A 144,179-nucleotide genomic window follows, 5' to 3' on the forward strand; every position below is an offset into this window, starting at 1 on the left:
TCACTTTCCCATGGTGGGTTTGCACTGCAGGTTAGTGTCTGGGTGTGTAGTTGCTGTACTACCAGGGCACCTTGGATTTTTAATACTAAAACCATTTTACAACACAAGAAGTGCTTTCACTGGGGGCCGGATACCACCTCCACCTCACCCCAGAACTTCTGTGCAGCACTGCTCCCCAACAGTTGAGTCACAGATGAGGCACCAATTCACTGGCTCTCTTTCCAACTCCACATTTTCTATCGACTTAAGCTAGTCAGTAGACTTGGCAGATGACCCTCCGGCCCAGCTCTCCCATCTCCTGTTGGTTAAATGATCCACCACTAGGCATACCTATTAGGCCAGCTTCTCGGCCTGTGCCCCAGTAAAGAATTACCACCCAACCCACTACCTGCCACTTATTTTTCCAGGGGAGCTGTCTCCTCCACCCCCACCCTCCCTAACCCGCCTGAGCTCATGCAGCCAGCCTCCAACTGAAGAACTTAAGGGTAGAGTTCCGGTGATTAATGAGGAAGTATTGGGAGGAACACGTACAAGAATAAAATGAAAACCAAAAAAATCCTGAAGGTAACAATTAAAAAATTTAATTGGAAAGATAATCAAATAAACTATGGTCTTTCAAACAGACAAAATGTATGTAATACCTACATGAACTTTCTGTATGGTGTAAGCTGAAAAACCTTTGAATATTTTCCTAGACATGAGAATACTTCATCAGTTGTGGCCACTGACGCATCCGTCCAGCATCATCTTCAGTATGAGCAACTGTGCTCTGTTTATTTGCTCTATTTCCCCCATCGCTCATTGTCAGGAGTTTGGCCCCATTTTCCTTGGTCAACACAACTCCTAACCTGGTCTTCCACTCACGCCTTCAGAACCCAGCTGCGACTAGACAACGCAACCACGAAAGCAAAAGGAAGGGAGGTCGAGGCTTCCAGCCTGTTCCGAAGCACAGTGACAGTGGGCACGGATGGCAGCAATTCATACTGCACTGTAACGGAGAAGACACCCACACCCACTCTCACGGTTCCACCTTCTCTGTGGGGGGCATAGGGGGTAAAAACCCCACATCTCTTTGAAGCGCCCTCATACGCTAATGTGGGGAATGGGGGAGAACGGCTTTTTAGGCAAAGAAAGCTGCATATAGAAGAGTCAACCATGGAGTAACAGTTGTTGATCGCATGTTTAATCATGTCTACTCGGAGAAATAGCTTTTTGCCTTTGAAGATGAAAAATTACAAAGTATAATCATCTTGTGCTGTCTAAAGGTGATTCCCTCCCCCTCCCCCTCCCCCCTCCCCGTTATGTTGCAAGAAATGCCTGATTCTATCGCCTCTTGACTGCGTGCAGGAGATATCTCTGCCCTTGACGGGGCATGATGCCAATGAGAAAGGCAAGCACACAAACCAACAAGCCACTTACCTTACTAAACAAGTCTTCCACTAAAAATACCTAATGCCTTAAATACACGTGGAAATGACTAATAGAGGGTGGAAACCCAAGTGATACTCACAAATGGCTCTTGGTGAACAAACTGGAGAGGGCTGCTGTGCCGCTGAGGAAGGCGACAGAGCACAGCAAGCTCTTCCCTTAGTGGCTTCCTGACCTTTGTGCATGTGTGCCATCATGCTAGGAAGCAGATCTAGATAGAGATTCATGGTTAAGAAAATAAGAACATCTGCTCTACTTTACCCTGAAAGCAAAGGCTTAGAGTGCCTTGTCTAGCAGACACCCAGGTAGAAGTTATACCAAAGCTGTGCGCGTTGCCACCCCACCCTCAACTTAAATTCTCAAACTTTGCTTCACATGTTAGCACGAAGACTGAGGCCTACATACAGAATAAGCCATCAGGTCTACTGTGCATGGACACCACTACACTAATGGATATAAAAGTGGGTTCTGAACTTGTATCCTGAGTTAACACAATTAAAGGCAGGCCAAAAGATATTGGGGATCTGGCCTAGGAAACATGTAGTGCTCGTTATCTTGTCTTTCTGTATTTTTTCCCTATTATAGGACAGTTTCAGTAAGTTAACACAGGAGCTGGAAAAGAGGGGGTAATAGTGGTCAACGTGATGGTCATTCTGTGAACCATATAAATTTTTGCAGCCTTAATGATTTCTTACATATAAATCTAATATTCCTGAAATAAAAATAAGCCTCAGGTTCTTTAGTCCAGTATCACAAAATGTGTCAGTTATCTAAGTAGAACTCTCATACCCTCAGACAAAAATTAAAGGAGGCTTTTCTTTTCTTTTCTTACATGTAGTAAATTCAAATATCTAGCCAACCTAAATTTTACAAAAATCACATTTAACTTACTTTTAAATAAGTCTCTTACCTCTGAAAGTCCACTTAATATATACTTCCGTAGGTTATTTATAAAACCAGAAGACTTTGGGTTAGAAACTAATTCACTGTAGCAGGAATTCTCTAATCTCTACAAGAAAGTCCCTGATATGTCCCCATACTAGGATTTGGGGAAAGAGGAACAGCAATATTTGTAATTTCGTCTTGCAGCCAAGCAAGTCAAAATCCTATTGGAGGAATTCTTCTAAGCCCAACATTCATTCTACATGCTACAAACCAAAACAGGAGCACTCGGAATCAGAGGGAAACAGAATGAATATAGTACACCAACGAATGTAGTCATATAGTCATTATTAACTTTTTAAAGCCAAAATGCCATGGAACCTCCAGTTTTTACTCTCAGAGTTTTGAAGCCTAGGTTGATGTAACTAATACTTCCTTTCTTATACATTTGACTAAATTGATACTCAGTATACCTACCAGACCATTACCTGGACCAGGTTAATTGCATAGGAAGATTTTTTACTATGTTTACATCTCTTCTTAAATTAATTTTAAAAAAGCATAGTAAAGAGTCTGAGGACAAATTATTCAACTGTTTATCATACATAAGACCGCATGACTATAATACAAAGGGGGGTTTTCTTTTTCATTTAACGTTACAATATACACAGCAAGTCCGGACTAGATCTTACAATCTGAACACAGGTATTTAACCTTTTCCATGCTGTTTATGTTTACAATGCACAGAAGTCCTGTAACCAAACTGTGTAGTAAAGCACACAAAACTGGACTGTAACATAACACAGTATGCAGAAGCAGTGGATTGTATGATTTCTCTTTATGTAAATATCGGTTTAAAAACTGCTTTTGTTTTTGGTGCTTGCTAAGATGTGGCAACCAGCACAAAAATAAAAATGACCTGACCCATATAATAATATCTGAGCCTTATATCCCTAAACAGCAGTACTGAATCCCTTTTGATATTGCTACACTCAAGATGATATCCTTTTATTTACTGTAAACCTTTATGAACTACCAAGTTCAAAGATCATCCACAGGCTTGACATTTAATTACAAAATAAATATGGATTTCCTGATTAACAACCAAAAAAAAAAGTGTGGCTTATAAAAACGAGTATTTCCAACTTTCCATTCACATTTACATAGTCTTAAGCCTTTCTTGTGTCACTGTTTACATATAAAAAACCTTTTGTTCAGAAAAACACGACCTTGCCAGCCACAGGGACGTGACCAACACCGAGTGAAAGGTGGCGCTCGGCTGCGCTGTGTGAACAGGGTTTACCGGCAGAGGTAGATGACTGCTGCTGTTCTAGGCTTCTCTTGATCCTGGACAGGTAAAATGACTTCTTTTCACTCTCCCAATTCAACCACTCAAAAGTATAACTTCCTAAACTTGATCAATTGAAAATGGGAACACAAATTTAGCAACTGCCAGACTGTGTTACATTAAGGCAGCGTAATCTCAAAACTAGGCACCTGTTAAACACCAGCCTGTTACCTTCAGGTCGTGCGTGCGAGTTCTGCGCTCCTCGTGCTCCTACTCGGGACCTGTTGGTGTGCAACCAAGGTTCTGCTTTCCAGTTTACAAGTAGGTTAATCAGGAATAGAAGAACCAACTGCTGGTTCCTTCCACAGCTTCTGGATCCAGTGGCCCTTTCCTTTCAGAAGCCTGAACACATTTATAATGTAACAGATGTTGTAATCTTGAGTTAGATGTCAATCTATTCTGTTCAGTACACAGATTGCTGTAAATGCATTGGCTATGGATTCAACAGTTCCAGTTTTGTTTAAGCAATAGTACAGCCATAATTTTCAACTGACATTTAAAAATGGTCTAGTTACACCTTGTGTCAAAGTGCAGAACTGCTACATTATTGGTTACAGACATCTATGTGCTATAAAAACAGCTTTGGTACAATAAATTATCAAAAAAGAAAATAAATTTTTGTAAAATTCACAGCATAATTGTGAGGCAAAAAAGCAGTCACATAAAATCTGCATTTTTAAAAATGTTCAGGATGAACAGAAGACATCTTTGTGCAGAAGAAATGGTGGAGATACCACGTGCCGAGAAAAAAGCAAAAGCAAAAGTAAAAAGCAGGAAGGGACACAGCTGTAGCTATTTTCATCAAAGCAAACCACTACCTCTGTGACCTTCAACCAATAAGGAAGTCAGCTTTAGGACACACGCAAAGTGACCTTGCAATACCTTACAATTAGTGGGTCACAAAAGTCTATTTTAAAAGAAAGGCCTCTTGAATTACCCATTCTCTGTGTTTTCAGCATTAAGGACTGTCTGCAAAAGCATGTCCAAAAGTGATTGCATCTGAAATGGCAGGCTCTTCTAATTTAGAGTCCAAATCCATAAGGCCAAAGGTTATCCCAAAGACCACCACTCAGACCTCCCCAGGACTGGCCAGGACTGACCCGTTGATTGCTTCTCAGTGCACCTTGGTTAGGAGACCAGTCACGATCCATCACTACCTCCCTGCAGCCTCAAAACCCAGGAGGCCCAGAATCCCATGTAATTGCTGCTTTGCTCCTCAGTAGGTTCAGACAGGAGTTCTTACCCCGCCACTTAGCATGCTTGCTGTGCCTACACACTTCAACACAACCGTCCCTCTCATACAGCTGCTGCTGGTGTCTGTGTGAGCTGGAGGGCCCTCTTCCCTACAGTGCTGCATTGCCGTGCCCAGGTGTGGAAAGAACTTAAAAACCCCAATTCCCCACCCCACCCACAACAAAGCAAAACCAAAACGGGGAAAAGAAACAACATGAAAACAAAAATGGGAAGAGGAAGGGGTGTGTGTGTCACCTGCATGGGCCCCTCGATGCAAATTATGTGCAGTGCCTCTTTATTTTAAATTAGTTGGCAAATGACCAAGACCAACATCTGAACATTAACTTTTGTTGAATCGAAAGACAAAAACTATGATTGGGATGTGGCAAGTTAAAATGGGGTAGGCAAAAGGAGAGGTGCTACCTCTGAGCTATCCATGAAGATGGGTTTGGACATGGCTCTTTAAAAAACTTCATTGTCCCTTTGCAATCTTTTCAAGTTAAAAACAAAAAAAGGTCAGCCTTGCCCTCTTGTAGCGGTTCAGTGTGTTAATCTCCTTCTGATTCAAGCAGCTTTGCACTTTGTTTTTGGAAAAAAACACCACTTCTATAAAAACACACAAGAAACAAACGCAAGTTTCAATTTAGTCACGAGCTAGCTACAGGACTTTGTTGAACACAAACTCCTGTCATGGGAGATTCTTCTCTATCAATTCCTTGCCTCATTGTCAGATGTCCTTCAGTCATGTAATGTGCAGGACCTGTATTAGCAGAAAATTGGTATGTTGGATGTCCAGCTATGCCAGTCTCTTGGCGGGGATTGGAGTAGACGGTTAAATTAACGTCCATAGCTCCATTCTGTCCAAAGTCCAAGGTATTAGCAGCCACTGGGCGATTCTGGTAGGCCTGATTGCCTTGATTACCAGTAGAGGAGGAAGATGTAGAGGAAGAAGTAGTTGAGGAAGACAGGGATGTCATGGAGTGGTGACTATGGCCAACCTCCATAGAATCCTGGGTAGAGGAGCTATTAGTTGGAGAATTGTAGACCCTTGGCCTGGTCCGGTTACCCAAGGCTGCTTGTCCATGGTGGTGGTGGTGGTGGTGGTGGTGGTGGTGGTGATGGGAACTATTTCCATGGTGATGATGTAATGCATTCGGTTGAGGGGCTACATGAAAGGTTGTTTCTTGAACAGGATGAGTTTCAACAGTGACCTGTGTAGGAGCTTCAGTGCCTGACCAACCAAGAGGAGCAGGAAATTGCTGACGCACCTGTAAGAAGAAAATTTACAAGAATGTATTCAGGGCACTGTTTCCATTCCTTGATCTTCAATCAAAGTATATTAACACTTAAGTAGGCATTAATATTAATTAAAGGAAAACCTTTTTTGAAAGTTTTAAGGTGTTCTACAATGCAAGATTCCAATAGGTTTCAGAAATAAAAAATGTTATCAGTTAATTATATCCACAAACAGGCTTGTATATTTCATTAAGCATTTCTGTTCTATGGGAGCATTACTTAGGCCAGGGAACAGCAAACTTTTTCTAGGTAAGGTTAAGTAAATAATCTTTTTCAGAAATCCAAAAGAAATTCTTACCTCTACCTGTAAGACCCATATCTCTCTACCTTTGCTCTTTCAATAAAAGCATTCGTATACACTGAGCTGTTCAATAATTTCTTCATCCAATCCATAACCAAAGCCCTACTATGTCTACCGACACTGCATATTCCACATGGCCTCTTCTCTCCTCTCAACCGCTCCACCCCAGCCTAGGCCTCTTCCCAGGCCTTGACGAACGCAATCCCTAAACGAACTCCCTACTCCTCCCTTCGCATGTCCAACACATTCTAAAGATTAGCAAGAACGAGCCTTTAAAACATAAATTCTATCATCTCCCTCTTTAAAATTCCTCATTACACTTTTAAAAAACAAACAAATACTGTTAAATTCTGGTTATTCATGGCAGATGGTGGCGACTATTGAACCAACAGGGAACATAACCCTTTGGGTAATTCAAAATTATTTGCTGCTGCTCCGTGCTTGTCAGTCTGTCAGGGATGCTGACTACACTGGGAGAACTACTTTGAGGGCAGCAAATACACGTTAGGCAGTGAGTGCTTTTACTGATCCATGAGTATGGGAATCAACCGTAATTCACCACCCATCCAATGGCTGCACTAATCCGGCTAATTCCTATCTTTCCCTTGGGCCATCCTTCCATGGGCTCTCTAGGTTTCAAGTACATATGCTGCTCAAATTCAAGCACACAAAATAAACAAAATCAAACTACACCAATCTTTCATTTTGTATTAGTTAATATCCGATGGTTGAGCACACTGATTCACTGCTAAATGTCATTGGTAGGAGGGTACAATGGTAAATGTATTTATAGTTTTATCAAAATTAACAACTCTTTAACCAGAAAATTAGTTGCAGATTATATCAGAGATAAATTATGTACATTTAAATGATAAGCACGCAGCATTCTTTGTGCAATAATTTTTAAAAAGACGAAATAAATTAAATGACCATTTATTAGAGAATAAATCCCATTCTGTATCTAAACAGGGAATACTAAAGAACCAGGAGCAAAATGGAGGAGCTCTGGTAGCTCTGTCAGGTAAGCACTGGACCGCAAACCATAAGGTCAGCGATTCACACCCATTAGCCACTCACTGGGAGGAAGATGTGGCTATTGCTCCCATCACGACTGACAGCCTCAGACTCTATCTACAGAGCCACTGTGAGTTGGAATTGACCCAATGGCAATAGCTAGAGAGGTAAATGAAATTTAAAACCCATCTTAACGCTGATATTTAAAATCTACAAAATATTAATATGTTTGAGGGGGAAAAGTGAAATGCTATGTACAAAGGTTGGGAGAATATATATTTGTATTTGCCTGTAGGTGTATATCTAAGAGATAACACATTAATAACAATTTAAAAATTGGGTGACAGAGGTTTCACATAGACTATTCCAAAGAATCTCCTTTGATCTAAATTTTTAACCTTGATATTAACTATCCAAAGGTTAAATAAATAAAAGTATGTGAGGCAAAGTAACTTTTACTGAAAATGGCGCAAAGTTTATCAAGTATCATTATGTTTCTCTTGGTACCTTGTCTGTTTTCAACAGTTAATATATTTGGAAGGGAGAGGGGAAGATTAAGGGACAAAGGAGGGATGGAGGGATAGAAAGAAAGAAGTATTGATATTTAAGTGAAGACGCTGAAGAATATAGGTGGTAATCAGCAAAGCAGAGGAGGAGGCAGAGAAAGTCTTCCAGACTGAGGGTTCACACAACACGAGAAAAGTGACAGTGAGGCTCTGGAACGTTCTACTAAATGAAAACGAGGCCCAGGCAGGCCAGCTCTGGTGCAGAGGCACAATGGCGTGGTGGGTGTAGATCACAGAAATCACTGAGGCCATTGACTCTACACACGGGGAGCCAAAAGCCAGTTTAAAGTAGTAGGACTAAATGGCTTTTCTGAAAGCTCACTAGGCTGTCCAAACAGGGATGGGGGTGCTGGGTGAATGAAGTGCTGAAGACCAGTGAGAAAGCTTTGTACAGTAAGAATGAGGGTAGCCACAGAGGAAAAGTGAATTAGAGGAAATAAAACACATTGAGGATATTTAGAGTCTACACCATTTAATGTTTCATTGAATGCGGAGACGAGTACGGATAATGGATAAATCCCTAATTCCCAAGTTTTTAAGAGAAGCAAATAGGTGCGTGTGAGCCACTGACAAGACTAACATTTCTGGCTAACACTGCAAAGTGGAGGCAATGGTGGAAATGATGACATCGGTGCATGTGACACAGTTACAGTCCCACAAAGGTATTTATAAACAACAGGGAAACAAAGGCTCTGGGTTCACAAGTGAAGTCCAGGCGAGCAATACAGATGTGTATGGGTGACTTACACAAAGACAGTAACTGGAGTCTTTGGTAAGGAGTCGACTGAGCTTATCCAAGAAGTGTGTAAACTGAGAAGAGACAGGCCACAAGAAACCTTGTTGAATGTAAGTGGTGGCTGGAAGAAGAGAATCCAGAAAAGGGGACAGCCAAGTAAAGGCAGGAGAGATGGGGGACAAGGGGAGGTTAACGGAGGCAACCTATCAAATCAGAAGAGTGTCAAAGTGAGGAGACCTACATTGTCAAATGTGGTTGATAAAGGGTATGTGTGTGTGTGAGTGGTGGGGGGGGGGGTGCGATGAAAAAGCATTCACTGGTTGGAACTGTGTCTGTGGAGTTACAACAGGCTCGGGAGTTTTGCAAAGGAAGAGAAACCACAGGCAGCAGATATCCACGATGAGGGCCGGAAAAGGGTTTTCAGATGGCAGAGGTCTGGGAGTGGTGAAACACTGAGAAAGAGAGAGCGCGGGGACGACAGCTGAGGTCCCATGCAGAGGCTGGTAGTGTGAGAGTAGGAGGAAGGGGGTGGGGGCCAGGTGACTTCTAGAAAGGAGGGAGAGACACAATTGTACAATTTGGTAGGACTACACATTCAATGATAAAAAGCTGAAGAGGGTTTTCCTTACAAATCAAGGAGGGTGTGAGCACAGAAGTAAAAAATCTAGCAAGAGGACAAAAGCTTCAAGCAAGGCTTACAGAGATCTAGCATGTAAGGTTGTCGAGAAACAAAGCTAAACAAAAACTCACAAGTGACCCTCCAAGACAGAGCAGAACAGCTTCGGGAGTTTCCGAGGCTGTCAGTCTGCAGGGTGGGCTCCAAACACTGCAGACTCTATGACAAAAGTGCGCTTATCTCTAGAATCAAACAGCACATCTCTGAAAGTGTATGACTCAAGAACGGGGTTTTTAGTGAGTAAGAAAGGAATACTAATTTGAGGATGGAATAATTACAACTATTTTGCACTGCTGGGAGAAATAGCAATTTCACTGTAATAGTGGGACTGCCCTTATCATTATTTGTTCTTTTCTCAATCTAGCAAAAGTTTTACCTTACAGCCTTGAACTATTATAAATAAGTCTGAAGAAAATAGCCTTGAATGAATGTGGGTTTACATAATATTTAAATAAACTACTTTGTAGACCATAAAATACTCTGGTTTGTTAGAAAAATTGCCAAGCCTTCAGTTAGCAGTTTAGTCTTAACCCATTGTACACCACCAGGGCCCCTTAGAGAGCCCAGTTAGAGGTGGATGAACACTAACTAACGAACAGTGGTAACAACATACCCCCGTGTTTATCCAGTAGCCCCAGTCACAAGAACAGTAATACTACTAAAACATTTTACTTTGATTTACCTGCCAAATAATACAGATTTCTCACTATAAAACAGTTCTCAGTATAAAAAATGCGCATTATTTTACAAAGAGAATTTAAATATTTTCTACTACCATGTTTCAGTTTTCAAAAATGTATTAACTAGATCCTTCTTTAAAAATATTAAAAGTACACCCCCAAAAAAGTTTTTAAAAAGTAAGTCATAGCTTATTTCAGAATCCAGGATGAGTGCTAAGGATCTGGATCCTTTATTTTATTAGGATCCTTTTATTTTATTGGGATATTTTATTTTATACGGGTACATGTCATTTAGTGCACTCAAGTACAGTATAGTAATTAAATTTGGGATCTAAGGAAGGTTACGTAGCCCGTCAAGTTTCAGGTCCCACCTTCAAATGAGGACAGAACTAATGTACAGCTCAAAATGTGGCCAAATCCAATGAGATAATGCTGGAGAAACATTTGGAACAGTCGTCACTATGCACCCAAGACAGGTTGGCTACTCCTAAACAAAAACCAAACTCACTGCGCAGACTCACAGGAACCCTCTATGGCTCTAAACAAGGAGGTGGAAAATTGAAGGGTGTGCTATTTTAATTACAAGCTCGTTCTACATCCTCATAACCAAGTGAGGAACACTTGTGATTGAGAAGGCAATGCTGCTAACCCAAGCGAGGGAGGTGGGAGTGGTCATCTCAGTGTGAAGGCTGACCTGAGGGCTGTGGGTCTCACAGTCCATGGCCTGGACCGTGGCCGTGAAGTGACCCCCACTGTGCCGGTGCTGGTGCGTTGGGTCCGACCGTGCTCGCCCACTGTTGCTCGTCCCCGATGATCCACCTTAAAACATCACAACATAGTACAATGTATAAGTTCATTCAATGTTTATGTATTTTAAGTTTCTATTCCACTACACTGATACCCTATCCCAAGATCATAGGATTTTCATATTAAACACTGAACAAAAACACCATCAAGTCTGGTTAAACTAAGAAACAGTATGAGAGTACAGCCAAAGAGGTACCATTAAAATATAAAGAACCCACACAACTTTGGGGAGATAAGGGTGACATGAAGGTTAATAAATAGTTGTTTACAACTAACAAGCAGAACTTATTATAGGCACAGTTTAGTATTGGCACTTTGGGGTATATAAATTTATTTCTCCCCACCCCACTAACCAATTTTCAACAAATTGTTTAAATAATCTCACTTTGACCACAAAACACAACCTGGTGAAGTGTAGATGTAATGTTGACCAACAGACCTGAGCTTGAAGATGTACTAGAGGTGGTGCCTGAAGACTGGGACTGCTCCATTGCCGGACTGGTGGATACACTGTTACTTGTGTTTGTACCTTCGTCAGCTGTTTTCTTAAAGAAACTGTGCTGCAGGGCATAGTAAGGTTGGATTCGAGTTTTGGGATCATAATCCAGCATCCTTAAAATGAGGTCTTTGAACTTCAAGTAGTCAGCTACCGTATGACCTGATTCCCCAGCACGGCGACCACCAGGACCCCCTGTTTCTACTCCAAGGATATTATGGAGTTTGCGGGTCGCTGGTGGTTTATACTCCTATAAGAGAAGAAGAGAAAGGGGCTTTCATTAAATCTGATGAAGAAGTACAAGACTACGTTCATTTTATGCAAATAATATAGTCATCTTCTATTTGTCAAGTGGCCCCTGCCCTGGGGAGGTACTTGGGTAACAAGGAATGCAATTTTTTACACCAACGTGGGGGCACTGCGGGGGTGGGGGGGAAAGAGTTCCTAAAAGGGGAGGTAGGTTACAGTAGCCTGTTATTTCTGTAAAATTACAGTATATAATTTAACTTCAAAAATGCTCTAAGATACTCTTTCTTGAAGTCATTAATAAAAGAACTGGTTGATAGCTCGGTCTTCAGTGTCTTTCACACACCATAATACCCTGCAGTCAGAAAATTCCACATAGTGCCGAGAGCAAGGAGGACATACATCAAGGGTCACCGAGGCCAGAAGGAGAGCAACAACCCTCAGCCTCCCTGCGGAGGGAACCACCAAAAGGGCAAAGGTATGCTACAGGTAAAAGACCTTCTACACCACCTCTAGCGTTTACGTGTCGTAAAATGTCTTTTCAATGGCCAATGAGGTACAGTGAGGGTCCTAACACACACATAGAAATGCTATATAATAAATGGTGCAGAGGAGGGGAGAGGAAGAAACAGTATTTATTTCTTTATAAAAAGTGGAATGTAAAATAGAATTACACAGTTACCATATTTGTATGCAAATATTGGAAGCTGCACTTTTCAGCAAGCAGTGAATTTGTTTCCTATGCCGGCCATAAGCATGCGCTCGCTACAGTGTGGATGTGACACGTGAAAATACAGCGCTGAATTGTTTATTTTATGATCACTTATCTGAAGGTATTAGTAAATTAAAGATGCATATTGTAAAAGGAACCAATACGATTACTTTATGATTTTCCTTTAAGTACCCTTTTTTTAAAAGTATTGCTGTTGGGTAGTAGTGAAGCATAGTGGGAGGAGAAAATATTCTTTGTGATAAAATGCAGTTTAGAAATAAAGAAGAGATGTAATGAAATACTCAAACTATATGACTGACCCCAAAGAAGGCAGCCATGAACAAGAAACACAACACGGGCTATATATGCATTGTAAAAGAGGCTGAACGATAATGCGGGATCCAACTGTGTGGAATATAAGTTATACGTTCAATATAAAGATATGGACAGGTATAAAGAAAAATGTACAGGTGAAAAAACGTATATATTCATCCAAATAAAGTGTGTTTTACTTTATTGACCACCTATAGGTATTTTTGTAAGTACCACTATCGCTATAACAATTTGAAAAACATATCACTTCAAAGATAACTTAGCATAGCATATGTATGAAAATAACTCGTAGGGCATGCTGGGCATGGCTATAGTACTTCCTATCCGACATAAAAGCTATTAAAGAGTGCTATTAAAGAGGACGATCTCATAAGGATGCAAGGGTTGATTTATCCACAAGCCTTAAACTTTTCCAAATGGAGGCACAACTACTAATAGAGCTTCAGAAGGGAGATCTTAGCAATCTAAAATTATTTTTGAAGATTAACCCTGCCTCTATTCCTATAAGGAGAGACACTCACTCTCTCTCTCTCTCTCCCTCTCTCTCTCTCTCACACACACACACACACACACACACACAAAGGACAGAGAAGATGTGAAAAATAAAAAATGACCTATAGTGCTATCTGTAAGACCCAGTAAGCCAAAAAAATACAAAACATAAATTCTTTTCAAATACGTAGGGAAGATTCAACAAGATACAGCACATGCTAGGTCATAAAACAGTCTCAATGAGCATAACACTTTTATATTAATAATAATCAGTAACAAAGTATCTAAAAACTACTCAAATATTTTGAAATTATGTAATAAAATTCTAATAGGGACAAAGATGAACTGCTAATTAAACATATTAATAAGTGTGGGGACAGGGGCTAGACCAAATCCAGGGGTACATATGGTACCCAACTAAAAAGGGAGCAGAGAGGGAGTAAAAAGGAAAGAAAAAATAAAAAGATGTGTGGTAGGGGAATAGGGCCCTGATCCACCCAAGGGGAGGGTATTGTTTGTGTCTCCACAGGGAAGAGGGAGCAGACTTAAAGCCAGTGCCAGAGGAATGCAGTGTGCCCGCAAGGAGTGGGGAGCCAGTGGAGGGGCCTGAGGGCTCAGCCCCCATACCAGCTATGTGGACAACTGCCCCTCACCCCAGAAGAATTTACTTGGGAGGATGGACGGCACTGAAGCTGCAGCTAGGGAAGAGGGGCATGTCTGATCAGAGCAAATAGGAGCAAATGAAGGGAGTAGAGCACAGCCTGGCCCATCAGGCCTGGAGGACGATATCCCCACTCTGAACAGCCAATGGACAGAGTGGACAATATGACCGATCCCACTAAGAGACACACAGTCCCTTGATGGCCCAGGGCCCTAAGGGGGACAACACTGGAGACTCAGTGCCGGGACTGGCCCAGACTGACCCTGTAACACCAAGACAAACCACTAAAAGTGTGCGGTAGAGCAACTGGGGAGCAGAGCAGGGAGACCCTGAGGGAGTACAAACGACAGACTCTGGGGCCAGAGCATGGTACCCCATCAGACCTGACTGAAGAACACGCCTAGAGATAAAATTAAAAAAAAAAAAAATCAGACCTTGATCTATTTACGGGTTTTTCTTTCTTTTTAAATTTTTTTTTCTTTTAATTAATTTATTCTTCGATGGGCAATTTGTTTTCTTTTTTGTTGTCATCGCTGTGTTCTCATTCATTGCCTATCTTGCTATGGCTTGATTTTTGGTGCACATTATTATCTCTACAGATCTATCTCGATAAGATAGACTGGATGAATAGCCTGGAGGAGAAAATAACGGGACCAATGGTTCCCGGGGAAATGAGAGGGGGTAAGGAGGTGGTACTGACCAACCCAGGGACAGCGAGCAACAAGTGATCCAAAATCAGTGGCAAGGAGGGTGTGAGAAGCCTAGTCGGGATTCAGCAAGGGTAATATAACCGAGAGAAATTATTGAAACCCAAATGAAGGCTGAGCATGATAGTGGGACAAGAGGAAAGTAAAAGGAAATAGAGGAAAGAACTAGGTGACAAAGGGTATTTTTAGAGGTCGAAAGACTGGAATGTACATATGTAAATATATTTATATAAGGGTATGGGGAAACAGATCTACGTGCATATATTTATAGGTTTAGTATTAAGGCAGCAGATGGACATCGGCTTCCCTCCACTCAAGGACTTACTCAATGTAAGAACACGTTGTTCTATTAAATTGGCATTCCAGGATACAAACCTTCCAGACACGATTGCTAAAGAAAAATGTGTGCATAAGCAAATGTGGTGAAGAAAGCTGATGGTGCCCGGCTATCAAAAGATACAGTGTCTGGGGTCTTAAAGGCTTGAAGATAAACAAGCGGCCATCTAGCTGAGAAACATCGAAGCCCACATGGAAGAAGCACACCAGCCTGTGTGACTATGAGCTGTCGAAGGGATCAGGTATCAAGCATCAAAGAACAAGAAATCGTATCATTGTAAATGTGGGTGAGTGCACAGTGGAGACTCAAAGCCCATGGGTAGGCAACTGAACACCCCTTACTGAAGGGTTGTGGGGAGATGAGCCAGTCAGGGTGCAGTGTAGCAAAGATGAAACATATAACTTTCCTCTAGTTCTTAATTCCTCCCCCCCCCCCACTATCATGATCCCAATTCTACCTTACAAAACTGGTTAGACCAGAGGATGTACATTGGTACAAATAGCAACTGGAAACACAGGGAATCCAGGACAGATGATTCCTTCAGGACCAGTGGTGAGAGTGGCGATGCCTGGAGGGTGGAAGGAATGTGCCGTTGAAAGGGGTAACCGATTACATGAATCTACGTATAGACTCCTTCCTGGGGGATGGACAGCAAGTAAAGGGGCGGTAGCGGGGGCAGACGTCAGACAGTGTAACATATGAAAAAATAATAATTTATGAATTACGGAGGGTTTATGGGGGAGGAGGAGTGGAGAAGAAGGGGGAAAATAAGCGGCTGATATTAAGGACTCAAGTAGAAGGCAAATGTTTTGAGAATGATTATGGCAACAAATGTACATATGTTCTTGACACAATGGATGTATGTATGGATTGTGGTAAGAATTGTACAAGGCCCCAATAAAATGATTTAAAAAAGACGTTGTGGGATACAGCAAAAGCAGTGCTTAGCAATGTTTTCATTAGATGCCTTGATAAAAGACAGATTTTAAATCAATGGCTTAAGTGGAAACTAAAAGAAGGTTTAAATCAGCAAAAAGTAGTTAGAAATAAAGGACAGTAAAAAACAACACCTGCTCTGAGCAGAAGTATCGTCCTCTGGGCTTGGTGGGACAGGATGTGTTCCATTTCACTCCTTCCCACATCGTATGTTCCTATGCCATTTATAGGCTTTTCTTTTATTGTCAATGTTTTTGCTGTTATTGTTGGGGTTTTTTTTTGGAGGGGGGGAGTTTGTTTTGTTTTGCTGTCTTTATTTTTGAGCTTATTATTATTTCTGTATGTCCATCTAGACAAGATAAACAATCTGGAGAAGTAAACAACTGGACCAAAGGTTCTGGGAAGGAAATGGGAGAGGAGATGGTGGGGCATCAACAAACCCAGGGACAAGTGATCTAACATCGATGGATGGGGGCCTAATTAAGGGCAATGTAGCCAAGAGGAATTACTGAAATAGAATGAAGGTCAAACATGATAGTAGGACGAGATAAATAAAAGGAAATAGAGGAAAGAACTAGGAGGTAAAGGAAATTTATAGAGGTCTAAATACAGGCATGTACATATGTAAATAACGATAGGCAAATAGGTCCACGTATATACAGTTATAAGTATTAAGGTAGCAGAGATGGACATTAGGCCTCTACTAAAGTACTCCCTCAACACAGGAACCTGGCATTCTGTGATGTGTATCTCCCAACAGATTGCTGAAGACAAAATTGGTACATAAGCAAATGTGGTGAAGGAAGCGGATGGTGAGCTGCTGCTAACAAAAGACATAGCATCTGGGGTCTTAAAAGGCTTGAAGATAAACAAGTGGCCATGTAGGTGATAAGCAACAAAGTCCACATGGAAGAAGCACACCAGTCTGTGTGATCATGAGGTGTCGATGAGATCAGTTATCAGGCATCAAAAACCCAGAACAAAATATCTTATCAATGTGAATACAGGGGAGTGTAGAGTGAAGACCCAAAGCCCATCTGCAGACAATTGGACATCTCCTTCCAGAAGGGTTATGAGGCAGAGACGAGCCAACCAGCCAGGGTGCAGCACAGCACCGATGAAACACACAACTTTCTTCTAGGTCTTTAATGACTCTTCACCCCCCTCTCCCCCAAACTATCATGACCCCAATTCTACGTTACAAATCCGGCTGGACTAGAGCCTGTCCCTGCATACAGGTAAGAGCTGGAAACACAGGGAATCCAGCACAGATTAACCATAATGAGACTAGAGATACTAGGAGAGTAAAGGGGGTGGGGGTGGACATAAAGAGGGAACCGATCACAATGATCTACATATAATCCTCTTCCAGGGGGTTGGACAACAGAAATGTGGGTAAAAGGAGAGGGCAGTCTGTGTAAGGCATGGAAAAAAATAATAATTTAGACATTACCAAGGGTTCATGAGGGAGGGAGGCAGGGTGGGAAAAATGAGCTGATACCAAGGGCTCAAGTATGAAGAAAATGTTTTGAAAATGATGATGGCAACATATGTACAAATATGCTTGACACGATGGATGTATAGATTGTGATGAGAACTGTAAGAGCCCCCAATAAAATGATTAAAAAATGTACATCCCGACAAAAAAGGCATTATTCTTTAACCCGATAAAGGGCAGCCACAGAACGACCCACACAACTAAAGGCACACTTAATGTTAGAGTAATACTTTTTCAAAACGTGGAGATGAGGCAAGACTAAGCTACTGCTCACCCTGTGAGGAGTAGCTAGTCGATACAATAAACTAAGAAAAAGGAATGAACTTTTGACAGAAAAACAAAAAGCTCTTTGTTTATAAAAGGTATGATTGGTTAAGTAGGAAGTCATACAAAAAACAACCAAAAAAACCTCTTTTGAGTTGATGAGAATATTCTATTTTGTTGAGGTAGTCCTTACATTTTATTGTATGGAAATTATATCTCAACGCAGTAGCATCATTTATAGTCCCATTTATTTATCTTTCTAACCCTCTGTAAAAAAAATTATAGAGACTTTGGATTTCATTAGGAGAAAAGGTTAATCTGGGTCTTTTAAATAAAAAGTAACAACATAATCATGTGTCAGTCAACACCCATAATATATTTTCACATAAGAGTGTTGTGTGATTTGGACATTGTAAGTCCCTACAATATTGAAGTCCTCCATAATTCTGTCTTTAATTAGCACAGAATTAAGTTGTTTGGGGTTTCTATCTAACATTAGTCCAACATTTGCCTAGTATGCTGTGTACCTTTTTCCTCAATCACTTTCAGATACACTGAAACATTTCTAACACAGTAACAATAATTCTAACTACTTTTGGATGCCTAACCCATTGGAGCACCCATTTGCTATTACAAACCATTAATGCACTAAGTTTCACGATGGGTGAGCCTACATATAGGGGCTCACATGCTGCCCAGACATTATGCAGCACATAATGTAATATAATGGTGTGTTCACATGCCAGTAACAATGGTTAAAATCCTTAACCAGGTAGTCATTTTATTGTCTATTGACTAGTGTGTAGTTTTATTATAAAATTTACATTTACTAAAATATAAAATCCTATTTTTAATTATTCCCAAAAGCTATAAATATTTTTAAATGCTGTATCTAATTAAGGGGAATCTCATAAAGTTAAGTAAGATGTTAAATGTAAATTAAGAGAAGCAGTTCAACTTCCATAAAAGGAAAAAGTTTATCTACTCATTCTGAGATGATCTCCACCAAAGTAGTAACAAAAATCATTATTATAGAGCTCAATTTGGGAGAAATGAAAGGTCGCAGTTCATATCTGAAGAACTGTGATTTTAAAACACAGATAAGGGCATTTTATGTGTGTCAGGGGTAGATGGATTTAGAAAGAAAAAGAAGTTGCACTGGGGAAATGTAATAGCCTCCATTGCAGAGAGAAAAAACATTAAGAGGTTTGATATGCCTTATGTGAATTTAAATTAACTGCCTTGAATGTTGATGAGATAAAGAGTGGGCCGAGGCCATGCTTTGGTTCATTAGGAAAACTGAACCAGACCAAACACTGTTAAACAGATACATAATACCAACTAATAGCAACCCTGTAGCACAGAGTAGAAATGGCCTGCTTGGTTTCTGAGACTGTAACTCTTTATGGGAGTAGAAAGTCTATTATTTGTCCTGCAAAACAGGTTTTAAACTGCCAATGTTGCAGTTAGAAGCCCAACACAGTACTCCCGCATTAGGAAAAGAGGCCATAATTGATGTTTTGTAGACAATGCTTAAAAAGAAACTCAGGATATCTGCTTTGTAGCTTTCATCTCTTCCTCATGAAAAGTGGTCATAATTTGTTGGCTAAAAATGTAGACCATGGAAGAATAGAATAAGCGTTACAGATGCATCGTGAAAAACAAAAATCACACACTTAAAAAAAATAGTTTAAGATAAATCATCTACTCCTCCACTTGGAGATCAGCTAAGTTGGAGATGAGTGAAAGCAAACCAAACCACCACCATCTTCAGTTCCTTGGAAATGACACCTGGTGGCAGCATCACTAAAATGCACAAGCAGAAACCCAAAACCTGGAGCAAAAGTCAATCCTATATATATTTTAAAATCATATATGCAAGTCAAAAAGAGGGATCTCATTTACTATGTATATATTTATATATAATACAGGCACATAGTTATTTTTACACTAGCATATTATTATTTACAGATATGTAAAACAAAACCATAAATCAAGATGCAAAATTATCATTTACCTATTAAATGACATTATTTTGGTATATTAAAAAATCCTTAAGAAAAGGGAAATTACTAAAAGCTACTGTCTTAAAAACTTTGTTTTTGAAGATTTTAGAAGTTGTAGGATTACCGCATACAGGTTAATGAGGTAGGCATCCAAAATCTAGCCAAAGACAACTTAGTCAGTACCCTTTTCTCCCATACTTCACCAACTTACTAAGCAAACAGGCCATTTACCGTAATTTACGTAAATTGTGTTCTCGGCTGCAATATTGTTAACCGTGACCTACACAGCATGTCCAGGCTGTGAGAAACAACAGCCGATTTGATTCTGCTGTTGAATAATACATTACAGTGATTTGATCATCATCTAACAAAGGGGGCAGTTTTCAAAATGGGATCTTAAAAGCATCAGTTTTCGACCTGTGGGTCACGACCCCTTTGGGGGTTGAAACAACCCTTTCACAAGGGTTGCCCGATTCATAACAGTAGCAAAATTACAGTTATGAAGTAGCAACGAAAATAATGTTATGGTTGGGGGTAGGGGGTTACCACACATAAGGAACTGTATTAATGGGTCACAGCATTAGGAAGGTTGAGAACTACTGTCTTAAAGGGAACTCTGGTCATTAAACAAACACTGGTTCGTGCAAATAATTCAAGTGAAATTATTATTTCCTTATTTAGCAAAATATGTACTCAAGTTATAAAGAGAACTGTTAAACAGTAACACTGATTTCAAGTAAATCCAAAATGAACTCTAAAAAAGCTATCACCAAAGAAAGAGAGGAGAAAGACAACAACAACAACAAAAAAAAAACCCTATTTTACCCGTTTTCCATCTTTGGTCTTCTTTAAGTTCCAAGTGCCATCTGGCAACTTCTCAAAGAACTTTCTTGCTTTTGGTGCTTGGTCAAGAATATGAGCAGGTGGAATACCCAGAACTTCCACTATTTTATTCATCTGATCTACCTGTACATATTAAAAGCAAAACAAAAACTTTAATTTCCAATGTCCACTCTACTTTGGTTCAGTCATTTGTTCATTCATGAACATGTCAGGCACCCCTCGGGCACTAAACTCCCTCCTAGATTTTAGCATTTCAAAAGAGTTAGGCAGACAATTAATAAGCAAACAGGTAAATCTATAATGTCAGAATACTTTGGAGGAAAATAAGAAAGGATGGGATGGAATTTTAAAATTTTGTTCCATCACTAAAAATTCTACGAGTTTAATTATGTCAAAACGTAGTAAATTTTTGTTTTGTTTTTTTAAGTACAGATTTGCTCATTCATTCGCTCAAATAGTAATGCCTACTGTGTGCTAGAAACCATTTAGTATTGCAATGTGAGGGGGAATTCAACATTTTATGGGAAAATACTGTTGTGTTGTAATTTTCTTTTGTGGCAAACTTTTGAAGACCCTTGGATAAGTAACAATATATAAACAAAAAGGACAAAAATCCCTCCCAAAGAGTAATTTATATAACTGTGGGAAGATTAATAATAAAGCAGCTTTAAATGTTATTATGCCAGAAGATTATTAATTTGTAGGAGAACATTAGGGGATGGGGGAGGGCAAAGGGTGCTACAAGTTTAAATAGGGAAATCATCAAAGGTTTCATCGGGAAGGTGACATCTGAACTCAACCACCTACAGGCGGTGAGAGAAGGAGCCAAGAACAACTTGGGGAAGAGCATTTCTGGCACAAAAACAGCACACACACCAAGACCATGGTACAGGTCTGTCCCAGGCAGGCCTCAGCAAGGCGCTGATGTTTTCAAGGACAGCAGAAAAGGCTGTGTATTAGATGTGAGGGTGGCAAAAGAGGAGGGGGCGAGATCCAAGAGAACAGGGGCTGGGGTAACCAGGGATTTTTGGTTACTTACAGGATTTATTTGTTTAAAGAAAGGATCAGGGCATTAAAATATTGTTTAAACACAAGAAAGGCACTAACTTATGGGGTACTATTATTTATATTTAAGCAAAAACTAGCAAATACTATTGCCCACTGTAGCTAAAGTAGCTCAAAAGGAGGAAGGGACAAGTTTGTGAGTCCGTCTATTAACGGGGTATAATCCAATACAATCACGTAATTTCTTTGATCTGTCTTTCCTCATTTGTAATCGGCTGAACTATTTTCTTTAAAAGTAAAACAAACCCCCAAGAGAGAGTAGTTCTTTCTTCCAGTTAGAGCCTACTGCAGCTCAAGAAGCATGGCCCCTGCTTCACCCACGGCCCGCGCAGCACTGCTGCTCTCTCTCTCACACTCACCGCTGCTGACTTTCATCAACCTCCTTAGAACACTAGGGCTAGAGAACTGCTCTGAGAGTCTCTAACCCTAACCCACCTGAAACGATTCACAGAGTACCCATCAAGCCCACTGGCCTCTGCTTCTTTACCAAATAGACTCAAACGGATTTTGACATTTACACAGTTCTTCAGGTTGGCCCTCACCCCTGTTTTCAACTGAATTTCCTGTTATACTTATTTCCTATCATACCAATTACACCCAAACACCAAGCTTTTTAATATCGTTCACTTCTCTCCTTCATTGACAAAATAATTATCTTTCTTCTTATCTCTTAATTCCAATGGACCATTACATGACAACTGACAATGAAAAATTAAATGAAAAATACTGACTTATTATTTGAATGCTTAAGTAGGTGGGCAGACATACTCCTAAAAAGAACTTTTAGGTCACATTCTCAATGACAAAAAGTAAAAGGTAGTATGAAGACAGAAACACTGTTTCTAAAGTAACTTATCATTTACCTCATTGGCACCACTGAACAGGGGCTCTCCAGTGTGCATTTCAACCAAAATACACCCAAGGGACCACATGTCAATAGCAAGGTCATAAGGCATTCCCAGTAGCACCTCTGGAGACCGGTAAAAGCGACTCTGGATATACTGGTATATCTGAAATACATTTCAATACAATGTTAATTGCAAAATAGGTTTTGTTTAGAATTTCAGACACTTCACTCAAAATATTAATCTGGTATTAATGGGGGGAGGGGCAACGGGACATGAGATGGGCCTATAAAATGCCTGAATTAAGATTGTAGCCACACAGACTTAAGATGTCAGACTTCAAGTATCCCGAAAAATAATTAAACAATTCAAGGCAATGGTTTATATCACTTTAAAATGCAAAATTATATATACCTGAGAAGTACAACCAGTCCTTCTGGTTGTGAGGTATATCAAGGTATACGTTAATATGACTCTGTTTTTAAAACTATTATTGGGCAAAATAAATCTCCCTATTAAGTATTCTTCTCTGCTATGGATTAACCTAATAAATGTATCTCAAAATTAAGAGTTAAACTACCCCAGTACAATCTGATTTTAAAATTCAGACAATTGTACTTTATTAGTCTCTCAGATAAAGCCAGGAAAAGCTGCTATAGAAAGATTCAGCTGGGACTTGAATCACTTTTCTCTCTGCCCTTCCCCTCCATCTCAGCTTAAACTTTCTTAAAACAGAACGTTTGTACTGAAATGGATAGCTTTCAAGACATCATCTTAGACTGTCTTGGGAGATCAATTCATCTTTGCTTAGGCACTATAAGTTTATATCTAGAAATGGGATTAAAACAAAGGAAAGTTCCATTGAAAGAAAAGAAGCAAAATTCTCAGACCTTCCCACTTCATTCCCAAGCTATCCAACCAGGCAACGCTGAACTGCTGTATTCTGAGCTGTCATCCCACCTAAAACTCCTGCCAAACCACCTCGAATCTCCTGTCTCATCAACTGTTGAATCCAACCCAGGGCACTCTCTATATGAGGCTCTAAGCTATAAAGGAGCTAGAAAGTTGTAGTTCTTTCCAGGTGTTTTATACACCAACAATACTGTGAACCATTCGAGGCTGGAGCACACCCTACTCCAGAGACTAGCACATGTCAGAAATGTGCTACTTTCTGATCTGGTTTGGTGAAAGCAGTGACTGGATCTTCTACAAGGCTGGGCTTATTCCAAAAGACAGTAGCTCTGCCATCTTCTGATTCTGACCTAATAGATGCAGGTGGGGTAAGGCCATTGCACATACATATTTCGGAAACGGCTTCCCCTGTGATGCTGAGGCATGTACATGGCTAAAAACTCTCTGAGCTAAAGTGATGTTGCCTCGGGTTGGCTGGAGAAGAGGTAAGCATTGCTTCCTCCTACTTCAACTTTTAAAATGTCTAACAATACCACAAGTTCATTTACATGGGGAAAAATTAAGGAAACTCCGTTAAATGGCTATACATCTTCATTATAATCTACATTTAAAATCTTGAAAAAATTATGAAGTGGTAAATTCTCACCAAAATATAAGAATAAAAAATTCCAATAGGAAACATTAACATCTGAATGTAATTTTTTTTAAAGGCAGTGTCAATACTTGCAAGTAAGTAAACAGTTGTGAAGAAAATGGGTAAAATATTATCAAGAGGCGAATTTAATTTATTTTAAGAAGACAATTTGTAATTTCTACTTTAAGACAAAGACACTAGAAAGAATGATTTTTAAAAATTTCTTTTCCTAAACAGCTGAAAGTAATCTATTCTTCACTGCTGATACGTCTTTTTCCAGCAGAATTTAAGTAAAACCTATTTGAAACACGTCAAAGTTTTATTAGTTATAAACTGGTGGGGGGATTTGGTTTAAGCTTATTTATCAAAATAAATGTTTGTTAACCAAGCAATTTCTATGCTATCCCTGGGGGCACAGTGGCTAAATGACTAACTGCTAACAGAAATGCCGGTGGTCCACACCTCCCATTGGCTCCACGGCAGACAAGGTGGCCATTTGCTTCTGTAAGGATTCCAGCCTTGGACACTCTAGGAGCAGTGCTACTGTGGCATGGAGGCTTTCCACTCAGTCCCATTTGGCTCAATGGCAGTAACGTGTAGTCTGAACACAAAATTGCTTGAGGTTTGTTTGGTTTTCTTTTTGTGGTTTCTTGTTCTTTTTAGGGAAATAATTTAAAGCAAAGCTTCAATGTCCTTAAATTGAGATTCCTATAAATTTATACTAACACCTCCAGTTGGAAAACATAGGTACAAAAAATTAATGATTTAAACTTTTTAGATTTCTTATTGTCTTTTTGTGTACATATAATTTTAATTACATCACTTTGAACAATAGGTAGCTTTTAACTCCAAGAACTTTAAAAGATGAAGATTAATACAACGCGATTCAAGGGTCTATGGCTTAAAGACAAAAAACTATTGTGGAATTACTCCTAAATTATCACGACATTGCATTCTTAGCAGCATTTCAAGTACCCATCTGCGTGGTTTTATCTAATTCTACTTTAATTCCCAAACCATGGAATAACATAATACTTACCCTCTGCCCCAATTGGCAAGAACTGCCAAAGTCAACGATCTTGATTGCACTGCGTTTCGGGTTACAGAGAAGGATATTCTCGGGTTTTAGGTCACAGTGAATGATACTAAGTTCTGGAGTCGCAAGGAAAAGCAGTGCAGTGCACATCTGTTGTGCAAACTTTCGTGTAAGGTTTAAAGAGACACCTCGAAAATTGGTGTTCCTCAACAAGTCATAGAGGTTGTAAGACAGCATTTCAAAAACTAAACAGAGATGGTTTCGAAACATAAAGTGGCGTTTCAAATGCACTGAAAAAGAAGAGAGTTTCATTTTAAATTATACATACCGATAAAAAGCAAAGTTGTGTGTTTTCAAACAATCTGTAATGCTACCATGTCAAATACACAGAAAAATCAAGTGCAAATTTGGCGATCAGAATTCAGCAGCAGCAGCACATTCTTTAAAAAGTACACAATACCTAAATTGCTCAATATTGAATGAAACAGTTGTAGTGTTAGTAAGAAAGAGCTACACTGTAAATAGTATCACCAAAAAATAAGTCACATATGAAAATGAGTAGCAAATAGAGTCTTGAGAAGGTACCATACTCTAGCAAGTTAACCTCCATGTGTAACTGAAGGTCTCTTAACTTCTGGGAGCTCTGGCTCACAACTCTCTATGTCTGGGCTCCACCTACTGGACCTCTGGTTTGCCGCACTTCTTGCTCTAGTGGCAGGAGTCCTCCCTCTGCAGGGGCCCTGGAGCACATCTGCTTTGCGGAGCATCAGGTTCCACTAGCAGTTCTCTACTAACTCCAGCAATAGCAAAAGGAAGAAAATAGATGCCACTGAACCCCATCCTTAGTACAAATGCATCAGTGTTTGAACAACCTGCTATGCTAAATATTTAAGCATATAATCAAAGCATTTGATCTTGCTCATCAAACTGATAAAGGATTAAGATCTTGTGTAAGACTGATGTTTCCAATCAGAGCTCAACCAACAAGAACTTATAAAAAGCTTATGAATGAGGACACAGCACAGAATACATGCTATCACTGTGAACCCTCTAAAAAAGGCTTAATATTCACTAAATTGGGCCAAAGATTGTAGTTTAAGAATTAATCTTGGCTTCGTCACAGATAAACCTATTCAAAATAGTAAAGTGCTACCCTAACGCCCCCTTCACTAGAAAAGAAATTTCCCTTTACCAATCTGAGCAACTGTAACCTGGAATGACACAAAATAACCGTTTGTCAGATTGCCTTCACCGTCGTATTTTAGTATAATAAAAATGTAAGTTTCTTACAGAAACATCTGAAGTAACTAACTTCTCTGTTTTAGTAAGTCTAACAGCTTCTAATGCTGTCACACTCACAGCAGTCTCAGGAGGAAATCAGGGCTCACACTTCCCAAACAGTTCTCATAGCCATTAATACCCTGGCTCACTTCTACTCTCCTGCGCAGTACAAACAGTCAAGCACTCAATTACTACCGAGACCGTGGCAAGTGCCGAAGTGCCTTGGAAGCCAGGATTGGCAATCTCTGAAAGTTCAACATCTTGAAATCCATTGGAGCAATTCTGCTAGGCACACGTGAAGCTGCCAGGAGTCAGAAGCAACTCAACATTAACTAATAGTAAGTTACCGGAAGGATGCTCCTCTGAATTAATAAATTGAACGGACTGACGGATGGGGACGGACACACACACACACACACACACACACACACACACACACACACACACACACACCATTTGTTTCTTTCTATACTGTGTACCATCTAAAATACAAATTCCAAATACTCTATGCACTATTGCTGGATCAAATAACATATAAATTTATGTCCTACAACAGATAGTGTATGGTTTTAACCAACCACTTAAAAATAAAATCAGGATACTTTAGTAAAAAATAATCCATTACTGCATAATTTGTGGTAGTGGGGGACTGCGTTCGTGCTCTCCCCTAAAAAAAAAAAAAAAATCCATTAACTTTAAAAGTTCCAGTCTGGTTGGGGGTACATTATTTATTTACCTATGTAGTATTTCATTTCAGTGTCATGTTTGTTCATGAGCTCAAGAAGTCGCACTTCAATCTGGGCTTGATTCAGAAAAGCCTTCTTGTTCTTTATTATTTTAATGGCAACCCATTCTTGTTCCACACGATCATATGCTTTTACAACCTAAAAGGGGGGTCGGAATAATTAATTTTATTAAACACAATTTCACATGTTACAATTCACTTTATTTGTATATTTTTTAGCTATCATCTAAATGCAACTTTTAAAACTTGAGTTTTTTCCCTGACATTTCTAATTAGAATACTGTTTGTTAAATATAACATCTTGAAAACTGCATAGTAGTTTTAAGTGAAGCCTTTTAATTTCCTTTAAAATATTTATAGTATTTCTTAACTATTATTGAAAATATAATGATCAAAATTAGATGAACTCTTCCGTCAGAAATCAATTTCAAGTCTTGACAATTTTTTTGTTTTTCCCTTACTAAATGACTTTATAAGATTAGTTCACCCAAGTGGCTTTTTTATTAATGAATGAAAAACACCATGGTTTCAGTCTAGTTAATTTCAAAAATGACGATAACTTCAGATTTTAAATTAGAATCTTAAAGACAAAGATTTAATCGTATAAAACAATTCATTTACATATACACACAACACAACTAAGAAAGTTTTATAAAATAAGTTAAATGCCATATCCAGGGAGTTTTGATAGGTACATTAAAATGAGTATTACTTAAAAGGGTAGAAGGTATTTAAACCAATTAAACATGTACCCCTCTCATTTATTTTTTCTTATCTAAAATCAATCTCATAGTATTAAAAATAATAAAAAAGTAAATATAGAGATAAAAGAAAACTAGATTCCTAATAATCAGAAGCAACCACTATTAAGTGATTTTTCAAAGTTATGTGATATAACACTATATGTAGCAACCATGTGAAAGGTCTGGAGTAGAACTCCAAGTGAGCCAATGTGGAAGTTGACAACCACTGGATTAGAAGAGAAGCATGCATGTTCCAAAATCTACATCAATCATGACTAAATATATTGTGCATGATAAATGATAGTAATAGTTCAGCTGAAATAAAATTTGGAAGAAAATGCTATACCACTCATGTCACTCAAATTGTTGACTTTTATATCAGACACTAACATCATATAAAAATATCAAGGTGCCCATAGTATTCTTCTTTCACTGACTATTGACTATCCCAGGAGTTAAATACAATACAGTTGAATCTTATGGTGTCCAGGACAAAGGTCACAACACCTATTTACAGAGGCAGCAAATAGTTAACCAGCTAACAGGTAAACGAATGGTTTCTAACCATTACTTACACAATGAGTTGTTAAAAATATCAATGTCCAGAGCCCACCCAGAGAGATTTTTGACGTAACTGGATTGGAGCCTAGCACTCATACTTTCAGCGCTCCTTTGGCTAAAGCAATGGAGGCATCCCGTCAACAAGGATTTGGCAGTGGATTTAGAGCGCCAGATCAATAGGGTAGACATTATTCTGAAAAGTGCCAGGTCCTGAGACTGAATGTGGACATTCCACAAGGCTACAGTCTAGGAGGAGATTATCATTTTGACCAGGTGAAAAGAAAGTTTGCTATCAAACAGGCCTATATTTTGGCAGGTTCATTGTCGCTCATCGACTCTTAGAAATTAATGTATGAGCGAAAATAAAGGTGATGGAGTGGAGGAAAGTGCTTTGAGTATAAAGATTGAGTATTCTGAGACAGTTAAAATTACGAGATTATATTGCTATAATTTTCATAGCAGGCATCATAAAAATTAGAACAGTATTTCTTAAATGTTATGTGATTTTCCATGGTGGAAAATGGTGATCCTTATATCTACGGTGCTTACTGCCTCAGTTAAGAGCTAAGACTCCAGGAGAGACAGAGAGAGAGAGCATGCGTGCGCTAAGATTCAGAAAGGTAGGCTCAGAGAGCAGACGTAACATCTGAAAAATGGGAGTACGTTCATAGGGAGAATTCCTAAACCATTGAGAACCCTTGATTCAAAAGAAAAACAGGTTATAAATCAAAAAGGGGAAAGAAATCCCTAAGTTACATACAAATCATGGGAAATCAAATGCAGAGGGCCCGACAGAGCTGCTATGGAGTTACAGAAATGACCTAGTAGCCTTGTCCACATTTCTTCACATGGGTTGTACACACATGTATCTGCTAATGAGTCACAGCATGTACTTTGTCCAAAACACAGCTAAAGAATATGGCTTTTTCCTTATAGCTGATGCAATTTTAGTATCTTCTGTGAACTTTGAAAATCCAAATACTTCCGTATCCGCTGTTTAGATTTACAAATATTGAAAGTACACTAATAATATAGCAAATCGGTCCTGGCGGAAGTACAGCCAGACTGCCCGAGACGCTGAGTGAGAACAGTGAGACTTTGTTCTCATGTACTTTTAACATGTTTTCAGTGGGATACGTCACTGGAAATAGAGGGCTAGTCAAAAAGAGGTAGACCCTCAACAGGATAGACAGACACAGTGGCTGAACAATGGGTTCTGACACAGCAGCCACTGTGAAGATTGCAGTGTTCTCTTCTACTGTACGCAGAGTTGCCTAGAACCAGAACTGACCCAATGGAATCCAACAATAATAAAGGGCATCCCAACATGGTGCACTGAGAAGTGTTAACTTATAAAGTCCATCATTTTCCATTACCTGTCCAAAAGAACCTTTGCCTATCAAGGAGTCAATTTCGTAACGATCCATCCACTTCTCCCCGTTTTTTACAATGTAATCATAGTTATCATCGTCATAACCATCATTGTAAACCTTCCGCTCCTTCTTATGACTGGAATCGTCTCCCTGGCCCTGCTGGTGTCTTCGCTTCTTTTTTGCATAGTAAACCTGAAATCGAATATATAGTATTAATTGTATAATTTAAATCAAGTAGCAGAGTATATATCAAAACTATAGAGGAAGACATCTTTTTATCTAGAGATAATGGACACAATTTTCATCTTTGGATCCAAAATTTTAAAAATAACTAATTTTCAACAAATGACATTTGAATTATGAAAATAACATTGACATAACCAATTAAATTTAAAATATCTATAATGAAATTCTTTTTCTAGATACAATGGTAGTATGAAGAGGTGACAATACACCATATATATTCGAGTATAAGCCGACTTGAATATCAGTCGGGGCACCTAATTTTACCACATTAACTGCATTAAAAATGTGCTGGAAAAACTCGGCTTATACACAAGTTTATATGGTAGTTCTAGGCAAAAGTTTTCATTTTAGAAACTGGGAAACTGGATTAAAGACCCTCATAATAGATTTTAAACAAGTTTCTAAGACCAGGAAAGAGTAATAAGGTAAACTAGTCAGCAAGCAGTTCCCAGTAACTGGTAATTAATTTTAAGAAAAATATAAATTATGGTTTATAGAATAGTATCAGGAAAACACTAGTTGCAATAAGAAGACATTTTTTAAACTAACTGCAACGAAGCTACTTTGACAATTTACTTGGTATTTCCAGATAATAAAAAACTAAAGTCATTTGTGCTGGCAAAAAGTCAAATTATGACACAAGTAATTCAAAGTGCTGTGTTGTCGATTTTCATCTTATTTACTGCCACCAAAAAGGCTTTCAAACACCTTACAAGGAAAGAAACAAGTGGTACAAGACACACGAAGTTTTTGTTTGCTTCTAATTTAAAAAAAAAAATCATTTTATTGGGGGCTCTACAACTCTTATCACAATCTATACATACATCCATAGTGTTAAGCACACACACGAAGTTTTAAAAGACAATTGAAAACCACAGGAATATAAGAACCAAATAAAACCGGGTCCCATGTATATACCTGACTAGTAAATATGCGTGTGACTTTCTTGATACGCATGATAAAGTAGAGAGAGGTCTATAAAATGTAAGCAAAACTCTAACACATGCACACACTGTTACATATAGCCTTGTTACTGCCCTCCTTCTTAAAAGGAGAGAGTTAATATAAACATGCAAGCTCAGCTTATTTTGGGGTCCTTGTTAACTTTTTTTTAACCTAGTTATAGTTCTGTTATCCACAAATCAATAACTTACCAGCCTTCATAGAAATTATTATATGACAATTGTCATAAATAAGTTTCAAATGCTCGAGTAACTTTGCTACTTATCGATTTATTACAAGATAGATACTTTAATAACCAGTCAACAGTCTTACCTCATTAATATGCTTGTATGTTTTGATCAAGTCAACAGAAAGTTTTCTCAGGGGAGCGGTCGCTGGGTCACGGAAGGTTTGGGGCATCCGCCTCTGTAACATGACAATATCAGGCATCACCTTAAATAGACAGAAAAGACTAGCACTTTAAACTACACAAAATTATATAAATTCCCTCTTCTGTGACTTGTGTACTGCCAAAAACAAATTAACAAAATGCTGCAGTGAAAGATAGTATGTTCTCTCTCAAAGTTATCTCTTCCATCTCATGAAATATGAAAATTATGTGGTCAGTTGCTCAAGTCTTCAAACTATTTGCCCAAATTAAACAGGGGCATTCTATCTCTCTCTGATCCAGGAACCATGCATGATGCTGCCCAAAGGGCCACCTCAGCATTCAGTTAGCCCAAGGAAAATTTCTTCTGAAATATATTCCTAAAAGCAGTCTTTGTTCAAAGCACCCAAAGACAAACCCAACCAATTTTCAGCTTCCTAAGGTAAGATTTCATGAATCAATTGGCACCAAAAAAAACCCTCCAGGTTAGCAGGATAGCTCCAACCCCTTTAAAAGTTTGGCGCTGAAGAAATTCATGTACCTACAACATATCCTGCCTACCAACAAGTATCTGCCCTCTGAAAAGCAGGGTTCAATCAGTTCTTGTAACATAATTAAGTAAAAATATGTCTTCAATGGTAACGGTTCTCTAACCTAGCTCCCACCCCCAATATTCGCTTCCCCCATCTCAGCTTTACTATTCCCCAGAGCATGTATCACTAACTGGTATACTATATATTTATTTGTTTTTCTGTTGAATTTATTTTATCCTGCAGTTTTCACTCTAATGACAAAACCTCATGTGTTCACTGTTGTCTGGCACATGTGTCCAATAAATATTTGCTGGTCTAAATATTAACCTAACCCACTCTAACAAATAAGGCGGCAGGCAGGCTACAAGAGAAGAGAAGACAGACCAAAAAAAACTAGCCGTCATCTAAGTGGTTTGAAAAATGATATGTTTGTAGCACTTACCTAAGTGCACCTTCTCTTCTAAATTGATACCCTTTCTCATGTTCTTTTAGATATAATTTGAGAGAAAGCAAAAGTGATTTTAACTATGTCTGATAAGATCATTGTAATTAGTTTTCAAAATCAGAATTATTTTAAATATATATTATTTCTTTAAGAGGTAGAGCTAAGTTGATAAAATATTGCTTGCTTACACTGTTCAATAGACTTAATTTAGTGAATAGACAAATCATTAATAAGCATGTCAATTCTTTTTATGAGAAGGGTTGCTGTAAGCATTTAAGGTGATGAAAGAGGCTTCCCTTAACTTTTTCTCTTGTTAACTGTAAACTCTCATACAGGTAATGTACTTTTTAAGTCCTTTCTTGGACTTAGAAAAGTCTCGCCTTGCCTCAATATAAAGTTTCACAAAGTTTGAATATGTGAAATGTTTCCTTACAAACTAATGGAACTGAAGACCGATTTTTTTTAATGATAGCAAGATCATGTACTACTTTCAATAACTTAAGTATTACCCTTGCCACCATTTCATCAGTATGGAGCTTTAAGACTCTTGACCAAGATCTTAGGGTCTTGGGAAGGACCCAACTAAAACAAGAACAACGGAGTCTCTCATCAAACCCATCGCACTCATACCAAGAGTTCCCCGCCAACTGTAGGCTCTGCTCTGCCTCTCTCATAGACCATCTATTAAAGGCTTAGTAGGAGGGGGCTTGAATACCAATGAAGTATGTGCTATTATTAAAATGAGCTATCTACAAAATTGAGTGTGTTTCTTTACATTTTAACTTGCCGATTGACAATGCCACTGATCTCTCAACTATCTGGAAGAAGAAAATAAATCAGGAGTAATTATGTTCACATAAAATACCAAAATCATACCACCAAGAAAATAATGGTAAATGAATAATCCATACAGGAGGGTGTAGGTGTATATGAATGTAACTTTACGAAACAAAATTAGATTTCCACAGACAATGTATGAGTGTGCTATGGGCTTGCTTGTCACATCACAAAATATCATTAAGTTTTTCCACCCTTATTAAAATTCTGTCTACACTGGCCAAGTTAATTAACGAATTATCAGTACTTTAAAACTTTTCCTAGCTATCAGGCAATCAAAGTTACTGTTTTAGAAGGCATCTTGCATTGTAACACAGATGCATTCTCTCTCCCAAAAACTGGCCTTCAAAATATATTTGAGCTTCAAATAGCATTTAAACATGGTAAAATGCACAAAATATATGGAAAGCGCAAAGTAATTTCTACCAAGTAACAAATACTCCTTTTGCAAACTTTCATTGTGATTTCATGTTAGTTAGTCAAACGTTCTGTTTACAGTATTATGTGCTGCCATAAACACTAATCTGGAATTAGAAAATAACTTTTCCACGTATCCAGTTGTAAATATAGACTAAGACAACATAAAGCCAGCTCTAAACATTGATGCACTTTCTACTTCTTGCTCCTCTCAAAGAAGACTGTGTAGTAGCATAGCAGCTTCCACCCGACCCAACACCCCAACGCGACAGCAAGTTCATGGAGCTCCAGGTCAGGAACTAGCAAAGCTGCAGGGAAACTAGCGCCCCAGCCTCTTTCTCCTTCTCCTTCTCTCTCTCCCACACACACAGACAGTCATACATACTGTCCCCACTGTAAAATGCACAGTTGATGAGATGGCATCCTGCTGCCCCAAAACTAAATGAATGTTAGAAATACACATATCCTTAATGCTCACCCTATAAACTCTTCACACAGGCTACAGAACATAAGAGCAAGCGTAATTTGCACCTCCTGTTTAGATCAGTTAATAAGAGTTAACCAGCACCAATACTTTTTTTCTAAAAAGATTCCATAATGTTAAGTGCCAAAATTCTATTTAAAAGTTATTTGCTCGTTTAATATGATCTAAATCACTTTTTATTTATTTTTACCCCATATTATCATACATAAGGAAGTAGTAGAAATACTACGGTCTACATCTTTCTTGCTATTTTGACAGATATAAAGAAAAAATTGGCCAGCTTATGACATGTCAGACATTAGAACCAGAAAAGAACACGGCAATGAGAGAAGGCTTTCAGGAACCTAGTCTACTTCCTTCCATACTTGGAGAGGCCACACACAGATGACAGTCAGTGCCTCTGCTGTGGAGAATATATGAAAAACAGCACCCTGCCGAGAGGTAGTTTCTCAACAAGCAGGCAAATTAGCCAGCAAACGTTTTGTTCCTTAAAAGCATGGTTGCAAATGCATCATTGTGCTGTTATTTCTTCCTAGATACCCAAAGGACGCTTGCCTGGTATATACTTTCCAAACTTAAGTGAACGTTCTGACCAACTGCTCCAATTCTTAAACACATGCTTCAATTCTTAAATTCTACACTGTGCCATCAAAACATTGCATGGAACAAATAAGACTCCTAAGTACTACCATAATTCACCTTTTTACTAACTATTTAGCTGTTAGGTTAATAAATTACACTTTATAAATGTAATGCCAGCTTACAAATTGGTAAATTTTTATTCTAATACACACAAGGGCATTTCCTTAAAAGATGTTACATAACACTGTATTCAACAGCTTATTAAAAACCGATTTTCCTGAATTCAGGAAGACACGGCTTTCTTGTTGTACAAATAACCCAGTATTAGAACTGCCTTTTAATTTCCAAAATGTTTGGGCATCACTTAATATATTAAAAGGTTTAAAGAAAACAGTGACATTCCAAATCCCTAAGACCAGCTATTTTTGTGCTCATTATATGTCGAATAAAGTGATAAAAGAAACCTGACATCTATAGCTAGTAAGAAAACTTCCCCTTGAAACAAATAGTTAAGGAAGATTTTAAACACACACACAAACACACACAGGCACACACACACATCAAAAGATTCCAGCACTCATTAAAAAATGTGCTGCATGTCTGGTCTAATTACTAGAAATGAACAATATGGTTAACTTACAGGGATTTCCTTAGGAATTTTAAGACGCTATGTATCTATTTTTGTCAATGTCTAATTAAAAGTCTATAATGGAATAAAATCACCTCTGTAAGTTTGCTGTTCTAGAGTTTGACTTGTTTTCCTCTAACTTTTACATTATTCTGTTTAACCACCTTCCTGCTAAAATAGGCTTTTTCCTTAACTTTTTTTATCCTAACCAATATTCTTTAGAATGAACTTTTATCTACTCTAGAAAGGGAGTTGGTTATGTTTGTGACAATTGAAAGAATGTAAAAAATAAATAGACAATAAACTCTTAGATGCAAACTTCTTAACAACATGTTTTACTAATCAAGTAATTTTATGTGTCATATAAAGCTAATAAAAGCCATTAAATAATGCTGCCTATTTGATAATCCAGAGTTTCAATCAAACTACCATTCAGGCAACTGTTTCTGGATACATCATAAACTTACCTGGTTAGTTAGAGGTTGCTGGATCTGGTCAGAATAAGATAAGGCAGAAACCTGTTGGTCACTTAAGTTTGGCTGGCGACGGTCACTGTACTGATGTGAATGGGGCATCTGTCCAGCCATCTGAAGGCCAGCAGCATGGAATGAAAACGACGGTGCAAGCCGAACAGATGAAGGTTTGCATGCTGAAGTCTCTCCTCCTACGAGAAGATAATAAGTGACCTTTAAGGAAGTGTTCATATCCTAATATTCATATCATTTGACATATCTAATAGATCGTTCAGTGAGGACTATAGGATCTCCAAGAATTTTTTTTAATTCTTCAGAAAGAAACAGGAATGTCATTCAGTATAATTGTGTATTAAAAGGTATAAAATATATAAATTGACACATTTGTATTAAGAGAAAACTATCAAGCAAATGTTTTTATAAATAAGAATAAACTGTAGTACTTGTTTTCATATGAGATTTCCTCCAATTGAGAACTATAATGTTAAAGAAATCATCTCTGAATTCTTGAGAATAGCCTCTCTCATGGATCAGCTCCTCAAAGATCAACTAAAATAGATTCGACTGAAGAATGGCCTTACTCCTGACAGTTACAGGACAACCAGAACTTCCAGCATTCCTCGTTTCTGTCATAATGGTGCTGTCTACTGACACAGATTGAGCAGCCATAGGACATTGGAATACTCTGGACTCTTCTTGAATAATCAATCTCTACTAAAGAGGACCCCCTCTATATATGGCCAATCACAAACTATAGCCAAAAGGCAATGGTCATTAAACTTTGCAGACCCCAACAGTTGCAGTCACGTGAATGTACAGCTAACTACTGCCACCCAGCAGACCATTCTATTGAACACCAAGATACTCCTTTCCACCATCTACTACTGTTGGGGAGAAAACAAGAATGGGCCCAACAGTGAAGAGCACGATGCAGCAGCCTGGTTGCATGGTTTGAAATCCTGGCTCCACTAAATAACAGCCTCACAGATCTTGTTTCCCCATCTATAAAAAATGGTGGATGATGGTAAGAATATGCACCTCAAAAGGCTGTTGGGAAAGTTAAGCACTTTAATATATGAACATAGAACAACCTAGAAATTGGCAACAATGGTTCAATGTAACAGCAATAACTACATAGAAAATGGATGCTGGTGCTAGCACCCATTTCTTGTGGCACACAGACTGTTTGGATGTTGAAAAGATGTCTCAAACCGAAGAGAGAAAGGCTCAAGTCCCCACAAAATATACATTCTACTTTTGTTTCCTATTGACCCTGTTTTCCTATCTAGTCATCTGAATCAAAAAAAAAAAAATCTGAGTCGTATCAGAGTTCTTTTCCTCCATAGCCCAACCTCATAAAATATTACCGATTCCATCTCTTATTGAAAACTCAAACACAACCTATTCATCTCAAGGGCAGTATTTCTCACTTGAATTACTAAAACCATTTCCTAAAAGGTCTGTCTTGTACTGTATCCAATTAAAAACTCCCCTTATTTCTTTTAAAAGAAGGCCATAGTTGACTCCGGCTTACATAAACCCTAGATAGGGTTTTCAAGACTATAAATCTTTACTGGAGTACACAGCCTCATGAAGCAGCTGGTGAATTTAAACTGCAAACCTCCAGTTAGTACCACACCTTTTATCCTACACTGCCCACCAGGGTTCCTTTACGTGACCAATAAGTAACTGTTGGATACATAAAAAGGATAGGATACCGAAGATCACAGATGGATATAACTTTTTTAATTATTATACTACTCATAATAAAAAAGTTTACTCAATCCAATTATTACATGAGCAATTCAGTTCAGTTAATTTTTTTTAAATCACCGGAATTTATCCTATGAAAATGTGTACCAAGACTTCTATTATTCTTTGAAATATTAAGAAATTGAAAACCCATATGCTAATCAATGTCCCCCCCCCCCGCACGCACCCCCAGCTAAATCTATGTTCTATACCAGCAACCACATCGAAAACAACCAGGAAGGAATACAAATAAACAAATGTATATGAGAGCTAATATTAAAAAGACTAAAACCTTTAATAGCAAATTACTTAATCACTCTGGACCTTAGGTTCCCTATATACAAAGCAGACCAATATAAAACATGATAACCTTCTCCTCCAAGGGTTGCAAGGTTTAAATTATACACCCCAAGTAGGCGATTTGAATTGAGCTTGGCACATTGCAAGCACTTTTTAAACATTAGCTTCAATTTCTGTTATCAGTATAATCATCATATAGTATATGGCAATAGTTTAGTGTAATGTAAACAAAATTGTTGTATTAGGTATCATCCAGTTGGCTGCAATTGATAGCAACTTCATGTACAAAAAGGAAACAAGAGTGGGTTATACGCCATCCTCACAACAGTTCTTATGTTGAATGCAGCCAGCCATTGTATCAATCAATCAATCAATACATGTTAACAAGGGACTGCAGCCTCCCTCTTCTTTGCTGCCCTGCTACTTTACCAAGAATAGTGTACTTCTCCAGGGTACATGAGATGAAGTCTTGCCCTCCTGGCCTGTCAGGACCATTTTGGCTGCACTTCTCCCAAGACAGAATTGTTTATTCTTGGCAGTCCACGTGCTTTCAATATGCTTAGCCAGCCCCATCAATCAAATGCCACTTCTTCCGTCTTCTATAGTCACTGGCCAACATTCAGATGCACATGAGGCAAATGAAGCTGGAAATACCATGGCTTGGGTCAGGTACACCACCTTAGTACTCAAAGTAACAACTGCCTAGCTTTTTTAAACAGCTTCAACCTGAACTTACATATAAGCACTGATGGTCTGGTTCCAGTCAGTCCCTGACCTGGTTTTAGATGCTGATATTGAGCTTCTCCATCATCTCTTCACACAGAGGTAGTCAATTTGATTTATGTATATTCCATCTGGAGAAGTCCCCTTTTGTGCTGTTTGGGAAACATTTCACAATAAATAAGTAGTTGGTTGGTCTTGTAGAATTCTATCATGTAATCTTGGGCTTCATGTCTATTACCAAAGCCATTATTTACCAACTACTGTTCTCTGTCCGCAACTTTTGCATTCCAATTGCCAGTAATTATCAATGCATCCTGATTGCATATTTGATCAATTTCTTGAAGTCGTTGGTAGAATTCTTCAACTTCACTGTTAGTTTTGGTGGTTGCTGCAATAAATTCGAATTACAGTTGTAATTGATTGAATTTCCTTGAAGGTGGTTAGATAAACTCCTATCACAGACAGCACAGTACTTCAAGATAGATCTTGAAATGGTCCCTTTTGGTAAAATATGCAACACTATTCCTCTTGATTGCGCCATTCCCAGCATAATAAATGATATAATTCTCTGATTCAAAATGGCCAACACCAGTTCATTTCGATTTAAATGCATTCTATTTCGTTTTTTAAAACTTCCAATTTTCCTAGATTCTTACATTCTAAGTTGTGATTGATGTTTACAATGTTTTTTTCCTAATTTTTGAGTCATGCAAATGAAAGTCCCAAAGGCTGTACTCCCACTGGCTTTATTCCATCCATGTCAATATGGTAGACTTAGAGAAGGCAGTTCTTCCTCAGTCATATTTTGTTTGAGCCTTCTGGCCTGAGGGGCTCATCTTCTGGCACTATCCTTGACAACGTTCCCATTCCGTAGGTTTACTGTGGCTAATTCTTCAGAAGTGGGTAATTATATCGTTCCTCACTATCTGTTCTTAGTCGAGAGGCTCTGTTGAAACTTGGGTGACTGCTGGCATGACAAAGCTTGCAGCATCACAAAAGTCACCACAGGGAGACAAACGGACAATTTTAGAGTTGTTTTATTTACCAGGAAAAATAAAAATGACAATATACAAATTTTAGAGCTGTTAAATCTTTGTAGTAATGCTTTTCATCTTAAAGTATTTCTCTGATATTAATGACTATACCAAACTTTTACTTTATCAGTCTCTGTATCATGTCTTCTAACCATTTTTAAATCTTACCATCTCTGTCCTTAACAGTATGGAATAGGTTCTAGAAACTGACAAGCTATTTGTTCTAACCAATTTATGTTCCCCCAATACCAACAATATTTTTTCATTATCTTCTTAACTTATAAAAAGAAGCCCTAGAGGTATAAGAGATTGTGTGTTAACCTGTTAACTGCAGGGTGAGCAGTTTGAGCCACCAGATATTCCTAGAGGAAAAGGTGAGGTTTTCTGCTCCCATAAAGAGTTACAGTCTCAGAAACAAAAAGGGAAGGTGCACTTTGTCTTATATGGTCAGTATGGGCTGGAACTGACTCGATGTCAATAGGATTGAATTTCCTCGTTACAGAATATAATATAAATTGTCCCTTATTTAATATAAAAATATTGCCCTTTTACCTAATTCTTTCTTTATATAAAGTCACAACACATTACTGTTTTATACTGCAATATTCATTTTTTTACCCAGTTGTTCTACAATCTTCTCTACATCTTCCTTCCTAAACAAAAATGCTCTTCACAAGTCTGATAGTGACAAACTATTTTATTCTAAAAGCAAACTTTATTTCTACCTTATTTTTTTAAAAATAAATCATTTTATTGGTGGGGGTTTCTCCTCTTCTTATAAAGAATATTTTTGCTGGGTATAAAATTCTACATTGATTGTCAAGTACTTTTAGTATTTTAAAACTACAACATTATCTTCTGGCTTCCATTGTTTTTGTCAAGAAAGTAGCTAGCTAGTCATCTCATTTCACGCACCCACCCTTGAAAGAATCCCTTTTCTCTGGCAGTAGATTAAACCTATCCATGTTTTTTAACTTCAGTTTCTGTATATTCTGTTCAAGAAGACTCAGTTCTCTGCTAAAATTCTCAACCCGGTCTTCTGCTTCCTAGAATATATTAAGCATAAAAAACTCAAAATATTTACTGCTGAGTAGATGCTGATTCATTCAAACTCTGTCAGTTTCTGAGGCTGTAATTTTTTAAAGGAGTAAAAGTCCAGTCTTTCTCCCACAAAGTTACTGGGGTTTTGAACTGCCTATCATTCAGATCACAGTCCAACTCATAACCACTATACCATAGTAATATTTAAATCTCTCTGATATTCCATAATTTAGATCTCATTAATTTTTTCTATCATTTTAATATTATGTATAATTATTTCATTAAGAATAAAAATATAAGGAAAATTCATAAAGATAATTTGAGTCCTAAGTATTACATTTATCCAAAATGAGTGTGTGTTTTTTAACAGCAGGTAGTTTGGGATCTGAGCAGTGAGAAACTATGATGATTTAACGGAGGGCAAAGTAAACCCTTATTCTTATGCCCTTGGGGCATCAATACAAGCACTGAGAGCATCTCGGATACTTTTTGTCAGGCCCTGTCATACATTTTTATATATGCAATCCTGTTAAGTGCAAGGCTATGCTCCACTTTTTAGTCTTTCAGGGGATTCTTCCACAATTAGTTGTACATACTCTTGAAAAGAAAAGTGGTCTCAAATACCAGGCTCGCCTCTCTGAGTTTCTTTCTCTACATTTTGACCCCATAATTCTTCGCTGCCTTGCCATTGTCTCTCATGGCTGCTAACATTCAAACATTTTGTTTTGCAGATTTCCTAGTTCACAGAGATAGATTGGTTCAAATAACAGCCAATCAAGAATGGAAGCATAATTCTTTTACACCTTTTTTTAAAGAAAACCGTCAATATACCTATAAATATAAAATATATTTGTTAAGTCACACACCTAAGTATTAGCAATCATATTTCGATGATAAAAATGAAGAGTAGATTTTTTCTCTCCTGTGATTTTTAAAATTTTCTCTATATTTTCTGCAATGAAGAGTTTTTTATTTATCTAATCATATGACTGATTTTGTAAAATCTTACCTGTGTGGCTTTGCCTAATGGCACCTATTCCAATCACAAAGAATATCTCTTCTGTGCTGTATATACCCTATTGTATTCTAGTGTTCTTATGCTTCAGTCATGTATTACACACATTATTAGTTACATGAAGTCTGTCATATCTTCATTACAAGAGAGAAAGCTTTGTAAGAGCCATGCATTTTTCCATGCTAACCAATCACTAGCACATGATAGGAGTCAGAGAACACAAATCAATGCAACCAGGTAAATAAGGCAAACTGCCAGAATTTCATCTGTACTGTCGTTTACAGGGCTCTGGTGAGACTTCTTTTCACACTGGATGGATGTTGTTTTTTGCCCATGCCCTGTTCATGGTGAATTATATTTGAGATAATCTCAAAAGAATTTTTATAGTGAACAGATCTTAATGATGTTTAATACATGCATCTTTTCAAAGGCTAAGTTTGATAGTCATGACAAATGGAAACCCTATTCCATTTTTTAAATGTTTAACTATAGAGTTACATTAGCTTAACCTCAATACCAGCTCCAGCTATTCTGAAATTCGCATTTACCACGGGACGTCCAGAACAAGCTTTGACATCAACGGACCGTTCACCTTTTTAGAAATGAGAAAACCATTTGTACACTTGAGTTTTCCCATAGTGCTGTCCTGGTAAGCGGGGTTCAACATCACAACAGTTTCTGGGGCTTTTTTCCCAAGCAGGAAGCATAATTTCACAGTGGTACACTGTTCTCTTATATCAGCCATCACAAAAACTATGTTCAAGTGAAACCGCTTTTACAAAAATATTCACTGCGACCAAAGAGAACCTTCCCAGGCAATGCCCATGTGCACTAACTCAGAGCAAGTTGAGTTGACTGATCCTTGCAGGAGTGGATACAAAAGCTCCGCCCAGCAGAGTTTTTTTTTTCTTCTTCGGGGGGTGCCCCCTCGTATACATTACTGAGAACAAGGCAATTTATTAAACTACAAAATTCCTTCAACACTCTCAAGTATCGAGTTTTCCAAAAATTTCTAGCTAACTCCCTACTTCCTTTGCCTCTCTGACACTACTTAAACTTTATCAAGGTTATCACATTCTGCCAAGATTACTAACCAATCCCTAGCTATGTTTCATTTATTCCACACCCTCAGTAACCTATACATCGCCAACAGGCAAATCATATCAGAAACGTTTTACTAATCTTCCCTCAAATTCAAGTACTCAAACTATCAGCCTTCTATCTTATTTGATGGATGTCTTCATTATACTACAGCAGAGCTCAGACGCCAGGAGTCACAGTATGAGACAGAACAGTGACTGAGCAGTAAACTTCTCTGCCTATAGAGCAAGTAAAGCTGCTCGGGGGTAGGAAGTTGGACTGTAGAGTGGGATGCCTCTGGGCACTTCATTGTGGGGAGCTGAGTAGCAGATCCATGGAACTGGAACCGACCAACCCTTACCAGCAGAGTAGTATGCCCATTGAGCATTTACTGGCAGCCCTGAAAGATCTTCATGACACTGCCCAAGTTTGCAGGGCAGAGGCAGGAAAAGAAGTCCCGACTTAACAACTGTATCTGCCCATTTCTCACATGAATTTTAACATATTATATTTCCTAATAAACACCATAATAGCATACTGTGTGGTCTTTGCAATGCAGAATTGAACCAAATCACATATAGAACTGTTGGAGGGATGGCTGATGTCAGAATAAGGCAAAAGAGCATGTCTGATCTCTGCCTTCTGACAATCAGCCTTGGGGAGCTGAAGAAGGTCAGATGTGGCCACCATCCCATTTCATCAATCCCCTACATCTATTCTCTTACCTCATTTATCAAATAATATAACAGAATCTCAAAGAAGTTTAGTGATTTGATCCATTGCTAATCACAGGCCAAACTAAAAGCCAGATCTTTCCGATTTCCCCATGGTATGTTGTAAAATACCAAGTATAATAAGCAATAGGATATAAGCGTGTGTTTCACTTTATGAGTCTTCATTATTTGAATTAAATTTTCTAGACACTTACTACAAAGAAAACTGGCATTTTCTGGCGTGGATGACAATGTCACTCAATCTGTAACAATGCTTCCAAAACAATACTATCCCTGACAGTCCTAATTTCTAGCAATTCATCAGGTAGTACTAATACTGCTCAAAAAGCTAATACTGAAAAAATGAAATTGTTCATCTCCATTTTTTAAAAGTTGCTGCCAAACAAATAGCAAATGTTCTAAATATATAAACTGCATTGACTACACACTAGACTACAGGGATTTCTTTTCAGGGATTTCAAATATTTATATGTGCGTGTGTGTATGTGTAGTGTTGTTGCTGATAGGTGTTTTAATGATTCAGTTCTGCCTCATAGCTCCCCTATGCACAACAGAACAGAAACACTGCCCAGTCCGGTTACATCTTCAGAAATGTTATTTTTTTTAGTCCATTATTGCAGCTACTGTGTCAATGCATCTTGTTGAAGATAATCTCTCTTTTTTTGGTGGGTTGGGGGAGTGGCTAACTCTGTTTTACCAATCATGATGTCCTTTTCCGGGGACTGGTCTCTCTTCAAGTAGAAAGTATGTTAGATGAAGTCTCGTCATTCTCATTTTCAAGAGCATTCTACTTATAATTCTTCCAAGGTAGATTTATTTTTCTGGCAATCCATGGTACTTTCAGTATTCTTCACCAAAAAATGTAATTCAAATACATAGATTCTTCTGCTATCTGCCTTATTCATCAACCAACTTTCACAGGCTTATGAAGTAACTGAAAATACCACGACTTGGGTCAGGTGCACCTTAGTCCTCAAAAGTGACATCCTTACTCAACATTTGTCACAGCTCTCTTGTGCAGCCAATTCACCCCCATGCAATGTCATTTGGTTTCTTGACTGCTGCTCCCATGAACACTGATTATGGATGGATCCAAGTAAAATGAAATCCTTGACAACTTCAATCTCTCTTTCCTATCATGATGCTCTCTATTGGTCCAGCTGTGAAGATTTTAGCTAAGTCTCTAAGGGAAAATTCCCCCTAAAAAAGGAGGGAAATAAAGATGCTTATGTGAAAAAAAGATGGTTCACATTTTGGATGTATTACCAGGAATGCCCAGTCCCTGAAAAGGACATCATATTTCGCAGACGGTGGGTGAAAAAGAGGACCCTCTATTCACGATGGAATGGCACAGCAACTATCAACAAAGAGCGCAAACATAACAATTTTAAGGATAGCACAGGACCAAGCACTGTTTCATTTTATTGTACGTACATAGGGTGGTTATAAAACCGGAATCAACTTGACCGCACCTAACAACAACGTGGGAAGAAACCTTCAAGGTAACAAAGGCGCGTACTGCCATCGAGTAGATTCCAATTCCTAGAGACCCTGTGGGTTTTCCTAGACTCTTTATGGGAGTAGAAAGTCTTCTCTTTTTCCTGCACCAGTTGGTCGTTTCAATCTGCTGACCTAGGAGTTAGCAGCCCAACAAGTATGACTACACCACCAAGGCTCTTTTGAGCTCCTTGATAGAAGAGACAATTCCAATTTTAATGATGATTGGAAATAAAGGCAAACAAGTGACCTAGAAATGAATTAATAAGTTCATGAAGAACTTTCGTTTACCTCTTTACCACTGACATCAAGGATCATGACACCAGTCATGCGGTTTACGTCCAATAAATATTTTCTCAGTGCAAGAATGAATTGAATTCTTCAAGAATATTTACATACTTGAAGGGAGGGGGAACAAAGGGGTATGGATACTTGTGGGTGGGAAGGAGTTGACAGGAATAAATAAGAAAGAAATATCCTAAAAATGAGTGACCTGTGAGTCAAAAATAAAGTACAAAATTACAACACAGGCTAGAGCTACTGCTTTAGTTTGTCTCTTGCCCATCTTTTCTACGGTATCCCTGATGGTATAGTAGTTATACTTTGGCCTGCTAAATCAACATCAGCAGTTCAAAACTACCAGTCAATCTGCAGGAGAAACACGGGGGGATTTCTAATTCTGAAGTTACAGTCTCAGAAACCCACAGGGGCAGAACTACACTGGTCCTAGAGGAACACCATGAATCGGAACTGACTCAACGGCAGTGAGTTTGCTTTTGGTTGGGTATATATAGCACACTGCTCAGCTATACGAAACCAAACTAACTACCGCTGAGTCAATTATAGCTCACAGGCCTCCAGCCTGCATAGGGTTTCTGAGACAGTAAATTCTTACAGGAGCAGACAGCTTCATCTTTCTCCCATGGCACAACTGGTGGGCTTTTAATACTGACTTTCACCCAAAACTTAACCTCCAGTGCCACCAGGCCTCCTTCTAGCTACACCCCCAAACCAAACCCACTACTATGAAGTCACTCCTGGCTTATAAACTGACACCCACTACCACTGAGTTGATTCAAACTCATAGTGACCCTCCAGAACAGAGTAGAACTGTCCCTTAAGGTTTCTATACTAAAACTTTGGGAGAACAGGCTCAGCTTTCTCCCTTCAAATGACTGGTGGGTTTAGGCCACTAACCTTGCAGTTAGCACTTCAATGTGTACGTGTATGATGTCGAGCCTGTAGGACAAGGCAGAGTGCCCTGTGGGTTTCCAAAAGTGTAACTCTTTATGGGAGTAGAGAGCCCGGTGTTTCTCCTATGGTTCAGAACTACAGGTGGTTTAGAACTACTGATCTTGAGCATAACCACTACACTGCCAAGACTCCTCATTTGGACTCAGCAAGTGACCCTCCCTACGTTGGGTTTCCGAGGATGTAAATCTCCATGTGAGCACACAGTCTCATCTTTCTCCTAAAGAGTGGCTGGTGGAGACTTTGGGGTTAGCAGTTCAATACTTACCCAACAGTGCCACCAGGGTACCTTTTACAGCTACATTTAAAATTTCATTCACTGCTGTTCCATCAAGTCTGACTCATATGGTCCTGTAGGACAGAGGAGACCTGCTCCTTTGGGATTCTGAAGCTATAAATTTTTATGAGAGAAGAAAGCCTTACATTCTCCTGAGGAGGGTCTGGTGGTTTCCAATCGCTGACTTTGAAGTTAGCAGCCCCAATGAGTAACCCACTCTGTCACTCGGGCTCTTTGCTTAGCTACACAGATGTTAAATGAACATATATGAAAGTGAAGCTATGCAATGAATAGGACTAAACAATAATCCAGTTAAGGACAACGCATTAACTTATTACCCTCTAGTGGTCAACTGGTGTCGCTACAGCATTCTTGTGTGAGAGCACGTGTGTGTACACACGCAAAATGTCTTAACCCAGACTGTAAATAGCCTATTCAACTGTCTACAGAAATATTATTTATGCAAATCTAAATAAAAAGCAAGTATTGATTAAATCAGTATTTTAAATTGATAAGAATAAAAGTGGAATAAAATGGACATATATTTATTCAAAATGCTATATTATTAGATTTCCACCTCTGGCCATTTTGAAATACCTGGTACTGGACCAGCTTATTCATCACAAACAACTACAAAACTAGTCAAATACAAGAAATAACAGTTTCCAAACACTGAAGTACATAGGCAGTCCAGAAGTAGGCTTATTGAGGGAATCTGGGTGAGCCCATAATCATCTTGGCTTTCCTATGGAGGCGTTCTACAGAGCACAGAGCAGGAAGGGAAAGCAGAACAAGAACAGGGCAGTCCTGCTGAGGTATGGCTACAAGAGAGCCAAGTTCAAAGCTACTGATTTCAGTGGCCTTGTGAGACAGGTAACTGAAAAGAGAGTTGTGCAGAGAAGCTCTACTCACTCATACACAAGGATCCCTTTAACTCTTTGGCCAAATGCTAAGCTGCAAAAGAAGTTGGAGGAGACTACTAGGGCATGCAAACAACAAGTTAACTGAAATGAAAATTTCACTAAGATAATAGCAGACTAGAATCTGCAATAGAAAAGATAAATGAATTTGTAAAATCAAGGCAATATAAATTAACCAAACATAAAACATGGACTAAAATTAGAGAACAATACATAGACAAGGAATTCAAGACTTCTAGAATAAAAGCTATCTTACATTTCCATTTGGAGTGGCAAAAGGGAAGGAAAAATTAAGGTGTGAAAAAAATGTCTATGAGTACCATCAACACAGAAATCTAAGCTCAATGAACTCCAAGCAGAATACACACACAATTCAAACTATTGAAAACTAAAGAGGAAGGAAAAAATTATTAAACACAGGCACAAGGGGTGGAGGGGAGGAAGAGAGAGATGTATTACACATAGGGGATCAGTGTCTTCTCAGTAACAATGTACACAGAAGAAAATAAAACAAGATCTCCAAAATAATTAAGGAAAAAGACCTTTAACTTACTACTCTATATCCTATGAAAATCTTTTTCAAAAATGGAATAATTTTTCCAAACATGTAAGTGCAAGAATTTGGCAGTAGCCGCAGTACACAGAAAAATTCTTCACAGAAGGGTCTTCATGCTAGAAGAAAATGATTCCAGATAAAAACTGAGATCTACACAAACGAATAAAGAGCACCAGCAATGGTAAATATGCAGATAAGTGTGAAAAGAATGTTGTTTCTTAATATTTTCAAAAAACAATCGACTATTTAAACTAAAAATAGCAATGCAGTATAGAGTTCATCACCTATGTAAGTATGAGAACAGGCACAACGGACTCCGCCCCCCAACACACTGTCATTAAAGTCAGTTCTTTCATATAGCAACTGTATACTATAAAAGTGGAAAGGCTCCATGGGGGTTCTAAGGCTGTACACATCATTATGGAAGCCAACTGTCTCATCTTTTTCCCACAAAGTAGTGGGTGGGTTTGAACTACTAACACTTTGGTGGGCAGCCAAGCACTTTCGCCACTGTGCCACCAGGGTCCCTGGCTCACATAGTACAAAAGAGACAAATGGGAGATTCACTATTGTAAGGTCCTTACATGAGTAGTGTAATTTTAGTTGAAGGTACAATTCAGTAACTTGAAAATATGTTAAGTACTAGAGCAGTGATTTTTTTTAAAAAAAAGCTATTCTATAATAATCCAATAGAAAAGAGTGTGGAATAATCTTGTTGCAATTAGTCTATGTATGTATGCATTTCATTCATTCTGTATTTAACAAGTACTTAGTTTGTTCCTTTACCCATTCGGAGTCCTGGTGGAATAGTGGGCTGTGTACTGATAGGTCAGTGGTTCAAGTCTACTAGGCATTTAGCAGGTGAGTGATGAGACTATTTACTATTGTAAAGATGTAGGCTTAGAAACCTAAAAAGGGCAACTCTACTCTGTCCACAGGGTTGTTGTGAACTGGAACCGATTTGATGGTAGTGAGCTGAGTTCAGTTTTTCAGTTGTTTTTTAAATGAGAATTGGTGGCACTGTGGGTTAGAAGTTGGGCTGCTAACTGCAAGGTTGGTGGTTCAAACCCAACAACCAATCAAGGGAAAGAGATAAAGCAGTCCACTCCGGTAAAGATTTACAGTCTCAGAAACTTTATCTGGGATCCCTGTGATTCAGAATGAGCAGGCTATGATTTTGTAAGGGTCCGCCGTGGTGCAGTGGTGCACCAGTTCTACTTGTGCTAGAAGAGTGCTAGAAGAGCACAACGAGGAGGAGCCAACTAGACGGCAGTAGGCTTGGCTTATGAGTTATTATTTTTAGTTATCACATTCTCAACTACATTTAAAAAAATCCTACTCTAGGGTAAATTGATACTTAACCCTTTCAATTACCAAAAACCCACCGGCAAGGTTGATTCATAGTAAGCCTACAGTCATAGTAACTCATAGTAACCCTATAGACAAAAGGCAAACATATCCTGACAGCTGAAATAAGAGACTAAGAGCTTAATTTTAGTAATAGCATCTGGAAACACAAGAGATTAAAATAGTTACCCAAAATATAGCTGCTGAATTCCATCAATTCTTATGCTGTACATATTAATATGTAATATAGGGTCACGATGAGTCAGATTTAACCTGATGGCATTACGTGTATGTGTGTTTGGGTAAATTCATATTTCTCTCACATTCTAAAAGTATGCCAAGTGGTTAGTGGCTAAGAGATTGTAGAAGCCAAAATCTAACTTTAACTGTAATGAAAACAGTCCCACCTTGATCAGGGTCAGGGCCTGCACGCAGTAAACACTCAGTAAGGGAGCTTGCTGCCTAACTGAATGAGTAAAATAGTACCAAAAAGACTTAGAAATGTAAACACTAAATGGCAGATTACAAATATAATGCAGTAAACATAACATAAAAGCTGATTTTTAGGTATGATTGACTGATTTCTGATATTAAAGTTTTTGCAATAAAACTTTTGAAACGTTGAAAACTAAAAGCTTGCTGGAAAAATTCTACACTAGAGAAAGAAAAACATCTAACACAGCCTGACATAATAGTTATGCAGACAAAAATTTTTAAATTGAGTCAAATACAATTTTAAAAAACACATCTTCACAATTGCAGCTATACAGTCCTTGCTGGCTTAATTAGGCACTTATCCTAATCCTTCCAAGCAACTACAAACAATCCTTAACTATGAGGAATTATTAATTAGGAAAATTATGGATACTTTTTTAATTGTTGGGTTTTTAAAATCATATATTGTCAATTTCTATGTATTTTCTCAATTTTATATATTTTTACAGTCCTTTGGCGAAAACAGAAAGCTTCGTTTTTGAAGTTGTTTCACTGGACCAATGACAAGTGGATGTTTCTACAGGCTAGCAGAATCCTGGTTACAATACAGGAACAGCAAAATGATATAAAAATGCTATAATCACTATGTAGAAAAATACAAAAGACCAACATAGGATAGTGATATTGCTCTATTGGGCAATCAGGTTAGTACTATAGAAAATGAGCATATAACAGTTGTCCAGTCAAGACTGATTGACTAAATACTAACAACTATTTTAACTGAAGAATTTCATACTTGCCGAGTGGTCTCATCCTGCCTTTCTAATACAGAAAAAGTTCAGAAGCTTAAAAAAAAAAAAAAAACCTCAAGTGACTCAAGCTGACACACTATGCGGCACGAATCCTTTCTAAAGTAGTACTGGTGCTGCAAAGGTTAAGCACTCTGCTGCTGACAAAGGTCAGCAGTTTGAATCTACCTCGTAACTCCAAGAAAGAAGAGGCCTAGTGATAGAGTGCAACCTAGGAAGCCCTGTGGGGCAGTTCTACTCTCTCCTAGAGAGCTGCTGTGTTGGAGGCACACAATCATTCTTCCCAGCAGACGACTCTGTTGTCTTTCAGCCTAGAGGGTAGCCTAGATGCTGAGACTCTAGTGATGGTGTTCAAGAGAGTAGTGCTGCCAGTGGCTATCAGGCAGCCCAGCTTTCACCATTCTCAGATGAGGGGCCCTTATGTATAGGTTAGCAAGGAGGTAAGAAATGGCCATCAGCACATGAAACCGTTCAATCCCGCCTAACTGGCAGTGATGGAACAAGTACATGCAACCACTGTCACTACCCATTCCCTCTTCCTGCACTTTGTCTCAGGTCAAAGACATCCATGGAACAGCTAACGGTGCACCCAGAATCATCTAGATAAGAGAGCTATAGATCTGGGAAGACCATGGTCCTGCTTTCTGTTTCCAAGATGCCGCTGTAACTTAAATGTAGCATGTTTATTTACACAAACAGGTGAAGAAAACACAGTGAACTAGGGTGTAAAGATCTCTTCTCTCTCCCCTTTAGTGCAGTACAAATACATCCCGTCAGTGCCTACATACATGAAATGACACAATTCATCATGTTCAATCACATAAATCCAATGTACTCTTCCCCTCATGCCAAGGATTTCAAATATTACATTAACACTTGTCACGAGTACAGAAACTGTCCTCAGAAAGTTTCTAACTATATATATATATATACATATATATATATATACATATATATAAATGGTAGAGTTCAACTTAGTTCATGTTTTTAAAAACTTAATCAAGAATAGTATTTATCTGAAAATTTAGAAATTGTGTGTGTATTTTAGCTTCTCATAACGTTACCAGGGTCCCCGGCGCACTAAAGTTGCCTTCCAGCCATCTCAAAGTACAGTAGGAGAAAGAGGGAGTTATCACAGCACATGTAAAGCTGAAGCGTTATGAAGCCATTAAAAAGCTGAACTGGGTGTGCTTAGTTGCTTTCCCCTTTAGGGGAGAAAGGGTAAAACACTAGACCTTACAGAAGCAAGTGGGAATGCAATGCAGGCAGAAATGTTACGTACCACAGACTATCACATCACCTTCAACAATGCCACAGCCAGGTTATTTTAAAAGGTGTCAAGATGCTACAAAGTTTCAGGCTCACGAAATTTCTTTGGAAAAAATGCTGCCTAAAAATGTTATCCTGTTTTTTTCCCTTCTTCTAAAGCAGGCAAAGACACAGCAGCTGAGGATAAAGGAGCAGGAAAAACCATTTTCCCCCCCTACTGAGAAAAAAAAGCCACCATCACAGTAATACTCCTCCCTCTGTCAGAGGTCTAGCTCAACAGCTGTAAAGCACACAGGCTAATTTTAAATCTGGGGAAGTACTCAGGTACCTACATTGAATTACAGCACAATACTTAAAATTACCCAATGAGGCAATCACTTGGCTTTGTGATTCCAATTAAAATTCTGTATATTTATGGGATTTTACATTTCAAAATACCCAGAAGGATTCAACAGAGACATTTTAAAAGTCAAGCACTAAGCAAATTAACTGTTCAATGGTGGTAGTAAAATTTAATTATATAAAATTCCCTCCATTAAAAGTATATTTACATAGTAAATATGCACATTATTTTAAAGCTCATCATTAGTATGCTCGCTTACATATATACTGTGCAAAAGTGTCTGCATCTTAATTCTATAACAAACTAAAACAGTATGGAAAAATGTTTCTGTCCCAAACGAACATCCTTAAAGTTTTCTCATAATTTCAAAAGCATGTAAGGTCTAATCCTCGCCACCCTTAGCACACTAACAATATTAGATAAATACTGAACCAATAACTTTGTGGGTAAATGTGCACACTCCACAGTCAAAAGCATTAATAAACATGTAACATTAAAATTACATTTTTACTGTTAAACAAGCAATTTTTTCCAAACCACAAAGACCCTCCAAACACAACAGTGTAGGTAAGAGAAGCACAGTGGTTAGCTTTTCACAAATAAGGAATATTGTATTAAATATGGACAACATTCATTGGTCTCTGAGGCTGTACTAAGTATTGTTCCAGTCTGCCCTTCTACCCACTAAACCCTTATAAGTTAGGTGGTGTTAGTCTAGCATTTGTTACGTGTTACGTATAAAGAAACTCCTTGGTGGCCTTATGTTCACACAATACCTAAATTGGTAAACCCAGGATGCAAAGGAAAGTAAGGGGATGTATGTACAAACCTGAGGACAGAGCTGATAAGCCCTGAAAACATGTTTTAAAATGGAAGACACAAACTGATTCAAAAGGAGAGATTTTGAGTATCATGACTTGGAAAGCAGTCATGATAATTATAAGTAAGTCCAAAAACGAATTGAGATGACAATCCAAAACTAAACCCACTACTGTGGGGTCCATTCAGACTCTGAAAGGACTCCACTAAGCAGGCTCCATGGGGTTTACCTGGGTGTAAATCATCCTGGAACAGAAAGCCTCAACTTTTCCCTGAGGAACGCCTGGCAGGTTTGAACCAATCAATCTTGTGGCCAGCAGCCCATGCTTAAGCCAGTATCCCACACCTAGGTTTCCCTAAATGTAACAGGATTTGAATTTCAAATGGTTGCTTCTTGGTGTACCTCAGTAATTTTATCTGTTGAAGCACGGAGAAAACTTTGATGAAAACAAAAACAACAAAAAAAGTGGTGATGGTAAAAGGTTTGGGGAGAGAACACAGGGGAGTATTGCTATCCATTTGGGGCTTCTGCAAAATATGTACATCACTCTCTTCCTGGCCCATCTTCAATAAAGCATTGTCCTGGGAAGCCTCTGTTTGTGACAGATCTGTGATCTCATCTGCTCTGGTACACTGGGATTTTTAAAATGTTGAGCTGAGAGGCCCTAATACACTCTACAATCATTTCCAGCTCTGACATCATTGTACTTCCCCCTAACACAGCACAATTCAGAATAGAAGACTCCCAAAAGCAAGACATTTCCCAATGAAATCAATATTCTCTATCAATTTATCTTTGCATATAAAGCATCATTTCAACATAATAAAAAACCTACTTCCTTTAGTAACTTTGTCACTAGATTTCCTATAATTATCTAGTTTCCAGAGCAGATTCCTCTAAGTTGTTGGTTGTTGTAGACTTAACACTTTCTCAAACGCTGCATAATGTTATCACTAAACATTCTACCAAGTCACAATGAGATGAAATGTTTTAACAATGTTGTCCATTAATCCTATGTGTATGGTTTCCACTTATTACAATGCTTTTTGAAAAATGGTGTTTACAAGTTTTATTTACCACATCTAAGATCTGAAAATGTAAGGTCATAATCTTAACTATTTGTGTAAAACTTCTTAGCCTCCATTTTCGTAGATCCATCCCACTGAGAAGCCTCTAAAAGCATCCAAAACTAATATTGAATGAGGTCTCTACAGGCTTATGCGTTGTCCTCAAATAGAAGATCATTCCTTCACATGGAAAACACACCCATAATATGGCAGGCTGTGTAACATTTAAGTACATAAGCAACTCAACTGTGGAAAGACTGAGGAATAATTTGGGTGAAACAACCAGACTTTATCGTCAAGCCTACATAATACATAATTTTATAAAATTCTAAATATATTTACAATACTAACAGTCGGAGTCATTAAGTTATTTTTTAATACAGATACCATTTTTCACCTTCATTCACCTCTTTTTCACCTTCAAAGTAATAAAAATATCCTCATACCAGAAAAAACGAGGGAAAAAAATCCCCTTTTCCAGTTAAATGATATTGAAGTGAAAATCTTGATATATGCCAATAACACCTTTTCCTACTCGTCACCTCAAAAAGATCTATGTCTCTTTCCTTTCATTATTAGGACAGAAATGACCCCTCGCCTCCTCAAGGTACCTAAATTAGGTACCATATCCATTAGCTAACATGATAAGAGAAACCAACCACATTTGAGAGAAAGCAAGCGTCCAAGCCCACCTCCTGAGAGGCCTGTTGCCAGCAATTCGCCCCTTGGTCTCTTGTTACAGCCCCCCTTGCCCTCTCTTTCAGGTGTCATACATGTCAATATGATCAACTTTCTCACGTAAAAATATTGATTCGAATGGATACTATATGCTTCCTTTAGAAACCAACCCATCCCCTAATGTAGTCATTTACTCATCCATCCAACAAACATTTTCTACCTATTGAGCCTTTACTATGGTCTACAGCGTGTGCTGTCAAAATGGTAGCTACTAGCCACATGAACACTCCAAACATGGCTTATTCCAAACGGAAGACGGATAAACACAGAATGAAAATTTCTCAGCATGGTGCTCATTTTGATTACAAAGTGAAATAATGTATTTTGCATATACAGAATAAAAATACTACAAAAATTCATTTCGTGGTTTGTGTCTTACAATTTGAAGCATGCGGTTCCTAGACAAATTTTAAGTACTTAACTAGCACACATTTTATTTCTAAACGGTGCTGTCCCAGACAATGTTTTTAGCCTTAAGGACCAAAATGTGAAAATGATGGGCAGTATTTTCAGCCTCCCGGAATTTGTTCTTTAGTGTGAAGGGGGAGAACACGAAACCCTCAGGCAGTAAACAATATAATATCAGAAAATGATGCTTGCTCTGGAAAAAGAAAAACAAAAACGGCACACAGGGAAGAAAGAACTGGGGAAAGAATGTGTTTCCCGATTCCCCTTCTACCCGTTTCAACTGGGAAGTCAAACAGATTTCCTCTCAAGTACCAACCTCCAAAAGACGAACAGTGGTAGTCTGCTACAGCAACGAGATCCAGGCTAACGTCAGCCTACTTGGAAGGCAAGGCATGGTCTATCAGCCATGTCTCTGCATAGGCTTGGGAGCAAGCCGCAATGCCAAGTGTGACACCTTCTATAAATGGCAGCTCCACTCATCCATCCTCGCAACTGAAACTTGTATTCTATTAACTCCCTTCACTGCCATCTGCCCAGCTGTTCTGGTTCTCATTCTCTCTCTTCCCCCCTCTTCCCTACCTCCCTCCCTCCTGCCCACCTCCCCTCCCCTCCCACTGTGCTCTCTCTCTAAATAAATTCCATGCCTTTAGTCTCAGGAATATCTCACAAATCCAGCTGGTCATGCCTAGCCACTCCATCACAATCTCAATTTAGAACAAAGGTTATGAGAGGCGATCCTGTAATAACTGCTCCTATCCAGTACTCATGCCTTCAGTTCAACCTGCCCCTGCTGCTCAAGTCCACTGCCTTTTCAAATGTCTTTAACTCACCAACACTGCAAAACATCCAGACCTTTCAGGTTTAAGTGTAAACTCTGAACTTTGCACAAACTGGAACCACAACAACTCTCCTGTCTCATTTCCCACCATTTCTCTCCACCCTCTACCCCCAACGTCCAGCATTTCCCTTAGCAGAAATAAACTTCTCACTGCTTTCATATACACAAAACCTTTCACAACTCCGTGGCTGTGCAAAAGTGCTTCCCCCTCTATCCACAAAGTTGTTCTCACCAGCACCAAGAAAGCCCGAACTCAAACTTCAAGACTGAAATCAAATGTCACTTTTAAGAAACCTTCCCAGAGCATTGCAAAGCAACTCATTGCAGATTCCTGCCTTCTCTGGGCATTCTTCTCTTACCTCAACCTAGCAAACTCACTAGTTCCCTTGAGGAAAGGACCAAGAACACTTCTTTTTGTATCCTCATTAACTACAAAGGCATAGAGAAATCAATAAAGGAATGAGTGAGTGAAGCCCAGGTCTGAATGGGACATGTCATGCACTCCTAGGAGTAACACTCAGGCCAGACTGCCAGCACCTCTCTCAAATTGTATTAGATCAACCCCTCTGCTTAGCCACCAAGCTACAGTGAGGGCAAGGACACCATCTTCTTTATGCCAGTACATAAGAGGGGCTCAGTAAACATTTAGTCAGTGAGTGAATGGATGCACACTGTTAGTCAACTAGTTATCCCACCTCAACTCAGAGAACAGCTGCAACCCAGAGAGGTTTAACAACCGCAACAAGGCCAGCAGAAAATGAAGACCAGACTAGTCTTTTTTCACAAACGTTTTTCTGGTGGCACTGTCAGCGAAGCACTGGACTGCAAACCACAAGGCCAGCAGGTCAAATCCATCAAACACTGCAAAAGAAAGATAAGACCATCTGCTCCCATAAAGACACACAGCCTCGAAAACCCTGGATAGAAAAGGCCACTGTGATTCAGAATCAACTTGACAGCAATGGGTTTGCGGTGGGTAAAACTTTGCTAGTGCCTTCGGTTTGTGAGCAGTCCAGTGTTCCTGCTCTGTTCTTACAGTATTGAATAGTCACTCTGGCAAGGAGGAGGGTCAGTGAGACAATGCTCACTCTGACTAGGGGAACAGGAAAGTTGAGACAACCCAGCATTTCACTGCAGCAGTTCAGGAGATAAACTGAAAAGATTGGTAACTGCATGCCACCTCAGTTCCTACGTATTTCACTAGCTTTCCAATCAATTATTTCAAACCTTCCACAAGGAATCCTGGTGGGGCAGCTGTGAGATAATCAGTGGGCAGCTAACACAAGTTCAACTCCAGCAGCTACTCCTTGGTATAAAGAGGCTACTTGTATCTGTAAAGATTTACAGACTTGGAAATCCTCTCTATCAAGGGTCATTATCGATCAAAATTAACTCTGTGGTAGTGAATGTTCTATTTTGATGTTTCACTAGCCAGCCTTCCATCAAATTCGCTTTATGTCCAAGTTAGTCAGAGATGCGTTTCTGTTATGCACATCTGAACACATGCCTGAAAATAAGACAACTATTTACAATCCATTAGCAACTACTTCAAGTCAAGTAGCCTAAGAAAGTGATTAAATTGTTCTTTCAGAGTCTCCAGAAAGCTGGTGGAAAAATGAAAGTGAAAGATAGTAAATTTTTACCACCAACTTTTTAAAGTCGTCTTGTATATTTTAGGCAACAACTTCTTATTGGGAATTCCTTATGCGAAGTTCCAAGCATTTTCTCTTGGTACTGGTGGGTCAAAGAATAAGAGTCCTTTGACCAGAAAACATTCCTAAAGGTCAACAAACAAAACTTGAACTATTTCCAGGCTTTTCTTTTCCTTGCCATTGGTTTTTTGTTGTTGTTTGTTTTGTTGGTTTGTTTTGCTCTGTCTTGTTTTTTGTGTATATTATTATTTCTGCAGGTCTAGATGACATAAACAATCTGGAGGAGAAAATAACTGAACCAACGGTTCTGGGGGGCAGACATAGGAGAGGGGGAGTCAGGGGAAAGGAAGAGGGTGTTACCAAAACCAGGAACAAGGGAAGAGCAAGTGATCCAAAAATGATGGTGAGGAGGGTGTAAGAAGCCTGGTAGGGCTTGATCAAGGGCAATCTAACCCAGCGGAATTCCTGAAACCCAAATGAAGACTGAACCTGATAGTGGGACAAGAGGAAAGTACAAAGAAATAAAGGAACTAGGCAGCAAAGGGCATTTATAGAAGTCTAAATACAGTTGTGTACATATGTAAATAAATTGATATTTGATGAAGGGGAAATAGATCTATGTGCATATATTTATAGGTTTAATATTAAGGTAGGAGATGGACATTGGGGTCTCTACTCAAGTACTCCCTCAATGCAAGAACACTTTGTTCTATTAAACTGGCATTCTATGATGCTCACTTCACCGACATGATCACTCCAGACAAAGCAGGCACCTAAGCAAACGTGGTAAGAAAGCTGATGGTGTCTGACTATCAAAAGATCTAGGTCTTAAAAGGCTTGAAGATCAACAAGCGACCATCTAGCTCAGAAGCAACGAAGCCCACATGGAAGAAGCACACCAGCCTGTGTGATCATGAGGTGTCGATAAGATCAGGTAATCAGGCATCAAATAATAAAAAAAATCATTATCATTGTGAATGAAGAGAATGCAGAGTGGAAACCCACAGTCCATCTATAGGCAACTGGATATCTCCTTACAGAAAGGTCATGGGGAGATGAGCCAGTCAGAGTGCAGTATAGCACTGATGAAACACACACTTTCCTCTAGTTCTTTTAATGCTTCCCTCCAACCCCCCACTATTATGATCCCAGTTCTACCTTACATATCTGGCTAGACCAGAGGATGTACACTGGTACAGATAGGAACGGAAACACTGGGAATCCAGGACAGATAAACCCCTCAGGACCAACAATGAGTAGAGATACCAGTGGAGTAGGGGGAGGTGGGAAAGAAAGGGAGACCCAATCACAATGATCTACATAAAACCCTCTCCCCCTGGGGACAGACAAAAGTAAAATGGGTGAACAGAGACATCAGACAGTGTAAGACATGAAAAATAATCATTAATTTATAAATTATCAAGGGTTCGTGAGGGAGGAAGGATGGGAAAGGGAGGGGGAAAAGAGAAGCTGATACCAAGGGCTCAAGTAAAAAGAAAATGTTGAGGATGATGGCAACAAATGTACTTAACACAATGGATGGATATATGGATTGTGATGAATTGTACGAGCCACCGATAAAAGGATTTTTTAAAGTGCTTGACACAATGGATATATGGATGGATGGTGGCGAGTTGTTTGAGTCCCCAATACAATGATTGTTTTTAAAAGAATGAGTCTTCGCTTTTGTAAAGCTTACTTTCTAATACAAGTGATACAATTAGATGGTTAGAAAGATGCTGGTTTTGCTAAGGAGTTCATTAAAGGCCTCTCTCCAATAAAGTCCTTAGCTTCACTCCCATTCACTTATTTAAATGAACCCATGTGTCCGAGGGATTTACAAATTTGCAATGCCAAAGAATACAGTCTTCATATTCTCCCCAATTGAGGTGGAGAGTAAGTTCTTCCATATCAAAGCAACTGGCCCTTAACAAGATTAACACTCTTATTCTATAATTCATCTGGCATAAGGACTTACAAGATTATGAAACAGTAGGAATGCCTTACACATCAGGAAACATACATAGCAGTATGCAGAAATATTTAGGTGATGACAACAAGGTATATGAAAAATATGTATCAGTCACACTTTCCAATCACTATTGTAAAAGAAAGTGCTTACCTAAAAGGGTAAAAATGCGTCCGTGAGTATTGGGCCTCCTTAAATCATTCGTTTTGTTTAAGATAGGTGCTATGCACTGTCTGATACTAGCTATCTCCTAATGCCTCATGGGGAGTCTTTCCTTGTATCCTGGAGTTGTAGTCCATTTCATGATGGGTTGCTTGCTAACGTCAAGGTTGCAGTTTGAAACCACCAGTCGTTCCACAGGAAAACGATGAGGTTTTTTGCCCCCATGAGGATGTACACGATGGGAAACCCAGAGCACCAGTTCTACTCTGCCCTATAGTGCTGGTATAAATCAGTACCAATTAGATAGTAGTTAAGTTTGGTTTTGCTTTTATGTTTAATATCTCATGGGTTTAATTTTTTTCTATAGTACATGACCGTTGCCTAAAAGCCAAAAAAAAAAAAAAAGGAAAGGAGGGACAGGGAAGGCAGAGTAGAAATGGGAATAGTGCTGATAAGGTAGCACCAATGTCAGGGAATAATCTATGTGGGAATTGCTTAATGGGAAACTAATTTGCTGTGTAACCTTTCACCTAAAACACAATAGGTCTAAATAGTCAAAGGGAAAAAAATTAAATATAAAAAAATTTTACATAGAAAATAAAAGCATATGATTATTAAAATAAATGCTGTGCCGGGTGTAGCAAGTAACAAGCTGCATTTTTACAAACTTTAAATGAAATTAGCCTATTCAGGCCCACAAGGAGAAAAAAGTTTTTTAAACATTTTAACTGGCACTTTTTCCCTATTCAATAAAACAGTTAATGGGAAAATTGGCACTGCTTCCCAGCTATTAAAATATTATTATCCTGACAATGGAGAAACCACGATATAAAGGCAGCTTTTTCATCTTTCAAGTTTGAATTTGTGTGGTGTTTTGAGAGTTTATAAAGTGTGCTCACATATGCTATCTCATGTGACCCTATCCTAGGAGCTGGAATCACTTATCACTTCCACTTTACAGGCAAGGGAACTGGGCTCTGGAGAAGGTCATGGTCGCATAGTGAGTTAGCAGTCACACTGAAGCTAAAGTTTCTCTATTCCTTTGAATGCTGTTTACCGAATGCCTGTCGTGCTGCTAGAAGCACTGCAGAGATGAAAATGAGTAAGAGTTCTTACACGGCCTCCAACCACTGAAGTACAATGTCTAGGATGGCTAGAAGCAGTTCTGCGGCCTTGGCATTCTGCTACAAGCAGGTCTTGGTCAGTCACAGTTCTACTGATGATGCTGTTCTTTGGACATTTTTAACATGAGCATTAGTTCTCCCTAACAAAGATGATTTGGAATGGGGAAAAAGATATTAACAATCTTATCGCAAAGGCGTTACGTTAAATATGACAATTTTTCTACTCTTCTCAAAGAAGGACTTAGTTTTAATGTATTCTTCTCTACCTTGATAATCTGCTTATGGTTCTTGAGGTGATTTGAATCAGTCCTGTTATTATTTTTTTAAGTCTATTTTACACCAATCACTGATTGAAGCAGGAATTGCATCCCCAAGGGGCTTCAGAAAGTTCGTGGAAAAGGTCCATTAGTGTAATTTTACTGTTTCCTGAACTTTTTGAAGCCCACTTATACTTGATGAAAGAAGGAGCAATATAAACACATGTAATACATAAAGGAAGACCATTTCAGTGTCCCTCAGTAACCCTGCTTAACATTCCACAGAAAACGCTGACACCTAAGCCAAATCTAGCCCACTGCCCTTTATGTAAATAAAATTTTATTGGAACACAGCCATACCCCTGACTTAGATATTGTCTGTGGCTATTTTTATGCTACAGTGGCAGAAATGAATAGTTGCAACAGAGACTCTGATCCTCTCAAAGTGAAAAGTAGTCACTCTCTGGCCCTTCAAGTTTACTGAGCAGTGATCAAGATGCCAGCCAATGTATTCCTGCATGTGGTGCGGTTTCAGAACCAGGAAATATAGTTTGATTTGAGTGGTCAACAGTGATGATAAATAAGGTTGGCGCTTTGGGGGAGAATAAATTGTTTCCAGCCTCTAGGTATAAGATCACCATGTAAATTTAAAAAGTGGAGGTGATTAAGTAATCTTTACTTTGAGGTAGGAAACTATTTTTCTCTAGTTGTTACACCTTTGAAACACTATTTCACTATCTTTTTTGCCCCTATTCAAAAAAAAGTCTACCCTCTCAAAACCAAATACTTATTTCTTAATTTGGGAGATAGAATGCTGTCATATTATTCTAGGTCCTTACTAATAAAGTGGCATGTATCTGATCAGTGTTTCCAGACTGGAAAATAAGAGTCATTTTTAAGCTTCTAAGTTGATACTGACTTTTACATTGGTTAAGTAAGCTACTGGTAATGAACTTACCAAAGGTTTTAGTGATAGCAATCAATATAAGTTACTCTCTTGGTCATATAATGGCCCAATGACTATCATTAACAGGGGAGAACACTTTAGGTCTACACAATTATTCAGGAACCAAACTGGTATTTCTCCACCCCGCCCCCCTACATTTTAAATAAGTTAAAGATTTGCTGAGTTAGGGGTTTACTGAGTGATGCAAGGTACTCGTCAAAGGTTGGCAGTTTGAACTCACTCAGAAGCACCTTGACAAACTGGTCAGAAAATGTTTCTGGAAGACCACCACTTGAGAAACCCTGTGGGCAGTTCTGTTCTCCACACACCAATTGTCATGAGTAGCATCCACCGAAGGGCAGCTAACAAAGTGAATCTACGCACACAATAGAAAACTGGCACTAACAAATCAATGATACACCACCATCACCTCTCAGTCCTCCAGCCCCTTCCCCCGGGCTCTCCACCTTCTTACGATAGCCCAGAGCATCAACTCCTGATTCTCTTCCTGGCTCCTCCGCCCAACGAATTGCTTACTACTATCTCAGTTCTCCCTTTTGAGCAAGACCAATACTTACCAATTTACCACTCATTTCTAAATTTTCTATAATCAGAAATTCCTATATAAATGTTCTATTCATTTCAGAAGTCATGTTTACATAAATAATTAATTTTTTCCAAGATTGTCTCTACCTAACTTCTATTTCTAGTAACTGATATAGGCTTGGTTTCAGTCTTAGTCACCTCTACTACGCAAGTCAAGATCTCTCTAGGGCTTTTAAGGCAGATCATTCATATCCATCTTCTCTCAATCTTTTATAGTTGGGGAAATTACAAGTCTGATGGGATTTACATTAACGTTACCCCCAAACAAGTTGGTCTATGTCCACCATACCTGATAATCTCTTAAAAATAAACAAACACATTCTAAGGGTTAGGTGAGGTGATAGGGTGACTCTGAGTTATGGGCTGGCCAGGCCAGAAAGATCTACCATGAAATATTCAATGATCACCTTGTGATATCAGCTGATCTCAGTGAGAGGGGCTGGTCAAGCCAGAAAGGCCATCTCATGAAATTGCTAAGACGTCAGGGGAAGAGGGGCCTAGAATTTAAACAGGTAATGAGAACCCTAATCAGAAGCTTTAGACACTGAAGCGCCCTGCTTAGCAGAAGACTTCACTGAACATGGGAAAGCAATGTTAGCCACTGTGGAGACATGCAAGGCCCACACTGAGAACCCTTCCAGACCTCACCTCCACCCTGTGCATCTCTTCATTTGTATCCTTTTCCTACAAGAAAATTGGAAGCACAGCATTTTTCATGAGTTCTATCTATTGTTCTGGAACCCTGGCGGTGTGGTGTGGTGTGGTCACTAAGTGGGCTGTGATCTGCAAGGTCAGTAGTTTGAAACTACCAGCTACTTCTCAGGAGAAAGGGAGGGCTTTCTACTCCCGTCAGGAGTTACTCATTTTGTAGTCAAAAGTCTCTACTATGACTCACATATTTAGTACAGAGGATACTCACATATTTACTTTTATTGAATAGGAATAGTCCTATTCAATAATAAGATAGCATCCCATTTTCCCATAGAAATCTGTAAGTTATCAAAACAAGTTTTCATTCAAAAAATTTTAAGAAAATATTCAACTAGATATACTTGATAAAGAATGTATATTCTGTTATTAGGAAAACAGGTCTTCTAAGTCTCTGTACTGAAGGAACTGGTGGTATACTCGTTGGGCTACTATCTATAAGGACCGCAGTTCGAAACTGTCAGCAGCTCCACGGAAGAAAGACGGGGCTTTCTACCCCCACAGAGACTCGGTCTTAGAAATTCACAGGGGCAGTTCTACCCTGTCCTACACAGATAACTATAAGTCGGCATCCACTCCACAGCAATCAGTTTGATAGGCTGCCAGAAAACCCAAAGACATAGTGAGGAACCCCTCACTTATGGTTGGTAACCTGGGGGGTTTATAAAGTCTCAAATTTGTAACCAACCCGTCATAAGTGAGGGAGCCACTGGATGGAGAGAGGGTGGATCAGAGATCGCAGATGTGAGAAGAGCTCAGGGACTCCCCAATCTGCAGCTGGCATCTGAAGTCTCAGGCTGATATGACAACAAGCTGAAGGACAAGCTTTGAACGTGTGAGATTTAAGCGGCTGCAGGTGTCAGAGCCTAACAGAAAAGTAGAAAAGTGGGGATTTGTCATGTTCTGATACTCTTAACGAGGAGCCCTGGTAGCGTAGCAGTTACACTTTAGGCTTCTAACCACAAGGTAAGTAGTTCAAAACCACCAGCCACACTGAGGGAAAAAGATGAGGCTTTCCACTCCAGTAAAGAATTACGGTCTCTGAAATCCTTCGAAGCAGTTCTACCCTGGCCTATAAGGTCACCATCAGTTGGAATTAAACTGATAGCAATGTTTGTTTGTGAGAGTGACTATTAGGAACCAAATATTTTTTAACAGTATCAAAAATATTAAATACAAAGGAAGAAGTCTGACAAATGATGTCACAGAGCCATACACTGAAAATTAGAGAACACTGCTAAGAAAAAAAACTTACATAAATGGAGATAGGACATATACATGGGTCAATGAATCAACAGTTATCAATTCTTCCCAAAATGATCTATACACTCAACATAATCCAAAGTCAGCAACCCAGTATATTTTGCACAAAGTGACAAAATGCTTCTAACATTCATATGGAATGACAAAAATTAAAAACTAATTTTACCTATTATAATATTACAAAGCTATAACACTTTAAGATAAAATACGGAATTGGCACCAAGAAAGACATAAACAAATAAGACAATAGTACAAAATAGGAAGTCCAGAAATAGGCCACACAGAGATGGACATCAAATTTTGGACAGAAGTACAAAGGCAATTCAGTGAGAAATTAAGTCCTTTCAAAAAAAATGGTTCTCAAACAACTGGATAGTCATATGTCAAAAGAAAGACCTTTGATAATCCATTTAATAAGTCACAGATTTTAAAAATAAAACCTAACTTTTGTATAAAAATATGAAAAAATCATAAGTTGGGGAGTTTTTCTTCTAAAAGTGCTACCCACAAAAGAATGAACTAATTTAAGTTAGACTTCATACAAATTAAAACCATCCTCTCTTCAAGACACTGTTTAAAAGAATGAAAAGACAAACTACACAGGGAAAATCTTTTAAAAATTCTAACTTTTTAAAGGAGTCTCAAAACTCAAAATAAAATTTTAAAACATTAGACAACAGATTTGAGCCAACACTCCACCCAGATGAGACACAGGACAAATAAGCACATAATATATATTCAACACCATTAAAACACAACACACACTGCTGGTATGAAAGGAAATTGGTACAACCCATTTGGAAAGCAATTTACATTTTCTTTAAAAGTTATACATCAACTTACCATACAATCCAGCCATTCTACTGTTGGGCATTAAAATACCCAAGAGAAATAAAGGCAAATGTCTGTACAAACACTTGTATATTAACACACATGCCAGCTTCATTTATAACAACCAAACTCAGAAAAAACAACCCAATGTCCTTCAGGTAGTGAGTGGGTAAAACTGTGCTATACTGACACAATGAAATACAACTCAGCAGGGGCCACATGGAGGAAGCATATCAGCCTGTGTGATCACGAGGTGCTGAAAGAACAAAAAATCTTAACACTGTGTGCTCACCTCCGAATCGAATCGCTAAAGACAGATGGGTTCATGGGCAAGTGTGGTGAGGAGAGCTGATGGTGCCCGGCTATCAAAGAATGTAGCATCTGGGGTCTTGAGGGCTTGGGGGTGGACAGGTGGCTATCGGAAGCAATGGGACCCTCATGGAGGAAGCACACCAGCCTGTGTGACCACAAGGTGTTGAAGAGATGAGGTATCAGGCATCAAAGAACAAAAAAAAAAAGCATATCATTGTGAATGAGGGGGAGTTCAGAGTGGGGACCCAAAAGCCATCTCTAGGCAACTGGACATCCCCTTACAGAAGGGTCGCAGGGAGGAGACGAGCCAGTCAGGGTACAGGGTAGCAACAATGAAACATACAACTTTCCTCTAGCTCCTAAATGCTTCCTCCCCGTCCACTATCATGATCCCAATTCTACCTTAAAAATATGGCTAGGCCAGAGGATGTACACTGGTACAGACAGGAGCTGGAAACACAGGGAATCCAGGACGGATGATCCCTTCAGGACCAGTGGTGAGCGTGGCGATACCGGGGGAGTGGAAGGAAGGTGGGGTAGAAAGGGGGAACCGGTTACAGGGATCTACATATAACCTCCTCCCTGGGGAACGGACAACAGAAAAGTGGGTGAAGGGAGACGTCGGACAGTGTAAGATATGACAAAATAATAATTTATAAATTATCAAGGTTTCATGAGGGAAGGGGGAGTGGGGAGGGAGGGAGAAAAATGAGCTGATGCCAGGGGCTTAAGTGGAGAGCAAATGTTTTGAGAATGATGAGGGTAACAAATGTACAAATGTGCTTTATACAATTGATGTATGTATGGATTGTGATAAGAGTGTATGAGTCCCCAATAAAATGATTTAAAAAGAAAACCCACTCAGTAATAAAAGGAATGAACTACTGGCATAAACAACAACCGGTGAATCTCGAACTAATGCGGAGTGAAAACGAGAAGATCAAATAAGGAATATATTGTCTGATACCATTCATATAAAATTCTTAAAAATGAAAAAGGCATATATAGTGACCAAAAGCAGGATCAGGATTTACCTAGGAATGGGAAACAGGACAGCCGCATAAAGAATCTTTTGGAGGTATGCTTACCATCTTGGTACTAGTTCGGCGGTTCTCAACCTGTGGGTTGTGATCCCTTTGAGTGGTCAAAGGACTCTTTCACGGAGGCCGCCCGATTCAGAACAGTAGCAAAATTTACAGTTATGAAGTAGCAAAAATAATAATTTTATGGGTGGGGGGTGTCAGCACAACATGAGGAACTGTATGAAAGGGTCGCGGCATGAGGAAGGTTGAGAACCACTGTACTAAAGTGTCATAAGAGATACATGTAAAAACTCAAATTGTACAGTTTAAATATCTGAAAGTGATTGTATGCCAACTAGAATACAGCTAAGCTGTTCAAAAAGTTTTAGCCATCAAAAATCTGATCAGTGCTCAACATCTCTTCCCAATATCTGCTTCTCGGTGTTAGCCGATCTCATCAAAGATGATGGCAGCTCAACTCTTCTAGTTACTTAGATCAAGCAACTCCCAGTTCAATATACTTTTATATTCTGAAAACATCAGATAATTATTTGTGAATTTCTAAATATTTTTGAGGGCATATATTTTTTAAAAAACTGTGACACTTTTTAATTCTCCAATTTCTACAAGAAAAATTTCAAATTCTGTGATGTCCACCTACAGCCTCTGGTACCATTTGTTTTAGTAAACGAAGTGTTCTGAACAGGCCTCCAGCGTAACATTTCTTTCTGCAATGTAACAGCATGCACTACACCCAAAGGCCCACAGCGTCATTTGTTAAAATCCTACCCGTTCCTAAAACCATGTGAAATGCCCTCTTAGCAAGTATATTTCCTGGTCCCAATTCAAAAAGGAGTGTTCCCTCTTCTGAATTTCTACGCTTTGATAGCAACAATATAGAGGCATTTTTGTATTTCATCAACCCCTGTTGAATTATACAAAAGGGCTTCAAAAAATCCCACAGAAAAACGGAATCTTACCACTAACTTTTGAAGCCCCCACATAAATTCCTTGAAAGCAGGAGTCCAGAGGTGTTAGACTGTTCATCAAAATGTTGACAACTCAACTGACCCAGCAGCTCCACAGGAAAAAGACTGGGCAAGGTGTTCCCATAAAGATTACAGAAAGCAAGCACTTCTTTCTACTTTGAATCAAAATTCAACTTGAAAGCAAACGACAACATAATTTAAATAAAGAAGAGAACAATTGAAGGGATAAATGTTTAACAACTTAATATTGATCTCTAAATTCACATGAATTAGTTCTGCTTTACTTCTTTTTCCCCAATGCTTTGGCGCTGAGGGAAGGATGAAAAAAGTTAAGACTATTATAATTTAACCAGTAGACACAAAAAGGGAAGAATATGTGGTTGCCATATAACCAAAGAAAGCTAACAAAATTGATTGCTGAAAGAGTCCGATACTAACTCTGTATTATAGAGAGGATGGCGCCAGCCTCAATGCAAGTTCAGATGGTAAAACAAGACAATGGAGGCCTTGATTGTTGTGGGCACCTATATTTGTTAACTGAGCAAAAAAGCCTTGCTTTTGTACAACTGTTACCTATTGCCCCACCCTAAAAATGTTCTCCTTTCCTTATTACTCTCTAGCTATTTAAATGCTATCTTATATTTAACCCCCAACACAAGTTCCTTGGGCTATCTTTTTATTTTGTTTCTCTGACTATTCTAATTAATTTCCCATGACCCTATCTTCATAAGCCCTAATGATTTCATGTGTCACCCTCCCACCCTCCTCCCCAATATCCCATCTTATAAATTCTTATGGGATTTCCTACATGGTCATATTTAATTTTATCTAACTTTGAATGTATTTACCACCCAGTTCTTAAGCTCCCTAAAAAAAAAAAAACCTGAGTTTTCTATTTCCTATAGAACATCCCATGTAATAGTATCCTATAAAGACTTGAAGAAAATAGTACAAGCAATAGTTAAAACATCTGACTTAAATTAGAAAGGTAGAAACAGCAAGAAGTATGCTGTAAGAACCTTATCTTCAAACTGAATAGAACATGAACAGGGGATTCATGCTTATGTTCCCATTTGATGTATTAGTAAATGGGCAGTACATGATAAATTCTACCCAAAAGCTTGTAGCACCAATTTATTGAAAACAAACGTGTATCTTAATAAAAGGTCAAAATCATGAGAAAAATCTAATATGTTACTTAATGCACTACAACCTTGGGGGTGGGGGGTATCGATTCAGTGAACAGTTTCAGAAAAGCCATACATAGTGCTGCTACCTGAGTTACATGTTAAAAGACAGAGTCAAAGTATTTCCCTTTTATGATACAAAGTATTTAATTAAAGATTTTATACAACTTAATATTCCTAATTTAATACACATATTTTTGTTACAAGTATTTAACAGAGCAATTAAATCCTTATTTCCACTTCTGTTCTAAAATCCGCCTGCCCGCAGTGAGTGGGAACTGCTGCAGATCATTAAACACTCATTTATCAATGTCTCTCACCAGGCAACACAATGCAGCAGAATAGCACTCAGAAACCATCCTGAACCCCAGCAACAGCGGCTAATTAGCATAGCCTACCACTAAACCGACACCATATGATTGGAACTGTTAGTCGGAATGCTGGCCAATCAAACTCAGTTATGCAAATAGCCTATTTTAGTTGCCAGGGTAAAGCGACTTCCAATTGTCCAATAGGAAAACAAGCAATAAACAAGAAATGAAATTGAGCTTTGTCACATTTCTAAGTTGCTGTTAACACTTTCAGGTTTAGAGGAAAATTAACAGCAGCTGGTAAAGGATTAGAATCATATTCCACATTCCGTGTGTGATGACACACACAGACTACAGATGAATGTAGTTATAATTTTAACTTTTTGCTATACAGATACATGAGTTTTCTAACAGAAGCTGCCATCCATTTCAACTTTTTTCTCCACCTACTCAAAAGTGTTATGTAAATGCCTTTCTATACATTCAAATAGATTCTCAAACATTATATTTAAAAGAAACCATACTAAAATCTTTATAAAAGACTAGATAAATGGTGAACAGAACACATGGCTCTCAAGCTTTTAACAGGTAAAAAAATAACATGTTTCTGCTCACACGTTAGATACTTTCAAAAATAATATCCTTGGACCAATATTATAAACATAGTCTATTCATATGAAAAATTAGTGATATATAAGACAGAAAAGTATCAACTCTCAGTACACACTAACAGCTACAAAGATATTTAGAGAACATCAGTGTTCTGACCATTTTAGTGTTTGAATTTCTTTAATCTCACATATTCAGAGAAATGCTTTGAAACATGTCAAGGAGACACCGTTCCCATTTGTGCCCTATAAGATACAATTTTATTTTAAAACAGATCAAGTTGTCCCACCAATTATCTCCTCCTAAGCGGAGTACAGATTCACACCAAACCATGGAAATGTTAGTGAATTTTAAATACATTTTTCATAGAATGTCTGTGGGTGGCTCCAGAGACTTCTAGCATTAGCAAAATAATAATGAACGGAGACACAGGGAAGGTTTCAAGCTCCAGATTCCAAGGGAACAGGAATCCTGCTGGTCCGATTTCTATTACCGCACTCTATCTGCTCTCTGTAAGAAAACGGAAAGCCACTTTTCCATCTTCTCTTAATAAATACTCCCTTCCCCCATCCACACTTGTCCACCACTAGTTTTATCTAACAGTCTTTCTAATCAGCTATTCTGGATGCAAACCATTAAAACCTAGATTTGAAAAGGCTTCTTAAAGACGAGAGAAGAAAATGAACTTTTAAAGCTGGAAAATCATCTAACACTTTCTTATTCCAAAAATTCTATACTTCTAGAGATGTAGTGTTAAAAGATAAAAATGCTATACATAAAAGCCAAAGTCTTCTCTAAATATCTTTTAATAGTATCAAACAATGTATCAGCCAGTATTCAAGAAGCCTCTGGGTTTCTGCCTTACTTGAAAATACATTTAAATATAAGCATTAAAGAAATAGGCTCAGAATCATTCCTCTAATATCTACAATACCTACTAATCAATGTTTAAGGAAAGTTCAAATTATTGTCTGACAGAAAGCATTAAATCCATTCTCTGACTCAATCTCTCTTACATCAGATTTGTGACATCATTTGGTGTTGATTCTGAACTACTAGAATCCTTATGAGCCTCAGGTAGCTCCCAAAGATTAAAAAGGCAAAGAAAATAAAATTTTTAGCCAAACTTATTCATACCACTAATTGTGTATCTTTAAAATTTTATTAGTTATCCTAAGTTTCAACCTTGTCTTATTTCTTTCCACACTGATAAAGCAATTCTAACTCAGTCTATTGTTCAATTTATAGCAATTAAATAGGGCATGTTCAATGTAAACAAGAACTATTTCCTGTTCCTCTTAAACACTCTACACATTATCACCAAATTTCCCAACCTAAAATGAAAACAAAAAACATTTTTTTAAATTAAAACCTTGGCATTCCAATTTTCTTTTGTGGCCAGGAGACACAAGGAAGCCCATCAGATGTGCCTGGTGACAGATGCTCTGGGATAAATCATCCTGAATTTATATGCTGTTTAGCTGACCACCAATTCTCTTTAAAGTCATATAAGCCACACATTGTGAGGTTTAGAGAACTACTTTCAGAAGAGGAAACGAAACATTTAAAATTCTTAAAAACTGTGTAATCACTAAAATATTCCTTACATAAAAATATTTTAGAATTTCTAGTAAATCAGTTTTGTCAGTAGACAATTGTTCACATTTCTTTAAACACATCATTCCAATTATATTTTCTCCCCTATTGTAAAAAGAAATATAGTTCAGGAAAACCAGTTCTTCTCACCCACAGTTACTGATGCTCAAGATACTCAAGGAAGCTTCCAAAAGTCCATGGAAAAAACAGAATTAAGGACAATGGAATTTTCCCAAGAACTTCTGAGGCACCCTTGCATAAACAGTCTCTGTCCTCTCAATGCATAAAGCTTGTTTTTATGCCAAGTAATATATCACGAAAGATTGCCTCAAAAAAAAAAGTGGGGGTAGAAGGGGACAAGTTAATGAAAATATATTTCCTTTTTAAATTTGAAGTTATCTAAGTTGCACAAGTCCAGGTAGACAACACATACGCATGTGCATGCTGCCAACATATTGTTTTACTGGACAGCTTTAACAAAATATAAAAGCTACGTAAGCATTTGGATGTCGAAATTAAAAGCAATACTAATACTTTTTTCCTATTTCTAAATCTGCCTACATAATTAAAAGTTAACTTGTTTCTTACATCTCAACATACACACACATATATATATATATATTTTAAATCTTGAACTGTTCTTTATTCTTGTGGAAACTAATATCTATTAAGAGAATGGTACCATCCTCTTACTCTTCCAAAAAAATCCCACCCACTTTAGTTCTCATTCAGTTATCACAGAAATATCGAAACTGACTGATCAAGGCTTTATTTACCTCAATGTTAATAAAATGAATAATATATTGCTAGAACAAAAATGGTCCTGTAAATTGACACTGGGATTGAAAATTCTTTTAATTTAATAAATTATTAAGAGGTTGATAAAATATATTAAGTTTCCTACTTCTTCAGTATCTTCATCTATACAAGCTTAAGTATTTTCTTGCCGTTTCCATAGCACATGAAAATAAGCAGGCAGATTTAACAAATTTAGGGGTACATTTGGTATGACTTTAAAAATAGACAAGATGAAACATTCACATTCAAGAGCCTTGCGTGGGAAGCAGCTAAACCCTAGGTAAGGAAAGTCTGCCCATCTGGTTCCTGTAGAGGTAATGGGCAAATTTTGTGAAGAGGTCAAAGACAACACCACCAATCATCTAAAGAGAACCCCAAACAAAAGATAAAATGCTAGAGATGTATGGGTGTTCGGTTTCTACAGAGCAACCTCTCACAAGTACTTTAAGTCGTAAACTACAATGAAGTTTTTACCAACAGAAGAAAGACCAACTTACAACACATAAGTTCTTATAACAAGTTATCAGAAGTCATCAGTAAATGGCAAAAAATAAAGATAGCCACTAATAAAGCAGCGCTTGGGGAAAAAAAATCCTTGAAGTCCAACAGTAAAAGAAGGAGCCAGTGCCACACATGCAGATTCTGCTCCATAAACTGAGGAAGAAGGCTGCTTCTCCAAGAATAAGTAAAAACACGCCACCACTGAGTCAATTTTGACTTACAGCAACCCTCTAGACTAGAGCCCTCGATAAAGCGGTTCCAGGTCAAGATGACAGGCTACCTATGTTTAATCACACTCACCATGCCATCCACTGAAATAAAAAATAGTAAAGAATAACAAAACAAAACCAATTAATTAAAACATGAACTTGTGTTCCCAGTCACTGCCATTGCTCTCTAAAGCTAACACAGTCCCTAGGCCGCCAAGCTCCAATTATAGAAGGGCGTGAGGAGGTGTGACATGCTACCCTGGCTCCTACAAAACAGAGTGCCTACAAAACACCTGGTGACAAAGCACCCAAGAAGCAGCTGGCAACAAAAGTCACTTGCAAGAGTGCACCCTCTAGTGAAGGGTGAGTAAACCTCATCATTACAGGCTTGGTATGATGGCACTTGGTGAAATTAGACATTATTAGAAGTCCGCCGAACTTCTCACTTGCAAACTTCCCTTCCAGCACCCGGTGCGGAAAAACTGCTCAGGACTTCAAAACTGATCTGCACTTCCAGAACGCAGCTTCTGGTGCTTTGCAGGAGGCAAGTGAGGTCCACCTGGTTGGACTTTTTAAAGACAATGACCAGTGTGCTATCCAACCCAAACATATAACAATCATGCCAAAAGACATCCAGCTAGCATGCAGCATGTGTGGTGAACGTGCTTCACAACTAATCCACTATGATGGGAAGCATTTCATTATTTAAAAAAAAAAAAAAGATTCTCTTCTTCCTGTTATTTGTAGCTCTGAACATTCGTTTTTTGTTTTTGTTTTTCCCATGGGGTCAAAAGGTACCTAAGTATATGTCCCCTTAGCAGGAGACAGAAATCAGGTGTGTTGGCAGTGTTTCCATTTTCATTTGTGTACAGATTTTCAATATAGTGGAGGGGCTTAAAGCATTAATGCAAGTCAAAATGTTTCAGAGAACACATTTCTGTAGTTCAACTTTATCATAATTATAAATAAACCTGCTAATTTTGGGGGGACTATTCCAGTATTTGGTTTTTCTAAAACAAGTAAACTGCTTATTGACAGCAACTAAATGGTGTTTGTATAGCATTTTTGTCCTACAGTAGCATTTTCTCATTCACTATACTTTCTAACTGCCGTATATAGTCATGTCTAAGCCGAGTTTTTCAGCACATTTTTAATGCAGTTTTGTTGTAAAATTAGGTGCCTCGGTTGATAGTCAGGTCGGCTTATACTCGAGTATATATGGTAAATTGTCCTACATGCAAGTACACGTTTTTAATGCTGTCTGTCTTCTGTGCTGTTCTTGTATGTTTGCTATTAAAATACATTAAACTATGGGAAGAGGGTGGAGGAAGACACATCTTTGGGCCAAAGATTCTGACAGCTTTGGGAATGAAAAAAGGCAAATAGGACCAAAGCACCAAAAAGTAAAAGAAAGTCAAACACCTAGAACTGAAAGCTGGTGCCAGGACCCAAACAGCAACAGCAGGTACCGTTCTAGGTGGGAGGGAAAACCGGAATGGAAGGAAGGACAGAGGTCAGCCCTGTGCACTGAAGAGCTCTCTACTGCCTGGTCTTTATCCCCTGAATGCTCTACCATAGCAACTACTACTTCTGCACTATTGCAGTCAACAGCCTGGGCCAGGAGAGCCACAGATGTTCAGCACCACCCAATCCCCAAAGAAAGACCTAGAGCAGAGGTAAAGGCCCCTGCCCATAGAAGAATACAAGTATCCCTCACTGCCAGGACTCCAGCTCACATTCACAGAACTAAAACTGTTATCAGTCTACACACCTAGCCCACAAATGCTTAATCTGCCCTGAGCCCTCTTCACTTGGTAGGAAAGTTGATGGTGATAGAGGAAACTGTGGTTCTTGGGTTGTGCTACGAAGAGTTCACAGGTATTTATTATTAAAATAACACAAAGCAGGGTCAAGTGTGAACCAAAGAGGACATGTGTCACAAATAAGACACTTAAATTTTGCATTTGAGATGTGGAGGAGAAAAAAATTTCAAATCATTACATCACACTTTGAAATCCAGCAATATGTGACAGTACATATCAATCCCAGTTTTAACATTTGTCCCATTAATGGAACAAATTTAGTGACATTGCATTTTAACTCTCATCTTCGGGGGTCCTAATTCACAGGCAGAATAACTTTCTGTTTTCAATGTGCAGGATAACTTCTAGACAAAAGCATGGAACTCAATTCCTGTTAAGAATGAAAGTGTAAGTTTTTCATAGCTGTATACAATATAAAAGTAATTGGCTGGTAAGCAACGGCTCTAGGGCAGAAACAGATATAAAGGGTCTAAAGCCCTCCTTCTACTCAAGGGGAAATCAAGAGGTATGAAGTATATGGGGGTCAAGAAAGTAAGGTTTAAATCAATTATATAAAATTTTAATAATCACAACAAAAGTTATAAGAGATAACAGCAAGAAAAAGGAGACATGGAGAGGTATTTGGCTCCATCTACAAGGCCAGTCAATCCATTTTTAAAATGATTACTGAAAAAGCTATAGTGATAAAAGTAGTCAAGAAAAGAATTAAAAGTCGTTAAGTATTCAACGAAGCTACCAGTGAAAGCAGGAATGAGGAAAGTGGGGAAAGGTGCTTAATGAAATTTCATTAATATTTGCATGTACACTGGTGTTTCATGCTTACTAAGAAGAAAAATATCGTTGTGAATACAATGTGTCCCTCAGCATGGCCTGAAAAACTGCTGCTAGTACTGGGAGTGGGAAAAGGCTGGCCGCAACCACGACCAAGCTACAGCAACAGCACCCTCTCAACAATCTTTTTTTAAGTTTTTGTGACTTTATATAAAGCAGATCTAAGTTTGTATCAACAATGTAAATATTTACATTTTGAAGTATCTGCTATTTGAATACTTGATTCTATGTATTAATTTGTGATGGTTTTATAGAATCAGACATTAACTTATTTATGTTTCTGCCCAGTACAGATCTAGTCAATAATAAGGGTTGCAAAATTTTATTAAAAACCACTTAAATAAAGGCTAAAACTATTTGTGTTTGCTTCGGCAGCACATACACTAAAGAAGAAACTATTCGACAGCCTTAAAAACTTCAAACATTGCCATCTAGTAAGATTCCAAACCATAGCGAACCTCTTTGGACAGGGTAGAACCAACTGCCTTTCTGGGTTCCTAAAAGTTGAAGTCTATACAGGAGCAGAAAGCTTTACCTTTTTCCCTGGGAGCGGCTGGTGGTTTTGAACTGTGGTTAGCAGCCCAATCTGTACTCAGTACACCACCAAGGCTCTTAACTAAATAGCCTTAGGAAGAAGTAAAATCACATGAGTTAATCTACACCATGCGAAGCTTTAGCTGTTTATACCACGTTTCTGAGTTCGGAATTGCCTTTTCAAAAATCTAATTTGTTACGTTGAGCAGAAACTTATTTAAAGAAAACTAGTTAAACAATGGCCAGGTCTACCCATTTTCTCAAACTACAAAAACTTCCATGGAAAATATTCACACTTCAATCTACAATTCAAATCACTTCACTGTCAATAAAATAACACACCGCCTTCACAATTTGTATTTGCTTGTTCAAGAACACATGTTCTTTGTCAAGGCAATGATTACTTCCACAGACTTTCTAGAAAAAAAAGGATGCCTGATAAGCTTATTGTATCTTAACAAAACTAGAGTAAATTGTTTCTAAAGTCCTTGGGAATTCCTTCAAAGAGGGAAATATATTACACAAAGTATACATCAACAGATTATTAATGGGTTCATTCTCATATCTGAGAAGCTATTACGTGCTAGGCACTACACTAATAAATAAGACCCGGTCCCTACATATAAAAACTGATAGAGATTATGAACAAAATCAAAAGGTAACAAATTGGAAACATAAATGCAATGATGCTACTAAAGTGGGGGGGGGGGGGGCTCCAGTGTCATATTGGTAGGCTTGCAGCCTACCTCCATCCTTTACCAGTTTTGTGACCTGGGGCAATTGCTCACTACATTAATCAAGGTACCTAGTGCACAGTTATCAAGTGTGAGTAATACCTGCCAAGTGACTTGAATGGTCGTTGGCAATGTAGCAAGTGTTCAATGAAGAACTCCAAACGAATTAATTTTTTTAAACACAAAACACCAAGAGAAGTATCAGGCAAAACACTACAAGACAATTCACAGAAGAACATCGGTAACAACTGTTTAATATCTTCGGTCTCACTAATAGACCAACAAATGTGAATTAATATGGTCAGTTATGCTTGGTCTATCTAATTGACCAACATTTTTTAAACTCAGGATATGTGAAAATTCTGATGTGTACCTGGGTAGAAACACATATTTTAGTTTACAAAAGTATTAGAATCTATGTATAGAAAACCTTTAAAATGCATATATCCTTTAGCCCAGCTTCTAGAACATGGATCCAAGGCACTAAATCAAAGATAAGCATAAAGTTTTTGCTATAATAATGTTCACATAGCTATAATTTATAAACTAGCAAAAAATAAAGTATGGATTAAAAATTAATACAATATGTAGAATATGAATTAGCCATTAAAAATCATGTTAGAAGAGAATATTAAAGAGGGGGAAGTGTTTAAATTAAAAGAGTAGACTATAGAAAATCTAAATAAAATATGACCCTAATTGTATTTTGTAAGTATGGTGTGAATGAGACAAAGGCATACACAGTAAAAAGTGAAACACCAAAAATTTATGACAATATTTCTCTGAATATTAAGACTACTGGTACTTTTTATTTTCTTCACTACACTCTTCTATCAGAGCTTGTTTTTAATTAAAAATACATGCAAACTAAAATGCAGTGGTAATAGCTACCAATACAAAAACGAAACTCACTACCATCAAGTCAATTCTGATTCACAGTGGCCCTATGGAACAAGGCAGAACTGCCCCTTTGAGTTCCTGAGACTGGAACTCTTCAACAGAAGAAAGACCCATCTTTCTCCCTCAGAGCAGGCTGTGCATTCAAACTGTTGACCTTGCAGTCTGCAGCCCAACTTGTAACCACTATGCCACTGGAGCTCCTTATAATAGCTACACAACTGTATATATTAACCATAGCTCAAACTTATTTATCAAATGGGTGAGTTTATGAAAGGAGACAAAGTTTCCGGTATTTTCCCACAATAAATCTGCATAATTCCAACAAAACTTTCTACTATTATATTCATGTACAAATGGATACTCTACAATCATTTTAAATGCATCAATATTTTAAAATGAAACCAACTTTTCAACCAAGTGCTCAGAGCCGAAGTCACATTCTTTCCCCATCTGCCCAATTCTTGCAAATCCTTTCTGAAGGATTCCACCAGAGCCCAAATCATCCAGCACAAAGGTGGTAAATAAGGATAAAAATGGAAAATAGTATTTTCAATATCTAATATTCAAAACCTATTTTCAATACAGCTTTAAAATATATAATTAGAGAAAAACTTAAACTTCATTTTAAATACTGTAAACACACTCTGCTGTTAACCAAAGATTGGCAGTTTTGAGTCCAACCCATAGACGCATCTGAACAAAGGCCTGGCAATCTACGTCAAACAGACAGTTCCTGAATATTAAATAGTTTAAAAATCAAGAAGGGTGTGCATCAGAGTGGTACCACCTCACCATACTTATTCAATCTGTATGCTGAGCAAATAATCAGAGGAGCTGGGTTACACAAAGAACAAGGTGTCAAGATTAGAGGAAAGCTTGAGAACTGCGCTGTGCAGATGATACAATTTTGCTTGCTGAAAGTGAGAAGGGCCTGAAGCACTTGATGAAATCAAGATTGCAGCCTTCAATATGGATTATCTCAATGAAATGAAAAAAATCTCAACACTGGACCAATAGGAAATATCAATGGTTACCAGAGAAAAGATGAAAGTTGTCAAGGATTTCAGTTTGCTTGAATCCACAATTACTGCTCATGGAACCGGTAGTCAAGAGATCAGAGGACACATGGCACTGGGTAAATAAACTGCACAAGGCCTCTTTAAAGTCTTGAAGAGCAAGGATGTCCCTTTGAGGATTTAATTGGGCGTTATCCAAGTCATGCTATTTTCCATTGCCTCGTATGAAAGTGAAAGTTGGACACAGAACATGGAAGACTGGAGAAAAATAGATGCATCTGAATTATGGTGCTGGCAAGGAATACTGAAAGTACCATTGATCGCCAAAAGAGCAACCAAATGTGTCTTGGAAAAAGCACTGCAAAGCATGATCCTTAGAAGTAAAGTTTGTTGTCTTTGTTAAATGTTTCATTTTCTTTGGTAACTTTTATAACTTTTGGTCTCTACTGATAACATATCCAGTCTTCGGAGAGGCGGAGGCTGTTGGTTTTGAACTGCTGATCTTGCTGTTAGCACCGCAACGTGCAATCCATTATGCCACCATGTATGGTAAAGTAGCAGAGTAGCAAATAAAAAAAGACAGCCTCCAACTACGAATTAACACAGTACCTGCCAACACAGTACTTCACAACATAACAATTGTGCGGATGGTGCAGGGTCAAACAGTGTTCAGATGAGTCTTACCTAACCTGACAGCAATAACAATAACAAGAGTATGTTGCAAAAATGTAATTGTGATGGCTAATTTTAAGTGACAAGTGAGTTTCAGTTATTTGGTAAAACACAAGTTTAACTGCTGCTAGGAAATAGTTTTATGTGATTGAACTACTCAGCCTTAAAAAAAAAAAATCCTAAAAATCTATCAGAGAAGTTCTACTCTGATAACACATCACATCACCAAGAATTAGAATCAACAGCACGACAAGCAGTTTGTAAGTCTGGTAAGTCAGGTAAAACAAGTAAGTCCTACAACATTAATATGTATTTTCAAAAGTCATCCATTTCTTAAACGGAGAAATTTAAGAAAATCAAAGCTCCATGCCTGCAAAAACAGTATGGTATCAATTAAGGGTAGACAATAAAACAAACATTACACAACACTGCTCGACATCATAAGGGATTGTCACAGTATGATTACTGCTCAATTGAGATTTAAGTGCTTATTATTTTTGTTTTGGCTACCTGAATACTAAGACCTTTATTCCACACCCTAAATCTGTCCTGTTTTTTCCCCCTTACTTTCTTTTTATTATGTGCGGGTGGTAGTAGAGACAAGGCCTATTAATTGCTTCCCCTACTTAGGAACAACGCTGAAATTTACCTCATGGTTGGTTTACATATCCCTTTACTTGTATACCCTTAGCAAGCACCTGAGTTGACGTACTGCTGACCCTTAAACAACATGGAATTGGACTGTGCAGGTCCACTGAAGTGCAAACTCTGTGTGATGTGCTGAGCATATACTCATGACCAGTAGCCTGGTGACTAGTGGGTAGGAGGCTGCTGGTGGGGAAGTCTTCGAAGTAATGTCTTGGGGTTCTCACACATTTTCAGCCCATTTAGTACAATACCAGAAAACGTGAACACCACCATAGGGCTTTACATGTAGTACCACAGGTGATTGTGGAAGTGCCAAGAAGCTGGTAAAAGTAATATTACAAGGAAAGATTGACTTGCTTGATATGTATTATATATACAAGGGTCTGCAAACTAGCTATTCACAATTTTTTTAAAGCATCTATCCAGTATAAGGATCATTGTAAAAAAGTTTTTTTAAAGGAGATTCATAAAGCTGTCATTGCAGCTAAAACTTGCAGGGACAAAAAACCTTGTGTTTTTTGGCAAATACTTCTATCACGTATTGAAAGTGTTGCATTTGTGTCCGTAAAATAATACATGAACATACAAAGCATGTGTTTATGTTATCAGTAAGTTTTCCAATCAACAGTGGGCTATTAAAAGTTACACAGATTTTTGAGTGCCTATGGGGTTAGTTCCTCTAAGTGCCAAAATTTTCAACAGTCAACTGCAACATCCTTTTGATTATAACACTCTGACAGAATAGGGCTGCCCTGTCGGGATGTCCCACTGGGCTTGCCAGGTCATTCTCTTCCCTGGAGCAAATACCAGGTCTTTGATTATGGAGAATCCTGCCGTGACTTGTGGATTCAAATCGCTGACCCTGCAGTTAACAGCTAAGAACTACACCACTGCACCACCAGGGCACCTTAACTTCCATCTACGCTTCTCAATAACCACTTTTTTAAATTTTACTTGTACTTATTTTACTTGTATACGTTGTATTCGTGTATTCATGACAGAATATTACCATTATAAAGTCACCCTCATGTATAGCGCCATCCTAAACCAAAGCCAAGCTCTGCCATCAAGTCATTGTTCACACATAGCCAGCCGGTAGTAGAGAGGACAAATGCTTACAATTTCAAGACTGTAAATCTCTGTAGGAGCAGACAGCGTCTTATTCTCCCGAGGACTATATGGTGATTTAAACCTCCAATCTCTCAGCTAGCAGTCCCATATTTAACCCCTTGTGCCACCAGGGTTCCTTCTCAATCGTCATTGAATACACTTTCTGCAATGTGTATTTCATGCCCACTCTCCTATCAACATCCCTCCAGTCTTTTTGGTGGCTTGTTCTCCAGTAGATTCCATAATGTAGAATATTCCCCAAACTCGTGTTTACTGCATTCTATCTTGTCTTTATAGCTGAAAGTTACATTATGGATATAACACTCCTGATTCTCATAAACTGAGTATATCACATGTTAGTTACTTCATTGCTTCTGACATAAATCACCATAGTCAAAATCTACTGATAATATAGTATTCCTCCCCTTAATCATGCCTCCTTTTGTCTCTTTTTCCTGCATGCCCAAAGAATTGCCTTCAGATTCCAGTTAATTTTAAACAGAATGTGACTATATGCTACTCATTTCAGTAGACTATCCAAATACACAACATGCCCTTTTCAAATGCAGTGGGCAAATCTATTATTTTATTAATTTTTACAATCTTCTTGAGTTATTATTATATTATTCCAATTTTCTTTCTTTGACTCTTATTTAGGGTCTCTTATTATTTGTTGAAACATCTTTTCCTATCTGTAATAATTTCACTTTCACTAGAATAGTTGTTTACTTTTTAAAATCCTTTTGGTTTAATTTTCTTTCCTCCTATTTATCTTCTTCATTTGCCCTGTGAAGAGATTTTTTTAAATATGATACGTAATGCTGACAAAGGTTTGTTAAAAGAGACACTGTGTATTACTAGTGCCTACAAACGTACAAATTACAAGATAACAAAAATTTTTTTAAGTTAAAAACAAAAACATTGCCACTGAGTCTACTGCAACTCATGGCAATCCCTTATTAGCTTTCTAAAAAGTTGTATCAGGACTTTAAAATTTTTCAAACTCTATGAACCAATAATTAACAATCCTACCAGTCAAATGTAAGAAATAATTTAATAATATTAATAAAAATAATATTATAGCCATATAATATAGACAACTTATGCAATGTTAATAACTTTAAAAAACATTTTTTAAAAATGTAATGTCCAGAAATAAAAGATAACGAGAGTAAATGAAATACAGTGAAATAATCTCAAATCAGTACAATTTAATATTATTTTTATAGTCTTTACTAATCAGTGATAATTATCCTCTTAATGCTCTGGACATGCTCAAAGTTCAAAGTGACAGATTACTATTTCACATAAACTTTTGATGACAGGGGAAAGGTTTATGATATAGCGTTAGCAATTTTTATAGACAAAGAATATAGAACAGATTTCAGAATTACCTCATTAATCAAATATGGTAATAGAAAACTTTCCAAAAATTGGAAGGGACTGTGTGTCACAGTGCAGTTAGTTGAACTCTGGATGTTTCCTATTTTTCTCTATTTTACCTAAATTTCTGAAATTTTTGCAATGATTATCTATTAGTTAATAACAAAGTGAAAAAGTAAAGACCTGGGGACAAATATATCCACTGATTTATCATATACCAAAGGAAGTCTCAATGACTTAATCCGAGCAAACTTGGAATGCTCGCAGCTGAATGAAAGCTGGACAAGCATATATAGATGTGTCTTAAAAAAAGGTCAGATACCCAGGAGCTAATGAACAGCAATTCCGAAATTGGTGTTATGTATCAGATTATTCAAATGTATACATTTTTGTTCTAATATGCTGTATACAGGTAGGCATATCTACAATGAATATGGCACATTCCTGTGATCACTAACTAATACATGAAACTTTTGCCAAAAGAAATTCACATTCTAAAATCAATTAGAGAAACTGAAGTTAGAATACTGCCATGTCAAATGGCTTAAATTAAGCCCTGTAATTCTTACATATAAAAATTATGGCTAAAATTAAATGAACACATCTACAAAATGCAAAACAAATTTCTAAGGTTATTCATCTTCCTCCCACAAAAGCTATAGTTCTGTCTCATCTGAAACTATTCCAAAATTTTAATACTAGTATTATCACTATTTTTTAATGAACAAAACTATTTTGCTTATTAAAAAAGTCTATTTTAACAAAATAAAATAGTATCAACTGTGTCTCGTACATCCTTTCCCAAATAATGTACAAGGAGATGTGAGTAAGTATAAATCAAAACAAAAGAGAGAAGTCTCTGAATCAAGTAAATTGAATAAATGCTTGGTTAAGCAGGTTTCTTCATACAAGAGTCTTTATGTGCATAGTTACCTCTACGGCAGTAAATATTTTCTATATTTTCTTGCGAAAGTAAGTGATTTTACATCCTCAACAAAGTGAATTTGGTTACCACATGATTCAAAGGGCAAATAGGGGCTCCTAGGTGTCCAGAATGCCAGTACACTTGTACTAGGAATAAACGGGAGAGAGAACAGATATGTGCAGCAGTGCAATCTAGCAAGCAGTTACCTAAGTCTAGAAACCTGGGAGAGAAGGCACGGACAAAACCACAGGCACTGATACCTACAGCATTAAATGCTCTGTCAAAATCTATTCTTGAAAGTTTGGGTTTTTTAAAGTTTCATCTGTCAATGCCTATTTTCATTGTTTTTCTCTAACATCTCTAAAATCAATGAGCTGGTAGGAGAGTGAGAGTCAGGAGTACATCCAAGGAGGGTAACAAGTCAGTACCCTGAATAATACCTGGGAAAAACTAAAGCTTTCAAATTTCTGTATTCATTCCATCAACTGAAGTATAATAAATATGGTATAAGACCTAATGCCTCCACTAATAATTATGAAAACTGTTAAGTAATTTTAACATAACATTAACTTCCAAATTCTTAAAATAGGAAGTGTACCAACAGCTATTACATAAATTTAAGGGAGTGCTGTATCTTCTAAACAATGCAAAGTCAACCAGAAAGGCTGGATTGTGTTGTAAATCTAGTCTTTGTAAAATTTTTATGTTCTAACAGTCATAAAATTAACCCAATAGCATTTATAAACTGAATCTATGCATTTAATTCTCATGCGGCCATAAATCTTTCCAGAAAAATGGATAATTTTAGAGCCCTTCCTATTTTATGAGGTCAAAGCAAAATATCAAACTTTGCCACCTCAAAATTTCCTCAGGGAAAGTATCTAAGATCCATACTATCCATGGATAAACTATGGGATAACCCCAAATTATTTTGTTCTTCAACTGACCTCAATTGAAAGTAAGCATCTACTTGGAATTGGCAATGCACAGTACAGTGCCCAAGGAGCTAACCAGAAGCTGAAAATACAGAGAAACTCCTTCCTGAACCAAAAGGTCAAACTTATATTTTCAGCAAAAATTTTTCGGAGAATTCTACAATTTTCCATAAGTTCTGTCTCTAACCAGATTGATTTCTCTAATGATGGATGATATTTGGTCGTGGCATGAGGTTGACGGTAACAAGCCCTCAGGCAGACTGAGTGGACGGTGCACCTCTACTCCATACAGACAAGTATATAGGTACACACGTCTGTGTGCATGTGGAAAGGAGCCACACAAAGTCGGGAGATTCTTATAGATGGCTAAAACCTCATGAAGATAAAATATGTTCTATAATTCAATTTATAAATATATTAAAAGCCATTTTCTCCATATAAAATGGTACACCCAAAACATTCTATTTTAAAATTCTACTTTAAAGTAAAATATAACATGTTCCTAAGAGAATCATAGACCACCCAAAACGAAAACCAATCACAAAATCTTTAACAGCTACGCCAACCATTATATCTAGATACCTATTCAAGATTTACGCACTTTCTCTTCCAGTCAACAGCCACATTTTAAAACACTAGTTTATAAATTAAATAAGGCAATCTCATAGAATCTCTCTCTATATATAAAATCACTTGGTTAATCTAAATCAGCGGTTCTCAACCTGTGGGTCGCAACCCCTTTGGGGGGGGGAGGGGGTTGAACGACTCTTTCATAGGGGTGGCCCAATTCCTAACAGTAGAAAAATTACAGTGATGAAGTGGCAACAAAAATAATTTTATGATTGGGGGGGTCTCCACAACATAAGGAACTGTATTAAAGGGTCGCATCATTAGGAAAAGTGAGAACCACTGATCTAAATGCTTCATGATCTGATTTTAGAAAACATACACATTTAAAAGTTGGAGCAAATGTAATAGCCTCCATTTTTCCATGTATAAGTAAGAGCACCCCCATTAACTACAAAAGTTTTTAAAATCCTCTCTACAAGGCCTTTATCCTCCTGTATAAATACAAATGATAAAAGGGAGGGAGGGAACAAGGAAGAGAGCACAGAGAACAGCAAAAAGTCAGGGACCAAAAAGAGAAAAAAATAAAAGACGAGACAGATTTTTTTAAAGGATTCATACAACTGAGTGTGATATCCTTATTTTTCAGAGTTTTATGAAAGATATACTACCAATATCCCTTCTCTGTGCTATATTCTAACAAGGATTGGCAGAAGACAAGCATTCAGCCACTGAGGTATATGTTTATTTTATTAACAGAAATAACACAATTCTCAAACCAAAAGATTAACCAAACAATCCAATTTTGAAAAGCTCAAGCACCAGCAATTACTAAACTCTGTTTGCATTAACACCTCAGTAACCCACTGATTATTGGGTAACACTGACAAGCTGAGCCCAATGCCATGTTTAACAAATACCCCCCCCCAACTATCTTTGGCATTTACTGATCTAAATACTATTCCCAACCACCACCATTACTAATGGATATTTATCAAAACACAAGCCATTCCAAATTCTCTCAGACAACAAGAATTTTACTGTATTTCAAAACATAAGTCACCTGTATGCATCGTCTTCTTTCAAGTCTCATATCATCGTGATGGGGTGGGGGAGGGAGGGAAGAGTCCAGCAGCAAAACTATCACACTGTGTGAAGAAAAACAGATTATGAGGACAATGATGCAAGACAGCTACCCCTACTTGAGGAATACACAATGTAGCTATAATCCCCCAAACATAGACAAAAATACTCCAAGTGTTCAAAGTATCTACCAAGACTTAGTTATGCATACTTAAAATTAATCAAAATCAACTTTTAAACATTTATGTATGTATATATTTAATGATGAGGACAAAGGAAAACTTTAAAAATCAGCCTACTATCAATGAAAAACTCAGGTATGGAATAAAAGTTGACTATTCGACTAGTCATTATTTATTTGTTTTTAAAATCTGCATTTTGTAATCTGCATTAATTTGCAAATCAATACAAATGTGAATTAATTCATTTTTCATAGTGACTTACTACCAAGGCATGCAATGTGGGTTAAAGATAACAGATAACATGTCAACTGAGCAAAGGTTAATTTGTAAGTTAAGTTCTGAGATATTTCTCCTAAGGGAGCCAAGTCCATAAGTCCACTTGCTTTCAGAATGGTTTCATTTACATTACTGTAATTCTTTTACAATACTTCCAACTGACTGCTTCAACTGTTATTGCATGATTGACCAATAAATGTCATGACTAATGAGAAAATAAAAATAACCTCACTGTTGTTACCAACTAAGCTCCACCCACTACCATCAAGTTAATTTCAACTCATACAGACTCTAGCACAGGAAGTCCTAGGCGTTAAAATCTTTACACCTGCAAAGAGCCTAAAGAGAGGATGGTGAGTTTGAACCACTGACCCTGATGTTAACAGAATGCTCACCCAACAGCATAGCAGCACTTAAGCTCTTGTTTATCAACTAAGAGCAGAAAAGTTAAAAGCTAATTTATAAATTGGCAGTCTAGAATTTTTAATTAATGCCAAAGAGACGATGAATATCCCTCCTGCAACAATACTGGCTAAGACCAGGATAGTTAAAAAAAAAAAAAAATACTGATGATTCCAAAGGATATTACTGGTGATGAGCTGTAACAACTCTACAGGATATAGTAGTATAGGAAAGCAAATAATCCTAGATTCTCCCTTGATCTAGATAAACAGTATGATAGGATGTTTGTGTTTTTTTCAGTTCCTGGTGTCTCTAACCCTTCATCATTTGTACTGTGGCATTCTAACCATTTTTTTATTTAATAGTTTCTTTCCCAAAGGAGTCCTTGCAGCATCGCAGGTATGTGCTGGGCAGCTAAGCACAAAGTCAGCGATTCGAAGCAACTAGCTGCTCAGCAGAAGACAAGGTTTTCTACTCTCATAAAGTTAGAGTTAGGCAAACATCAGTTGTACTAATTCACTCTAATATTGTATTTTCAATAAGGATACTAAATCCGTCGTCGCCGAGTCAATTCCAACTCATAGAAATGACATGAGACAGAGAAGAACTGCCCCAGAGGGTTTCCATAAATCATTATGGAAATAAGACTGCCACAGCTTTTTCCTACAAAGTTTCTGGTAGGTACAAACCACTAGCCACTGCACTACCAGGGCTCCTCTTAGAAAACTTCCAAACAGTCTTGCAAAATAAAGTAAAAGATCTATTCAGGCACTCTGGAAAAAAAAGTGTAGGCAAGTGGGTTATGGTATAGATGTTAATCTTTATTATCCAAAAGTTTCTGTTTTTACTGATTTTTTTCCTTCTACTTCTGAACTCACAGGTATTCTTTAAAAGCTCCAAGTACATACTTCAAATAGTACCAACAGTAGATACTTTATTGAAAGAGAAATCCCAGAGACTGGGTTTGATATAATGTATAAATCACTTGTAAACTAGGAACTACCTGTATCTGAAACCAACTATGATTTATCTCCCATTTCTGAAGAACTATTTCCAAGTCCACATACTGCTATGGCATCAAGTAAAACCTTGAATGGGGGAGGGGTGGTGGTAGTCCCAAGTGGTACCCGTTGTTTTGGGTACATGGATATATAGATGAATAGGCATCGTTGATTGCTATCAGCTTTGTCTGTGACCCCATGTGTGCAGAGCAGAACTGCTCCATAGGTTTTACAAGGCTGTAACCTCTCGGAAGCAGATCATCACGCCTATCTCTCTTAGCACCTGTGGGTGAATCTGAACTGCCAGCCTTTCTGCTAGTAGTCAGTGCTTAACTGTTTGTGTCATCCAGGGCTTCTAGACAGAACGTAGTTTTGTTTATAAAAATAATCAAGTTATTAAATCAAGATTAAATTATTTTACCTTTTAATCTATAAATCCTGAGTTTTCTAACCATTTTTCCTCCTTATAGGCTACCTTTAAAACTCTAGTATGGATCATAAAGAGTAACTAGCTACAAACTATATACATATAATCAAGTGCTATAAGCTCTTAACGTCATAGTCCACCTATAAATTATTACTATAAAGCAATGCTACCTACAAATAGCTTCAGGAGAAATAAAACAAACATTATTTCTATTAATTATATTTTTTAATCTAATCAGTTGAGATTTGAATTTTTTATTAAGTTATTTGAAATTAACCAGCTTACTTGTTACTCATTTTGGTTTTAAACCTAGACTAAAGGTAAGAAACATAGGTCAAAATAGCCGGACTCAAAAACTGACACCTCTTAGATATGTAATCCATGAATCACTACTCATATGCACACTTACTATGTACCAATCAAGTACTCAGGAAGGACACTTGACAATGTTAGCACATTTCATCTCCTATTACCCTTCAGTAGACAGACCTGCTTCCATTTCACAAATTCAGAAAGAAATCAAGTGTTCGAGGAATTAACTGGTCAACCATTACAACTGGTGAACCATGGCCCTCCATCACAGTCCACCATTCTTCCACACACATGAAGATGCTTCTCAAGAAATCAGGGATCCAGATATGTCTTAATATGATTTTAGTCCTCATGCTCACTCTTTTGCCTAAACCATCTCAAACATGAATTAAATATGAACGCTCAGGTTAGATAAATTAACCCATAAAAAGCATTTCCACTTAGGGACTTGGGACACTAACTCTCCCCAAAGGTTATCTAGTAGAGAAATTGCATTCTGGCATCTATGGACTGCCACATGGTTCCTTTACCAGAGTATTTTTAAGAGACAAACTGACAAGAAGATAAAACTAAAGCCTTGGGCAAGAGAGAAGAACATCAGGATAATAAGTCTGGGTCTTGGGTTATACAATCCCAATGACCTTGGAAAAGGGAAGAGTGGAGATGTGCTTTAAAAAGATAGCAACATATGATTTCTCATGAAATTACGAGAAGAAACAATATAACCTTGACTAAGCATGCATTCAGCTGCTAAACACAAGGTCAATGGTTCATTTCTCAAGAGAAAGATTAAGCTGTCGCTGCTATAAAAATGTAAAGTCCTCCTTTTGGTGCGGCAGCTGCACCCACGAATATGCTCAAGCTTCAGAAAAAGCTCGCCTCCAGTGTCCTCCACTGTGGGAAGAACGTCGTCTGGTTGGGCCCTTCAGGAGACCAATGAAAGTGCCAATGCCAACTCCCATCAGCCAATCCAGAAACTGATCAAGCATGGCTTCATCTTCCACAAGCCTGTGACCGTCCATTCTCAGGCCCTTTGAGGAAATACACGTCAGGCCCGCCAGAAGAGCAGGCATATGGATATACAGCATACGTAATCGAAAGGGTACTGTCAATGCTCCAATGTCCGAGAAGCTGACCTGGATGAGGACGATGAGGACTCTGCGCCCGCTGCTCAGGAGACACAGGCAGCTGACGAGGACTGACGGCTGCAAGTATCACAGCGTGTACCTGAATGTGTAGGGGAACGTGTTCAAGGACCAGCGGATTCTCATGGAACACATCCACTAGCTGAAGGCAGGCAGGCTCGCAAGAAGCTTGTCTGGCCAGGCTGAGGCCTGCAGTTCTAAGACCAAAGAAGCACGCAAGCGCCAAGAAAGAAAAGATCAGAAGACTGTCCAAGGAGGAAGAGACCAAGAAATAAACTCCCCCTCTCTCATTCAACAAAAGCCAGTCTTGCCCGCCTGCAGGGTGGGACGTGGAAACCAGTGGGTGGCGGGGGTGGGTGGGGTGTATTTTAAAGTCTTGAAAACTCATAAAGCTAGTTCTACTCTGTCCTACAGGGTTCCAAAGGGCCAAAAATCAACTTTATAGCAGGAAGTTGCTTTTTAAACATTAAAAGAAGGGTCAGGATCTGGGCTGAGCAGGTTATGTGTATGTTGCCCAAAACTTGTTGTTCGCAAGCACCGAACTGCATGGCCTCTCTGGAAACACACCTGAGCTCATATGAAACAAAATTAGATACTGCGTATTTGTGTACCCTAACAAATACAGAAAAACAAGAGGGAAATACCTCAAGTGTACAATCTCTGTAAGGATACACTGACAGGAAAGTTTCTGGGAGTAAACTATGATCAATATACCAGTATATACTGGTATAGTATCTATCCCATTAATAATTTAAACCATCACTGATAATCCATTTTGCTTGCTGTCTTCCTTTGGTGAACTGGCAAAGATTTACATCAATAGTCAAGTCTATCAACCAACTTCTATCTATTCCCTTGTCATTTAAATTCTTCAAACATGAATTCTTAGACCATAAAACTTTGCAAGAGCTAACGTCCTACCACCAGAAAGGGACCACTCTACAATAGTCCTTCTAGAAGGGTGCAGGTGGTAAAGCCCTTGGCTACTAACCCAACGGTCAGTTCAAACCCACCAGCCGCTCCACAGGATTAAAACATAGCAGTCGGCTTCCATAAAGATGTTAGGCTTGAAAGTCCTAAAGGGCTGGCTAGCTACTAAGTCCTATAAGGTCGCCATAAGACAAATTCAACTCAATAATTTGTTTTATTTTGTGTGTGTAATGGGGTTACTATGAGTCAGAATCAACTCAATGGCAACAGGTTTGGTTTTGTTTCACTTATAATAGCAGACCCCAAACTCCAGAAAGCTCATTGCTATGCCCCAAACAAAAATAAACATTTAATATAAATTAAAGACGTTTACACAGTTGGTTTGCGTCTAGCCCAGTTCTATTCCTACAGCACACATTTCTAACAGCCCAGTGGAATACACGTGTACATGCCAGTTATCAGTGTTTCCTTATAACCCTACGTTTGCGAACATTTCTTATATACCAATCTCTAAGGACAGGCATCAAACTGACATGAACAAAGCTGCGCATGTTCTTTAAAAAACAACTTATTTTATTTAAAAACAACAGTGATATGAACTTATAATTGAAACGATGATATATATTTATATAAAATATATAAGATTTAACACACATTTGAGATTGGAGATTTAATGGATCTTAAGGGTCACTTGGGTCATTCAGCATGACAGTTTCTGCTGCATTCTGTCTTTATATTAGATGTTTATTACTTTCTATGAATTTTTTATTACTTTTACATGTACTACTAAAATAATGCATTCATGAATGAAACCAATTTACTGGGATTAATATTCACTTTAGATTTGTGTTAAACTGACACGTATTTATGTAGAAATATCACATAGAGAATTTCGAGATTAGAAAGCTTAGAATAAAATACATTTGGATATATATGTCTCAGTAAATGGATAAAAGCATAAATGGTAGGAGGTAAATGTAAAACAGTTTCTGTAATTTTCATTGCCGAAATAGAAGTACGTAAAAATAATGCGCCCCATAAACCTCGTGTTAAAGAACATGCTCCTAAACCAGTGGTTCTCAACCTTCCTAAAGCTGCAACACTTTAAAACAGTTCACCTTGTGGTGACCCCCAACCATAACATTATTTTCGTTGCTACTTCATAACTGTAATTTTGCTATTATGAATCGTAATGTAAATATCTAGTATGCAGGATGTATTTTCATTGTTACAAACTGAACATAATTAAACATAATTAAAGCATAGTGATTAATCACAAACCTATGTAATTATATATTATGAAATACTTATCGTGTTTTCTGATGGTCTTAGGCGACCCCTGTGAAAGGGTCATTCAACACCTCCCCCCACCCCAAAAGGGGTCGTGACCCACAGGTTGAGAAGCGCTGCTCTAAATGATCAAGTAAGGTAAGCAGTACCACTATTCCTATTTTACAGGACAGGAAAGCAGTGGCTCAGATAACTAAATTAAGGTCGCCCAGGTAACACCTGAATACACGGTGAAGCTAGGATTCAAACTCAACCAAATTGACCAAAAGTCGCCAACTCCAGGGCTCCTTGTTAAATTGAACTCAAAATCTCCTCATCCTCTCTCAGACTTGAAACAAAGAAGAGGCCAGGCAGAGTGGGGCTCGGAAAAATCCACTTCTGCAGTCTGCAATCCCCGTCTGGGTTACTGGTGTCACCAGAAGAACCCCAATCACCGAGGGCTCTTTTCCTCTTGCTTAGCCCACCTCCAATCCACAAATCCTTCTGGTGGATTTCACATCAGAAATGTCTTCACAGTTAGCCTAATTTCTCCATTTTCATCTTGTTCCAAGTCCTCCTCATTCTACTTAAACTCCCTGCACAAATCTTTGATGGAGCTCTTGTGGTTAAAATGGGTTAAGAGTGGTTTTCCAAAGAAAGGTGAGGCAGTCTGTTTCCATACAGATTTACAGCCACAGGCTCCCTGAGCAGTTCTACTGTCCTGGACAGCCACTGGGAACTGGGAACAACTCCAGAGCAGCGGGTCTACAGTGGGGGCCCAAGTCTTTATCTACTACGTTAATTCATTCTCCACGAGGAATTCCAAACTCAAACTCACTGTTATTGAGTAGATTTCAACGCACAAGGTAGAGTCACAACTGTGGGTTTCCAGGACTTTATCTCTCTTGGTGGTTTTGAACTACAGACCTTTCAGGTAGTGGGTTACCTTAACTCTAAGCTTAAAATACAAATCCAATCACCAGTGGGTATAACTATACTGCTCAGAAGCTGTAATTCAACAATGGTAGTCTTGTCTCCATTCGAAACAAAGCAAAATTTAGATTTTTTTCTTCAATCATTTTATAAGTGAAATAAGCCGTTTTCTGATTATAAAGTGTCTCGGGGCAGGTGAGAATACATACAAAGAACTAAAACTCAAAAAATTTCGCCATCCTAAGAATGTGTTTGGGAGAATTACAGACAATATTGCTCCTTAAAAGAGAGGATGGCACGACTTCATCTAATTTACTTTGCTATCTCCCGGGACTAGAGATGACAGCATGCTTGGTAAGGGTCAGGGAAAAAGAAGAAAATTCTGAATGGAGAGACTGACACAATGGCGGTAAAAAATGGGCTGAAATACAGCAACAATTGTGAAGATGGTACAGATGGGACAATGTTTCGATCTATTTTACAAAGGGTGAGTACGAGTTGGAACCAACTCAACAGCACCAAACACAAGATGTTTTGTGGTGGAAATAATCCTGCTCCTTCTCATTTACATCTTTAAAATGATGACTTATGTATTACTGCATCACCATTTTTAGTTACATAGTCCTACATAAGTAAAGATGTAAAATTATTTTAGGCAAATGCCTATTACAGGATATTTGGTTTATTTCCACATTTTGCCACCACACATCCCCTATAAATTTTGAACCTTGGAGCATGTTTCTAACCATATGCTAATGGGAATTAGGAGAAAAGTAATATCAACAAAATACCCAGGGTTACCAAGATAATTTCAATTGCTTTTTGTTGATGTGCTTACTTACAGATGTGATTTTTATATCAGCTGCACATAATATGCCCAAACATTCTATGCTCAAATCAACCCTAGATAATTAGAGGAATTAAAAGGCAGTGACCTGCTGACCTCCAGCTGCTCTCCCAATCAAAGAAGCCTGTAACTCTGTGTTTAGTCCTATATACTGTTGTCTCCCTTCCTGGCCTGACGCTCTGGGATAGGTGAGCCATGCACATATCCATATACAAATCAGTGTCAAATCCACAGAAGGCATTTGGGATGGTTATGTAAAATCAGCAACTGCAGTCTTCTCAGAGCTCACTTTAATGACCTGCATTCCAAACCCCAATAATCAGGAAAACACCACGTCCCCTTCTCTCAATGCCAATTTTTCCAAGTATGATCATCTAAGTATTATATATGTATATCTATCTATATAAATATATATAACATTTACATGTGTGCCTGCATGCATGTACTTAATTGGGTTAAAGGTACTTGTATATAACATACTGTATGTACTCTTGTATAAGCCCAGTTTTTCAGCACATTGTTGGTGCAGTTTTTGTGGTAAAGTTAGGTGCCTCAGCATGACATTCAAGTCGACTTATTCTCGAGTTTATATGGTAATTTAATAAATCACTGCTTTTAATTATCATTCATACTTCAGAAGAACAGAAAGTAACCAAAGCCCAGGAATAAAAAGTATAATCTCACTACAGTTAAAATTTCCTCCAACAAGCCTATTACTAATAATAGTAAAATCGGTTCAAATTATTTTCCTTGTTATATTTCGGTTAAAATAACAAAGAAATGTTTATTCTCACCATATAGATTACTCAATCTGTATGTTGAGCAAATAATCAGAGAAGCTGGATTGTATGAAGAAGAAAGTAGACATCAGGATTGGAGAAAAGTTTAGTAACAACCTGCAATATGCAGATGACACAACCTTGCTTGCTGAAAGTGAGAAGGGCTTAAAGCAAAGGCTGATGAAGATTAACAATTGTAACCTTCAATATGGATTACAACTCAATGTAAAGAAAACAGAAGTCTTCACAAGTGAACCAATGACATCATGATAAATGGAGGACAGATTGAAGTTGTCAAGATTTCATCTTGCTTGGATCCACAATCAATGAATGCTCTGGAAGTAACAGTCAAGAGATCCAGGGACACCACGCACTGAGTAAATCTGCTGCTCAAGACCTCGGTGGAGGGTTGAAAAGCAGGGAGGTTACCTTGAGGACCTCAAGTGCGTCTGACTCAAGTCATGCTATTTTCAACTGCCTTATCTGCATGCGAATGTTGGATACTGAATAAGAAAAGTTGAAGAACTGATGCAATTAAATTGTGGTGCTAGTGAAAAATATTAAAAGTACCATGGACTGCCAAAAGAACAAACAAATCTGCTTTGGAAGAAGTCTAGTCAGAATGCTCTTCTCCTCACATACTTTGAACATGTTGTCACCTGGAGAAGTAACGTATCAGGGCAGTGAAGAGAGTCCCTCGACAAGATGGATGTGCACACAGAGTGGCTGCAACAATGGGCTCAAACACAAGAGCAATTGTAAGGACGGCACATTACTAGGGGCTGTTTTGTTCTGTTCTAAATAGTAGGGCTGTCATGAGTAGGTGCAGCCTCAATGGCACCTAACAACAATAAAGATATAGTACTTTCTTAAAAGTTCTTGATATTTGGCCTTATATTTCCAACTACAGGTTATTCTTCAACTATCCCATGTCTGTTTCCCTTGCCCATCATTCCTCCTCTAACTCACTTCTGGCTAATCCCAGATCCTCTACTCATGTCTCTACACATTCTTTCCTTCAGCAAGAAATACATTCAAAGCTTTATTCTACACCAATAGTTTCAAACTCTGTTCATCTCACACCAACTAACCAGACCAACAACCTGAACAGTCACAGAATCAAGTGACTATTTCAACTTCCTGTGCTGGGACCCCATCCTATCACTTCCTTCCACAACTAGCTCCCCATCTAGTTCCCCTGTGCCGCCACAATTCCAGTGATCACACTAATTCTCTCCACTAAATGATCTGCCCAAATGCTCTCATTTCCCAAGGTACCTCCTCATGCTTCTTCCAAGCCTACTAGACTAATCTTACTCTGGTTATTTTACAGCTGGAGTAGTAGAGATGCTGCCTAAAATTAAGCATCTCCCAGACCTGATGGTGTCTCAGAAACACTCTCAACTAAAACCAAACTCACCAGGTTTCTAAAACAGAAGACTCCTGACTCTACCTCATAGGTTCTTATTAAGAGGAATGAAGACCCCAAGAACCTACATATTTTTTCTAAGCACTTCCAGAAGATTCTCGTGCAAAGCAAAGGCACCTAACTGACCCCTTACTTACTTCAATTAATCCTGCATGTATCTGACACACATAGTTACCTGAAATACTCCACTTTCAACCTGGATTAAGCTTATCATTAAAATAAAAAAACTCAAACTCCTGGCCATCAAGTCAATTCCAACTCAAAGTAACCGTATAGGACAGGGTAGAACCCCTGTGAGTTCCACAAACTGTAACTCTATCCAGGAGTGGAAAGTCTTGAGTCTGTCTCACAGAGCAGTTTGTAGTTTCGAACTGCTGACCTATTAATGTTAGCAACATAATGCAAACCACTGGACTCCAAGACCACCTGACCCCTCTCAGCCAGCTGAACGCCAGAGTACTTACTATATAACTTTACATTTAACTATCTACCATCCCATTATATTTTTCAATTGCTTATGTTGACTATCTTTTTCACCCCAATATTACCTACAGCTTGATGAGTAGCAATTAGCAAGTCTCATATTTCTATGTCATAGTAGATGCTCAATAAATAAGTTGCTATAACATAGGATTATAACATGGAAAGTGTTATTTTATGTAGAAAAGCTAGGTTAAAAAGAAGTGTGTATATGCCACACAATATTTCAATTTGCTTCTGGTTTGGGGGTGGTTTTTTTTTTTTTAATGATAATAGTGTATGCCTACAAAAACACTGGGAGGATTAAGGACCAAATACAAGCCAGTAGTTATCTCTGACGAGGGAAGTTGCAAGTAATTTTTACTCGTATCTTCTATAGTTCCTAAAATGAACATTCCTTTAAGATAAAATATGTTTTTAAAATCTTAGCTTAGAATCTCCTTCATCAATGCAAACACTGCAAACATGGCTGGAATGAGGTATCAGCAGCATCACTGTTACAACCTGAAGTTTTCACATTTCCATATCCCCGGCCCAAGGGTCTGCAAACTGGGGCTTGCAAGCCATATGTGGCTCTTTCACTATGTACATGTGACTCTGGAATAAAACTGAAATCTTATAAAGGTTATTATTCAGATAATGGTGATTTCATTTGTTTGTAAAAACCTATTTACAGCTCTCGAATAATTCTTAAATTGTTGTGAGGGGCAGGATTGGCTCTTCTGCCTCTAAAGTTTGCTGACCCTTGCCTTAGCCTTACTAGATTGTTCAACTTTGGGGGTCTTGCAAATCAATTACATATGGGCATGCTACTTCTTGATCTATGTAGTTGAGAGTTTATTTATTTCTGTTCTTGTTTCAGTTTGTCCTTTCAGTCAAAATTAAAAACCCTAGCACAGGATGTACATTTTCTTATTTCCATGTAAGACCAAGGAGCACACAACATGTGAGAAAACGGGAATTAATATAAATCTAAGGTATGAAGGTTCTAGAATAAAACTGTAACTATTCCCTTTCCTTAAACAAAACTCTAATATTGTGAAAATCTGTCCATTACAAAGAATTCTCAACGTCCCAAAAACCTTACAATCCTTATATACTATAATTATATCCTAAATTCCTGTTTTCTTCCAGCGCTCCGAAGACAAAGAAGACAGTTATGCACAGCCTACACAGCACACTGCAAAGAGCTATCACTGAGCAATTTCCTTTCCCATTGAACAGCAAGTCACTCAATCTTTCTTACCAAATCTTATTAACCAGTCTCTAAATTCTTCTTGCTCAAATCTTGTACTTTGTTTCTCAATTTATGATACCCAAGTCTGTACACAATACACTTAACCATGACCTTGGCAACAAACAGTAAATAGTGTCCTATAATCCTCTTCATTCCACTCTTTAAGTCTGCTAAATACAGCACTGGTTCATATTCCAACTGTAATCTATTTCCCCTCATAATCAAATTGCTACTTTTAGGTAACCACTTCCATGAAATAATAGAAAATACGTTATTTACATGCCAATAAAAATAAGAAACTATGAATCTAGACATTTCACACTATAGAAAAGGTGACTAATTACGGTACATCTATAGAGTTCCCATGAGTCAAAACTACTTGATAGCAGTGAGTTTGTGTTTAATCTATCTGATAAAACAAGGAGCCTTGGTGAAGTAGTGGGTTACACGCAGGACTTCTACCACAAGGTGACGGGTTCAAACCCACCAGCTGCTTCTGGGAGAGAGAAAAGGCTTCCTATTCCTATAAAGATTTACAGTCATGGAAACCCACAGGGGCAGTTCTCTTCTGCCCTATGGGTTAGTAGGAATCAGAATCGACTTGCTAGCAATGAGAGTGAGACATGCTGAAAGATAACATTTTCGAAGTTTTTCTTACGGTAACTGTACTATATGATACTAGAATGAAAATCTTCAACTCCAGTCTTAAAAATGTAAAATGAAAGTACATGCAACTTGGAATATATAGTATTAATAACAAATGTCTTTGGCTACTGAAAGCCTGAATAACTTTTCAATTTTCTTCTCTACATCACAAATGTTATAATCGAGGAAAAATGGCCCAAGAAATTCTGCTTCTAATCATAACATTAGAGTCACAACATGGATTTACAGACCACAACTCTAAGAACCACCTTTAAGTACATTCACTCTCACTGCCATTGAGTCAAGGCTGACTCATAACAACCCCTGTGGGTTTCCGAGGCTGTAACTACTGACGGAAGTAGCATGCCCAGGCTTTCTTCTGTGGAGCTGCTGGTGGTTTTGAACAAGGTTCCATGAAGTGCAGGCATACATCAAATAAAGATTTTACAACGATTGTGTATATACCAAGAACTGTAAGAAAGCATGTTCCAAATCTTCAAATCATTTATACATATCTTTAAAACATATGTCTGGATGTATATATACATGGATATACATATACACATCCATATATATATAAAATCTTTAATGTGTGAATAAATAGGGATGTTCAATAGAGGGGAAAATAGACAACTATAAAACAACAGATATTTTAATAACCAAAATATTTTATAGCATATTAAAGCTGGCAGAAAATTAGTAGAACTTAAAGAGAGATCAATAAACTCACTGCCAGAGTCAATGCCAACTCATAGAAATTAAACAATTTAAAGAGAAAAAAATGTTTTTTTAATGAGGTGACCTTCAGAGACCAGCAAGATAAACAAATGTTCTAGCATATATACATACATAAAATCACACACAATTGAGACAAGGAAGCAGAATATTTTTTATTTAACCATGTGTAAAAACCTCTCAAATTTTAACGACCCTCTGGCACATCATAGGCAAGCTATTCAAAACCAAAGGTAAAGAATAGAAGTCTGAATGTCATAAAAATAATACACACACACAGAGTGAAACAAGGATACTAATTCCTACTGACACTTCACTAGAAGCAATGGAGAACAAGACTGTGGGGCAGCATCTTTAAAGTGCTGAACAAAAATTATCAATACCTAGAATTCTATATCCACCAAAAAAATACCCTCTCCAAGCGCAAAGTGAAATGAACTTTCAGATTAAAAAATCAAAACAAAATAAAATTTGACAGCACACCTGTATGAGAAAGCCAAAATCAAGTACTTTAAAAAAAGGTTTTGAGTCAACTACATGAGATAGATAGGATAAGCAATCCCAAGGAGACAACAGCCTGAACACCAGTTTGGGGTAGAGGCATAATATCAGAGTTCAAGAAGATGATGTCTTGAAATTGATGGTGGCAACAACTGAATTATGCTTGATATAATTGAATTGTGGATTGTTATAATAATCTGTTTAAGAGCTCCCAATAAAATGACTTTGAAATAAAAATTTAAGAAAAATCATTTAGCTATAACAAAATATTCCACTATCTTTTAATTCCATTTCCCTCTTTTTGAGCTACCTGCATTTTTAAGTTTAATATACCTAAACTATAGAAAAAGCATATCTATAATATATTCTTCATTACACTCCAACAATCTGTACCTTTTAAGGTAGACATTAAAATTCATACATTGCCAAAAATAAGTTCCAATGGCTTACATATCATTTCCCTAAACCTGGACTCACATTTGGTAAATGCTTCACCACTGTCAGTCAGCCTGAAGAAAACACTAACCTCTACTATTTAGAGATAGGGAGCCACTAAGTTTGTGGAATCTGTCACAATAGTGACAAGAAACCAACCCATCAAAGGGAGAAAAACGTTTACATCTTTTTGAAATGTATGCATTCTACAAATGCCATTTATGAAAAATGCTCCAGTGTGTATCTGAATTCTTGGATGATACAAGAAAATATGCTTAATTTATGTCAATATCTCATATGGAATGATTTGCAGTTTGACTGCTTCCAGTTAAGTTCCTTTAAGCTTTAAAAAGACATAACCACTGAAAGACATATAATAGAAATCCCCACCACTCTCATGCTCCGTGAAATCCAATCCTGTGCGACTGTCTTGAATAGCAGCACTGCTCACGATAGGCCTCATTCGTTCACTAACAGCAAACGTGAAAGTCCAAACCTACATGGCCAACGACATTATGGGCACCAAATGGATTCATCTTTTTTCACTACTCATCCCTAGCATTTGGCACAATATTTGTCAACTAAATTAATCTTTATATTTCCTCTGAAGACTCCCCACTCCCAATGTTGCATGTTCTCCACACCACTCCTCTCCTGTACTAGCAATTTCATCATGAACCTGTAAATCTCCATCCCAATACCATCACAGATCGGCAGCAACCATGCCCTTATTGAATAAGCAAGCTAAACCAAACATGTTCAAGATGGAGAAAGCATCTAGTATGGCTCTTGGAGTTGTTGTACCAGGGAAAGCCATTTATTTGAACACCTATAAACAAGGTAGATTTAGCTTACCATTACCAGCCGCCACTTCTAGGTTTAAAAGTCCCATGGTCTTCCTGTTACTTGGAACTCACAGGGCTGTTGGCATCAATTACAGCTGACTGGGATGTGGACTCCTGGGGACATTATAGGTTACAAGTCAAACTGCTAAGCACAAGGCTAGCATACCTTGAAACTGCAGCCACTCCTCTGGAGCAAGCCGAGACGCTCTACCCCCGTTAAGGATGTACAGTCTCAAGAACCCACCGGGGCAGTGCTGCTCGGCCCTACTGAGTCGCTGTGAGTCAGAATTGACTCGATAACACTAAGAGTAAATTTTGAGTTAAAATCAAGTCAGTGGCAGGGATGTGGTTTGAGTTTTATATTCATAAAACTCGCTTTTGTTTACTTCAGAGGAGGAGTTCTATTCTAAATCTATGCAAGTTTCTATCATTGCACTAAAAGACAAGTCTTTGGCAACTGCACTGAGGGAAAGAGTAGAGTCCTTCCAACACCAAACAGAAGTAAAAATAAACGCCTCTCCTCCCTCCTCAAGATGAGCTTTTCTCAAAATGATTACCTTCACAGTAATCAGAACTTTGAGTAATAATATTCGGAATCTGCCTTCTTATTATGGTCACAGAGTTCTCATTAACAAGGATTTTTAACATCAGATTTGTTTATAAATCTCTCCTCTTTTAGAGTGTAAGTGCTTTACAAGGCGCACAAAACCCACTGCCCTCGTCGAGCCCGACTCAAATAGTGAGCCTCTGATACACAGTAGAAATGCCACAGCATATAGGCTTTCCAAGGCTGTGATCTCTATGTAGGCCAAAGAGCAGCTGGTAGGTTTGAACTGCCAACCTTTTGGTTAACAACAATGTTCTAACTGCTGTGCCACCAATGCTCATCACAGGGTGTCCCGTCATTTCTTATTTAGCTTGGCATCCTCAAAGTACACAGCAGTAACTTCCAAGGAGATTAGGGTGAACATGTGCTTAGCTAAGTCATCAGGTTGAACAGTATTTTACTACACTAGGAAAAAACAAAATTATGACATATCAGCAAAATTTTTGCACATGGCCCAAAAAAGTTATTTGCATTATACTTCTAACTATTGAGTCAGTTTCAATAAAAATAAATTTTAATAGAAGTAGTTAGACCACTAATTGCAGCCCAAAGAGCCTGTCAAGTTCTCTACCCCGAAAAGAACCAAGGTAGTCTTGGGTTGGAGAAGAGCTATGTACAAAGGCATTGTGCATAGGTGATAAGCATGAGAGAGAATAGGTTGGAGTCTAATGACTAACAAAAACAGAAGAATTAAGTCTACCTTTTCTCAGCTTGATTGAGAAACATCAAACATGGAATTTACAATCTCAACTGAAGACACTGAAAGTGCACACAGTTAAGAGCCTAGTGATACTCAATATTCATAAGGTCCCCAATCACCTTCCATGAGCAAGCCTCACCCTCAAACAGCTTCCAATTAGCTTTGGGTGTCTGGCTCTTAAACGCAAACCACCAACCCAAAAGATGGTCAAAGACCTGAGGAAAACTGCCAACATCGAAGACAAAAACCAAACAGAATCCACAGGAAACTAAGACCATGCCATACAGAAGAGTGTAGAATATACAAAATGTATAAAAAGTGTTGTACTAAAACTCACTGTGAGGCTGAGACTGTAATTGTTTATAGGAGTGGATGTTCCTTTCTCCTTCAGAGCAACTGGTAATTTCGAACAGCTGACCTTCTGGGTTACAGACCAATGCGTAACCACTATGCCACCAGGGATCCAGTGTTTATACTATACAAGGTCAGGAAAATATGAATGCATAGATCCAGAAAATGAAAAGAAAGTCCCCATTTTTTAAAAAGGCAAATGGAGCAAGTTTTAATAGTTGAAAACTGTTTTCCAAGATCAAAATTTAAGCAAATAGAAAACAGATAAAACTGCACATCACGTAAGAGATCCAAAGAGAAATTATTAAAGAAAATGTCTCAAAGCCAAAGGACATGAGCCTCAAAAGTTAAAGGGTGGGGCCAACACAATGAAAACACCCATGCTAAAACACAGCACTACAAAATTTACAGCACCAGTGATAAAGGGACAGGTACTTTAAAACATGGGGAGGGCAGCAATTCCATAAAAATAAAGACACAAAACCAATTACCATATATACTCAAGTATAAGCCGAGTTTTTCAGCACACTTTTAAAGGCAGTTTTTGTGGTAAAATTGGGTGCCTCAGCTGATATTCAGGTCGGCTAATATTCGTGTATGTACGGTAAGAAGCTAATGGACCTAGGCAACATTTAATGGCTGCTAACAATGTCAGATATATCTTATAGATGTCATGAAGTATTCTCCTCACCCACATGCTGCCACCACTATTTTTTTAAGTCATTTTGAACAAGTCTCTAGATACTACCAATTAACAGGTAATACAAATGACTGGAAAACTCAATGCCACGGTGGGGATTCATTCAATAGCATTCAATTGGATGCTGGACATTTTATTTTGTTGCATGTTAGCTCTAAAACCTATTCTGTTTACATGTTCCCAGGAATTTCTTACCCAGAAATTATTGCTTTATAGAGCTGCACACTATACCAATGTGCAGACTGGCAATCAAACACTTTCGGGGGCCACTTTGGAAATGTATGAAGTCCTTTTCTCTGCATCAGCACCGTTGAACGGCGCAAACAGGTTGCACTCAGACTACTAAACCGAAGTTTGGAAGTCTGAGCCTATCGTCTGGTACCACCAGTTCTATAAGAACTGCAGACAAGAAAATCCTCTGTAACAGTTCTACGCTGTGATTGCCAGGGGCACAAATAACTTGACAACAAGTTTGCTAAAGGATTTTCCTCTGTATATAGCTCCTTCATCTCCAAATTCCTGCTTCAAAAATTAGAAATGACCTTGGCCACTCCCAACTCCAGTATCTGTATCCTCAACCCAGTGAGTCTACCTCACTCTGTCTGGGATCCTCCTCCTGGCACCGAAGTCTGAAAACTGCCTCCACGGGACTCACCTTGATTTCCTGTCAGAGGCAGCCCTGTCTGTACTGCTTGTCATTCAACGTCTAAAACAATTTTTTCACATAACTGTTTTCTGAACTAAATTAAACATACTTAAATTCACCTGCTACTATATATACGTTAAGTCATATTCCCCTAATCTTTACTTGTATCTGTACATTTATCACTTTGTAGTGTTATATGCTGTTATTTCTTCTATAACTTACAATAGAATGTAAACTCCATGAGCACAGGGATCTTGTCAATCTCACAAGTCTTGCCCAGTAGTAAATTCTAACCTAGATGCAGTTAATAACTGGTCCTGGAGAATTCTATAGAATCATCTTACTATTTTAATATAACATCATCCAAGCAAAGGTTCTCAGTTGTAAACTGAGAAAGTTGACTCTGGCTTTGTTTAATCTGAAAAGGAAGTTATTAAAGTGTGTTAGGCAGCTCATGAGAAATCCCAAGAGGGCCAAGTTGGAAGGCTACACAGTCAAGAACACTCAAAAACAGAGATCTGGTCCAATGGGGACGAGACAGGCCAGTCACTGACCATTTCTCCTGATACCATTGAAACCAAGAACTAAATGAATGCTGCAACTGGAATCTGTCACAGCTGCCTCTGGAAAACAGATGTAGCCTGACATCCCCCTTCACACTGGAGAACATACAAATGCTACAAAGCGCCTGCTCCTGCCAATCTCTGGCTTCTGAGTCAGTAAGGCACCCACAGGAGGGGCAGGCCTGGGTCACATAACTCGGTTCTAACTACAAAAGACAAGAAGTGAGCATCTGGTTTTCATAGAGGAAGGAGATCCTTCTACCTCCCACCACGCATGACTCCCTAAAGTAGAAAATTTCCCAAACACAAGGTGTTGGGTTTTCTTGTTTATCATCCAAAAAACTAATGAACCAATAGCATCAGACTGCAATGCCAGCATACCAGAACTTTCATCCAGTTTAATTCACGGGCTATAGAATCTGTAGTTCTCTTTCCTTTCACTCTAAATGCTTCATTTTAGGGCACACAGGTTTTTTACTAGGGTTTTCTTATTTGGAGGCAGCACATACAACCTACTACCAATTAACCTGAAGCAAATTTGCATCCCTCCATCTCAGTTTTCTGATGTATAAAAAATACAACTACCCTGTAGAGTTACTGAAAATATTAAAATAACTAATAATGTTTGTATAGTACCTGATCCATACCAATTAATGAGCGGTAGCTACACCGCCTAGCAATCTACATCTGAGAAATCTGCCACCGAAATCCCTAGGGAGCACAACAGCTATGTGCTGACACACATGGGGTTGTCATGACTTGGAAAGAACCAGATATACTGTTTTCTTACTGTTAAGTAGTAGTCAAGTTATAGGAAGCTCACTAATTTAATGGGCCCTTCTTTCGGTTTAAATCTGCCAACAGATTACAGATCCAAGTTTTTGTTTTATTTGAATGTTATAAATTTTATTCAAATAAAAAATTATCTTCCTTATTCCCTGGTTTTTTAAGCTACAAGGAGCTACCAAAATTTAAATTTAAGAAAAAAATAGATGAAAATAAACACAAAATTCCATTAAAAAAGTTAAAAGGCTGCCTCGCCCTCCCCCTCGCCCTCCTTCAAGTGCTCTCCTGTGAGAGCTGATTGTATTGAAAGGCTTCATGAGAGCAGGGCCCAAGGATGTCCCTGTGATTTACTCCTATCTCCCAAGTGCCTTTCCTGGGGTCTGGCACAGAGGGGAGATTTTAAAAAAAAATTATCTCAACAGTATTATTTTTTTAAGTGCTTACTAGACAAATGTAGTCACTGAAAAAGGTTATAGAACTACATTGGAACAAATTCCTCATAAACATTAAGAAGAAAAGTAACCATAAAGTTATAAACACTAATAGGAGAGCTAGAGGGGAGTGGGGAGTGGGGGGGGACATTGTTAGGTGTCAGTTCTGGCTACAGCAACCCTACACAGCACAGAGCGCAAAGCTCCCTGTGCCTGCACCGCCCTCACAAGATCAATAGCTTCAATCGTTTTCTAATTACAAGACTCACTCTTTTGAAAACTCTTCCCTATAATGAACTTCCCTTCAATCACCCTCCTTGTTCTGTCATCCAAACTTTAGAAATGGTAAAGTCAAAATCACCCAAATTTTCTTCACTTTCTGTCACTTTTAACAGTCAAAGCAACCACTGATTCTAAAAGTAAATGTTACTACAAGAGCTTGATTTACATTCAAGATGTAGCTATTGAATGAACTCCACTGTTGGCTAGGAATAAGTGAAGACTATCCAGGCTGATTCTACTCCACAATTTAAAATTGCTCCAAATAACCACTAAGGACTATCAATTTCAATAAACTACTAAAATTACACACTCCTTTAACACAGAAGGCACAATCTTTCCACTCCCAATTCCAACTCTGTGCCCAGCATAAAGTAAGCATTTATTATGCATTTACTGAGTTACCGTAACTTATGAATAAATAAATTTATTTCTCCTAACGACATGAGCTTTGCAATCCTCTTTTCAAAACGCTTCCCCTTTTTCGTCTTCGTCAAGGCCCCATGTTCCCAGTCAGCTCTTACTATAAATGTACACCATTCCCATTAAGAGTTCCTTGGTCTCTCAGGATAAAGATCAAAACATGTAGCTCCCTGACCCACTCAACGCATGAGCTTATGTAGTGCCAAACATATGTCAACCCTCGGTTGCAAGTAAGAGCAAAACACGACTGCCCCTGCTCTCTGGGAGGGTGTTAATCAAAGCAGCACTAAATAAAATTACTACTGGTGACAGGAGAGGCATTATGAAGAAGAAGTACAGGGAGACAGACAAGAAATTGTTTCAGAGAAGTTGAGAGGGAGAAGGCTTTCCTGGTAAAGTGACATCCCGGCTGGGAATGAAGGAAAAAAGAAGTTAAAGGCAGAAGGGGTGATCTTCAAGCCAAAGCAGCAGCACACCTGCAAAACCCAGAACCAATGTAGCTCCATGAAACCTGTAGATAGGGCTGAGGAAGTAAACCAGAACACAGATCATTTGGGGAAGAAATCAGAGTTTGTTTTTTAAAAGAACAGAGAATTGGGGCTCATGTATCTGCTCTAATCACTCTTCCACTCCTGCCCACCCAAGTGAACATTACTTATTCTGTTGACCTTGCCTACATGCCCAGGCTCGATTATCTCTAGCTTTGTCCTCGGAAACTCAGGTGGCGTAATGGTTATCTGTTGGGCTGCAGTTTAAAACCACCAGCCACTTGGAGGAGAGAGAAAAACTAGGCTTTCCGCTACTGTAAAAAATTAGTCTCAAAAATCCACAGGGACAGTTCTACACTGTCCTATGAGTTGGCAACCACTTGATGGCAATGGCTTTTACTTTGTCCTATTCGGCAGTCACCTCCTCCAAACTGGAGAAACTGAAACTGGACATTGTCTTCGGTCTCTGCCCTCTGCATAGCTGACTGGGACACTACTGAATAAATTGTGGACCTTTATTCCTAGATAAAATTACCTGTCTTTGCTGATTGTGTCTGGGCTACACGATAGATGCACTATAGAGAAATAAAGCCAAAAGTTGTCAAATTCTTAGTGAAATTCTCGTTTTCTTATTCCTGTTATAAAAATATTACGAAATAACTTTTCATACCATAGCAGTACTACCACTCAACAATGAATGTGCTTAATGTAAACATGAGGTAGACACCACCACTGTGGCGACAATAGTGTTCCCGGGGGAAATGGTCAATTGGAACAAATTCCCCAGAAGATAGGACTTGTCTTGAGACTAGAGTCCTATTCATACCCCAGTGAACTTTTAACTCAAAATTAACGGTCAAATGGACTGGAAAATGAAACAAAATTCCTTGACCTTCAAAAGACAACAACAAAATTAGGTGTTGAGAGTGCTAACTGCAATTCAGCGGTTCAAATCGAACAGCCACCAAAGCAGGAAAAAGATGAGGCTGTCTGCCCCTGAAGATTTAGTCTTGAAAACACAATCCAGGGTCACTGTGAGTCAGATTCAACTCAATGGTAGTGGATTTCATTGGAAGTTCCCATTAACAATAATAATGTTTCTATTGGACTGAGTCCTAAAGACAACTTGAGCGACTACTACAGCTCACACTCACCAGAACAGAACTTCCGTGAAGGCAGACTGTGCTCTATTTTTATTTAGCATATATTCCCAGGCCCCAGTACCATGTCTAGAATTTGTAGGTGCCCAATAAATAGCTCTACTTATTCTGTAAGATGCACTACTTTTAAATGGTCTCTAAGTTAGGGCATATATGAAAATAAATAGAATGGTTTTTTTCAGCAACATGCAAGACTCATAAATTAAATGCTCACACATTCACCTACTTTACACTTTTCAAATTATGATACAACTATTTCCTTTAGAGATTCATAGCTAACATTGCCTTTTCCCACGTTCCCTTTTACAGCTTCATCCTTAAGGCAAATCATTTCTACCTGCCCCTAACTAAACGAGTTCTGATGGTGTAGTTGTTACATGTTGGACTGAGATCAGCATGGTCCACAATTGGAAATCCTGGGAGAAAGAACAGGCTTTCTAGCCCTGTAAATAGGAAACCCACAGGTGGTCACTGTGAGTCAGCATTGTCTGGATGGCAGATCCTTAACTCAAAGTTTGAGACTCATTAATTAGTCCATCATGTGTTACCCAACAAACCCTTCAGGTCCTAAGTAAGAAAGTTTTCCATTGCCCCATTAACCCCATCGGTCCACTGTTAGAATTGCCAGCACACTTTGATTCTCTTCTTTCTCTAAAAGTTGGCCAAATTACTGCATGAATCTAGAAATATTCCCTTTGCTGTGAGAAAATTGGTAAGCACCAGTTACTAATCTTTTTTAATGGTATTCCAAACCTGGCTCTCCTACTTTTTACTTCCTCTTAATCTCTCGTGCTTGGGCACCTGAACGATCCTTGCCTTCCAGCTTTCAGGTCCTCCTTCTTACAAAGTCATCGTACCAGCACAGATTTGTCATCAGCCACCTGCCAGAAAACCTCCAACCTCCCCATTCAAATTATGACAGCAAGACCTATCACTCTCATTTCTCACTATAATTGTCCCTAAACTTAAAAAAACAAACTCACTGTCATTGAATCGATTCCAATTTAGAGTGACTCTACAGAACAGGCTAGCTAGCACTACCCCTGTGGGGTTCTGAGATTCCAGTTGTTTGGGGGGCTAAAAGTCTCCTCGTTCTTCCACCAAGTGTCTGGTGGTTCAAAATGCCAGCCTTTGAGTTTGCAGCACAACAGGTAGCCACTATGCCACCACAGCTCCTGCATCTGTCCTTCTCTCTCCCCAAAGGAGCCCTGCTGGCACAGTGGGTTATGGTATGAATGAAGGTGCCAACGGCAAAGTCAGCAGTTCAAAACCTTTCTCCAGGGACAAGATGAGGCTTCCTACTCCTGTAAAGAGTTGCTGGTGGCCTTGAGTGGGAATGAACTCAATGGCAGTGAGTTTGGACTTCTCCGCAGCATACTACACAACTGCTACACACAAACTACACTGGAGACCGCTCTAATCCAAAGTCATCACCCAGCATTTCTTCCCTCTACCACCCCAGGGTGCCCACAGAACTCCCTCCTCTGGACGAACAATTTGTCAGGCTTTGTTATAAAAATCCTGTCTTTTAATAACCAAGATTCAGTGCTGTCCCATCTCCTCCACATTGCACTAGAAAGCCGAAGAACTGTATTATCTTCATATGATAATACCTCGTAACTGTTAACAGACATGGTCTTGCAAGTGTTAATTTTGCCTGTGTACACATTATCTCAACACTAAAAGTGGAGGTAACCCAATCTTCCTCATTTTGTAGTGAAAAGCCTCTACTATAACTCATGTATTTAATACAGAGGATACTCAAATGTTTATTTCTATTGACTAGGAAATAGTCCTATTCAATAATAGGTAAGAATCCGTTTTCCCATAGAAGTCTGTAATTATCAAAACAAGTTTTCATTCAAAAGAATGTAAGAAAATATTCAACTAGATATACTTGATAAAGAATGTATATTCTGTTATTAGGAAAACAGGTCTTCTAAGTCCCTGTACTGAAGGAACTGGTGGTATACTCGTTGGGCTACTATCTATAAGGACCGCAGTTGGAAACTGTCAGCAGCTCCACGGAAGAAAGACGGGACTTTCTGCCCCCACAGAGATTCCGTCTTAGAAATTCACAGGGGCAGTTCTACCCTGTCCTAGAATTGCTAGGAGTGAGTTTGGTTTTGTTTTTTAGTTGTCAAATTGAAAAAAATTAAGAGAATTTAGCAAATAATGCACACTCGCACTGCTTTCACTCCTTATCAAAGTACCGATTCGTTACTTGTTAGACCGCAGTTTGACAATACTTAACAGTTAATGTATCTATGTAGGGAACCAGCAGTCCTCTTCGATATACACAGCCAATGGGTAGTACTCACAGAAATACATGTTGCATGTACAATAGCGTACTCATCCCAAAACCCGCTGCAGTGAGACAGTGACCAGGTTAATACGTTCTTGGGGTTATGATAATGGAGAGGCTGAGGGGAGGGGGGGGGAATGGAGAGCTAATAATACTGGATAGAAGAAAATGTTCTAAAACTGATTGTGGTGATGAATGCACAACTCTCTTTAGTATATCTAAACCGCTGAATTGTGTGATTTATATGTCAATGAAACTGTTAGAACAAAAAAGCCCAAAATTCCAATGAATAGACTTGGACTCATAAAGACCAATTAAGACGGCGTAGAACTACTCTGTAGGATTTCCAAAGCTGTATATCTTACAGAAGCAGACTGCCAGTCACGTCACTTCTGCAGAGTTGCTGGTGGGCTCAAACCACCAATATTTTGCTCAGTACCTTCATGCTTAACCACTGAGTGACCAGGGCATACTATAAAGATGCACACTCCAGCGCTATTTAAAATCTGAAAACAATTTTAACAGGGACTGGCTAAAAGTTACGGTACATCCACAAAACAGAATACTTCTCAAACATTAAAAATAATAGGAAGCTCTACCAGCGTCTATGAAAATATTTCTAAGATGGAGCAAGTGACAGTATCTTCCATGCAGACGTGTCTAATTACTATGATCCTTCTTGTTTTAGAGGTAGGGGGGTGGGGCTACATACACATACTGTGAATTTCTTAAAATGGGACTGTACTAGCCATAGTTTCGTAGCAAATATACATATATAAAATGTAAAATAATATTTATAATTATACATATAATTGGAAAGAACATTTCTGACAGGAAAAACTGAAGTTATTATGTATGGGGCATCGGAAAGGATGGTGATCTGATACATTCCCACAGTAATATATTACTTGTTGATTTTTAAAAATTAAAATGCCCTAGGTGGTTAGACTTGTACCTTTATTTGCTTGCTATGCTGTAAAGCTGCTCAAATAGAAGCCATAAACAAGTAATCAAGTCTTTGGATGGTACAAAGGGTTAACAGACTCACTGCTAGCTAAGAGGGTTCAAGTCTGCCAGAAGGGTCTTGGAAGAAAGGCCTGAAGATTCACTTCTAAAAAAGAAAATCGGCCACTGAAAGCCCTATGGAGCACAGTTCTTCGCTGACACGCCATGAGTCGCCATGAGTCAGAGTGGGCTCTACAGTAACTGGAAAACAGATGATAAAGCACTGAGAAAAGGGGGGCTGTCCTACAGCTGCCTACAGGTCAGGTGTTACTAATCAAACCCAATTAGTCACAATCAAAATGAGCCAGGGTCCCCTAAAACACTCTCTCAGTCACCAATAAGCCTCTCTCACAAACCTCTTTAGCACCATGCCCCAGCTGACAACTCTGGAACACACCCTTCCTCTCAGCACTAGGGCACTTGTGTCCTCCCCCCCCCTTCCCAACCCCGTCCCCCAAAATATCTCTGTGTTTTAAAAAGGACAGCCAGCTAACTGACAAGAATTAATGTGCCAACCTACAGATAGAAAGCATTTTCCCACAGGAGTATTTGTATTTTATATTAAACTCCAGCTCTCCCTTAATCTGAAGGAAGGAAGTACAACACTGAGAGTGGCAAGCAACAAGATGAGAAGGGTAGAATTGGGGGACAAGATGACCTTCCTTTGTTCTTTCAAATCATGCCACATGAGCATCTACTCAGGCCACCATGGACCCTCAGACTATCCACGCAAGTCCACCCCAACACTGACACACACAACTGCTTATTTACCCAAACCAACTTCTCGCCTTTATAATTTGATCGTCAGCTAATTTTTCTGTAAGATTAAATGGACATTAACCGCAAATGAGCTTGCATATTTGAAAACAACATCTTTTAGAAGGGTAGATATCACTGTCAAATCCCAATGTACCGGGGGAATGCTCTAAGGTAGATGTGCAATTCCTCTTGATATGATCGAATGATTGAAATATTCAGTTGTATGATATGTAAATTGTATGCCAAAAAAATCCCAGGGTACCTTCCTTACTCTTCTTTGCAGAAAGAAGGCTGAAGGCAAGAACCAGGAAAACGGTCATTTGGCTTCTATGTGCCCACCTCCTTCTTTAAAATGAGTTCCTCAGAATGGTTTCCTCCTCAGAATTTGAGCGCCTGCAGATTCTGGTGCACTACCTTAAGCCCAATTTTTTTTTTTTAAACTGCCTGAGCCTTAGGATTGCCCAATTTTGACAAGTTTCTCCACAAATCTCTTTTGAGATCCACTCAATTTTTAAATCCTACATGATTTAATGCCACTCTTTTCTTCAAAGAAAACCTAAATCTTTCCTTTTCTAAAGTCCACAGAAATTAAAAATGATGGCACGGGATAGTAAATATATTTTTAAATATTGCTACTATCATCCTTCTTGCAACATTGAGTGCCTCAAACATCTGCTGAAGTCCTGACAAGATGTAAATGTTGTTCTTGTATTGTTTGCTGAGGATAATGAAGAGGAATGTAAATACAGCATCAAGGAGACTATTAAAACTAAACCCAAAAACTTAGTTTCCAAACACTGTCTATATACAACATAACCAAAACAATCAAGAATCACATTTATATTTTTTAAAAGTGCTAGATGAAAACTCCCTTCACTACTAAAAGAATAGTTACATAAAAGTTACTAACAGAATGACAACATATAAAGCAGCTCAGGCGGCACAGATGTTAAAGCACTTGACTGCTGACCTAAAGGTCACTGGTTTGAACCCACCAGCTGGTCCACAGGAAAAGCTCTGACAGTTTGCGTCCATAAAGATTGCAGTCTTAGAAACTATGGGGCAGTTCTATAGGTAGATAATACATAATTGACTGATTTTGAATTTTTCAAGAGAAATAAACAAACGGAGAATATGAAACATTAATTAGTCCACTAAGCTGTCTTTTGAAAGTTTGTGTAACTTCTTCCCAAACTTTTGGAAGTGTGGCAATGTTTAATTGTCCTCTTCTTCCAAAGAAAGATTTTCAACCGAATATAGCCACCTTACCAAAGGCCACGTGTCCCAGCCTGCTGTGTAGCTACATGTGAGCACATGACTACGTTCTGACCAGTATCTCATGAACAGAAATCACGTATGCAAACTGGAAGGCAACATGCCTCTCCCACCTCAACGTTGCCACATCCTGTTTCTGGATTATAGCGGGAGCTGGCTTCTGTATATAGAACATGGTCATCCTTGTCCATAGGAAAGCAGGAAGACAGAAGGAACTATCTCCTTGGCCCATACACTGGAGTCACTTAATCAGCCTTCAGCTATTCACACTTAGCCTGTTCTCTGAGAAATAAATCTCATTGAAGCCACTGTATTTACTCAGAGCCCACAGCCATCCTGTGTTCCAATGCCTCTAAAACCCATCACCACCACGGCAATTCCAATTCACAGCAACCCAACAGAAAAGTATAAAACCACCCTCGTTTCCGAAGCTCTGAATATTTTCTGGGGAAGAAAAAAATTGCCATATCTTTCTCCCGCACAAAAAGCTGAAGTCAAAACACCAACCTTGGTTAGCAGACCAATGCTTAACCCACTGCACCACCAGGGCTCAATGTATGTAGGGTGCTGGCATTTGTAACAAATACTAACACCTAACAACTCTGTAAATTTGAGACTGTATAAATTCTTATATCAAATCACATCCAAACTTCCTATTGGGTAACCCCACTACTGAAATGATTGCTACTAATCATTTTATATGGCATGTTACACAATTACAAAGCACCTCATTATACTACTTCATTTCAAATTTTCAACCCTGGATTATAGTGAGGATAACTGACACAATTCACATTTGGTACACAGGACTCAAACTCAGAAAAACTGTTTTGCCCAAGACTCCAGTATAAGAGATGATGCGACTTTAGTTTCAGAAGGTAGTTGTTTTGTCCCATCACTCTACGTATCTAAGGAAGCTTCAAAGGGTGCACAGAAGGATGCCACCACCTTTTTTGAATTGCATTTCCCACGCACTTTTTGAAGCTCCTTCATACACTCTAATATCTACTCCTGCTATGCACTGGGCACTGGAGTTACTGCCTTCATCTCGAAGAGATTGGGGTCTGTCCTAATGAATCTTGCAATCTAATGGGGAGGAAAGGGTGGACTTCAAATAAATAATTAGAACACTTTCTGAATAAGGAGTATGAAAGCAACAGAGACAGAGTCCGGCAAGAATGCAGCAGCATCAAGGAACTTTACCTTGTTAGGGGTCTGAGGAAGGTTGCTGAGCCTCCAAAGAGTGAGACAGAGGAGAAAGGAGCTGGAGATGGATATGCTTTACTACCTCAAGCTTAACAAGAACCTTAGGTAAGTAAGTACGAGTTCCACTTTCCAGAAAAGGAAACTGCTCTGAAAATTACTGTGTCTAAAGTCATACTGCCAGTAAGGAGCAGAACCTGTTGCTATTCCGGATCAGCCTGCCTCTGGAGCCTGTGCTCTTCATCATCTCACAGGTCCATCTGCCCCAGTTATGCATCTTCATTCACCAGATCGATGCATCAAGCAGATTTGGGGGCCATGTCAGTTCAAGCACCTTGTTGCCAAAATGCATGTGCCAGCATGCCAACCTTAACCACAAATGTCCATAAACTTTTTAAAATAATCCTGTTGTTATAAATTTTATACATGTAGGGAAAAAAATCAAGGGACTACTTAATACAAATGCTACTTAAAATAAAGATAATGGAAAACCAGTATCATTCCAATTAAACCAGCTAACTAAATGCCCCCAAAATCTACTTAAACAAGCCTTTCAATTATGAGAGCTCAAAACAGCTTAACAATAAGAGTAAACTATTTCACACTATTATTTCAACCCCACCCAAAAAATTTATATATTTTGTCAAAACTTGGTTTTAACAGTAACAAACTTTTAAAAACCACCTACTAAAAAGATGCATAAAGCTGAAAGAACCAATTGTCAAAAAGTCAAAATGCTTTCATATTGGCAAAAAGTATGTCTACACGGAATCACATCAATTGAGGCATTCAATGCTATCTTTCAAAATACAAAAGTTTAACTACAGAATTCTGATAGCAGAATTTCAAAGTAAAAGCAAAAACCGCTTTTAAATAAAACCATTAGCTGGTTTAAGCATTTCAGTACTTCTAATTATTTTCATATATGAAAGTATGGTTGCTTGTAGCCACCTGATTAGAAAACAATACTTGCCTTTAATTATTCAACATGTATACTAAATTATTCTAGTCATGTGCTATGAGCCTTCCACTTTCACACAGCCAAGGCTAAACTTTCCAAAATTTACCTTCACATTATACCCTTGACATAAGACAAAAATTTTCAAGAGCAGAATCCTCTATTTGGGAGCACCTCGGAAGTTTTAGAAGCAGAGGGCTATGTAGCTGCTCCCCAGGAGAGTGAGGCCTGTCTGCTCCCATAAAGATTTAGAGCCTGAGAAACACAAAGGGATAGCTCTACTGTCCTATACCGTCACCAAGAGCCAGAATCAACTGGATGGTGGTAACAAGGTTGGTTTTGAATTGTGAGAGAAGTTTTAGGTCATTTCATTTGATGTTTTTCAAGTTATTATATTTTCACCCCAAAATAATTTTAATCCAAAAGTATGTAAACTAGGGGACCTTAAACTTTTTTTTAACAGGGGGCCAGTTCACTATCCCTCAGACCTGTTGGAGGGCTGGACTATAGTTTAAAAAAAACTATGAACAAAGTCCTATGCATACTGCACATATCATTCTGAAGTAAAAAAACAAAACGGGGCAAAAACACCTGGCGGGCTGGGTAATGTCCTTAGAGGGGCGCATGTGGCCTGCGGGCCGCAGTTTGAGAACACCTGATGTAAACGCCTGATGTAAAATTACTACAATTTCTCCAACTGTCCCCAACAGTAATGATAAACGGTAAAAAAAAATCTTTTATAAAACAAAATCTATGTATGCATAAGGTGGTATTATATAATTAACACAGCTCACTTTGATTAGAAAAACGGCTTCAAGTTTCAAGTGACTGCACGATAGTTTCAAGTTATCATTACTTCTAGGTAGAAAATATACAAGTTTATATGGTGATAGAAATCACCTAAGCACTCCTCAAATGAAAAGATTCTTATCTCATAGTTTAAATTACTGATAAGGATCACAACAAAAATTATAAGACCAATTAAATGTTGGCTGTGAGTCCCTCACAAAGGCTCTTCCTGGAAACATTCAGGTGAGTTGGGATGGCTAAGGTTTCTCTTTGGGGTGGTGGACTTGCTCTGTATCTGGAGAAAATGGAGAAAGCTCTTTGAAAGAAAGAGCTTAATGTCAAAGCAAAGAAAAGTCGACACACATATTCCAAGAGTCACAAACTGCTAAGCCCTTACCTTCTACTAATCTTATTTTAATGTTATATTACAAAGTCATTCCCTTCCCATCCATAAAAAATGCATTTCTATCCAACTTTTGTTTCCACAACTAGATACTTGCTATCATAGGCACAGTTGTGAAAACACCTCTGGTCGGTCTACATTTCTAAGCTATTTCTTTTTTTTAAGCACTGCCCAAGATTTAATGCAAATTAGAATTTTCTTTCTTTGTGTAGTTATAAAACAAAATAAGTGCCAAAGGCCGTTTTGTACATGTGTATAACATTACCTTCAATTTTGCTTTTGTAGATATATATAGTACTAGAAAAGTTCTTGTGAGTTCTTTAGATATCACTTATTCTACTTACCATTTTTCTACCCCCATCTGTAAGAAACGCAATAAACACACACTGAGTGACAGACTTCAGAACATACTCTAGATGGGAAAAACATCTAACCAAGGGTCTTTTCTACCATGCACATTTCCAAACATTGTCACTGCACTAAATTAAAAGCTCCCCACTTATTTTGAATGATTACTCCACTGCCCTTGAGTCAAGTCTGACAGAGAGACCCCATTTGGATTGCCGGGGCTATAAACTTAGACTGGGAAGCCTCATCTTCCACACAAAACAGCTGGTTGAGTCAAACCACATAACCCACTACACCACCAAGGCTCCTAAAACACAATAATTTGCTAATTTTTAAGTAAAGTGTGTTAATTTTCTACACTTGTTAAAACTTTTAAACCCACCAACCCACTCCTATCAAGTTGTTCCCACTCAGGGCAATCTTTTACGGTGTTTCTGAGGCTGTAAATCTCTATAGGAGCAGACAGCTTCACCTTTCACTGAATGACTGGCTGGTCATTAGTGGACGAGGTGGGGCATGGTCTAAGCCATCCAGTATCAACTTGAGCAAAAATCAAGTTTATTCCTACAGATCGAAAGGAGTGTGCCTTCACCTTGAAAACACAAGGGAGGGCCCATCCTTTCAGAATAATTCATTTCTGAGCTTATCCCTCTGAGTTGACAGACGGATTGACGCCGGCTGCAACAGTGGCCTCAAACATAACAATTGTGAAGATGGTGCAGGATCGGGCAAGTTTAGTTCTGCTGTACACAAGAGTCACATGCTGTATACAGGAGTAGAACCAACTCAATACCACGGCACAACAACATATTTGAGAGGTAAGCGTGAACTTTTGATTCCCAGTTTTACAATAAAACACAGTGCAGGTGTTGACAGGAGTCCTTAACTTTCTGGTAAGGGTTGAAGTCTCCATAATGTGACTGCTGCCATACACACCACTGTGCCTCGCAAGTAAATCCTTCCAAATTATTGGGGCACCTTAAGCCTAAGTGATAGGTATATTTAAAAGCTTAACTATAATTAAGTAATTTTATTACTTTTTTAACTATGCTTATTTAAAATCTTCATACATGAAATAAATATTTATTGGTTCTAATCTTATATTCATGTCTACCTAAAAATAAGAGATTTAAAACAGTGAACGTTAAAGATAACTTCATTTAATGACCAAGTATCCCAGAATCAGTACTAAATAAATCCATTCTTAGAAACCTTGGATATGTAAAGAATAAGATGTCACAGAAGAAAATCCAAATACTTAAATATAAAACATGACTAAAATTAACTTTATACAAGTGTCTTGTAATTCACAATACTTAAAAAAATGTCTATGACTAAAATTAGTGTCAAGAACATACTCTTAAGAACGTAAGTTTTGTTGAATTTCCTTCCAATCTGAAATTGACTTTTTTTTTTAAGGGCAAGAGGGAAAAAAGGACCCCATCTCAACCTTTCCTTTGCAGTTCCACAGAGTCAATTCCATTCTAAACATTACAGAAGGGTAGTCTTTAAGTTAGAATCCTGAGTCATTATGCACAAATGGTCCCAATATTTGCCAGAATTGGTAAATAGGTAAATGAGGAGGAATAATGTAATGGTTGAGCACAGACTCAGTGCTGTAGTCGCCATGCAACCCACTGAATGACCTTGGACCAGTCGCTACCCTTCTGCGTGGCTCAGTTTCTTCATCGATAAAATGGGTAACTGTTTCCACTGGCGGGGTCAGTGACTTAAGGAGCGGAAAGCACTGAGAAGAGCGGTTGGCAGCACTCCCCTCATCTGTAAGTCACTGTGAAAACCATGTTACAAGGTGTCTATTCTGACAACTTGTGGGAAAATCAGGAGCCAGGTCTTGCAGGCAGGCAAGTGCTAATACCTGAACCCCAGGGTTCCCCGAGCTAAGGGTGGGTGACAAAGCACAGGCCAGCAAGAAGTCAGAGTCACTCACTCGCTAATTTTGCCAGGTTTAACTCTTTGCGAACAGGGAGGAGCCCTTTGCTAGGCGTGGAGAGCGATATTCGGCCAGCCAGGTGGGTCTAAGGCTACTCAGTGTAGGCTACCGTCTATAAATAGCCATGCGAAGTTTTGTTGGAAGACACAGGTTCATCGATTGCGATTCATGTCTTCCCTGACACCAACTCCTCCAGCAGCTGAGCAGGTCATCACTCCATCTCGAGTGGCCGGATCCCTTGCACTCGCTGCACAACTTGGGAGCTCGCCGGCTCCCACGGCCTCCAGGGCCGACCCCAGAGAGGGACTAGGGGGGGCCGGCCTCCCGACCTTCCCGGCGCCCCACCTGGGCCCCGCCGCCCTCGCCTCGCCCAGGACCAGCCCCATTTTCTCCACCCGGGCATTGTCCTTGCAAAGAACCCTGGCGGCTCCCACGCTGGTGGGGACCGAGAGGAGGGACTAGGGAGGAGCTGGGGGAAGAGGATGAGGAGGAAGAGGAGGAGGAGGAGGAAGACAACCTCCTCCCCTCCGCGCCGGCGACCAGTGAAGGTCTAGCGCGTTCTCCGGCCCCCGAGGCCCGGGCTCCCGAGAGGCCGCGGCCCCCTCCTCCCGCCCTCCGCAACTTTCCCTGCGCCCGCTCGCACCCGCCTCTCCGCCGAGACCCGGCCTGGCGGGCTCCCTCCCCCGGCGGCCAGGCCCGGGCCCGCGGCGCCTCCTCCTAAAATGGCAGGTCCCTCCCTCCGCCCGGCCGGCCGGCCGGTCGGTCTCGGCGCGGGCCCGGCCGATGGCCGCGGGGGGGAGCCGGGCGCCGGGCCGGGCGGGGCCGCGGCCCGGCCGGACACTCACCGGGACGATGGCGGGGCGCTCGTGCCGCTCCCTCCGGTGAGTCTCTGCCTCGGGCTCCCGCCGCTGTGTTCCCGCCGCGGCCTCCGCAGCCAGCGCCGCCCCGGCCGCCTCTCTCCGCCCCCGGCTCCGCGCCCGCGCCGCAGCCTGCTCAGTCTCTCTCCGGCTCGCGGTTCCAGCGGCGCCCGGGGCCGGGGAGGCGACAGCCCCCTCCCCGGCAAATACCGCAGTCCCCGGACCCCGACTCCCGGCGGCAGGGCCGCGCGGCCCGGCCCGGCGCGGAGGGCGGCGGCGGCGGCGAGGCCGGGCGCCCAGTCGCGGCCGATCCCGGCTGCTTCTTCCCGAGGAGGATTTTGTAAATCTCACAAAATGGCGCGCGCTCCAAACCTGCGCAGCGAGAAGCGCCGGGGCCCGATCGGCGGCGGCGGCGGCAGCGGCGGCTTCTCCGCCAGGAGCGCCCGAATCGCCCGCCCCCGAGTGCCCGCACAGACACACACTCACACACACACACTCGCACACACACGCACGCACACTCGCACACGCTCACTCACACACACTCTCTCACACTCACACCGGTCCCGCCCGCTTGCCGGCGGCGGCGGCGGCGGCAGCGGCACCAACAGCAGCAGCAGGAACAGCAGCAGCAGAAGCGGCGGCGGCGGCACCCGCACCCCCCGCTCGGGGTGTCCGCTCCCTGCGCCCGACTTGGGCCGCGATCGGCAGCAGCAACGGCAGCAGTCTCCCCGGATCCCCCCGCCGCTGTTGCCGCCGCCACCCCCGCCTCACTCCAATGGGGCTTTTTATTATTATTCGGGCGGGAAGCGAAAGGGTTTAAAAAAAAACCAACCAACAAAATGGCGGCGGACCGACCCGGTCGCTATGGCAACTGTCAATCAAAACGCAAAACCCCGGCTGACGTGCTGACGTCCTCCTCCCGCCCTCCGTCCCCGAGCCGGCGGGCGGGGCTTGTTGCTCAGGTAACGGCAGATTCCGTTCCCTCCTTCCCCTCTCCCCGTCCGGCCCCAACCAACCACCCAACCCCCTCAGGTCACGTGAAGGATAAATTCGGAGCTCGGGCCCGCTACGAGTGTCAGAGGAGGGCGCGTGATTCGCTCGGGGGAGGGAGGGAGACTGACGGGCCGAGGGAAAGAAGGAGGGAGAGGAGGGGGCGGCCGAGCGCCTGCCGCCTCCCGGCTGCCCGCCCAGTCCCGCCCCGCCCCGCGGAGCCCGCCGCGCCCGCGCCGACTGCGGCCCTGGGAGCGCGCGCGGCCTCCCGCTCCGCGCCGCCGCCCCCGGAGCCCCGCGCTTCCGCGTCCTGCGCCCGCAGCCCCGCCCGCGCCGGGGGGAGGGGCGACGAGGGACGGGGTCCCGGGAAGCCCACCCGCGCGCGCCCCGGCCCAGCGCGCTCACCGCTGTCGGGACGGGGTGCTCGCTCTTATTCCCGGGGCGCGCTGCGGCCGCGTGGAAGCGGCTGGCGCAAACGTTCATGGGTTTAAAGTGTTCTTCGAAGGGCTCGCGTCCCCCCCCCTCCTCGCCGGAAAATGCCCACGGAGGCCGCGGTGGGGGTGGGGAGGAGGCCGCCTCCGCGCTTCAGACATCTCAGGAATGCCGCTGCTTCCCGCGGATCCGGGATGCCCCAGCGACGGACACCTTGATTCAGTCGTGCCGCTCGGCTTTGGAAGGCAGCAGGACCAACGTTCGAGCATCGAGGACGCAGCCTTCCTAAAAACTTTTCAGGCCGCGCACGCTCGCCCCATGCTTCCTCATCTATTTCAAACCTGACTCCTCCCCGCTCCTGTGGGTGCTGCCTGCCGTTGCCAGCGGAATGCCCCTCAGATTAATCTTCTGCTGTCCTGGTCGTTCGAGCCCCTGCTTTCCTTTTTGATGTATCTTCTCAATTTCCAGAGTCTTAAATTGCCCACTTGTCCTTGACAATCAAAGCTATTTTGGCTTTCACTTATTTATACTACCCAGGCATTAAAACCGAAGTATGCCATACTGGCGACTTTCTAATTAGGAGACAGCCACTGACTAAAAGTTGTATTTTGTTCCCACCCTGATTTGATAGTTTTTAATAAATGTCCTACTGAAAGGACTTTGGGTGCAATTTTGTCCTAAAAGACACTAATGTACTGATTTATTTCTAAATTTGAATTTTGCTATCATACTAGTCTCCAACCCCCCATAAGGCGCATTTAAAAAGCCTTAAGCTGTTCTCAAATACAGTAACAACATATACAATCTTGTCAACAATATTTAGTGTTAAAAAAAGATAATTTGTACTACAACTATCCGATGTGACTCAAGGAAAATAAGCTTGCTTTAAATAATTTCCAACAAATGTTTACAGTTAGCATAGCATTGGTATACTAACCATTCAAAATTAGCACGGGCCCTGAAATCAAACTAAATATAAAAGAAATTAGACAAAAAGTGTTCAGGCAAGTCTGTGTTAATGTTAGACTAGAAGAAGATAAGGATATAAGTCGTGCAACATGAGGGTTGCCGATGTCATTGTACACAGAGAAACAAACAGACGAATGGTGTGTATCCTCAAAAATTGAAGTATCAGGCAAATGGCTTACTTCAGTCTGATTCTCCATGGTACAAAAATTCTTGATCGCGGAGTTTTGAGAGAGTTTGTTTTGTAGTTTTTGTTTGTTTCAAAGTTGCCCCGGGAATGTGATTAACATCCAGGGTCTACACAGTTGTTTTGAAGGAAGAGGAAATGGCCAAGAGTGTCATTATACACACGAGAGGTCACTACCTTGGTTTCTCCCAAGCTCAAACTTCCACCTATACAGCCAACTTCCTCCTCCTCCTCCCTTTCCATCCCCTCATGATTGTGCTTCTTTCCGAACATTTAAGCATTTACAACATTTCACACTAAACTGAAAAATAATAACATTACCCATGAGTTGCTTAGATGCACAGCAACCTAGTAAACAATGGAAGTGGATTTCCAAGGCTGTAAATCTACCCAAACATTTCCCTGTGGAACGGCTGGTGAGTTCAAATTGCCCACCTTTTGGTTAGGAGCCAAGTGCATAACCAATAAATGAGTCAAGTTTTTATTGCTGGTAATAAAGAAAACTTCGATCATTTAGTTACAAACTATGACAATGTATCAAGAAAGATGTCCTGTCTTCATTTAAAACAGTCCAGAAGATTATCAAGGGGAACCAGAATCTTGCAGGTCAAGACCAGCAATACATTAAGACATTGCTCTTATTCATATCTAAAAGGCTTCACCCATTTCCTCCACCCCCAGCATGGCAGCCGTATACCACATTGATCAACAAACTGTCGTGTCCAGTTTGAAATTATATAAAATGGGTTTTGATAGGCTCTGCCTAAAGAGTAACCTGGAAATTACAGTTGCTTCCAAACAAGTGAATGCATGTAAGCAGGAGGGTCTCTAGTGCAGATGCCAGTTGGTATTGATCAGCCAGTAATCAAACCCATGCCGTCATCTGAAAATATACTTCTGGCCTCCCACATCAGATCCATTTACAGATGTTTCCATTGATAGACATTAACCTCTGTAAGGAAAGACCACCAATACCCCAACTCACACCCTCTGTCATCTAGTGCACTGGTTCTCAACCGTCCTGATGCCACAACCCTTTAAAATAGTTCCTCGTGTTGTGGTGACCCACAACCATAAAATTATTTTCGTTGCTATTTCATAACTAATTTTACTACTGCTATGAATTGGGTGACACCTGTGATAGGGTCACTAGATCCCCAAAGGGGTCGCAATCCGTAGGTTAAGAACCACTGCTCTATAAGGTTTCTTAGACAGTCAATCTTTATAATAGGAACTTTCTGTCACAGGGCAGCTGAAGGGTTTGAACCTCTAACCTTGCAATTAGTATCCCCCCACATATTGAACACATTCTACAGTACCTCAAATTCTCATACCAAATACGCAACCCCATTTTGTGGATGAGAAAACAAGTCCTGAACAAAGTCATACCACCAAGAAACGGTAGAACAAAGATTCAACTACAGATGAAATTATAACGCCTATATTTTTTCTACCACAACAAGCTGATTCCTGTGAAAATATCAGAGCCTACAAACTAAAAAATACAGAATATTTTTTATATATTTACTATGATATAAAGACGTTTGGTTTATTTTGTTTTAGTTGGGTTTTTTTTTTCCCTAACGGATATGAAAGGGCTTCAAAAAGTTCATGGAAGAAAAATAACGAAAAGATAGAAGACTTTTCCCATGGACTTTTTGAAATCCCCTCACGTATTACCACCTAACTCCACATAAATATATTGAGTGGTCGCGGGGAGGAGACGAGTCAGTCAGCGTGCAGGGTAGCAACAATTAAACATACAACTTTCCCCTAATTCTTAAATGCATCCTTTCCCCCCTTCCCCCCACTATCATGATCCCAATTCTACCTTACAAATCCGGCTCCACCAGAGGATGTACACTGGTATAGATAGGAACTGGAAACACAGGGAATCCAGGACAGATGATCCCTTCAGGACCAGTGCTAAGAGTGGCGATACCAGGAGAGTGGAAGGAAGGTGGGGTAGAAAGGGGAAACTGATTGCAAGGATCTACATATAACCTCCTCCCTGGGGGGTGGACAACAGAAAAGTGGGTGAAGGGAGACGTTGGACAGTGTATTTATAAATTATCAAGGGTTCATGAGGGAGGGAGGAGTGGGGAGGGGGTGGAAGTGAGCTGATACCAAGGACTTAAGTTGAGAGCAAATATTTTGAGAATGATGAAGACAACGAATAAAAATGTGCTTGACACAATGAATGGGTTGCAATAAGAGTTGTATGAGCCCCCAATAAAATGATTATATATATATATATAAATGGGAGGGATACGTACTCCCAAGGAGACTACTCCTACATGATAACACATAACAGTGATGACATTAGACACGAACGGAAAGAAAAGCTGCTTGTTGACTGGCCATGTGTTCAGCTCTTCTGATTTCAAATCTGAACTGCGGGTTAAGAACAATTCACAGCTAACCACGCAAATAAACTTATTCTTAAGTTGACTGGGGCCATTCCTTCACTGGGCAGTCGTTTCATCATTTATGATATGTCTGACCAGTGCCTGAGTCCCAGGATGGTGGCAACAATGGAAGCATCCAGCTGCTACCTAAAAGACTGGAGGTTCAAGTCCACACAACGTACCTCTGACAACAGGTCTGAAGACCTACTTCCCCAAAAATCAGCCATTGAGAAAAGCCCATGGAGCTCAATTCTGACTTGACACATGTGAGATCACCAGGAGTTAGAATCAGCTCCAGAGCAACTGGTTTTGACCCAGCAGAGCCCTGGCAGCATAAAGCATGATGTGTTGAGCTGCTAACTGCAAGGCCAGTGACTGGAACCCACCAGTGGCTCAGAGGGAGTACAATGAGGCTGTCTACTCTCAAAAAGATTTACAGCATCAGAAACCCACAGCGGCCGTTCTTCCTTCTACTTCCCTGAAACTGATGGCTGAGGTACACACATTCACAGAGTTGGACACTGTGCTGAGGATGGATGAACAGATACAAGTCAAGATGTCAGGTTCTCTGGGTTGGTCCCCACATCACCTGTTGACCATCTTGGTGATGCATAATACTAAGCCCAATGTATTAGTACTTGAAACTCCAAGAAGAAGTAAGCTTATCAGTATCTTTCTAGCTCTGCCCCTCACACCAGATGAGAAGATGAACAATTCAGTCCCGTGTCTGAGAATGGCATACCCCCGAATCTGAAAGCTCTGCTATTCTTACAGATTTTCAGAGTAAGAGTTCCTTACTTGCTACCCTTTTTCTGAGCTTGATTGCTCTGAATTTTAAATTATTACATGTGTATCTGTAGTAAAGTGAACTTACATGCTTATGACTCGTCTCGTAGGACAGGGTAGAACTTCCCCTGTGGGTTTCTGAGGGTGTAACTCTTTACAGGGGGAGAAAACTTCATCATTCTTCTGAAGAGCTGGTGGTGGTTTCAAACTGCTGACCTGGGGTTAGCAGCCCAACATAAAACCATTACCACCCAAAATTCAAACTCACTGCCATTGAGTTGATGCCAATTCATAGTGACCCTAGAGGACAGAGAGAACTGCCCCCTCGTGAGTTTCCAAGACAGAAACTCTTTTATTTTTAATCATTTTATTAGGGGCTCATACAACTCTTATCACAATCCATATACATGCATCAATTGTGTAAAGCACATTTGTACATCCATTGCCCTCATCATTCTCAAAACATTTGCTCTCCACCTAAACCCCTGGCATCAGCTCCTCATTTCTCCCGCTCGCTCCCTGTTCCTCCCTCCCTCATGATCCTTGATTTATAAATTATTATTTTATCATATTTTACTCTGTCTGACGTTTCCCTTCACCCACTTTTCTGTTGTCCGTCCCCCAGGGAGGAGGTTGTATGTAGATCCTTATAATCAGTTCCCTCTCTCTACCCCACCCTCCCTCCATCCTCCCGGTATCACCACTCTCATCACTGGTCCTGAAGGGATCATCCGTCCTGGATTCCCTGTGTTTCCAGTTCTTATCTGTACCAGTGTATATCCTCTGGTCTAGTCGAATTTGTAAGGTAGAATTGGGATCATGATAGTGGGTGGGGAGGAAGCATTTAGGAACTAGAGGAAATTTGTATGTTTCATCATTGGTATACTGTGCCCTGACTGTCTCGTCTCATCCCCACGACCCTTCCGTAAGGGGATGTCCAGTTGCCTACAAATGGGATTTGGGTCCCCATGCCGTACTCCCCCTCATTCACAATGATAGGATTTTTTTGTTCGGATGATGCCTGATACCTCATCCCTTCAACACCTCATGATCAAACAGGCTGGTGTGCTTCTTCCATGTGGGCTTTGTTGCTCCCTGAGTAGATGGCCGCTTGTTTACCTTCAAACCTTTAAGACCCCATGCTTCATCTTTTGATAGCTGCACACCATCAGCTTTCTTCACCACATTTAATTATGCACCCATTTGTCTTCAGTGATCATATAGGGGAGGTGAGCACACAATTATATATTTTTTTGTTCTTTGATGCCTGATAACTGACCTCTTCGGCACCTCGTGGTCACACAGGCTGGTGTGCTTCTTCCATGTGGGCTTTGTTGATTCCGAGCTAGATGGTCGCTTGTTTACCTTCAAGTTTTTAAGACCCTAAACGCTATATCTTTTGATACCCAGGCTCCACCGGCTTTCTTCACCACATTTGCTTGTGCACCCGCTTTTCTGTGGATTGACTTCTATGAGCGGGAATAGCCTTAAGGCTTGGTGTGCCAGGATGTGCTCCACTCTCTCTGCCTCCCCTTCATTTGCTCCCGTGTGCTCTGATCAGACATGTTCCTCTCCCTGAGCTGCAGCTTCAGTGCTGTCCTCTGAAATAAATTCTTCTGAAGGGAGACAGTAACTCTTTATGGGAACAGAAAGCCCTATCTTTCTCTCACTGTGCCACCAGGGCTCCTGTTATCCGCATAGGTGTCTGAAGAGTCGCTATCTCGTCTAGGGTCTTAAAGGCTTAAAGGTAAACAAGCAGCCATCTAGCTCAGAAGTAACAATGCCCACATGGAAGAAGCACACCAACATGTGTGAATATGAGGTATCGATGGCATCAGGTATCAGCCATCAAAGAACAAAAAAATCATATCATTGCGATAAAGGGGGCAGTGCGGGGTGTAGAGCCAAAGCCCATCTGTAGACAACTGGACATCCCCTTACAGAAGGGTCACAGGGAGGAGTTAAGCCAGTCAGGGCACAGTGTAGCAACAATGAAACATACAACTGCCCTCTAGTTCTTTAATGCTTCTTCCCTGGCCCCCACCCCCACTCTCATGATCCCAATCCTACCTTACAAATCCGGCTAGACCAGAGGATGTACGTTTGTACAGATAAGAACTGGAAACACAGAGAATCCAGGACAGATAAACCCTTCAGGACCAATAATGAATAGCAACAACCAGGGGGATAAGGGGAAGATGGGGTAGAAAGGGGGAACCTATCACAAGGATCTACATATAACCCCCACCCTGGGGGGACAGACAACAGAAAAGTGGTTGAAGGGAGACATCAGACAGCGTAAGATATGACAATACAATAATTTATAAATTATCAAGGGTTCATGAGGGAGGGGGGAGCAGGGAGAGAGGGGAAAAAATGAGCTGATACCAAGGGTACAAGTAGAAAGAAAATGTTTTGAGAATGATGAGGGCAATAAATGTACAAATGTACTTGACACAATGGGTGGATATATTGACTGTGATAAGAGTTGTACCAGTCCCCAATAAAATGATCTAAAGAGAAAAGGGGAAAAAAGAATAGACTTGATGGCAGTGAGGTATGGCTCCTGTGTCCTTAGTTTTTGCCACTACACCCAGTGACTAGGGCATGCACATCTGGTATAGACTAGAGGACTGCAACTTGGTCAAGTTTGCCATTCTGCTGGGTATAAAAGTGAGCCATGTCAGAAGCAGGAAAGGAGGAATCCCTCAACAATCGAGAAAAATAAGACACCAGCAGAGCATATTTGAGATCCCTGTGTAAGTGACAGAGGTCAGCATCAAGACTATGAGACAGAGCAGAGGAGGAACCTCAAGACCATGAGGTAGTGCATCTGGTGGGCTTCCTGGCCTGTTAACTGAGGTAGAGGTCAAGGAACCATGTGGCTAAGAGGCCATGAACCAGAAAGAGGGATGTCTGTCAGCATGGCTGTAAAGAGACACTGTGGACATAAGAACTGTATATCCTTAATATTTCTGTGTATGCTGGCTTCCCTAATTAACCCCATAATCACAAGTACCATCAGTGTATGGGGCCATTGGAACGGATTATTGAGCCCAGCAGAGTCATGGGAGGGAAGGTGGAGGTGAGAATAGAACAAAGAAGTGTGGAGGGTGGAGGCATATCTGACCCTGCCTCGTAGGAATCATCCTGGGGAAGATACCAAGTTGGATTCTCCTTCCCACCAGAGGAGGTCAGATGTGGCCCCACCAGTTCCTCAATAGCAAACAGATTTTTAAAAAGCAAAATAAGTAAGATAGGGATTTTCTATACACTAACAATGATGGGTAGGCTTTGAACCAAAAAGCTTACACTTAAATTTTCTACACACAAAGTCCAAAAATAGAAAATGGAAGTAATAGTTGGTCATTGAAGAAAGTTCTACAAAATGAAAAATAATGAGGCAAAGGCTACTCCTAAACTGCTGGCCAGAGAGACACCTTGCTAATATCTCCACATTAGCATACATCCTTCTAGACTATTTTAAGGAGACCTGTGAGTATGCACATACCTACAACCCATGCATGCATATTTTATAACTTCTTATGTCTTCAATGCATGCTCCCGTTCACCAATTGGAATTCAGACAATTGGTTTGACAGTTATGTAGTGTCCTATCAATTGAGTGGGCCATGATTTACTGAGCTACTTTTAAAGGGGGGAAAAGTTTTGTGATCGCTGTTGTTAATGCAAGTAATGTTGCATGAACATGGTAGATGTGAACGTGCATTTGGCAGACCTGTGCAGACATTGGCTTGGGATAAGGGACTGCATCCTGAAAACCTTGGGCTTCACAAGGATGCCTCGAATTACTTCACCACTTTGCATTCTCCAAAGTAGCACGGGACAGTGCTTCCCTCGACACCGCACCCGTGCTCTTGTTTTAATTCATCCTTTTTGCCCATCCAACGCCTTCAAACTATACCCATATTGACTATTTGTTCACTGCTGTGCTTATCCTATGCTCATTGAGGGAAGTCGGTTTTTAACACTGAGTTCTTCTTTGAAATGTTACTTGCCCCAAAATAAACAAGAAAGAAAACTGGTGAAAGTAGAGAGGAGGGAGGAGGGAAGGGAAGAGACGATGGAAGGAAAACGGAAGGCCAGAAGCTGCTGTCCACAACCCATTTATCAATGAGCTCCTGTGGGTGTGAGTGTTGCTCTGATGCTGGGAGATGTCCCAGCATTTCAAGTGCCAGCAGCCTGGTGGGTAGTATTCAACAGAGCTTGGAGACTAAGGCAGACTAGGAAGAAAGGCCTTCCTTTATGCTTCTGAAATGTAGTCAATGCAAATCTGACAGATGATAACAAAACATTTGTCTGATATAATACTGAAAGATGAGCCCCCTAGGTTGAAAAGTCTTATACAATATTCATAAAATAAATTCAAACATACTAATGATCATGAAGATAGGCACAGGACCAGGCAAAGTTTTGTTCCGTTATACATAAGGTGGCCGTGACTCTGAGCCCACTCAACAAGCACCAAACATCATCACTACCAACAGCATACCGTTATTATTTTAATGTATAGCTATCAATACTATTGGATGTGGCTTCAAAATGCAATATCCCATCAGTTAAATGGGCCATAATTTCATGGAAATTTTGAAGTAAAATACAACGGAAAATTTTAACAAACTTTTGGAAGCTCCCTTGTGCATCCTTTGTCCAGTGAGCTCATGTCTTCCTCGTTCTTACTCATGGATCTAGCCGAGGCTTCCCACCTGCTCTCAGCCTTTCCTCTCCCACTTTTCCTACTACCTCCTACTGGGCGCCTGAATTCTCCTTCGTTTTCCTTACAGAAGCTTACCAGGTTCTTCGATACCCAGATGTGGATCTAATGATGTCATTTTAAAAGAATGGGCAGCACTAATTACCTTTTAACTATATAAAAATGTTTACCAACATGATTTCATGAGTTATCATTAACATTTCCTCTTCCTATGGCATTAAGATAAAGGTTAAATACAAAATATGAAATCATTAAAGTGTATAGTTGTCAGTGTTTTCTAATTTCTTGAAATAGTATATTGCAACATTTTGGCAAGGCTTAAAAAGAAATAATCCTTTTTATGTCCTTTATGATTCATGAATATAGAATAGCTTCCTCCAAATTAAAAGGGTGGGGGAAATGCCCTAATGAAACTGTGAAAAACGATTACCGCATATACTTGTATATAAGGTGAGTTTTTCAGCATATTTTTATGCCATTTTTGTGGTAAAATTAGGTGCCTCTACCTTCCCAACACAATCGCTGAAGACAAAGGGGTGCATAAGAAAATATGGTGAAGAAAGCTGATGGTGCCCAGCTATCAAAAGATACAGCATCTGGTGTCTTAAAGGCTTGCAGGTAAACAAGCAGCTATCTAGCTCAGAAGTATCAAAGTCCACATGGAAGAAGCATACCAGCCTGTGTGACCACAAGGTGTAGGAGGGACCAGGTATCAGGCATCAAAGAAGAAAAAAATCATATCATTGTAAGGAGAGCGAGTGCAGAGTGGAGACCCAAAACCTATCTGTAGGCAACTCGACACCCCCTTACAGAAGGGTCACGGGGAGGAGAGGAGCCAGTCAGGGAACAGTGTAGCAATGATGAAACATACAACTTTCCTCTACTTCTTAAATGCTTCCTCCCCCCACTATCATGATCCCAGTTCTACCTTACAAATCTGGCTAGACCAGAGAAAGCATGTACACTGGTACAGATAGGAACTGGAAACACAGGGAATCCAGGACAGATGATCCCTTCAGGCGATATCTGGAGGGTGGACGGAAGGTGGGGTATGAAAGGGGAACCGATTACAAGGATCTACATATAACCTCCTCCCTGGGGGATGGACAACAGAAATGTGGGGGAAGGGAGACGTTGGACAGTGAAAGATATGACAAAACTATAATAATTTATAAATTATCAAGGGTTCATGAGGGAGGGGGGAGGAGGGCTGGAGGAGGGAAAATGAGGAGCTGATATGAAGGACTAAAGTAGGAGGCAAATGTTTTGAGAATGATGATGGCAACAAATGTACAAATGAGCTTGACACAATGGATGGATGGATGGATGGATTGTGATAAGAATTGTATGAGCCAATAAAATTATTTTTTAATTAGGTGCCTCAGCTGATATTCAGGTTGGCTTATACTCAAGTATATGTGGTAAGTACATGGATTAAGAATTAGGTGGGAGGCATGGAAGTCTACAAAGGTCACTTCTTTCCATGGTTCATGAGCTCAATCATTGTTGAGAGTTTTGGCTTCTTTCCTAGGGTTTCCCAGCCATGTAGTGGTCATCATTTAATATTCCTTCAATGTTTTCTAATAAGCACTTTGACTGCTCCTCCCTTCAACATTCTTTTCTATTATTTTGTTTCAATTCAACTCAAAAGGTATATCTGCTGTTCAAAAAATTCCTTGCTACTGAATTCCTTCTGCCTCGTGATCCCAGGACTGGTTACAGCATAGGACTGTCTCATGGGGTTTTCTTCACTATCATCTTGGCAGAAGCAGATCGCCAGACCTTTCTTCCACAGTGATATTGGGTGGATTCAAACTATCAACCTTAGGGCTAGTCATCAAAGACAAGCCATTTGGGCCACCCAGGGACCTTTTTTTTAAAAAACATTTTATTAGGGGCTCATACAACTCATCACAATCCATGCATATACATACATCAATTATATAAAGCACATCTGTACATTCTTTGCTCTAATCATTTTTTCTTTTTTCTTTTCTTTTTTTACATTTTAGTAGGGGCTCATACAACTCTTATCACAATCCACACATATACATACATCAATTGTATAAAGCACATCCGTACATTCTTTGCCCTCATCACTCTCAAAGCATTTGCTCTCCAGGGACCTTTTTATTTGGGGGCTCATAGCAGCGATATTACTTCACCATATCCTGTTTGCTGGTTCATTTCTCAAGTACAAGTTCTCCTAGGGGAAGGGCACGGTATGTCTATTTCTATGTAATCATCAGCATGTCTGGCATGTCGTAAATATGTGTACCGTTCTGTTTTACATGTTTGAATGAAGATGAACTCCTGGCTGTTTTCTTCCCGTTTCCCTCCATTCTGCATAAGGTTTGGACAGTCATAAAATTGGATGGGATTTCTCTAGTGTCCAAGGAAAAATGGTTGTCAACAGCAAAGGCAGGAAGTCGATTCCGTTGAAGAGATACTGTAATGTCCATGAGTACCGCGTAGCTAGTCCCTGGGTGGTGCAAACAGCTAACACGTTCAGCTGCTAACAGAAGGGTGGCAGTTCATGGGAAACAGAAGGAAGGCCGACAGTCTACTTCCCTCACACGAAGCCACTGAAAACCCTATGTGCGAACACAAAGACAATGTTCTGCATGCGTCTTTACTGAGTAGCAACTGGGATCTTCAAGACTTCTGAGACGGGAGAGCCAATCTTGTCCCTCACAACAATTTAAAATTTATTCGGAGCCATAACTTTATATTTACAAACAAATGAAATCACCGTTAGTAAACAATGTCCTTTAAATTTTCTTTTTCAGTTTGACTGCAGAGCCACGTGCATGTACCAGAAGAGTCTCATGTGGCTTGAGAGCTGCAGTGTGCCAAGCCATAGTCTAATGGACCATGCGGACCTCAGTCTCCATGACTCAAAGATGAGAAGAACTGGATAGTGCCTGCTGGCACTACTAATTGCTCTGAAAAGGACAACATTAGAAGGGCCTGGCCACTGGAGATCCCCTCACTCAGGGGTTTAGGGGAGGAGACGGGTCAGTCAGGGTACGAGGTAGTACCGATGAAGAACACAGCTTTCCCCCAGATCCTGGATGCTTCCTCCCGCCAACTACCATGATCCGAATTCTGCCTTGTAGGACTGGATAGGGCAGAGGTTGTACACTGGTGCATATGAGGGCTGGAGGCACAGGGAATCCAGGGTGGACGATACCTTCAGGACCAAGGGTGTGAGGGGCGATGCTGGGAGAGTAGAGGGTGAGTGGGTTGGAAAGGGGGAACCGATTACAAGGATCCACATGTGACCTCCTCCCTGGGAGATGGACAGCAGAGAAGGGGAGAAAGGGAGACTCCAGATAGGGCAAGATATGACAAAATAACAATCTATTAATTATCAAGGGCTCATGAGGGAGGGGGGAGCAGGGAGGGAGGGGGGAAAAAGAGGACCTGATGCAAAGGGCTTAAGTGGAGAGCAAATGCTTTGAAAATGATTAGGGCAAAAAATGTACGCATGTGCTTTATACAATTGATGTATGTATATGTATGGATTGTGATAAGAGTTGTATGAGCCCCTAATAAAATGTAAAAAAAAAGAAAGAAAGAAAGTTGGACACTGAATAAGGAAGACTGAAGAAGAACCAATGTGTTTGAATTATGATGTTGGCAACGAATATGGAAAGTACCATGGACTCCCCAAATAATCAACAGATCTCTGCTGGGAGAAGCCCAGCCAGAATGTTCCTTAGAAGCAGGATGGTTGGAGAGCAAATGTTGAGAATGATGAGGGCAATTACTTTACACAATTGATGTATGTATGGATTGTGATAAGAGTTGTATGAGCCCCTATTAAAACGATTAAAAACAAACAAAAAGAAAGAAAATGTTCAAAACATTGAAATGTATGGTATAAGAATTATATGTCAATACAATTTTAAAAATTAAAAAGAAAAAAAAAGAAGGGCCTAAATAAAGTGGGAGAAAACTATGGAACAGAATTCAAAATCTTACATGAGTATGGGTTTATTGGTTCGATAGAGAGACTGGTAGACCCTGCAGGGCTATGGACTTTCATCCCTCTTCAGACCTGGAGTTGCACTGATCCTGTAGCTCAGTTTTCAGGCAAACAATACTATATCTGCCAAGGGAACAACACCAATGAGGCATGAACACCTTAGACTAGTCAACCATTGGAAGTCCAAAGGGCAACACTGATGCAAAGACCAAGTTCAGAAGGGGAAAAAAGGAAGGAAGAATGGAAAGAGAAAACACAGGGAGAAAATGAGATAGGTGTGTTATATTGTTGGGATCGCAACAAATGAGGTGAAACAAGATGTGTATGGATTATTAAATAGAAAACTGCTCTGCCCTGTAAACCATTTCTGAATTCAATAATTAAAATTTTAAAAATCAGACACTGGAAACCTATGTGTCTTGCTACCACTTCTGGGAGTTTTGACTAGGGCGGCGTAATAGATGGTCCTGGATAAACATGAGGGGATGTAGAACCAGGCTCAGATTCCTGTACAGTGCCAGGCTTACTAGATCAGCAGAGGCTAAAGAAACCTCTGAAACTTTCGTCTTGGGATACTCTTTAAACTTAGGACCCAACCCCCTTCTGGAGCTTACGTTTCAGTCAAAATACAGAGCGATCATAAAGAGAGAACTTGCTCCTCAAAAAAAAAATCATCGAAATGATACCTAACAGCAGTCAACCAAGACTAAAGATGAAATGGGGCAGGGGGGAGCACAGGGAGGTGGTATGCAAGGAAGTTAAATAAATGAAAACAGAACAACCGGAATCGAAATGATAAGAACATCGACACTTTGTGAAAAAAGTATAACCAATGTCACTGGGTAATATGCATAAAGGTTCTTATATGAGAACCCAGTTTGCTTTGTATGCTTTCTCCAAAATCAACATTTTTAAAAAAAAGAAGACACAAAACTTTGGAGCTAAGTTCTACTCCAGCACACATGGAGTTGCCATGAGTCGGAGTCCACTCCATGGCAACGGTTGTATGTATTTATTTCTGTTGGTTGAGTTACTGCCGTCAGACCACTGTTTTGCAAAAACCATTCCTACACAGTCCTGGTACATCACGATCCCTCTGGGTACATCTAGTTTTAGAACCTATAAATCTGGGCATTCTCTTTATCCCACAGCGCTACCAGCGTGCCATGTTTTTATGGGTTTTTTGTATGTTTTTATGTTTTGGTTTTCATTCTCATTGTTCTCATTGAACAAGATCTAGGCTCTACCTGTGTGGACCAAGTCTGCTAACAACTCTCCAGTCTACTAGCCACATGGTATAGAGCCCCTGAGTGGTGAAAACCATTAGCATACTTGGTGGCTAACTGAATGACTGGAGATTCAAGTCCATCCACAGGCACCTCAAAATATAGGTCTGTCATTCGATTTCGGAAGGATCCCCAAAACTAATATCCTTATGGAACAGTTCTACTCTGATCCACATAGAGGCTCCAGGACTTGGAACCAGCTGAACCCAAACCCAAACCAAACTCACTGACACCGAGTTAATTCTTAACTAATAATAACCTCCTAGAACAGAGTGTATAGCTGCCCACTAGTATTTCCAAGGCTGAAGAACTTTACTCAAGCAAATTAACAGTTTTCTCTCATGGAGCATCTGCTTGGTGGATTTGGACCATTCACCTTTCAGTTAACAAGTGCTTTAACACTATGTTATCCAGGTGCCTTTAATCCTCTGGACAGTAACAGATAAGTATCCCAAACATAATAATAGCCTTCTACTAGCATTTACTATTAGCAGACTAAGAACAGGCTCAAGTAACAAAACATTCATTAATGAAAGACAGCAAATATAGGTGTCCATTCCCATATCTAGATTTACTTTTCTTGAAAAAGCAAATGTTTTATATATATACATATAGACATTGCTATACATAATGTTATATGTGATGTATATATTATATATACTTTTTTCAATTCACGGCCATTGACTCCCACCCATAGTGACCCTAGAGGACAGAGTAGCACGGGCCCATTTAGATTTTTAAGGCTGTAGCTCTTTAGAAGAGCACACAGTCTCTCCTAGGGAGGCTGTAAGTTCTGTGTGGTTAGCAGACCAGTGAGTAACCCAGTATGCCAGCATGTCTCCTTATTGCACATATATACATCATGTATTATATGATGCACACACTAAATAAGAGTCTAAAGGATAGAGCAACAAAAGCCATTAAGCACATGGGGTTGCCTTGAGTCCGAATCACCTCCATGGCAACTAACAATCACAATCCCATTGATCAGATAATGTTTTAACAAAACATAAAGGAGAGGAAGAGGACAAGCCTTCTTTAGCCTTCTTGCTGCTTTTGTCCTTCACCTCCTTTGCTAAGGCAGCAGGCAGCTTTCTCAAATCCAACGATGTATCACTGCCCAAAGAACATCTTGTGAGAACTCCTGGTTGCTTTCTGGATAATATTGATACTTGTTAGTTTGGCCTCACCACTTGTCTATCATTTGTTGTACTGTGGTGACTTGGGTGTTGCCGTGATACTGGAAAGTATGTCCCTGGTATTTTCAAATACCATCAGGGTCACCAAAAGTGACTAGGTTTCATCAGAGCTTCCAGATTAAGAGGGACTATGAAAAAGGTAGAGGCTGTCCATTTCAGAAGAATTAGCCTCTGAAAACCCTATAAGGAGCAACAGAATTCTATCAGATACTGAAAACCTCATGAATAGGAGAACAGTGTGCAATGTAGTGCCAGAAGATAAGTCCCTGACATCATATAGCACTCAAATATGACTGAGGACCCGTCGACCAAAGTGAAATGGATGAAGTAAACCCTTTGGGGTACAACTCAAAATGAGAAGGAACAGCTGCAAACATCTGTTTAGAACTTGGAACCTACAAAGTATGACTCTAGGAAAATTGAAAGTCATCAAAAATGAAATGAATTGCATAAAGATACTGGCTATTTTGAATGAAAAAAAAAACATATGATTTGCTATCCAGGAATACCGCTTCAAAAGAAGAACTATATTTTAAAGTACAAGGCTGTCTCTGATAGTCTATGCCCGTAGAAGGAGATCCAGGCAATTCTACTACTATCATTCAGATTTACGTGCCAGCCACTAGCTAGGGATCCAGACCCTGAAGAATTTTACCAATGTTTTCAGTCAGAAATAGATCAGACATGCAATCAAGATGCAATGATAATTATTGGTGATTAGCAGGAAAAAGTTGGAAACAAAGAGGAAGGAATAGGAATTGGAAAATGTGATAGAATTTTGCAAGACCAATGACTTCTTCACAAATAACTTTTTTTTTTTTAACAACATGAAAGGTGTGGAACGGGACCATGGACTGGCTCACTCTCAGCAACTAAAACCAGATCAGGGCCACTTTTGGAACAGACCATCAATTGCTCATGTGCAAGTTCAGGTTGAAGCTAAAGAAAATTAAATCCATGAGAGCCAAAATAGGACCTTGAGTATATCCCATATGAATTTCAAGAGCATCTCAAGCTATGGGATGACATCAAGAGTATCATTTATGAAGAAAGCAAAAGCTCATTACAAAGACAAGAAAGAAAGAAAAGATCAAAGTCAATGTCAGAAAAGACTCTGAAACTTGCTGCTAATTGTAGCGCTGCTAAGGAAATGGGAGAAGGAATGAAGTAAAAGAGTTGAGCAGAAAATTTCAAAGGGCAGTTTGAGAAAGCAAAGTAAAATATTATAATCAACTGTAAAAAGATGTAGAGTTAGAAAAAGAGGAAAAATAAGCTCAGCATACCTGAAACTGAAAGAACTCAAAAAATATTTCAAGCCTAGAGTTGTAATATTGAAAGATTATATGCACAAAACAGTGAACAATGCAGGAAGCATCGAAATAAGCTGGAAAGCTCACACAGTCACTGTACCAGCATTCAAGACATTCCAGAAGGTAGCATATGGTCAAGGACCAATGGTACTGAAGGAAGAAGGACAAGCTGCACTGAATGCATGAGCCAAAAGCAGGACTCAGGAATTGATGGAGCACCAGTTGAAATGTTTCAACAGCTGATGAAGCTCTGGAAGGACTCAATTGTCCAGACCAAGGATTGTGGAAGACAGATTGGCCAACTGACTGAGAGATAGTCATATTCATACCCATTCCAAAGAAAGGTGACCTAACAGAATGCTCAAATTACAGAATAACATTATTAATATCACATGAAAGTAAAATTTTGCTGAAGATCATCCAACATTAGTTGCAGCAGTACATTGGCAGCGAGCTGCCGGAGGTTCTGGCTAGATTCAGAAGTGGTCGTGGAACAACGAATATCATTCTGAGGTCAAACGGAGCTCAGCTGAAAGCAGAGGACACCAGAAAAAAAATGGTTACTTAGGTTTGATTGACTATACAAAAGACATTCAATGTGTACACCATAGCAAACTACGGATAACCTTGAGAAGAATGGGAATTCCAGAACACTTCATTGTGCTCATGAAGAACCTGTATGTGGATCAAAAGGCAGTTGTGCTTATAGAACAAGGGAACACTACATGGGTTAAAACCAAGAAAGGTGTGAGTCAGGGTTGTATCCTCTCACTATACTTATTCAACCTGTATGCTAAACAAAAATCAGAGAAACTGCATTATATGAACAAGAATGCATATCAGCATTGGAGGAAGGCTTATTAACAACCTACACTATGCAGATGATACACCCTTGCTTGCCCAAAGTATGGAGGACTTGAAGCACTTACTGATGATGATCAACAATTATAGATTAAAATTCAGTGTGAAGAAAATCAGAATCCCCGCAACTGGACCAATACATAACATCATGATAAATGGAGAAAATATTGAAGTTGTCAAGAATTTTATCCTTGCTTGGATCCATAGTCAATGATCATGGAAGCACCAATCAAAAGATCAAAGAATGTATCAAATTGGGTAAATCTGCAGTGCAACACCTCTTTAAAGTGCTGAAAAACAAGGAGGTGATTTTGAGGACTGAGGTTCACCTAACTCAAGCCATGGAATTTTCAATTGCCTTGTATGCATGTGAAAGTTGGATATTAAGTAAGGAAAACTGAAGAAGAATCAATGTATCTGAGTTATGAGAGGGTGCCCCCAAAACAGAATGTTTTCCCTCTAAAAGATAAGGATTTAATTAAAAAACAACAATGTTATCACCTTCAAAGTACTTTCCATTACATTTAATACATTTTTCAAATATGTGATTCCATTCTTGGAAACATTTTTCAATGTTTCATCTGTTTGGATGACTGATAGCACCTCCTTCTTTTTTTTTTTTAATCACCTCTTCTACAGTCGTCAAATCGCTGTCCTATCATGTCCCTCTTCATTCTCAGAAACAAAAGGGAATAGCAAGGAGCAAGGTCAGGTTAGTAATATGTGCGGGTTAAGTGAGGCATGCTGTTTTTGCCAAAATCTGGCACACGGAGATGGCTGCATGAGCAGGTGCATTGTTGTGGTGGCAAAACTATTCCCGGTTTGCCACAAATCAGGCCTTTGTTATGCAATCTTGTCAGAACCTCTAAATAGAAAGTTTGTTTTTTTTTTTTAACAATCTGACCTGGTAGAATGAACTCGAAACGCACTATCCCCCTCACATCAAAAAACCAAATGATTTTTATTTCACTTGATGAGCTTTGAGGGGCGGGACGAGGAGATGATGGCTTCTTTCACTGACTTGATTGATATTTGCTTTCAGGGTCTTAAGAATAGCACCATGACTCATCACCAGTAATGACCTTGGGAAAAGTCTGGGTTGCTTCGGAACTGTTCTTTCAAAGCATGGCATGTTTCCACTCCACACTTTTTTTGCTGGTCAGTCAGAACCCAAGTCACAAATTTCCCAGTGACCCATATCATTCCCAAATATTCCAAGATAGTCCAGGTAACTTCCCCATCTCTTTTTTTGTCCGTTGTCAGTCTATGAGCACAAGTGCACGGATTTTGTTGACATGTCACTTTTTTTAAGTCATTTTATTTAGGACTCATACAACACTTATCAAAATCCATATATCCATCCATTGTGTCAAGCATTTTGTACATTGTTGCCATCATCATTCTCAAAACATTTTCTTTCTACTTGAGCCCTTGGTATCAACTCCTCATTTTTCCTCCTCTTTCACTCCCCCACCCTCCCTCCCTCATGAACCCTTGATCATTTATATATATTTTTAATGTTTTAACTGTCCAATATCTCCCTTCACCCACTTTTCTGTTGTCCATCCCCCAGGGAAGGGGTTATACTTAGATCATTGTGATCAGTTCCTCCTTTCTCCCCCGCCTTCCCCTTAACCTACTGGTATCAATAATCTCATTATTGGCCCAGAATTAGCAGAAAACTCCTCAGGCAGAACAGAGTGGGAGGGCTTGCTATACCTGACTTTAGCAAATATTATACGACCACAGTAGTGAAAACCGCATGGTATTGGTATAATGACAGATACTCAGACCAATGGAAAAATACTGAAAACCCAGAAATAAAATAATAGCATACAGATAACTGAACTTTGATAAGGGCCCAAAAAATATCAAATGGGAAGCAGATGCCCTCTTCAAGTGGTGCTGGGAAAAAATGGCTATCTACCTGCAGAAAAATGAAGCAAGACCCTTCTCTCACTCCATGCACAAGAATAAACTCAAGGTGGATCACAGACCTTGAGGTAAAACCCCAAACGATTAGGGTCATCAGTGAGGGAATTGGGACAAACCTGAGAACTTTGGCGCAGGGAATACATAAGCTATCAGAAATAGGGAAGGACACAAACACAGATGAGTCACAAATTGACAATTGGGATATACTGAAGATAAATCACCTGTGTACATCGAAATAATTCACCAAGAGACTAATAAGAAATCCCATGGACTGGGAAAACATCTTTAGCAATGACACATCAGACAAAGGCCTTATTACTAAAATCGACAAAACTCTGCTAGCTCCAAAAAGAAAAACAACTAATTGCCCACTGAGGAGGTGAGCAAGGGACCTGAACAGAAGTTTCACAAGGGCAGAAATTCGAATAGCCAACAAACATATGAGAAAATGTTCCCAATCTTTAGCCATAAGAGAAATTCAAATTAAAACAACAATGAAGTACCACCTAACACCCTCAAAGATAGCCCAATTAAAAAATCAGAAAGCAACAAGTGTTGGAGGGGCTGTGGGGAGACAGGGACTCTCATCCACTGCTGGTGGACCTCTAAGTATGTACAGCTACTATGGGAATTGATCTGGCAATATCTAAAACAGATGGAAATCGAGTTACCATACAACCCAACAATCCCCCTACTGGGCATATACCCAGAAGAGGCAAGAAACAAACCACAACCAGACATCTGTGCTCCAGTGTTCATCGCGGTGCAGTTCACAATCGCAAGAAGTTGGAAACAACCCAAATTTCCATCAACAGACGAATGGATTCAAAAACTGTGGCACACACATACAATGGAGTACTATGCATCGCTAAAAAGCAGTGATGAACACATGATGCACATCGCTGCATGGGAAGAACTGGAGGAAATTATGCTAAATGAAGTAAGCCAAGCCCCCAAAGACAAGTACAACACAAGTCCACTGAGGTAAGCTTAAAAAAATTGGGGCATAGGGGAAAAGCTACTGTATACCTACATCCCTGGGGTGAGGTTCAGGTAGTGTGGCAGGGGCCAGAAAAAATCCAGGGATACATTTCACCTTTTTGAAAGGAGAAAACATCTCATACACCTGAGTATTTCCCATAGCGCTGTCTTTGCACACTGTGTTCAGCACTTTTCCCGAGCAGGAAACAAAATTTCACAGCCCTATGCTGCTCTTAAATTGCAAAACCCAAGGTTCTAGTGAAACTGCTTTTACAAAAAAATTCACTGTGACCAGAGAGAACCTTCCCAGGTAACACCGCTGGGTGCACTGCCTCCGAGCGAGTAGCTTGATGCTTACCCAGTGGGAAAAATGCCTACTGAGAAAGCTCCACCCAGCAGAGCTTTTTTACTTTTTGTATGTGTGTTGGGGGGGGGGAGTACCCCCAGCCCCTTGTATCTTTCTGATGAAGAATATTGAAAGTATCCTGGACTTCCAAAAGAACCAAGAAATCTGTTTCAGAAGCCCAACCAGAATGCCCCTGAGAATCAAGGACGGTGCCACTTCTTGTCATGGACTTTGGACAAGCTGACAGGAGAGACCAGTCCCTGTAAAAAGGAAATCAAATCGAGGGTCAGCCAAACAGAGGAAGACCCTCGACAAGATGGATCGACGCGGAGGCTGCGTCACAGAAGCGTGAGGGTCTTGCAGGTCCTGGCCGTGTTTCGCTTTGTTGTACATAGAGTCACTGTGCGTCGGCGCCAACTCAACTGAGCCTCGCCCGAACAGCAGCAGTTTGGCATCTATTTGATCACGATCAGACTTGACAGCCTTTCTCGCCTGTGAGGCCTTCTTGTTCCCAGAAGAGACAGTGTCTTTTCTTGTCTGTTGTTCTCCCACATTGGGGGCCTTTAATTCCTTCTCAGAGGTCTGATTCCATCGATCCCTTCTCAAAGTTCCTGGGATGACAATAGGATGAGATATATCCTGTACCCTCCCCCTGCCTGCCCCCCATGATTGATAGTGGATTGGACCATGTGCTCCAGAAGCGATTCGTTGGCTGATTTTCAAAAGTAGATCACCGGGCCTTTCTTCTTAGTCCATCTTAGTCTGGAAGCTCCATTGAAACCTGTTCAGCACCATAGAGACGCACAAGCCTGCCCTGAGAGACAGGCGGTGTCAAACATGAGGCACACTAACTGGAAATTAAACCAAAAATTGTCACGTGGAATGTGAGAATTCTACCTCTGAACCACCCAATGTTTTTACTGTAAGTTTCCTAAGAAAAGGGAACTCTCCAAGGACAGAGATATAGATCTCACATTTTTCTTTTTCTTTTTTTTTTTGGTCCTCAGTGCTTAGCTCAGTGCCTGGCATATATACTGGGCAGTAGAATGTTTCCGAAAGATAGGAGCTGCCATAGAATTGCAAGAGAGCATGAGCCGGATCCCCCACACAAGCAGCTAAAGCAAGGAAATGGTTGAAAGCCAGAGGAACACACTCACTTTATGGTTGAAAGGGGGCGACCATCTGCTTCCGGCCTTCCCTCCTCTGCCCCTATCGTGGATGCAGGCATCCTGCAGATAGGAAGGGTCTCAGCAGGAAGCCTGTGCACCCAAGAGAGGCTACAGCCCAAGAGCATTGAACTGAGAGAGCTCTTTCAGTGGGAGTGTGTTGTTCTCACAGAGACCTTGAATTTGCTCTGACCAGAAAGACTGGATTACTGAGGGCACCACAAGAGAGGGAACTGGTTGCCTGAAGTCAGTGTGGCAAGTCACACTTTACTCATTACAGTTGCTCGAGCCAATGACATCTTCTTGATGGTGGATATGTTTACAACCCTTGTGGTGAGTAGCATGCCACGCTACCTCATTCTCATTGGGGTTTCCCTCACCTTTGCCCACTCTAGCAGACAGGATGTCATTTTCCAACGTTGCATTCTCCCTGATGAGACATTCAAAGTAAATATGGTAAAGTCTCAATTAATACTCTGTCATTCATAGGATTTGTGTTTGTTAATTTTCCGCAGTAGATCGCCAGGCCTTGTTCTGAGTCTACACTGATCTGAAAGCTCTGCTGATGCTTGTTCACCATGCATGACCCTGCTGGTGTTAGAAATGGTAGCGACATACTTCCAGCATCATAGCCACTCACAAGTCATCCCAGTGCCAAAACCTGGCAG

The 144,179-nt window shown here is 39.5% G+C and overlaps 1 protein-coding gene and 1 pseudogene across 3 annotated transcripts; one reads left to right on the forward strand and one right to left on the reverse strand.

The window, feature by feature from the left end:
* Positions 1–559: 559 nt before the first annotated feature.
* On the reverse strand, positions 560–121,624 carry DYRK1A (dual specificity tyrosine phosphorylation regulated kinase 1A). 3 transcript variants are annotated; one of them, XM_075542295.1, is made up of 12 exons: positions 121,328–121,624; positions 86,116–86,200; positions 35,663–35,859; positions 31,215–31,334; positions 29,697–29,885; positions 27,008–27,155; positions 24,994–25,280; positions 22,427–22,573; positions 20,481–20,621; positions 11,407–11,713; positions 10,855–10,979; positions 560–6,159 (listed from the first exon to the last, which is right to left on the reverse strand). In XM_075542295.1, the coding sequence occupies exons 2-12, from the start codon at positions 86,123–86,125 to the stop codon at positions 5,539–5,541; spliced, it is 2,292 nt and encodes a 763-aa protein (XP_075398410.1). In that variant the 5' UTR covers positions 86,126–86,200; positions 121,328–121,624; the 3' UTR covers positions 560–5,538. The 3 variants fall into 3 exon arrangements, with proteins under 3 accessions (XP_075398410.1, XP_075398409.1, XP_075398411.1); XM_075542294.1 differs by lacking the exon at positions 121,328–121,624 and adding an exon at positions 119,921–120,789; XM_075542296.1 differs by lacking the exon at positions 121,328–121,624 and adding an exon at positions 119,921–120,786 and having other exon boundaries at positions 31,215–31,307.
* Positions 89,589–90,163, forward strand: LOC142441337 (large ribosomal subunit protein eL19-like; annotated as a pseudogene).
* Positions 121,625–144,179: the final 22,555 nt, after the last annotated feature.

Source organism: Tenrec ecaudatus, chromosome 2, assembly GCF_050624435.1.
Source record: "Tenrec ecaudatus isolate mTenEca1 chromosome 2, mTenEca1.hap1, whole genome shotgun sequence".
Lineage (NCBI taxonomy): Eukaryota > Metazoa > Chordata > Mammalia > Afrosoricida > Tenrecidae > Tenrec > Tenrec ecaudatus.

Excerpts from the sequence above, each read along its gene's own strand:
- DYRK1A (XM_075542295.1), bottom strand. Across the intron at positions 31,335-35,662 it reads AGCAACCTCTAACTAACCAG|GTGATGCCTGATATTGTCAT; the intron begins GTAAGTTTATGA and ends TGTCTATTTAAG. Across the intron at positions 29,886-31,214 it reads CATACAAGCATATTAATGAG|GTTTACTATGCAAAAAAGAA; the intron begins GTAAGACTGTTG and ends ATTCGATTTCAG.